Source organism: Eumetopias jubatus, unplaced genomic scaffold (assembly GCF_037043125.1).
Source record: "Eumetopias jubatus isolate StellerSeaLion01/CBP00866 unplaced genomic scaffold, mEumJub1_p1.0 scaffold_2, whole genome shotgun sequence".
In the NCBI taxonomy this organism is placed as follows: domain Eukaryota; kingdom Metazoa; phylum Chordata; class Mammalia; order Carnivora; family Otariidae; genus Eumetopias; species Eumetopias jubatus.
The window spans coordinates 39,237,576-39,381,754 of NW_028274808.1; the positions used below are offsets into that span (position 1 = coordinate 39,237,576).

Genomic DNA, 144,179 nt, shown 5'->3' on the forward strand with positions numbered 1-144,179 from the left:
AATTTACAATTTTCCTCCAAGCAGTCCACCTGAGGGGAATCGTCCAAAGTTCCCATTAAAACAAGGGAAGGCACACATGCTAGGTTATGGAGCCCTATTCTGAGCCAGGCCCGGAGTGGCCGCTTGCACCACACCGTCCCCCGCAGAACTCCTCTCAGCCCCACGCGCGGCCTCGGGGGCCCCCCGCGAGGAAACGCGCTAACAGGGTAAGGGTGGTTGTCGACATCGGGGCCCAGCGCTCCCAGACTCCAGGAGCCACTCCGGCAGGGGCACTTCAAGGCGCAGGGGGGGCGTGGTCTCCCCCCCACAACACCAAAGGGCTGCACAGAACACACCACCTGACCTTCCAGCGCCCTCTTCCTGCCTCATGGTGGTAACTGGATGAACTCACCGACGCCCTAGAACTTACATGCCACCATTCTCTGAACGATGGGGTTGGTTTGTTTATTCTGCAGCTTATTCTGAGGAGACAAGAGGACTTATTTTAAAAAATTATCTTGTGAAAAATGAGTAAATGTGTTTACATATTTGCTCAGAAGCTCAGTCCTCTTGGAAAGGCAGAACATGAAGTGAAGGAACACTGTCGGGAGCTCAGGCTGCTTTGCGAGCTGTCGCCTGTCCTCCGCGCAGACGTTGTCCCTCTGCAAGGGGCCCGGACACGGCGAAGGCAGGGTCTCCAGGGCGCCCCTCTTAGCCCTGCACAGCTCCCTTCTGCGGACGTTAATGAAGACTCTCAGGCGGCCAGGGCAGGGGAGCCCCTTCCCAGTGTCCGCGTCCCCGTGCTGGGCGACCCATCGTCTGCCAGAGCTCACCTCCCTGCCCTCGTGGAGAGGGGCCGGGGGCCGGGGAGGGGTGCATCGGGCCGGCTTCTCTCTTCAGTACTGCCGGTGACGGTGCTTCGTTATCCCGAGGCTTGGTGTATGTGCGACCTTCGTCCCACTTGGGTCCCCGGGTCTTTGCTCCTCCCACAGCCCTTCTCCCAGGACGCTGCTTGCAAGCTGGCGCTGTTTTGCTCTTACTCTTCTCATAAATTTAGGAGGAAATCGAACTTGTTCTTGAATCTATGGTTTTATCAATAGTGGGGACATGAAAGGCCTAGAATGCCATTTTAAAAATCAGAGAAAGCAAATTTCTTTGTGGAGATGAAGCACTTTTCACACCTGGTCAGTGTCCCTCATCTCTGTCCCCTTCCTCATTCCAGAAGGAAATGGAGCTTGAGAGCCCTGAGGCAGAGGCTGCAGGAGTGGCTTCTGAAGCTCCAAGCAGGTGTGTGGGGGGCTGCTTGAGCCTAGAAGAAAGAGGCCGTGCATTTTTCCGCCAGGCCCTTAGCCCTGGACGTGTGAACGCCCCCCCCCCCCCCCCCCCCCCCGCCAAGAGGCTGGCTAAGTTCACACACTGATAACACACCCTGTTATCAGTTCTTTGCTGAAGAATCAACGTGTGTGTACTAACAGTAGGGATTTCAGGATGCTGGGCTGTGTCCGTCATTTCTTCCTTCTCTTGCTCATGTGTATTTTGTGTACAAACATATAATAGTAGTAAAATAAGAAAGTTATTGGAAAAATAGAAGTAAATTGTGTAGCTTTTATTTTTGTGGAAACTGAACAGAAAACATAGATATTTAGAAAAAAACAAGAGGCAAACGTTGAGGGGCATTTTTTATTATAAATTTAATGTGGTTGATTAATGAAAAAATCACAATGAAGTACCAAGAAAACGTTTGTCAATATAAAAATTTTAGCAGCATTTCCATAGTTTCAGGCTCTAACATTAGTCATACTTCCTCCCTCCCGCTATCAAAAAAGAATCCAATGGGACTACAGTAGAGCATCAAGATGTTCAGCTTAGTAAAGGCCTCAAGGAAATCCTCAAATCCAGTGTATTGTCTAATATTTCAACTCTCCCTGCTCCTGAATTTCTAGAATGTCAAATCACTCGCCTTAGTGTCTGAGACAAGAATTCTGTTCTTCAGGCTGCAGGGGGAGAAGAGGGGTGAAAATTTAAACTGGACTTGATATGTGGTGCTTGATCACGCATCCTTACATACGTACACTCTCTACACGGACGACGATGAAGGGCCACTGCGGGGTTCACCAGTATCTGGCATGTGGCGGCAGTGGGGGTGGGGTGGGGTAGGGGACCCGAAGGAGGCCCCGCACATGCTGGGGGCTGGGTTGTGGGGGGCTGGTGTTTCAGTATCTGCACTGCTGAGGGGCAGGCCGGAGCCTGGCGGTCTCCCTACAGCATAGGTTAATGGTAGGATTAATGAGAAGGGGAGACAGACAATATGAAAATATAATACTGGCAAACTATTCCCCTGCTTCTTTGGTACTTTCCAAAATTCTCTGATCAAAAAAGTATAGGGAAGCACACCATTAAAAAATTACAGTTTTAAGTATTTACAGAAGCAATTATGATATATTACAGAATCAATACACAGTATATGAACAGATTCCTCAGTGAAAGCACTTGTGAACTCCTACCCTAGTATTATTCAAGAGCACACCCATGGACCTACACCTGCCCAAATGGGCATCATCCATCCCAATTCTCGCTTATCTTACAGTATATTCAATGGGGAAAACATCACTTTCCAATCTACACTTTACTTTTAAAAGGTTCTTAAAATTTGCCACTGAAATCATGACATACAAAGATTTGTTGAACATTGAATTCTAGGCAATATATATCTCCACTCCCATTTTGAGTATGTCTGAAATAATGCTATGTATTCTATGTATACAATATATATTTAACAGATAAGTAACCGCACCACGTTATGTCACCACGATACCAGTTTAATGCACATGATTATGTACAGTAGTTAAGTTAGCTCTGGAGGATGACTCTCTACAGTGTAGGTGAGCAGTGTGGTTCGGAACCTTAGGAAAGGGACACAGAGAAGCTGGTGGGGGACAGCCTGTGCATGGGCAGGACGCATGCCACACGCCCCCCCCACGTCCCCACACCAGACTACCCCTCGTGCGCTGGGTGGAAGCAGACAAATCACACATATGGAAGGATCCCGTACATGAGGAGAGCCATGATAGCAGCACTGAACAACCCAGCCACGGGAACAGTCACAAACCAGGCCACAAAGATGTTCCGGAAGAGGCGCCAGTCCACGGCCTTCCGGGAGCGGATCCAGCCCACGGCCACCACCGAGCCCACCTGTGGGAGCACAGACATTTCAAAGTGAAAATGGAGGCCCGCAAATATAAAGGTGAGACATAGACTCTACATTCAACCATTGTAAACTGGCTAATCTCAGACGTAAACTGCATTATAAAATTACCAATTCTTTCCCCTCAATTTGTTAAAAGTTTTTAAAATAATTTAGATTTTAGGTATAATTACTTTAAGATTATTCTACTCAGATATAGTTCCGATATACTTTTCCACGTATATTCTGCTCTATTTGAGTGGAACGTTAGCCAATTATATGTCTTCTCTTCTCTCTGCACCTTATAAACTATAACTTGTCTTAAATATTCCGCAGGTAGGCTACTGTTTAACACAACATATGAACCTGCTTTAATGTGCCCTTCTCTTAGAAAAACAGCATCATAAATGTTGGAGCTGGAGAAGACCTTTGAGGATATCCAATTCACATCATTCGTTTACAGAGGATAAAACAGTTCCCGAGAGGATCCGGGGGCACAAGGAGGTACCGTTAATCACAGCAGCCTGCAGACTAGAACTCAGGCCTCTTGATTTTAAACTGGTTTTCTCCTCTCTCTCAAGCTGCCTGGCCATCTTTGTACTTTAGCTAGTGTGAAGGGAAGTGAAAAAGCAAACAGTAAAGTAAACTAAGTAAGATAAAAAGGAGCATAAATATTATTGGATCTGAACTGTCACTCATGCCTCACAAAATGACAGGTACAGATACTTGAAAATCACAATGTTAACATGGATTCAAATCTTTCTAAACACTCACCATTCATTTTATGGTTTGTTGAAAGTTTAAAAAGGAAAAAAGACTCAGCTTCAAGTATCCTAAAAATGAAAATCATAAGAAAGTACAACTCCTGTAACATCTCATGCCTCACTCAGGCTCTGGTGGGGCTCAGAGTTCAACAGAATGCCCATCTGTGAGCTGGAGTTTTAGGATCTCCATAAAATAGGCTCTGTTTCTACTAACCCTCAAATACTCCAGAATCATCAGGGGCCAGTGAGGTTCAAATAACAACCAGGGTCTAACCACAAAAAAAAAAAAAAAAATAAAATCCAACACATTAGATTGTTTATGGACACAAACTGGAACCCCAAAAACAGCAGTATGTTGAAAGGCAGTTAATCTAACACTCTGTCAACCCAAGCCCTGACTGACCAACATCTCTAGGACAGCAACTAACTAACCCGTAGGGGAGGCCTTCAAAGTGATTATTGTATTTAAAGTCTTTGGCTGTAACCAGTACCCTGTATCAACCTGATAATCCTGTTTAGCAGTTCCTAAAACATGACAATCAAGATTTTCCTACTGCATAAGGATCAGCTAGTTTCTTTTGGTCCTCAAATACGGTCAAGTTCACAAACTCTAGCTCCTGTTACACACTGTCTCTCCGGAGCATATCCTCTTTAGTGCCCCCTTGGTTGTCCTGGATTCCCTTAAGGAGGACACGTTCAAGTTTCCATTTTATCATGCCCTCTTCCTTTCTTGGAAAACTTTTTTAAAAAGCATACAGGTCAGGGGTGCCCGGGTGGCTCAGTTGGTTACATGTCTGCCTTCAGCTCAGGTCATGATGTCAGGTCCTGAATTGGGTTCCCTGCTCACTGGGGAGTCTGCTTCTCCCTCTCCTTCTGCTCCTCCCCTCCACAACCCCCCACTTATGCTCTCTCTCTCTCAAATAAAATCTTTTTTTTAAAAAAGCATAAAGTTAGAATAATATTATAGCAAGTTTATGTACTAGGAGAGATGGACAATTACCCAGACCCCCACTACCGTCCTATTTTATATTCCTTTCTTGTATTTTTTATCAATATACTTTTATTTGTAAATAATAGGGCACACTATTTCCTTTCCTTAAAAAAATTAACATTATATTACAGGCATATTCCCATAGTGCTCACAGCCTTTATGATTATCATGAAAAATGGCACACCCTTTAGGTGGATGGATGCACCTTAATTTAACCACTTCCAGGTTGCTTCCAATTTTTCCCTATTAAAAATATTTCCAGGACGCCTGGGTGGCTCAGTCAGCTAAGCGTCTGCCTTCAGCTCAGATTGTGATCTCAGGGACCTGGGATTGAGCCCTACATTGGGCTCCCTGCTCAGTGGGGAGCCTGCTTCTCCCTCTGCCCCACCCCCACGCTTGTGCTCTCTTTCTCTTGCAAACATAAATAAATAAAATCTTAAAAAAAATAGTTCCATGATTGATGTATTCATATAGCTTATATTTGGGCTTTAAAAAATAATATTCCCTGAAATGGATTATTAAAGGGGGCATTTATTTAGTTTTGTTATTTTATTTTAATTCTAGTATAGTTAACATACAGGGTTATATTAATTTCAGGTGTACAATAGTGATTCAACAACTTAAAGGGAGCATTTAAAAAACATCTTAAAATGATTTGAAACTTAGAGAAAAGTTGTAAGAACTCCACACACCCTTGACCCAAATTCACCAGTTTTTAACCCTTTGCCACACTCTATGAAGAAACATTTTCATACTATTAAAATATCCTGCCCCTCATCCACCTCCCTCTCCCCTTGAGCTAAAGACTCAGCCATCCCGTCTTTACTCCAATGGTTGCAACATGGTAATTTACCAACTCCGTTGCATGTATCAGATGCAATGCTGCTTGGAGGAAGAAGAGGATCTTAATACATACTGCCAAATAGTTTTATAAACAGTTGTAAATGTACAAGATCATCCATAATCTGTGAATTTTGCTACACTGTAATAATCCTGCAAATTTTTCTTTTTTGTTAACCAATCAACAAAAACATGTGTTACTGTTGCTTTAGTTTGCATATCTTTAATTACTCCTAAGGCTGAACTTACTTTTATTTATCCAATTGTACTCTCTCTAGTCTTTTTTTTTAAAGATTTTATTTATTTATTCCACAGAGAGACACAGCGAGAGCAGGAACACAAGCAGGGGGAGTGGGAGAGGAAGAAGCAGGCTTCCCACAGAGCAGGGAGACCGATGCGGGGCTCGATCCCAGGACCCTGGGACCATGACGGGAGCCGAAGGCAGATGCTTAACAACTGAGCCACCCAGGCGCCCCTCTAGTCTTTACTCTATATAAAATTGTCTCTCCATGTACTTTGCCCATTTGGAATCTAAATGTGTCCCTTTATTTATTTATGTGTGGTCTTCATTGAATGATGATATTAACTCTTATTTAATGCAAATATTTTCTCAATTCACTATTTTGCTTTGTTTCAAGTTTCCAATTCCATACAATAAAATATGCTGCGCTCTTCTCCTGTGATTTGTCCTTGAATACTTGATAAATATTTAATTCTATTTTACTATACATTTTCTAAAATAAGACTCTATTTTATTCTAAATTTTAAAATTGCTTCTGAGTTTGGGAACTGCTGCTGAGTAGTTTATACTCTGAATCTTACTCCTAATGGGTAGCCAGGTAAATGGGCCATAGCATCACACCCAAATATGGCAAATATTGCCTTCAAAATCCAAAAAGGCTCAACAAGCACCATGTCTCTTCTTGTGGGTTGTGCTAAACTACATAATTATCAAATTAAATAAAAGATGGCAATGGATTGTAAAAAAAAAAAGTTTTTAAAATGCTAGTTAGACCATCAGATATATTTTTTGAGAGTTGTGTGTCTAATTTTGTTTTTCTCGAGTGACAACCAGCTATCCCACGTCACTTACCCAACATCATCAAACTATATTGCTCGTATATTGTAGGTTCTATCTCTGGCCTATCTACTGTTTTATAGAAATATCAGATTTTTTTTCATTGTATAAATACGTATTTAAATACATATAAAATAACATCGATCATTTTAGCCATTTTTAAGTGTACAATTGAGTGGCATAAAGTATTTTCACATTGTTTTGCAACCATGAGCACCATTCCTCTCCAGAACTTTGTCATCTTCCCCAACTGAAACTGTCCCCGTCCACACTGTAGCCCTGCCTCCATGTATTTTCAACTTTCTCTTGGGTAAGACTAGTCCCTCCTCATTACTTTTCTTTTTAGATTTTATATTCTCGCTAACTTAACCTACCAAATTCACCTTAGTCTCCTTTTGTAAAGTTAGAATAAAAATTTGGTTGGGGTTGTATTTGCGGGGAACATAATATCTTTTTTTTAAGATTTTTTTTTTTTAAAGTAATCTCTACACCCAACGGGGGCTTGAACTCACGACCCGGAGATCAAGAGTCGTGTGCTCCACCAATTGAGCCAGGCAAGTGCCCCGCAGGGAACTCATATCTTTATAAAATTTAGTTTTCCCATCCAATAACACAGTCTGTCTCATTTGCCGGTCTTCTTTCACGTCTGTGCAAAGTTTTGTGCCTTTTTCATATATACCACTTGCATTTATCAGGATTATTCTGAAATAGCTTTTTGCTGTAATTCTGGAGGTGTTCTTGTTTTAATACATTTTTGTACTGACTATTGCTGACAGACAAGCTCTAGAGTTCTGTATTTTTATGGTGGGCTGGGTCATTTTTACTGAATTCTAGCAGTGTTTTAGAGACACATGCTGAATTTTATCAAATGTCTTTTTGGCATATATGCCAGTAGATGATCATGTTTTTTTTTTTTTAAGATTTTATTTATTTGACAGAGAGAGAGACATAGCGAGAGCAGGAACACAAGCAGGGGGAGTGGGAGAGAGAGAAGCAGGCCTCCCGCAGAGCAGGGAGCCCGATGCGGGACTCGATCCCAGGATCCCAGGATCATGACCTGAGCCGAAGGCAGACGCTTAACAACTGAGCCACCCAGGCACCCTCATATGTTGTTTTTTATTTTTAATTTTTTTATTGTTATGTTAATCACCATATATTACATCATTAGTTTTTGGTGCAGTGTTCCATGATTCATTGTTTGTTCATAACACCCAGTGCTCCATGCAGAACGTGCCCTCCTCAATACCCATCACCAGGCTAACCCATCCCCCTACCCCCCTCCCCTCTAGAACCCTCAGTTTGTTTTTCAGAGTCCATCATCTCTCATGGTTCGTCTCCCCCTCTGACATACTCCCCTTTTCTTCCTCTCCTGTTATCTTCTTCTTTTTCTTTTTTCTTAAAATATGTTGCGTTATTTGTTTCAGAAGTACAGAACTGTGATTCAACAGTCTTGCACAATTCACAGCACTCACCGTAGCACATACCCTCCCCAATGTCTATCACCCAGCCACCCCATCCCTCCCACCCCCAACCACTCCAGCAACCCTCAGTTTGTTTCCTGAGATTAAGAATTCCTCATATCAGTGAGGTCATGTGATACATGTCTTTCTCAGAGAAAGACTTATTTCACTCAGCATAACACCCTCCAGTTCCATCCACGTCGTTGCAAATGGCAAGATCTCATTCCTTTTGATGGCTGCATAATATTCCAATGTGTCTATATACCACATCTTCTTTATCCATTCATCTGTTGATGGGCATCTTGGCTCTTTCCACAGTTTGGCTATGGTGGACATTGCTGCTATAAACATTGGGGTACACGTACCCCTTCGGGTCCCTACATTTGTATCTTTGTGGTAAATACCCAGTAGTGCAATTGCTGGATCGAACGGTAGCTCTAATTTCAACTGTTTGAGGAACCTCCATACTGTTTTCCAGAGGGGTTGCACCAGCTTGCATTCCCACCAACAGTGTAGGAGGGTTCCCCTTTCTCCACATCCCCGCCAACATCTGTCGTTCCCTGACTTGTTAATTTTAGCCATTCTGACGGGTGTGAGATGGTATCTCATTGAGGTTTTGATTTGGATTTCCCTGATGCCGAGCGATGTTGAGCACTTTTTCATGTGCCTGTTGGCCATTTGGATGTCTTCTTTGGAGGAATGTCTGTTCATGTCTTCTGCCCATCCTCATATGCTGTTTTTTAATGGACTGATGAACCGCATTATTTTGAAGATGTCAGAACACCCTTCTTGGGATTCACTCAACACCTATCTGTTGAGCACTTATGAGGGGCCAGCCCTGTGTAGGTGCAGGCAGTGGATAAACCCTGCCCTGTTCAGAGCCTGTTTTCTAGTAATCTGGAAAATCAATTTGACCCTGCTGAAATGTTCTAAAATCGTTCATGTCATTTATTAGCTCCTTAAGTTTTATACCAATATTCATATGTAAATACAGCTTTTGTTGTCATGTTTTAAATCAGGTTTTATTCAGTATATACTTATTCAGTATATGCTTTATAGAACAAAATGAAGAGTTTCCTGTTCTATTTTGTTTTTTTCCTACACTGTAGAAAGTTTACGTAACATGAAAATTATTCTTTTAAAGTGGAAGAGGTTACAGGGGGCCTGAATGGCTCAGCTGGTTGAGCGTCCAACTCTAGGTTTCGGCTCAGGTCATGATCTTGGGGTTGTGAAATCAAGCCCTGAGTTGGGCTCTGCACTGAGCAGGGAGTCTGCTTGAGGTTTTCTCTCTCCCTCTGCCCCTCTGTTGTCTTGTGTGTATGCACGCTCTCTCAAATGAATAAATAAATCTCCGGGGGGGGGGCTTGGGTGGCTCAGTCAGTTAAGCATCTGCTTTTGGCTCAGGTCATGATCCCGGGGTCCTGGGATCCAGCCCTGCATTGGGTTCCCTGCTCAGCGGGGAGCCTGCTTCTCCCTCTCCCTCTGCCCCTCCCCACTCGTGCTCTCTCTCAAATAAATAAAATCTTTAAAAAAAATTAGTAAATCTTTAAAAAAATAAATACAATGGAAGAGATTATCTAATGAATCCATCTAGAACTGCAATCAGCTGTGCCCCCTCCTTTTTGCTTTTTCAGATGAGAAGAATTGTTTTTGGAGATCGTCCTTAATTTCTTCCTCTGGCTCTGGTCAGATTTTCCACTTTTTCCTACTTCTTTGTCAATATTTATTTGTCATGTATACTTTTTGCAGAAAATAATTCATTTTACATAAATTTTCAAATTCCTTAGCATACAGCTTCGTGGTTTCTTGTATAACTTAAAAATGCCCTTCTCTATCTGTTGTTATAATGTCTTTCCCCTAACTTAATTCCCTTTTTTCCCTGATGTGATTTGATATTATTTTATTAGTAACCACTTTTCTCTCTCTCTCCCCTTTAGTATTTTTTTAAAATTTATTTTGCTTTTATAATTACTACACCTTTCTTAGTTTGCTCAGAGTTTTAATTGTTCTGCACCTTTTAAAAAATCCTAATTTGAATGTCTAGCTCTTTTATTTTCCCCTTGCTCAATTAAACCATTCAAAGACAGGACTTTTCAACTGAGTCTAACTGGCTGCCAAAGGTTTTTCCATGTATCTCCACACACACATAGACACACACATTTTTTTAAAGAAAGCTATCATTTTAATTTTTTTAAAACTGCCTGATTCAACTGTTACTTAAAAAGAGCACTTAAAACTACCCAAGGGGATACTTCCCTTTTTCAACACATAATAAATTTATACTTTAATTTCATTGTGATTAGTGTGTTCAGCACAACTTCTGTTCTTATTTTATAAATTTTAAAGTGATTTTTATCATGGCCTTCTGAATTTATTTTGATAAAGGCTTGATGATACTTGACAAAAAGTCGTATATGATTAGCAGGGTAAAACTTTGATACATATTTATTATACCGCTCAAAATCTATTATTCAAATCTTTTATATTCTTTTAAATTATTTATTTATTTTAAAAGATTTTATTTATTCATTTGACAGAGAAAGGGAGAGCACACAAGCAAGGGGAGCAGCAGAGGGAGAGGGAGAAGCAGGCCTCCCACTGAGCAGAGAGCCCGATGTGGGACTCGATCCCAGGACCCTGTGATCATGCCCTGAGCTGAAGGCAGACACTTAACCAACTGAGCCACCCAGGCATCCCCAAAAATTTATTTTAGAGAGAGGGTGCACGTGCGTGAGTGGGGGGAGGGGGTGAGGGAGAGAGAGCGAATCTCAAGCAGACTCCCTGCTGAGCACAGAGCCCGATGTGGGGGTCTTGATCCCATGACCCCCAAGATCATGACCTGAGCCAAAATCAAGAGTCAGGTGCTCAACTGACTGAGCCACCCAGGTGTCCCTCAAATCTTTTATATTATTTTTTTAAACTTTATTTATTTGACAGAGAGAGAGAGCACAAGCAGGGGGAGCGGCAGGCAGAGGGAGAAGCAGACTCCCCGCTGAGCAGGAAGCCCGATGTGGGGCTCGATCTCAGACCCTGGGATCATGACCTGAGCCGAAGGCAGACACTCAACGACTGAGCCACCCAGGTGCCCCAAATCTTTTATATTCTTAAATAATTTTTGTCTTCTTCATCTGTCACACACTTAGACATATTAATTTTTAAGTTCTAGTGGCTTTTGCCTTATCTTTTTAGTTGTTATATTATATGGATCACAAGGGACCCAGAGTACTGTCTTCACTACTGATTGTCTTTCGTTTGTATTATTCATTGCTGTGTTGTAACCTCCCTCTTAGTAAGCTAAATGTGTTTCCAGATTAAGGCCATCATAGGCACCAAGAGCAATAGAATTATTGAGGAGCAGGGGAACCAAAGAGCAAGAATCAGAAAATTAAATTAGAAATTATAATACTAACTTTTAAAATCAGTAGTGTTTCCTAAAAGCACTTCCAAATGCAAAGGCTATGTCATCAATATAGATGAACAATGTGGGTAATTCACAAAAAAGAATCATCCCAAACCAGCCCGTTTTGGATAACACCACTCTGAATCACTGTTAAAAAGCTCACAAATGTGCTCCACAGTGGCCCCTGTCTGCGGTGGCCCTGGCTGGAGACCACAGCAGATCAAGGCTCACAGAAGGGAAGAACAATTCAAGTTGCTGAAACATACAACTGTGTATACTTTTATTTTCAAGAGTTGTTTCTATTTTTTTAATTAAGGCTTTTAACTTTAGCCAGAGGTAATGTCCCAGGAAAATATCTAATGAATTGAACCCTCTGATGTAAAATACAAACATGTGTAACACTGAAAGATTTATAGAAAGCAAAATTTGTCTTACCTACGCCTTCTGAAATATATGATTACCCTAATACAGTATACTGTTCTGGGTAATATGATTTTTCTAATTATCCTTTTCTAAATTATGTATTTGGCTAACATCTGGATCACTTAATGGAGGTTTGTGTTTTAAATTAAATTAAATTTAGACTATGCCCTCAGCTATGTACACTTAGAAAAAAAAAGCATGAATGAATAAAATGTACCCAGAAACATTCAAAAGTGTATTTTCAGCAATACTTTCCATCTTTTCCTGCCAAGTTCCTAACTTTTGCCCCCCTTCTGCAGAAGGTGGCTCTAAGCAAGAAACCTAACAAGCAGATAGGACAGGAAGCAGAGAGCTGGAAAAACCGAACAGGCGGTGTGATTATTCCTGAAAAAACACAATGGCATTCAGTTATGACTTTACGCAGATGTCAGCACCCTTTGAATGTTTCCAGAATCATGGTGTCACCCACACGGGGCCTTGTTCCTAACGCCACGTCGTATCTCTCATATTTCCGCCCGCACCTGCTGCGCGGGCTACCACACACAGACTGGCACTGCGGGAGGGTGGGCGCTCGGCTGGACGGCAGGTGCAAGCTCGTCCCAGCGCCTCACCACCCAGGCTTTGCACCCCGCAGTGAGGACTGGAAAGCCAGGACCCTGACTTAAGCTACTGCAGCGATTAGCTCTGGGCTTTTTCTGTCAGTCCACCCTCAGTGACAGTGGCCAGACTGGTGAGAATCTGAGTTGAGGTCTGGCTCCTGTCTATTTGATAGCTGACATCGACTGTGGTCTTGTGTTAAGGAGACTTATTTTAAGTCTCCCGCGAGCTAGCCTAACTCTATTTATCGTCAGCGCTAAGGAAACAAAGCCTATCACATGATTTGTATGGATATTTTAGGATAATGATGACATACACATTTGTTCATGAAGGTCCTGTACAAACTGGATATAAATCCCTTACGTGCATCTCTTCATTATAGTATAAATATAAATATTGGGGAAATGACATAAGAGTGTAGGTTTTTATGGGCACTTAATACTTTTCATCTATTTCTGTAAGTAGTATTATAAAGTTTAGTGTTATTAGCAAAAGAAGTATTGTCCGTTATAACACTTCATACATTCTGCATAGGTTAGACTTCTGATAGCGTTAGGTAACAGCCCAGGAAAACCAAACTTGGTTTTTCAAGAGATCTTTCAACTGGTGGGAAAGAGGTGGCCTTCACTAGGCTTGCTTATGTGCAGGGTTAATCATTAAGAAGACAGTAACATTTATTTAAAAGCAGCCCCAAAGACTCTTCATGCCTGCAGAAAAGTTCAAAGCCTATTTCTTTGGGAGAAAAATATATTTAGTAAGAGGCATTTCCTCTCTGCTCCCACACACCAGTGAATTGAAGTTGATGCGGAGTAAGGGTCACTTTCCATTCCACCGAGTTCTGTACTGTTTGAAATATTTCAATGAACATGTGCTTCTTTTGTAACTTTTACATCACTGGAATCAGAACAGTAACAGTGACAAAATGGCAGGAACGCAGCGCATTTTTCCTGCCTTCCTTCTTTGCACCTGCCAGGCGTGGGGGGCAGGGCACGGAAAGCAGGGCGGGGGCACCCTGCTGGGTGCGGGACCTCAGTTGGGCCCCTCACTGGTCATGTGAGCTTGGGTGAGTTACTTAACCTCGCTATCTTCAGTTTCCTCATTGCTAAAACTGAGGTCACCTTAGCACTCACCTCCAAAGGTTCTTGGGAGGATTAAATGGGTTCATATTCACAGGGCACTTAACACGCTACCCACAGAGAGCACCTGCCCCGCACGTCTTAGCTGTGGTTGGTTACCATTACCAGGATCACTGTAACAAGCAGGAGGCACAGAGCATGAGGTCAACGTCTGAATCCTGGCTCTAGCACATGCTTAACGTATGATCTTGGGAGAGTGACCTAACTCGGGAGTCCTCAGTTTTCTCATCTGTAAATTGGGAATAACTACCAATTTCATAGGGTTGCTGTGGGGGTTGAGTGGTGTATCTGTTGCACATGTATGAAGCCCTAAACATAGCACTTGGCATTTCCCAAGCACTCAGTAAGTGGCAGTGATTTTTATAATAAAAATTTCTGGAAACTGCAGGTTTTCTATATACTGTAGCAAAAAAGGAAAAAACAAGGAAACAAAAAGCCTCTTTCCAATGAGGCTGATTCTCCATGCCACGAGGCTCCAGATTCGTCAGCTGGTCTACTTAAAATATTCCCATAAACGCCACCTGTCATTTTAATATTTGAAGCACTAAGCCATTCACATGTAGTGGTATTTGTTTATAATAAACACATTGGTTGGTGTTTTTAAACTGTGTGTGAATGTGGATGGCTGTCTCTGCCTTGGTCACTGCGGTGCTCCTGGTGCCCACAATGAATGGTGCCTCACACAGAGCAGGTACAAATGGTTTTTTCTTGAATGACACGAACAAAAGAACCTAGGAAAAATCTGAAGTGTCTTTTGCTTTGTTGAAGTTGGTGAATATTTTTGTATATAGAAAGCCCACTGAGTATGTTTTAGGGGCAGACCTGGGTTCTAGTCCTGGCTCCTCCCTGGGTGACCCTGGAGGACTCCCGGAAACTCACTGGGACCATTTCCTCTTCCTTCATCTTTCAGGTTCCTTGCAGCTCCAACATTCCCCTGTTCTAAGGAATTCTCTCCTGCACAGCCCTGAGTTTTAGAGCACTTGGCAGTGATCGATATTCAGCATTACCCCTCCTTTGGAATTGACTCTAAGGCAATCGAGTCATTTCGACCAGTCACATAAGGAAAAAGAACTGAAACAACCAAGTCTTACACTTCCATTGAGATGATTTCTGCTTAGTCTACTTCCACTGTCAACGCCCAGTCCCCTGCACTGGCTGGAACTGGGTGCCATGCCCCCGTGTGAGCCTACGAATATGGTTAGCGTACACATGACTTCAATGCAAAATCCACTGTGGAAACAACGAGAGAGAAACAGGACAAATGGAAAGTGTGAAGCACACATGGAAGGAGGGAGAGCTCTTGCCATGCACGCACTGAGAAGGCCAAGTGTGCACGACAGAAGGCGTCATGCTGCCGAGCCCGGAGGGTCGAGAGGGACAGCCCACGTCCAGCAACACTCCAGCGGACCCAGCAAACCTCGAGACGACTGTTTTCACAAACAAGCATACACCAAGCGCTGACGGCTTTTCTCCACTCGCTCGGCGACTGTGGACTGAGCCCAGCAGCCCGAGGCCAGACCCACCTTGCAGTGTGTGGTGCTGACAGGAAGCCCGACGTTGGAGGCGATCACCACTGTGAACGCAGAGGCCAGCTCAATGGTGAAGCCGCTGCGGGAGGGGGCACAAGACACACATCACAGGCGCTCTTTGTATCAGCCTCACTGGCACCCCAGGGGTGCCAGAGTCTCACCAGAACATTCTTTGGGTCGATTGTTGGGCTGCTGACGGGGCCAGATGACATTAGCAGAAAAGAAACTGCTGCATAATGACAACAATTCACACTAAGACTGTGCATGATACTGTTTCCAGCCCTAAATAGCCTTCTTTTTCTGATATGTTTTCCAAAAGCACACACTGTCGTAACTGGGTCAGAAATTCCTGCTGTGTAAAAAACGCTAAATTAGTCATTTCTAAAGTGGCAGAGGAAAAAAAAACATTCTCCCATTTTTAAAATGTGTACTTCTTGCAAAAAAAGTGAATTTTTCCCTCAGATTGCTCATTTTTCTTCAAATCCATCTTATAAAAGAATCGTTCATTACAGTGGGTTTCAAGGGGGGAAAAGACTTCCTTATAATAGGTGGTTCCAAGTTTAGTTGTATTCTCAAAGTTCTCCTGTCAGTTTGTACTTAACCCTGAATATACATGGAGAATACACAACAGGAGGGCCACGGAGAGACCACGTGGGAGGGCAGCGGGGCACCGTTCCCCACCTGCTGAGCCCCAGGGAGCTTGCACAAGCTAACCTCCAAGGGTGGCAGCCGAGAGCTGCTTCCATCCAGCAGGTGAAGCTGGTGTGGCGGAGAATTTTCTGGAAATGCAGACCCTGGGCCCACTTGCCCTCTGGGCCTCCTGTGGGGTAAGACTCCCGGGAGCCTGGACCAGGGTTTCTTTTCGCCTTCCCTCCCGCTCTGCTTCAGCTTCTCTTCCTCCTAAACTTCCAGCCTCTCACTTTCCCTCGCTTGGTGCCACTGTGGATGGGCTGGGTGCACGGGCCGGAGGGCGGCGACGGGCGGCAAGCCCTGTCCCCACTGGGCCCCCAGCGGCCCGGAGGCTGTGCTGAGGGCATGGGGGCAGAGGGGCAGCCGGGTTCTGCAGCAGGCCTGGGAGGACAGCCTTGCCCCTCTGGCAGGTGCTTTGGCTTACCTCGATGGCGTGATGGGCGTGAGGTCCTTCCCCATGGTCTGGATCACTCTTCTCCCCCAGACCCAGAGACCGGTGCAGATGCCGACTCCTCCATAAAACAACAGCCAGACGGGGGTCGCTGCTTCTTGCAGGACTGCGCCTTGCTCATAAATCAGCCACAAGGCTACCAGGGGACCGATGGCGTTACTGGGAGGGAAAAAGAGATGGTGACACAGACACGGTCTGCATGCACACGAGGTCCCGTGCACAGTGGGCGGCAGCTTCCCAGGCTTGAGGAGAGCCCATCGGCCTGTATTTGTGGATCACCCACATAATCAAAATGATTAATTTGTTTTATTGAGATGAAAAACCCCATCAAATGTACTACCTTCACCATTTCTAAGTGTACGGTTCAGTAGTGTTCAGCAGTTCACAGTGTTGTGAAACAGATCTCTAGGACATTCTCACCTTGCAAGTCTGGAACTTTACACCCACGGAACAGTAAGTCCCTCTGCCCTGACCCCCTGCCGCAGCTCATCGCCACCCTACTTTCTGTTTCCACGGATTTGACTACTCTAGGTACTTCACAGAAGCAGGATGACTCAGTATTCGTCTCTGTGTGATGGGCTTATTACTTCACTCTGCATCATGTCCTCGGGGTTCATCCATGTGGGAGCACGAGTGGGAATTTCCTCCCTCTGCAAGGCTGGACACCCCCCGGGCGCACAGCTCACATCTTCATCTGCCCCCTGGCCGCCGGGAGTAATGTGCAGTGAACACGGGTGTACAAGTACCCCTTCAGGACCCTGCCTGCACTTCTCCCGGGTACACACTCAGAAGGAAGACTGTGGGGTCACACAGCGGTTCTCTTTTTCGTATTCTGAGGAGACTCCAGACCGTTTTCCACAGCAGCTGGGCCAGTCTCCATGCCCACCAACAGCGCATGAGCCTCCCATTTCTCCACACCCTCGCCGACACTTGTCATTGTGGGTTTTTTTTACAGGAGGCCCCTTAATGGGTGTGTGCCTTCTTAATTTTTTAAAGAAGTACTGAAATATCACGACAAGTGGACACAAACACCCAGTTCTGTTTTCCTCTTCTATTCTTTTCTCTATTTGCATTTTCACGACTAGCATTGCTCCTACTACTAGCTAGCAGTCAGGGTGGCTGTGTCAGCTCCCACACGACAGGCCACAGACACAGTCTCTAACCGTTGGTTCTCACACCCACCGTGCCCCCCAGCTATTGATGCTCCCATTTTACTGATGAGGAAGCGGATGCCAAAGTCCTGTCACCAGCAGGCGGCAGCACTCAGGTGCTTACGCCCTTTCCCCTCAACCCGCTACTGTCACTCAGGCCCTTGGCAGGCACATGCGCACTGTTTTGGAGGATGCCACAGGTTTGGTTTGGGTTTTAAGATAGGCTCCATGCCCAGAGTGGAGCCCAACGTGGGGCTTGAACTCATGACTCTGAGATCAAGACCTAAGCTAGGACCAAGAGTTGAATGCTAAGCCGACTGAGCCACCCATGCGCCCCATTCTTTGGTGAGGTGTCCGGTAAGGTGTTCGGCCCATTTTTAAAATTGGGTTGTTTTCTTATTGTTGAGTTTTAAGAGTTCTTTGTATATTACTATTTTAGCAGATATCTCTTTTGCAAATATTTTCTCTGTTTCCGGCTTCTCTTTTCTCACGACACTGTCCTCCACCATGCAGAAGTTTCTAATTTTAATAAAGTCCAGTTTATCTAGTATTTCCTTTATGGACTGTGCCCTTGATGTTGTATCTAAAGAGTCATTTCCATACCCATGGTCATCTAGGTTTTCTCCTGTGTTATCCCACTAGAGTCTCAAAGTTTTTCTCTTTACGTTTAGGTTTGCGATCCGTTTTGAGTTACTTTCTCCGAAGGGTGTAAGGTCTGTGTCCAGATTCATTTTTTTGCACATGGATGTCTAGTTGTTCCGGCACCATTTGTTGAGAAGACTCTCTCTGCTCTGCTCTATCTCCTTTGCTCCTTTGTCAAAAATCAGTTGACTATATTTATGGGAATCTATTTCTTTTTTTTTAAAAGATTTTATTTATTAATTTGAGAGAGAGAGAGTGCACACATGAATGGGGCGCAGAGGGAGAAGCAGGCCCCCTGCAGAGCAGGGAGCCCGACACAGAGCTCGATCCCAGGACCCTGGGATCATGACCTGGGATGAAGGCAGACGCTTAACGACTGAGCCACCCAGGTGCCCTACAGGGGTCTATTTCTGAGCTCTATTCCATTTCACTGATTTATCTATTCTTTCGCCATGACCACACCGTCTTGATTACTGTGGCTATATTATAGTAAGTCTTGATGTTGGGTAGTGTCAGTCCTTCAGTTTGTCCTCCTCCTTCAACACGGTGCTGGCTATTCAGGGTCTTTGTTTTTCCTTATAACTTTTACAATCAGTTTGTCGATATCCATAAAATAACTTCCTGGGATTTTGACTGGGATGTGTAATGAATTTATAAATCGAGATGGGAAGAACTGACATCTTGACAATATTGAGTCTTCCTATCCTTGAACATGGAAAATCTCTCCATTTAATTCTTTGATATTATTCATCAGTTTTGTAGTTTTCTGCATCTAGATCTTGTACATATTTTGTTAGATTTATACCTGTTTCATTATGTAAACAATATCCTGTTTTTAATTTCAAATGCCACCTGTTCATTACTGGTGTGTAGGAAAGCAACTGACTTGTACATTAACCTCATTCCTGCAACCTTGCTATAACTGCTTATTCGTTTCAGGAGTTGAGGAAGTTCCCCTTTATTCCAGTTTACTGAGAGTTTTTGTCATGAATTAAGTGGTAAATTTTGTTCAAGATTTTTCTGTCTCTATTGATATGATCACGTGATTTTTTTCTTTTTAGCCTACTGACGTGATAGATTACATTAACTGATTTTTGAATGTTGAACCAGCCTTGCATACCTGGGATAAATATCACTTGGTCATGGTGTTTCATTCTTTTTATACATTGCTGGATGGAATTTGCTGATATTCTGTTGAGGATTTGTACATTCATGTTTGTGATGATATTGATCTGTAGTTTTCTTTTATGTCAATGGCCTTGTAGAAAAAGTTAGGGAGTATTCCTCTACTTCTATCCTCTCAAGGAGTCTGTAGAAAATTGGCATAATTTCTTCCTTAAATGTTTGGTAGAATTCACCAGTGAACCCATCTGGGCGTGGGGCTTTCTGTTCTGGAAGGTTATTAATTATCGATTTGATTTCTTAAATAGAGATAGGCCTCCTCAGATAGTCTATTTCTTCTTTCATGAGTTCTGGCAAATTGTGTCATTCAACGAATTAGTCTTTTTCATCTAGGCTATCACATTTATGGGCAGAGTGGTTCAGAGTATTATCTTTTTAATGTCCATAGGATTTATAGTGAAGTCTGCTCTTTCATTTCTGATATTAGTAATTTGTATCCTCTCTTTTTCTTAGTTAGCCTGGCTAGAGGCTTCTCATCTTTATTAATCTATTCAAAGAATTAGCCTTTGGTTTCACTGATTTTCTCTTTTGATTTCCTGATTTCAATTTCACCGATTCTTTTCTAATTCTTATTATTTCCTCTGCTTACTTTGGATTTAATTTTCTCCTCTTTTTCTAGTTTCCTTGGGTAGAAATTTAGATTACTGATTTTATATATTTATTCTTTTCCAATATATACATTCAGTGCTATAAATTTCTAAGCACTGCTTTTGCTGCTTCCTAATTTTGATGTGTTTTCATTTTAATTTAGTTTAAAATATTTAAAAATTTCTCCTTTGATCCACGTGTTATTTAGAAGTTTAATCTCCTGGGCACCTGGGTGGCTCAGTCGTTAAGCGTCTGCCTTTGGCTCAGGTCATGATCCCAGGATGGGATCGAGCTCTGTGTCGGGCTCCCTGCTCTGCAGGGGGCCTGCTTCTCCCTCTGTCCCCATAAAGAAGGGACACCTGGGTGGCTCAGTCAGTTAAGCGTCTGCCTTTGGCTCAGGTCATGATCCCAGGGTCCTGCGATCGAGCCCCACATCAGGCTCCCTGCTCAGAGGAAAGCCTGCTTCTCCCTCTCCCACTCCCCCTGCTTGTGTTCCCTCTCTCGCTGTGTCTCTCTCTGTTAAATAAATAAAATCTTAAAAAAAAATAAAAAAGAAGTTTAATCTCCTTATATTCTCGGATCTTCTAATTATCTTTCTGTTATGGATTTCTAGTTTAATTCCATTATGCTCTGACAGCAGACACTATATTGGCTTTATTTTTTTTAAAATGTGTTTAGGTGTGTTTTATGGTCCAAAATATAGCATGTCTTGCTGAATGTTCCCTATGAGCTTGAAAAGGATGTGAATTCTGCTGTTAGAGGAAGCAGTCCACAGACGCCAGTTATATCCAGTTGACTTGATGGAGTTAGTGAATTCAACTGTGTCCTTACTGATTTTCTGCTTGCTGAATGTGTCTATTCTGTCTAAAATTAACATAGCGACCCCTGTTTTCCTTTCATTAGTATTAGCATGATATATTTTCCTCCTTCCATTTACTTTTAACCTGAATGTGTCTTTATATTTAAAGTGGATTTCTTATGGCAACATATACTTGGGTCTTGTTTTTCGATCCAGTCTGACAGTCTTTGTCTTTTAATAGGTGCATTTAAACCACTGACATTCAAAGTGATCACTGATATAGGAGGACTAATACCTACTGTATTTGTGACTCTTCTCTATTTGTTGGCCTTGTTCTTTCCTATTTTTGTCTTCCACTTTTTTTGCCTTTTAATTGAGCATTTTATATGATTTCATTTTCTCTCTTCTCTTATCATATTGATTATACTTTTTTAAAACTGTTTTTAGTTGTTGCCCTAGACTTTGCAATACATAGTTCTACAGCTAATCCATGTCTGCTTTCAAAAAAGACTATACCATTTCACAGACAGCATGAGTCCTTAAAATTAAAAAAATCCTCATTTTTCCCTCCCATCCCCTGTATCACTGCTGTCATTCATTTCACTTAATACAGGCATACATAACAACATATATATGCAAAATATATAATATAAATATAAAATATATAAATGTAAAATACATAAAATACATACATAGTTGATTCTCGACACTGTGGGGATTAGGACACTGACCCCCACACAGTCAAAACTCTGTGTATAATTTCTGACTCCACAAAAACCTTACTACTAATAGTACTATTGACTGGAAGTCTAGGAACACATATTTTGCATGTTATATGTATTATGTATTATATTTTTACAATAAAGTAAGCTAGAGAAAAGAAAATGTTAAGGAAATCATAAAGAAGGGACACCTGGGTGGCTCAGTCAGTTAAGCGTCTGCCTTCGGCTCAGGTCATGATCCCAGGGTCCTGGGATCAAGCCCTGCATCGGGCTCCCTGCTCCGCGGGGAGCCTGCTTCTCCCTCTCCCTCTGCCTGCCGCTCCCCCTGCTTGTGCTCTCTCTCTCTGACAAATAAATAAATAAAATCTTAAAAAAATATATAAAGAAATGTATTTATAGTACAGAAAAAAACCTGCATGTAAGTGGATGCAGAGTTCAAACCCATATTGTTCAAAGGTCAATTATATATACGTATACATATGCTACATGCATATACATATATAAAGCTGTGTGTATGCATATACAGGGGGGTGTGTATTTTAACTCAACTGTGGTCTGAGAGCAGACATTGTAATTATTTATATTCTTTTTAACTTGTTGAGATATGTTTATATATTAAACTATATTTAGGTAACTATGTATATATAATATATATTAGCATACATGATTGAATAATTGATACAGTTAGTATTATTTTGAACAAACTGTTATCTTTCAGATCAATTAAGAATAAGAAAAATAAGTATTTTTACCTTTACTTAATCCTTCCATGCTGTTCTTCCTTTCTTTATGTAGATCTGAGTTTCTGAGCTATATGATTTTTCTTCTCTCTAAAGAATTTCTCTTAACATTTCTCAAGAGGCAAGGTATTTCTCTGGCAACAAATTCCCTCAATTTTTGTTCTTCTGAGAAAGTCTTTATTTCTCCTTCACTTCTGAAGAATAATTTCCCAGGGTACATAATTCTAGGTTGGTGGATTTTTTTCCCCCTCACAACTTTAAATATTTCACTCCACTCTCAATTGCATAGTTTCTGAGGAGAAGATAGATGTAATTCTTATCTTTATTCCTCTATAAGTTTTTTCTTCTGGCTTCTTTCAGGAATTTTTCTTTTATCTTTGATTTTCTGTAGTTTGAGAATGATATGCCTAGGTATAGTTTCCTGGGGGTATTTATCCCACTTGCTACTCTCTGAGCTTCCTGGACCTATGGGTGGGTTGGTGTCTACCACTGATTTAGGGAAATTCTCAGTCATTATTGTTTCAAATATTTCATCTGTTGCTTGCTCTCTGTCTTCTCCTTCTGGTAATCCCATTATGCATATGTTAACACCCCTGTAACTGTCCCACACTCCTTGGATATTTTATTCTGTTTCTTTCGGTCTTTGTTCTCTTTACTTTTTGGTTTTGGAGATTCCTGTTGACATATCCTCACGCTCAGAGATTCTTCATTCAGCCGTGTCCAGTGTCCTAGTAAGCCCATCAAAGGCATTCATTTGTTACAGTGTCATCTCTAGTATTTCTTTCTGGTTCTTTCTTAGGGTTTCCATGCCTCTGCTTACATTGCCCATCTGTTCTGGCATGATGCCTACTTTATCCATTAGAACCCTTAGCATATTGGTCATAGTTGTTTTAAATTCCCAATCTGATCATTCTAACATCCCTTGCCATGACTGGTTCTGATGCTTGCGCTCTCTTCCAATTGTGCATTCTGCCGTTTGGTATGTCCTATATTCTTTCTTGATAGGCAGACACGAGGTACCAGGTAAAATGAGTTGCTGTTAAGTAGGCCTGCGGTGATGTGGTGGAGAGGTATAGCAGGGCAGGGAAGGCTTTGCTAGTCCTGTGGTTAGATCTCAGTCTTTCCATGAGGCTCTGCCTCTGGACTGCGAACTTCACAAGTATTTCTGTTTGTTTCTCCCCCTTCGTGTAGGACGGATGGTTCACGTGGGCTAGGGTTTCCCTTCCTCCAGGTTAGGCTGTGATAATACCCCAGCGGGCTAGGCTCTGGTTAACTAGTTTCCCCTGAGGGCAGCTTGTTAAGAACACAGTGCTCTGGGTATGTCAAAATGGTTACTTTGCCTCTCCCCCGTGATGGAAGTAGGAGGGGATTGTTTTCTCTCATTTTCACGGAGAGGAGCGGGTAGAGCTCCTAGTAGAGGTAAAACTGACAATCTGGTGTGGGGGGCGGGGCTCTCCCTGGAGTCTTTACCCCTCACACTTGTCTCCATGGAGCCTCCAGGAATTCATCATTCCAGTTCAGGCTCTCCGGCCCAGCACTGGTCCCCACAGCACTTTCCATTCGCGAGTCTCCTCCACGACCCCCTATACTTCTCTGTCTCTCCCGTACTCGTCTTGGGGACAGCCATCTGCCCTGGGTCCTCCTCACTCTATGGATCCAAGACGGGTTGTTGATTTTCCCATCTGTCCACTTTTTCACTTGTTGTGAGGATGGAGTGACAACCTCCGAGCTCCCGCATGCGGAACCCCCCACAGGCCTTCGACGGCGGCTGTCTGCAGGTCCAGTCTCCCCTTCTCAGCCCGCTTGACGTCGTGCAGGCAGAGTGGAGGCTGAGGGTCACAAAGAGCTGCTGCTCGAGTCTGCTTCTCATTAGCTGTATGATCCTGGGTCAGAAATGTCACATTTCTGAGCTTCAGATTCCCTGTCTTTGAAGGATACCACTTATGGCCTCAAAGGACTGTTTTGAGATGGGTTAGAGTAAGTTATAAATGGTTCAGCACTGAAGCCTGGGGTAAAGGTAATAACCTATGGTTAAAGGAATAGAAGCCTCTCTTCACTGTCGTGTTACTTCCAGAACCTTGCTTTTATCCAACCATGTCTGTACTCAGAAGCTTCAAAACCAGCCCCTGCACTGCAAGCCATTGCCCGAGACTCCAGCCTCCTGAAGCAGTCCCCACCTGGACTCTCCCTGAGGCCTTGCGATACTGCTCTGGGGTGGTTCGGTACTTTTCCATGTATGGTCTTTTAATCTCCCCAGCTGGAATTTAAACTCCCAAAGAGCAGGGACCCAATTCAGAACACTTTACCAGTACCAGGGCTTCGGTGAACAATTTCTGATCAGGAGGAGGAGGAAGCAGGGTGGTGCTGGGGGTGGAGGGGGGGCAGTCAAGAAACTAAGATAGGACAGAACATGATGCCTCAAAAGCAATGACACAGGGACACCTACATAACAGTGAGTGGAACCCGAGATGTCCAGGCCTCTCGTCTGGGAGGACGACTTCTTTTAAAAGGAGCAGACACTGAACCGCACCTTGTTAGGCAGAGTCTGGAAAGCCACAGCTATAGAATGGACAGTCATAACATCTGCGCAGTAAGAACTATGACAGCAGCATGTTTTCCTGATTTGGAAAAAAACACTAGGCCTGATGATAATTATAGTAATAGTAATAAAGGAAATACATAGATACTGACTATGTGAGGAGCACCGTCCCAAGCACATTAAATTCAGCATCTCAGTTAATCCTCCTGGAAACCCCATAAGGCTGATACTAGTTTCACCCCCATTTCACAGATTGGGACACTGAGGCTTTGGGAAACTACACGGCTTGTCTAGGGCTTCCCAGCTCAGAAGAAGAGAACAGAGACTCTTTACACATTCCAGGCCTCCATGGCCTGCTGACCTTACAGTCCACACTCTCTCCCTCCGTGGCCTCCTTGCTCTTCCTGCGGTACCCGAGGCCCGCTCCTGCCTCAGGCCTTTGCACCTGCTGTCCTGGGGCTGCTCTCCGACAGACGCTCACTCGGCTGGCTCCCTCAGCCCCTTCAGACCTCACCCAGCCAGCCCTAACTTGAGCAGCCTAGCCAACACCGCAGCCCCCCAGACGCCGCCACCCCCTTCCTACCTTATTCTCCCCTTTGCGCTTACACGGCCTAGCGCACCACGTACGCTACCGTCTGTCTCCTCCCAGCGGCAGGGGTCTCCGTCGGCTGTCCGCACGGCGCCCGGCCCGCAGGCGGCCCCTCCGCACATACTCGCTGAACGAGCGGATGACTTACCTCACGTCATTGCCACCATGAGCGAAGGATCCAAAACAGGCAGTGAGCACCTGCAGGAAATGGAACAGGAGGTGGACCTCGGCTGTGTCCTTCTCCTCCTTCTCGTCTTCTGCGGGGTCCTCTCGGGGCTGGTCAGGATCGCTCAGCTCAGAGGCCAGCTTCATTTCCACACCTCCCTCGTCGGCCTCGATCTCAGCTTCTGCGACCGCATTGCAGTAGCTCGAGTAGCTGTCGTAGCGGAGTCTCTTCTTGGAGTAGGACACGGCGTCAGCCACCAGCTTCTCGCTGTCCTCGGGGGCGGAGGACGAGTCGGCGGCCTTGAAGGTCGCGTGCACGGGCATCCCACAGATGGCGGCCGTGTAGCAGGTGTAGCTGTTGTTCCGGCGCAGCAGCCTGTAGTTGTTCTCCGGGGCGGGCCTGTCCTCGGGGCCCCTGTCCGTGTGCATTCTGTGCAGCAAGTCCTTGTAGAGCCCCGAGTCTTTGTGCACCGTGTGGTACACGTGCCCGTCGCTCCGCGTGTGGCCGTCAAAGCCGAAGGTACCGTTGGAGACGGGCGATTTTGCAGAGCCGTGAGTCATGGAAAGTGCCCTTCCTGAAAAGGGTGAACGAAAGTCTGATTTTCTAGCCTTTCGAATATAAACCGTTTCTGGAAGGAAATACTCCTCACTCCTCATGGTGGTTATCTCTGGAAATTAGGGTTACGGGGGATTTTCAATTTTTTCCCACATGCTTTCTTTTACAAATTAACTATAGAGAACACGTAATATGGTTAAAATAAAAAAGGAAATTTGGAAACATACAAACTAGTAATATGGCATTTGAAAATGATGCTATTTTTCTCTTCAAAAGTGTCTTCTAGAAATTACCACAGCACTCTTTCCTGTTTCTAGTAACCCAATAAAGGGAGAATCCTTATAAGGAACTTATCTTGGGGAAACTTCATACACGAGGGACAAAATCCAGTTCACTGTGAGACAGATATTTTAGGTGCTCCTTAAAGGCCAATCATGACTGTCAGAGGCACTTATCTGTCAGATCAGTGGGGCAAAATCCATTTGCTTTCTTTGGGCCACGTCGGAGACCGCACCTACGGGAAGCGAAAGCAGGTGCCAGGGCCCCACCTTGCAGGGAGGCGGGGAGCTGCCCAGACAGGCTTGGCAGAGCCTGGTGCTTCGCCCATCATTCTCCACAAATGTTAGGAGACAAAAGAACACCCCCGCCGCAGGACAATCTCGATGTTTTCTGAGGTTTCTGTGATTCTACAGTAGGACGACCTCCTTGGTTCCAATTTCAGCTTTCTCTTTGTGTCTTCTGGGAGGAAGGCACACTTAGGGAGCTGGAAGGGCCAACCTCTGGCAGCTGGGTGACGGCACCCTGGAGGATGCGCGCGCAGCAGGCCGAGCCCAGCCGCATGGAGGCAGTGTGCGCAGGTGTGCGGGCCCCGCCATGAGACCAGAAATAGCTCTTGGAAGAAAATCACAGGCCCAGAGTGAGCCTGCTCTGTTGACTGCCTGGTCTCCTGAGACATCTTTAGCCTGGGTTCTCCCAAAACATGAAACTGGGGAGCGCTTTTGTGCATTAAGACCCAACCACCCATAGGCCGGCCTGGCTGGTGTCCCCCAGAACTGCCTTCTGCCAACTACGCAAACCCAAATCCTCTGCACACATCTTACCGTAGGAGGCCCGGGGGTGGTTTCCCACTGACGTGCCTTCTGAGGTCCCAGCTGGCTCCCCTGCAGGCCCCGTGAGAGGGACAGTGCTGTCGTCATTGGCCTTGGCACCTGGCAGCTCTTTAAATACCGGGGAATCCGCTTCCTGAATTTTCCCGAGGCTTTCATCAGACACTCGCGATAAAGCGGCTTCTTTTTGTAATTTGCCTAAAGAAAATATAGTCATAAATGAAAATGGTGAAATAGAGTTCTTGTTATTAAAAAATGAATATTTATCTTTATACTTCAGTAGTTACTTTGGAAATGAAAAAAAAATAGTTATAGCTAGATAGAAAAAATAAAGTGGAGAGTTCAATTATCCAGGAAACCTGAGCCAGAAAAATTCAGCTACTGAGGACAAGAGGGGGGCTCAGGCCTCAGTTATCTCCTCCAACACCAACAAATAGAGAGGCCTAGATCTGGTCCCCACGGTCCCTTCCAGGGCTTGCATTCTGTAATCCTACAACCATCTGGACTGGCCTTCTGTTTTCTTAAACTAACCTCAAAATCACTGAACTGTTTATCCTTTTTGTCTTCAGAGATACTACTTTTAGTCTGTTTGGTTTTCTTCTGTTCATTAAATTATTGGTCTCTGATTTCTTCAGGTCACCAAATCTTAGGAAACAAGTAAATCATCCTCCAAAAAGGAACAGAGAGATCCTACTTACTTTAAAAAACTCTTTACTTTCATAAGAGAGAACGGATTTTTTTTAAAAAGCTGCTTGAAAGCTCTGTAGCATTCTTTTTAATCAGATCTGATAAGTGGTATGGCTGATTTAATGATCTCGCTACTTGTAAATTCTCCTGGGCAAATACCTAAGCTCTCACCTACAGAACTAAAATGCAAGTATTCTTCTCAGTTCCTCTGCTGGATACACTCACAGAATCTCCATCACCTCTCTCTATCTAGAGAGTCAGAAGAAACACACACACATCTTCCAAAACTACACTTCTGTTCTGTAGTACAGGGAACAAAGAAAGGTACACACAGATCTCCGACCACAAGGTACTTATAATCAAAATGGGAGAAGTAATATTTGTAAAGATTACAATTATTTAATAATTAAGCAAAAATTGTTAACGCTTACACGATACAGGTTTCATTATTTTCTGCTTTATATTAATGAGCACACCGAGGTACAGAGAGACTAAGCCATTTGCCCAGAGTCACCCAGGTGGTAAAATACAGGCAGTTTAGTTCTATGGTCCATGTCCTTAATCACTAGTGTGTACTTAAAACAACCGAACAAGAAACACATAGTGAAAATATCAAAATATGGCATTGGCAAAAAAAAAAAGGGAAGCTATAACGGGGGGCAATATCAGTTTCCTGCTGTCATATTAATAGCCTTAAGCTGGAAAGCAAAGATTTTATAGTCTATTTGACAAGAATGTTCAGACAGTAGGAAGTCTTTAAACATCAAAGCATTTAAGTAGGGGGTAAAATCAGGCCAGCGGCCTGTTTTAAGGGGCTCATCTTAGGCAAGGACTCTGTATGAACAGAGGAGGTGATATTTATTCTCAGCAGAGAGCAGGGAGCGGGGCTACATGAGGGAAGCAGCAGCAGCTAGTTATCAACCCGTTATTGATGTGGCTTTACACCATTTAGTCTGAAGTTGTATGTATTAATGTGCATCTTTTTAGTTTTTGTTTAAATTTATATGCAGTAAGTTGACTATGTGCCTATGTGTGTGTCTGTCCTGATTCTAAGAGGTGTCTAGATCCATGTAACCCCCGCCCCCACAATCAGGGTGCAGAGAGGTTCTATCACCTCCTAAAGCTCCCTGGGTAGTCAGACCCCTTGCCCAGCTCCTTGGCAACCACTGACCTGGTCTCTGTCCCTACAGTTTTGTCTGTTTCAGACTATCACATAAATGAAACCACAGAATTTGTGATTTTTATAAAAATTTTAGAAAGGGGAAAAAACTTTTGTTAGTGGGTGAAACAAAGAATTTTTAGATGTGACACCCAAAACACAATTTATAAAAAAAGTTGGTAAACCGCACTTCATCAAGATTAAAAACTATTGCTCTGTGAGAAACACTACTAAGGGAATGAAAAGACAAGATACGGATTAGGAGGAAGTATTTGCAAATCCTCTGACAAAGGACTTATATTCAGAACACAGAGAAATCTTCGAAAATAGTGCAGTTACAAAATGAGCAAAAAATTTGAACACACACTTCATCAGTAAAGCTATATAAATGGCAAATAAGTCCATGGAAAAGTACTCCACATTGTTAGTCATCACGGAAGTGCAAATTAAAATCACAAGATACCACTACACACCAATCTGAATGGCTCAAAAAAATATGGACAAATTTTATGCATTTTATTTTTTTCCCTAAAAGTCTTACCACTTTCTATTTTCATTTAAATCTATGATGCGCTTTGAGTTGTTTTTTTACAGGTGTGAGGCTTAGGTCGAGGTTCTTTTTTTTGCATATAGATGTCCAAGTGTTCTAATACCATTTGTTGAAAGATGTCTCCTTCTCCATTGCAGTGCCTCTGTACTTTGTTGAAAAGTAATGTGCTGTATTTGTGTGGGTCTATCTCTGGACTCTAGTCTGTTCTATTAATATGGGTTATCTATCTTTTCACTCATACCACACGGTCTGGTTGCTTTATATTAAGTCTGAGTCGAGTAGTATGAATCCTCCAACTTGTTCTTTTTTAAAATTGTTTTTGGCTATTCTAGTTCCTTTACCTTTCCATATAGATTTTAAAAGTAACTTGTCTAAATCTACCACATATCTTGCTGGGATTTTAATTTAAAATGTATTAAATCTAGAGGGCAATTTGACAAGAACTGACATCGTAACTCCACTGGGTCTTCCAATTCATGAATATGGTATGTCTCCTCATTCGTTTTGCTCTTCTTTGAAATATGGGTTTTCAAAGTCAGACATGTCCACACTGAAACACAATTGTAAGGCACACTCTGAGGCCAAAAGTAAATACTTCTTTTCTTTTGAGAGCCATATAAAAGCATGTGGCCTCGAGGCTTGGAATTATGTTGCTAGTGACAGAAAAACAACTCTGGCAACTTTCTGACCCATATTCTTCTTTTTAAAAAAATTGTTTATGTCGAGACGTAATTTATACATAATAAAATTCATACATTTTAAGTGTACAGGCAGATGACCTGTGATGAGTACACCCTAAAAACACTCCCCCAACTGGGACAGAGAACATTTTCATGTCCATGGAATGTTCCCATGTGCCCCTTTGCCATCAGTCTACTGAAACTCCCCACCATCTCCAGCACCCACTGGTTTCTATTGCTATAGATTAATTTCCCCTAGAATCATACAGTACGTACTCTTTTGTAGCTGGCTTCTTATGCTCAAAACAACGTCTGTGCAATTCATTATGTTGTGGGTAGTTCATTCTCTTGAGTGCTAAGCAGGCTTCTACTGTATGAATATACCACAGTTTGGTCATCCTTTCACCTATTTAGGAACACTGGGGCTGTTTCTAGTTTCTGGCTATTAGGACAGAATGATTGCATACAAGTCTTGTTATGGATGTGTATATTCATTTTTCTTGGATAAATTCCTAGGAGTGGAATTACTGGGTCATGTGGTAAATGTATGCTTAACTTTACAGGAAACTTCTAATTTCCAAAGTGGTTGTGCCATTTTTCACCATAAATGCATGAAAATTCTGTTATTCCACTTCTTCATCAACAGTTCAAAATACTAGTTTATTCAGTTTTAGCCAATCCTGTGGGTGTGAACTAATATCTTATTATAGTGTTAATTTGCATTTCCCTGAAGACTACTGTTTTTCATCGGGCTGACAGAACCTGACCAAACAGTCAACTTCCAGTTATCCGAGGCAACCAGGACCTTACTGCTCACTCAAGTCACAAGTTACCAAGAACAAGTTTGAGCGGGAAAGCAGTCAGGAGCCAAGAGACAAGGATGGGGCATGTATCTCAGTGCTATGTTCTAGACTCATCCATGTTTTCAGTTTCCTGTGTTAGTAAGGGTGATTATGGATTATACCTGAAGCCCCAGGAACCAGGGATTTTGTAAATCAGAGGAATAAAAAAAAGCCCTTACCTGCTATTTTCCTCCGCATCCATGGACACACAAAGAGCCATACAAAAAGGGCAAAGAGCAGCGCAACACCAAAGGAGATGAGTGCTATTGCCCATATGGGAAGGGACAGGCCAAGCACTGGGAAGGAAGAAGGACAGTCGTGTTGTCAGTGGATTCTTTCTGAAAGGTCAAGCCTCATATCAACATACTTTACATTTCCTAAATCCAAAATGAATCACCTGGACTCTATATTTAATAAAACTCTTAACCAAAAAAAATATGCTATAGTTTTGGGGGTAAGAAGATGTGTGTTTAAGACACACTACACCTTGTCAATATGTGGTTAAACTGAGTAGTAAGCCAACTATTAACATTTTACCAACGTGGCGCAGACAGTGTATTAAGTTGGAATAAAACCATTTACACATTATCTCAACAGCAAGATTCCAGAGTGGACAAGCACAGCCAAGAAGGGACTCTGCTGTCTTCCGCCCTGCCACCGGCCCCCTCCAGGGCAGCGAGAAGCTGAGGTCTGGAACCCTCACATCACACAGCTGCTGACTGCTGCCTGTTTGGGTTTCTGAGGAGTCAGCATTTAAGCTCTGCTTTAAATGGCCATGACACTCTGACCACATACACAAACCCTTTTAAAGTCAGCTTGGAAACAAAAGTTTTTTCAAAAGACATTGACCTTCGAACTTAACTCTTCTTTGAAGTGTCAACTCATGGAATTACAACATAGAAAAATTTTTCATTAAAATTCAATAATGCGCACTAAGTTGCAATTACATTAGCCAATAAAAAGGCAGAAGTGCACGTGGCTTAGGAACATCACATTTTCCTCGCACTGTTCTGTCTCCAGAACTCGTCACTCTGCATTCTGTACATCTTCTGTCACTGGTGGCAACAGGCAACATTTCACCCGCATTCACAGGTTTTCAACTTAAACAAGCATGCTTGCACAGGAACGAGCAGACGCGTACAAGAATCCTTCCATGGCATTATTTGTAACAGTAAGAATATGCGAGACAACAAATACCTGCATCGTTATGGAAACGTGAAATAATTATAGGACAGAGTCATAAAAATGAGGTAGATCTCTATATACTGATAAGGAAGAGGCCCACAACCTAGTAAGTAAGAAAGGCTGCCTGGATGTATACCATGATCCAATTCATGTTTAAAAAAGAAAACCCCATATTTATACTATTACCATATGCACAAGTGTATAGAAAAAGTTCTAGAATGATACAATGGCTACTCCTGTAGAGAGACAGGAAATTGGAGGGGGTTTTCACTTCTCACTACATATACTTTTGTAATGTTAACTTGGACAACAAATGATAAGCATGTCACTTTTGTAAATTGTTGAACATGTTTTAAAAGTTTTAAAGGAATACACTATTTAAAACCTTGCTCGTTGCTCTTGGATTAAATAAATCTTTAATGATGCAGGCTTTGTTACACTGTTAACCATTTCAAACATACAAACCCACTCAAAGTTATTCAATTAAGGTATTATTAAACATTTCGGTAACTGTAAGAGGTAGAATGGGTAGTTAATACTGTAAGTGAGAGCCAGGATTAGCATATATAAATAGGGAAAACAAAAACCCAGAATCACCTAGCTTAATTATAGCTAAGGGGTCACTGGAGGGAGTACAGACACTCAGGAGCTAGACTATTCCAGTCCTAACGCTCACTCTAACATCAGAAAGCTGTGGACTCAGGTGGGGCTGTGCCCTGTTAGCTGGCAGCCCAGCCCCAGCTCAGGCTCTGCCCCTCAATCTGCCACCCGTAAAACCACTCGGGCTGCCCTTACTGCGCTGTGCCCGCGGGTCCCAGCTTCCTGCCTTCTGCTCTACAACTTCACGTCAGCGTCTTAATACATGTGATAAAAGATCACGCCAAAGCTGGTTCTTGCCAAACTGGGTAGTAACTGGTAATTACCAACATCGAACTGATCAGCTAAGAACAGTACCAATCATTCTTATAGCTTAAAAGTTTTTTTTTTTTTTTTTTGAGGGAGAGAGAGAGAGATCATGGGCAGGAGGGGAAGGGTAGAGGGAGAAGCAGACTCCCTGCTGAGCAGGGAGCCCGATATAGGGCTTGATCCCAGGACCCCGGCAGACGCTTAACCAACTGAGCCACCCAGGCAGCCCAAGTATTTGGTTTTTGAAGAGGTTTCCTTTGTGCCTTCTGGTTTAGTTGTTGATAAAATTGTTAACTATGCCACTTGTAGCTTCATTGTGTGAATCTGATGTAAGAGAGGCAAGCCCTGGATGCTGTGGGAAGAGAAACAATCTCTTCATAGATTTTATGTATTATCTACCTCTCTATAATCTATCTAGCTATTTTAAATGAGTGAGCATGTTTGCTCTCGGGCACTATTTTTTTTCCATCTGTGCTGAGCACAGCCCACAACAAAAGCAGAGAAGGGCTGCTTTCTGTGTTCCTTCCAAGCCCATCTCCACGCTTTCTGCTGGTGTCTCGTGGGAATCCTGAGGTGTCAGGACCAACATCCAAAAAAGAGAAACTGAGGCTGGCTACAAGACTTTTGATCCTTGGCGTAGACAATAAGCCACAGCACCACCTGCCTTTGTAGCTCTATCATCACAATCTCTTTTGCCATCAGTTTGGCCTGGGAAGTGGCCAGAAAGCTCTGCAATCCCCCTAAGTCACGGGAAACTGGTAGGGAGAGTCGGGGGTGAACACATCACTGAGGGTGGAAGTGGGGCCGAGACAGTAAGAAAATCAAGGAAGAGAAAAACGGAAGGAATGCAGGAAGATGGGGAAAGTCACTGATAGAGCAGAGAGGAGCAGAATGGGGACAGAATTTGGATCTGACCAAATTATTCCAGCAATTTAGTAATGTATCAGGGCAGCAAATCAACACAAAGATTCACATGCAAACGGACAGTTACATCACACAGCTGTGATTGGTACCGAATATATAAAATCGAGTTTCATGGATAACAAACAGTTAAGTACAAAAATTCAGTGTAGGGAGGCGCCTGGATGGCTCAGTCAGTTAAGTGTCCGCCTTTGGCTCAGGTCACAATCCCAGGGTCCTGGGATCGAGCCCCACATCAGGCTCCTTGCTCTGCAGGGAGCCTGCTTCTCCCTCCCCACTCCCCCTGCTTGTGTTCCCTCTCTCGCTGTGTCTCTCTCTGTCAAATAAATAAATAAATAAAATATTTAAAAGAAAAATTCAGTGTAGAAAGGCACTTAAATCAATGCACATCCAAGACAAAACTTTTGACAAAACTCCTTTGCCTTGTCTTCCTGTGAGGATCTCAAACTGTTTTCCAATAATCATGAAACTTAAACTGGCAGTAAGACACGGGGCACCTCTTCACTCCATGGACACGGCGCGAACCGCTCCCTTCCCTGGGCCAGGAGTGGCCTCAGGAGCCCACACGGACGCCCACACGGACACCGGGGCTGCGAGGCCCAGCCCAGGCACTCGACAGCCGTGCAGCTCAAGCTCCTTCTAGTTTCTCAACAGCTAGGATGTGATGAATAGGGATGCAGCTCTAACCTCAAACATCTTTACAGTTCCATCCCAAATCCCCCCAAGATCAGAATATGCAGGAGACTCTTCAGAAACACTATCTTCCGGGTTCATTACTTTGTTATACTTCGTTTTCCACCTATGATGGCCATTATTAGAATCTATAGAATAAATACAACTCCTATAAAACCAACAGCATGTTAACTATATTACTTCCCTTATACCCCCACTCCTCAGCATCTCTCTAAAGCCTTTCTTCTTCTTCTCTAATTTTATATATAACATACGCTTATTATGAAAATATCAGTACAAAACCGTATGATGTACAAATATGAAAATTCCTCATCACTCTTCTTTCTTGAACCTACTTTCTAGAGAAACTCTGTTAACTATTTTGTGTGTCTCTTTCCAGGTATTTTCTAAATATAAACATACAGTGTAGAATGTTTTTGAGAATCTTTCTTTTTAAAAAAAATGAACAGATGTAGGATCATACTGTATATATTGTTCTGTGATTTCATTTCCCACATACAATACACTGTGGACATCTCTCCACAGTCACACACACACACACTCCTTTACCTCACGTGCAGATGCTGATGCTGCTGGGCGGGGGACCACGCTTCAACTCGGAAGTTAAACACAACCACCAGAGGCATACTTAGCCTATCAGCTCTGACAGCTCAAAGAAGCATGCAATGAATTTCGGCACTCACAAAACCAGGTCCCACACAACTGAAGACTTTTTCATTACAAATAAACCTCAGGCTTATATCCAATCCAAGTGAGCACTTTATTTCCTAAAGTTATTTTTGCTTCTTGCAAATTATTTTTTTAAGGACAAAAATGCAGAGACAGTTTTTTAAAGTGCTCAGGCTTTGAAGTAGAAGAATGACTTTTATTTGAGAAGTCATGTCAAATGCAAAGTAAAACAAATCAAACTCAGCCTAAGATATAAACAAGTTCAAAATAATTTAGAATGGAGGAGCAGAGGAAATCAAAACACAGCACTAGATCTCAACAGCCAACGAGCCCCACTGAAGTCATGTCCATGCGTAAAAATGCTATTTATCAAAAGTTCTTACAGCTGAAACAGGGTAAGATTAATGCCGCTCCTCATTTATTAGAGAATTTCGTTCCTTCCTTTTACCTCTGAGGCACTTACATGTTGAATGGAAATGTTCTAAGGAAGGAAGGAAACTAGGAGGAATAAATTCCAGACCAGCAGGAAGGCAGGCAGATTTTGAAAGGAGGATGACTGAGTCACTGTCGAAGGGACCCTTCTCAGCTGAGCCTTATCACCAAATATGACACCACTGTTATGAAGCAGAGCTCCCGCGTAAGGGAGGAGTAGACAAAGTCCGCTTTGAAGGGCAAAAGTTAACCTTTGTTTAAAGAAACAGAAGATCCGGACGCACCTACTGGATAGTCTACAAACATGCCCCAGGAACCAAAATATTAGCAAAGTCCTTTCTGCCTCAGTGGGGAAGCAAAATGACCTTCTTATCTTTCTTTCTCCTCTAGGTAACCTCCCCTGCCCCCGGAAAACTTCAAGTAAGAAGCTTTCCAAACCAACGTGTGTGGAAAAAATAAAAAGATAGGATGAGTCAGGATATACTGGCAACTTAAGGCGGAAAAGATGAGGCTACTTCTTATGATTGACAGTCACAAAATAGCCCTAGCACATATTACAAGTCACTATGGGCCAGGCACCGTGTCCGCACCCTGCCTGCATTATCTCACATAGTATGGTGGCCCTTTCACGGAAGTCCTCCTGCTGTCCTCACTTTATCATGACGCACAGAGGCTCAGAGAGGTAGGATGTGATTTCCTGACAGCATGGCTGCCCAATGTTAACTCCAACACTGGGACTATAGTCTGTGCTCTCAAATGAGGAATGATCTTTGAGATTCTTGTGCAGATGTTTCAATATCCCTAATTAAAGAGGTAGCTACCCTCTTTATACTACCTGTATATTAAATATATATGAACATAGAACCAGGCTTCTAAATGTATTAGAAGCCCCCCCTTTTTTTGAGAGAGAGAGAAAGAGAGAGCAAGAGAGTGAGCTGGGGCAGGGGCAGAGGGAGAGAGAGAATCCTAAGCAGGCTCCATGCCCAGCGAGGCCACTGCGGGGCTCCCTTCTCACAACCCTGAGATCATGACCTGAGCCAAAATCAAGAGTTGGACGCTTAACCCACTGAGCCACCCGGGCGCTCCTATTAGAAGCCATTTGTAAAGAGAGTGAAAAGAAAGGAAAGAATGTATAAAGGCTGGTGTATTTTTAAGTAGGCTCCATGCCCAGCACTGTCATTCGTGGTGACAGGAGGGACCAGGAACGGTACGGCAGGTGTCCAACCCGCGCTGTGTCATGCGGCGGTGTAATGTCGTCATGCGGCGGTGTAATGTCATCACGCGGAACCCAGGGCCCGGGACTAGGATTCTCTACCTCCCTCGTTACGTGCGCTTGGAGACTCGGCCCCACTGTGCTTCCCTTCCCGGTCTGCACGGCCAGTGTCCCAGAGGAGCTCCGGGGACCAAGAGGACTAACTCATGTGCAATTCAGTGCACTACAATTCAGCACTTCAGCACTCTTTATTTCTTACAACCTCCCTATGAAGTACTGATATTATCCTTAGTGTCTCATCCATCATACAGCTTCATTTTCTCTACAATATTTACTACTCCACTCAGAAGATTCTTTCAGCAAAACTGCAGCAAACGGGGAGGAAATAAGAAAGAAGAGATGGAAAAAAATTAGGCCAAGTATAGAAAAAGGCAAATTTTAATTAAAAGCACAGAGTTGACTTCTGACATTCAGAAGAACCACCAGGAGCAAGAAGAATAGAGGACAGAAAGAAACAAAATGCATAAATAAAAATAAATCATCCTGATTTATACCAACTCACATTTCCGGGACTTGGTACTACAAAGGCATTGGCAGCCTCCCCTGGGTCGCTGAAATCACTAAGCCGAGAGGTGGCCGCTGATACCCGCTGGGCCTTTTCGTCGGCTACCTGGTGCTCCGGGCGCCAATATAAAGTTAAGAACAAGACTCCGGAGGAGCGAGGAGATGGGAGGCTCACGGCAGCGCCGCGGTGGCTCTCTCCCTTCCTGGCGCTCCAGGGCCAGCCGAGCACCATGTGCATGCTTTGGGAGATTCAACTTGGTGGTGGTTGATTAACTCTGTGGTGTGGAGCTGTGTTCTCCCTGCCTCCAATTTTCTTATATATTGAGAAGACAGTCTGTGACACACACCTTTCCTAGCCCATGAATTACAAAACCTCCAGGACCACCAGGCTGCTGATATCTGAGGCTAGGTTTCCATCCCTCTCCGGCTCTCCTCGTCCCCATGGCCTTCAGCTTTGTGCTTTTTACTTAAGGCAGCTGTGACGCTCTACCCCCAGGCTCCCACCCAAAGTCTGGAGTCCTGACCATGAGCATTTAAACCCTGAAGATCAACATTTTGATTGCTGCAGGGAGGCCAAAGCAGAAAGTTATATAATGTTAACATTCATTCAGAAAGTTTCTTATTTGCAGTCCTGAAGTATACAAACATAATTATATATGTCTAATAAAATAAAATCTGAGAAACATGGCCTTGAGAACACTGAGTCTGAAGAATCAGTAAGGACATTCCCCCATTTTGGAAGAGGGCACTTCTCAACTGTGTTATGACGTGCTATTTAGGAGAAATTTTATCTTTTTGAACAGAAAGAGGGAGATTTTTGTCAAATATGGCCAATAACTGAATCTTAATCCATAAAGAACATTATCAAGAAGAAAAATAACACAAACTAACATATCTGCTGACTCCAGATATCCCCACAGAAATAGATATATTTGGGATCTCCCTGTAGGAGGCCACCACAAAGAGAAACAGAAGGAAGCCTCTCTACCAAAACATGTACAGAAGTATTTAATTAGAATGCTCACCCATACTGAAATGTTTGTCAACAGGAATACCATATATGTTTTTCTTTAGCCATCCAAAATGCAAAAGAAAACACCTTTTAACCCTGCCCGACCCTACCCCAAAGCCCCGAAGACCTTTTGTAAAAAGAACAAAAGCCATCAGAATGGGAAGAAGTAATTCTGAAAATAAAATCACCCACTAGTTTCAGCATCTTTAAAAAAGGGGGGGTAGCTTCTACTCACTGGATTCTTTGGTCAGACAAATGCCAGGGAGTTTGGCATTTGTGCCACGGGCCACATCAGAGCTTCCCTTGCGTGTCACCGATGTGTGGCCGCTACTGTTCACGTGCAACCCTCTCCCCCGCACCCCCCCGCCCCAGACTCCTCTGCGGCTCAGCGGGGTGCATGGTGTTAGATCCTGTGTAGAAGAAGGCTGCTCCAGTTCGGTTACACAGCAGCGCAAACAGCAGAATGAGGATTTCAAGTTCTTTTTTCACTTGCAAGTCTGTTTGTTGCCTTTGTCCTTTACATACCTCTTGAGTATTTAAAACAAGGACATGCATTTACTACTCTTTTTCCTACTCCATAATGAGCATGAATGATGCTTTTTTTACTGTCAGCCAACAACAGTGCTGGCACCAAATAAACCAATACTGTGAAGTCCAAAAGTAATAATACGCCTTGCCTGCTGGATTTAAACTTCCAAGGAATTCTTACCTGGTGCTCCCGTGTACATGATGGAAAACACATTTATTGCTATTGTAGCAGCATAGAACACTGGGAGTGCCCGCAGGCCATTGGGAACAGGGTCCTCCTGTATGATAATGAGATAAAGCGGAAGGTCAGGATTCAGGAAGCCTCTGGAGCCAACACAGGCGAAATGACAGAAAACAGTTACGAGAAAGTCTTCCAAACAGTGGTGTGGCCAGAACAGCGGGCCGTGTCCCTGCCGTGTGATCTGCTGCACATCAGCTTGGGCCGTGTCTCCTACACAAATACTGTTTCAAGGAGCACTCCTGTGGCCAGCAGACACGCTGGACTCACATGAGCTGATGTCAGATTTAGAAACAGAGAAGAACTGAGAGGTCAGGCCAGTCTTTGAGGACTGAAACCCAGAGCTCAACATCTACTTCAAAAACCCGTGGTGCTCACTACTCCAGCTAAGTTCATGTTTGGCCCTGAAAATCCACTTGCAACCAATATTTTGAGACTTGGCCCTCAGAGGACGCTCCAAGAGAGCTAAGTGACTTAAACACCACTGCATGACTGTGAGATTTTACTTCACCCTATTACACAATACATTTTAGCTCTATTAAAATGTATAAAGCAAATATATTACCATGCGTTGTGATTTTTAAGATCTTTTCATAAAGTGTAGTATTTAACCTTCAGCTACTGAAAGTTAAAAAGAACTGTGGGTTCTTTGTCTAATAAAACATTTACCTGCAACTTTAGGCTTCTGGTACATTCCCTAAATCTAATAATTTAACAAGAGTGGTACTGCATATGTTTTACACTAAATAACGTCTGAGAGAATATCTGAAATGGAAGGGTTTTTTTTTTTATAAATTTGTTATTTTTATTTTATTTTATTAAGATTATTTATTTATTTATTTGACAGACACACAGCGGGAGAGGGAACACAAGCAGGGGGAGTGGGAGAGGGAGAAGCAGGCTTGCTGCTGAGCAGGGAGCCCAATGTGGGGCTCGATCCCAGGACCCTGGGATCTGACCTGAGCCGGCAGATGCTTAACGACTGAGCTACCCAGGCGCCCCTGAAATGGAAGGTTTTAAGCAGATCTACAGAAGATCTTGAAGCAAAAATATGGACTGGGAGAATGCCTGGGTGGCTCAGTGGGTTAAGTGTCTGCCGTCAGCTCAGGTCATGATCCCAGGGTCCTGGGATCGAGTCCTGCATCGGGCTCCGTGCTCATCTGGGAGTCTGCTTCTCCCTCTCTCTCTGCTCCACCTGCTTGTGCACTCTCTCTGACAAATAAATAAATAAAATCTTAAAAAAAACATGGACTGGGAACTCAATACAGCCCTGGCACATTAGATGTCACTTAAATAATTCAAGAAGGGACTAATTTCTAATTACCGTGTAAGACCCCGGTATTTATATGACTGCCACCCACCCGTGATAAAAGGAAAATGAGATCACAACTGCTGTGGGCTACGGGAGTAAGGAGAAATAGAGACTAAGATTCCTACTATCAAATGCAAACATGTATGGAAATCAAGTGTGTCTGCAGAACAGTACAACCCATTAAGAACCTATTCTGGAATGTCTCAAGTAGTCATCGGCACTTGTCAAGAGGCTTGAGTTGAATGGTAATGAGGCAGAAGGACCAGTAAGAGCAGGGGTCACACGGGATTCAACTGCATGAGACTCATAGCCAGACCAGTGAACAGGAAGCAGCCGGGAGCCAGGGCTGGAGCCAGGGATGCGGTACAGTACTCTTCTAATCTGCCATGTACCACGTGACAAGGACCCAGGCCCCATTACAAATGAAACGCTCGGGTGCTCAAATGCCTACTGCCCTGGTTTCCAAAATGTTTTCTCAGGACAAGAGTTGCTGAAGAAAGACTCCCACCGGAAACTTCTGAAGGTGTTGAATGCTGAGTTTATGGGTTTTTTAAATTGAATCACCTTATGTTTTCTCAAATAACTTATTCTTAAAACTCAAATGCCAATTGTCTCGAGACCTGTCTTCTCTCCTCCCTCCTGGCTCCCTCCCTCCCTTCTTCTTTCCCTCTCTCCTTTCTTTCCTTCCTTCCATCTGTCCATCCAACATCTACCACCTATCTAAGCATCCATCATTCCCTCTTAAATACCAGTGTCTTCCCAAGCACAGCGCTGGGCACTAGAATACCAAAGTAAGCAAGACAGTCATGGTTCTACTCTCACAGATCTTATAGTCGATGGCAACCAGGCCAGCACGCAAGACATACAACACCACACAGCACCACAGTGCAATGATAAGAAAGCATGGAACGTTGCAGAAGCATGAGAGAGAGGGAAGCAACCAGAACTGGGTGGGAGAAGAAAGGCTTCAAGGAAGTGGCATGTGATGACTGGGTAGCAGCAGGAGTCTGCCAGGTGAGGATGGGTTCCAGGCAGAGGAAGTCAGAAAAGTGAAGTCTAGCAGGCAAGAGAGGGTGGCACCTTCCAAGATGTAAATAAATATTAGTATGGAGAGAACCCAAGAGAAGGAATGTAGCTGTGTATGGATCCAAGAGAAGGAGCCCTCCAACAGACTGCTAGGCAGTGCCAAGGGGAAAGAGCGGCGTCTTCAAGTGAGGATCCACTTGAGGGAAGGCCTGTCCTGGATGTGCTCAGTGTGCGCTGTGACATAGGGACCCGGGGCCTGCTTTAGGGCGTATAAAATACTGCAACAACCCCTTGATGGTCAAAAAAATACAGTCGAGTTTTTTTCCTTAGAATAGGGATCTCAGTAAGTTCTAATTTCAATCTCCTTTCATTTTTTATAAAATCTACCCTCAATAGGTATATTTTCTTCTTTTTATCCTTTCCTCCGGGAGAGGAAAAAGTCAGTCTCTCAAGCTTGCTTTCTCCATTAAAATATAGAAAACACTTTATATTTGGGAAAAGAAATTTTCCAGCTGTGTTTAGTGATAGTCTACTTCAAAATCTTCACACTATCACACTCTGTTCTGCTTAACATTCAGGAAAGAATTACTTTTCCTTTTTTGAGGTCTGCGTGCAATGCCTGGGAGCACTGGCTCATGAACTAAATCACAGAGCACGGAACACTATTTATAATGCTGCTTTCTGGGGGAGCCCCTCCGTAGTCTACCTCGACTCATCCTGCCTACTTTATTTTTTTTAAAGATTTTATTTTTAAGTAATCTTTACACCCAATGCGGGGCTCGAACCCACAACCCTGAGATCAAGAGTGACATGCTCTACGGACTGAGCCAGCCAGACACCCCTTTTTGCCTACTTTAAGATAAAGTCTAATTCTAACTTGCAGGGTGATGTGCCTTAACATCGTAAAAATACAACCATTCCTCTGACTCCCTAACTATTAATTTCTATTGAATAGAACCAAATTAGTTCTAAAACTTAATAAAAACATAACAGCCTCACTTACCTTCTTTAGGATGAAAATTCTGATCAGTACGAACAGCACGCCAGACATGAAACCAGACAAGAGTGGAGATATAAACCAAGAAGCAACTGAATAATCAAAAAAAAAAAAATCTAATGAACGTTAAATTTCTACATAACTCGTCATATTTATACAATAGAATGATAACCAACACACAGTACATACATTAATAAATATTCCTGGAATTATTCACCTTGACGCAGGACCTAACCAGCTCCACTTCCCTGGCAGGGCTGACCACAGTCCCGAGTAAGTGAGTACACTCCCAGCACACAATCCGGTAAGGGATCCTGGAGCCTGGCCTCAGAAAAACAGTCTCCTTTGATTCCCACTGAGCTCCTTCTGTCTGTTCTTCTTACCCATCCACATATGGAGACCTGGTCCTTGCTCCAACAGTAAAGCTATTTAAAAGGTGAGCCATCTTCCATTTCATTTTCCTAGGTCAGCCTGGTACTGCCATCCTGACACTATGGCCCAGCAATTCTCATCTCTGGCTGCATACTGGAAACATCTGGGGAGTTTTCAAACACTAGTTATGTTCAGGTTCCACCCCGAGCATTTTGATTTAAAAGGTTTGGAATGGGGTTCTAGGCATTGGTATTTTTTAACTGCTTCTCCAGGTAATTCTCGAGTACAGCCAGAGTTGAGAGACATTGTTCTAGAAGCCTCCTGGGATCTAAGGTGATTTTCCTGGCCATCTATGTCCCTGGCTTGGTAGGTCAGGGATCTGTTTGACCTAGACCCCCAGAGGCCACTGTGATTCTTATATGGATGAGTAGCCCAGTGGATGGAGATGGGGCGAAAGAATGTTGTTCAGAATGGGTGGGTCTGTACTTATGGGGCTGAATGGATTTCCTCCCTCTTGCTAAAAGCCAGAGCCAGGAGGCAGACCATCAGACCTGTCAGACCCGTCCCTGCTGGGCAGCCTACAACCCAGAAGGAGCGCTAGATTGTCTCCTGTGTGGGGGCAGACTAGGAGACCTCTTGAATGCAGTGAAGTAAGTAAGCCTGGCCTCGCTCCCAGGCTTTGCCATGACTGCCTCCTGGACACGGAAGGTATTTTCTTTACCAGGGCCTAGTTTTTCTGACTACAGACTGATTTCAATCAGATAAATTTCTTTTCTGTCTGGGAACAACAGATAGATACTGATTTTCCAAGCCAGATGACATTTGAAAAGAGTAGCATTAAAAAACTATTTAACACATAAAAGTTCACAGTCTCCATTAGCAGCAATTGTAGGGGAAAATGTATTACCCACATAGGTCTTATTTTCTAAACCTTAACATTCGAAGGGAAAAATAGATTATAATGGTGACTTTTAATAAAACTTACTCTAGAGAATGTCAACTTTGCTTCTGACAGGTAAAAGAAAATGGCAATTACCAATCTTGACGAGCTCCATCCACTGCACACCTTGTGTACCAATTGCGACAAGTGAGAATCCTATAGTAGAACCAACAATGCAATGAGTTCCTGAGATGGGCAGTCTCAGGAAGGATGCAATCAACTGCCAAACCGCTGAACCTATCGGTTGAAAGATTTAAAAAAAAAAAAAAGTCAGATATAGAATACAGTATCTCAAACAGCCACAAAAGGAAGAAATCCAAATTATTGTTCTCCGAAACAGTATCTCCCTAGGGTTGTTTTCTTATGGACTGTTTCTTTACGGAGTGCTAAAGTCCTGACAAAAATCACTCACTTAACTCTAGTCAAGGGAACATTCGTCAACACTGAAGGGATAATGATGATTTATTGAAAATATTTAAAGGAAAGTCTCTTCATGCCAATTATTAACTGCCTCTGTCACATCTATGTACGGGTGCTGATGATGAACTTGTTTTGATGTGAAGTGTGGCCAAGACCAAGCAAGAGATTACAGATTCTAGTGAGCACAGCAAAGTAGGAAAGGCTGCACATTGGAAAAGATGTCACTGCAGTTAAGCCTATGGTCACGTAACGAGGAGGGCTGGACATTGGTGAACTCATATTAATTAGTCTGTAAGAGAGACTGTAATATGCAAACAGTGAATCATTACATCGTACCCCTGAAACTATTAATAGTGTTACATGTCAATGACACCTCAATAAAAAAAAGAGTGTGTAATTCCACATTGCTTTTTGTATTTGTGCCTCTCATATGAGAAGTCACTATGAAATTTAACCCACAGGTGGGCATCTGCTCTCGGCCCCTGCCCAGAATGCCAGCCATTTTCTTGGTATGCTTCCTCAAGTCTTCTAATTCTTACCAGTGAAGAGGATCCTTAGCTTTGGCTTTGTGTCCTTTTACCTCAATTTCACCTCCTTTTCCAGGCTTACTGTTTTTCTAGGCTACAGTTCACTCCAGATATTTTCATAAGCAGATCAAATTTTGCAGTGCGTATTAAAAGCATCAGCTGGGCGAGATCACTTTCAGAAACAGCTGCTGAAAAGCTCATACAGAACTGTAAGGGAACAAAGGGCTTGGCTGATAAGCAGGGCACGTTATTAATCCCAAATGTTAATTCTGGAAATCTGGTTGCTTGGCAGCAGCACTTCTAAGCAGATCCCTGGCATTTTCTTCAAAAATATCTGAGTTACAGAGGATCATTCCTGGCTGTACGGGCCCTAGTTTGGGCAGCAATGCTGACGACTGCTCGTGAGTGCTGGGCATGCCCACCTGTGAGCCAAACTGGGCTCTGACCCTGTCCGCGTCTACCCCTGAAGCATGTGTCGTGTGTCAGGAGGAGGAGTGGCCGGCCTCGTGCCGTTGAACTGGTGATAGGGTGCATGGCGGCTGCCAGGCCTCCCTGTGGACAATTCCTTAAGCCTTCACATTTAAGCCCTGAGCTCCCGAGTGACTGACTCGTTTGCGTTAAAAACAGAGCCAGAGTTGAGAGCATGTTACGTGGCACAAAACTATAACTTGAGAAAGAAACTCTATGATTTCTATTCTTACCAACTGAAAATAATCTAGTGATGTTCACAGAAGAGTATAAACTCACCCAGATGAATTCAGATCATGAGATTTTCTTTCCTGAAAGCTGCTCTCCCTTCTCTGGCTGACTTTATAACATAGGTCCTGGGGCAGCAGGGTTTGTAAGGAAAGGTCGGGAGGACAGGGCTGCCCGGCCAGGAACGGGGCCAGTGGGCAGAAGGGGAGGGGCAGCAGAAAGGAGGGGAAGGCAGAGGCAGGTATCTGCAGGGCGCCTGGCAAAGCGAGAGTGCAAGGCCTCCTAAGCCTTGGGAATTTCTGAAGGCCAATGGGATTACACTAGTATTAAGAAAAATAGTGGGGAAAAAAGTCAGAGATATTTTACCTTAAGATAATGATATCTTATAAAGAGGAAGGGATTAAGTACTGAATAAGGGTGTAAGACAAAACCTAGGTAAAGTCGGGGGAAGGTGGGCATCTCTGAGGCAACAATTCCTGGGAAGGTCGGGGGGTGGCCGTGCAAAGGTGCAGAGTTATGCTGGAAGCAGGCAGGCAGGGTGAGTGTGCTTGGTGCAGAGAAGGCTCAGCAGTTAGGGAGCTTTAAGGGGATGGGGCACTTCTTACTTTGGTTCAAGGAGACGGCTTGTTCATGCTATTGGGGGTATTTCCATGAGCAGATGGTGAGTTCTGAATTCTCGGTAGATTTTTGGAACCATTGGTGGTTTCATACTAAGTGGATTGACTATTGCTTTAGGGCTGAGCTTAATGTTCAAAAAGGGACCTTGTTCTGGAAGTTTAGCAGGCACAAATAATTTCTTCCACCCAACCAACCCAAAGCTACCACCACTCTGTCAGAAAGCACAGAGACTCAAGGGCTTGGGGAGACATTTCTAAAGGAAAAAAATAAAAAATAAAAGAACAGAATAGGACAGGGGGAGAAAAAGAGAAAAGAAATGGATACTGAATTTAAAAGAGGGAGAAGGGGAAAATTCAGGCATCGGAAAAGAATCAGCTTTGGTTTTGGCCAATAACAATTATACCACCACCTTAAATTAACAAAGCTCTCCTTTGCAAGGAACCCAATTCTAAAAATATAGGTAACTCACACAACTTCCCAACAAAATAGGCTTTGAGATTCATCTACCCATACACCAAGAGAAAAAAGAAAAAAAGAAAGACTAAAAGAAAGAAACCAAAGCGAACAAAATCAAGTTATTCAAGCAAAACCTCAAATTGCTTTGGTTAACCTAAATTCTAGTTGAGGTAAGTATTCTTCATTCTTTCAGTGAAGTTCTCCCTCCCAGGGGTGGGAGAACTGAAAAACTGGACAAGTCATACTGCCCACATGAAAAGTGAGCAGTGGGGGCGCCTGTGTGGGTCAGTCATTAAGTGTCTGCCTTCGGCTCAGGTCATGATCCCGGTGTCCTGGGATCAAGCCCCACATCGGGCTCCCTGCTCTGCGGGAAGCCTGCTTCTCCCTCTTTGACTCCCTCTGCTTGTGTTCCCTCTCTCGTTGTGTCTCTCTCTGTCAAATAAATAAATAAAATCTTAAAAAAAAAAAAGAAAGAAAGAAAGAAAAGTGAGCAATGACATGAAGCTCTTCACAAGGCTTTCAGTCTAAGCTGGGGCCTCCATGTGGCCTTGCTAACAAATCTCTTTAATAAACACAACCATTCCAGGGAGTCTGGGTGGTTCAGTCGGTTAAGCTGCTGCCTTTGGCTCAGGTCATGATCCCAGGGTCCTGGGATCGAGTCCGGCATCGGGCTCCCTGCTCAGGGGGAGTCTGCTTCTCCCTTTCCCTCTGCCTGCCACTCCCCCTGCTTGTGTTCTCTCTCACTCACTCTTTCAAATAAACAAATAAAATCTTTAAAAAAAAAACAACCATTCCTCAGAAGTTTTATCCAATGAAAGGAGAAGCTGCTGTTAAGATTTAATTTTATAAATGCTTTTCTTTATTTTGCCCCTACTTTCAACATTTCTTGCCCATATCATCCTCCTGGAGAAATCTTAATTTCAGCTCACTATGATTATGTCTTAGATAACTGTCATGATAACCAAGGGTGATCTTTACAAAGAACTGTCATTTTTCTAAGGCGAATTTCACTTTTATCTGAGTATGATGAGAAACAGATATCCAGTGAAGGTAAATAAGATTCAATCATTACAATGGCTGTTGGAATGAAAGCAGTCCTTACATCGTTAAAACACAAAATGTTGAGAAACAGAACTCCTTAGCATGTATTATCGGCGTCCTGTGCTTAGTAGTATTTAATACCTTAGTACATCGGTACTGGATATGGATCAAATGCCTCAACAACTTCTCAGACTAACTTGCTGTCGCAAAAAAGATGGTGGTCCACCTTTTTTGGGCAAATAACGTCCACATTCTGGGAGCTTTAGGGACACTAGTGACAGTAAAGAACTAGGGGCCTGTGGAATGTAGCTGTGTTCTTGGTATGCTAGCATCTTACCTCCTACTGCAGGACACTTCCTACAAAAGGATATGTCCTGTTGAAAGCAGAAGGTGGTAGGATTCCTCTCTAACCCTCTTCTCCCTTGCCAAATTACCCATATAGATCTGCTGTCTGCTGTGACATCATCTCTACCCAGAGGCAAAGAGAGCAAGAGTTCTGCCAGCTGCACTTAAGCATTCCTGCCTGCATCTTCTTTCTGGTGATAGCGACGGCAGGAAGGGCAGCGCCCCCATGGTGCTTCAAGCTGATGGTCAGCTTGGCCAATGGGGAAATCACACCGACTGGCTGGTCAGTCTGCTTGTTAACATGTTTCATTGCCCTCAACACTTCCCTCTCATCTAGACAACTCGAAACTACCAATATAAACAGGTGACACACAAATGGTCGTTTGGCCAGAAAACAAAACAAACATCATCCCAAATGGAGCTCTCAGATGTAGAATCAGAAAATCAAAACAAAAGCCAACAAAGGGATTATAAATAAGGTAGAAGACTAGAATTTCCTGAAACACGAGCACTTGAGATTGATTCGGTCAACTCAAAACCTTAAACTGAGAATACAAAACCTAATAAATGCTGGTTTTCGGCGTCCACGTTTTCAAAACATTGCATCCTAACTGATGAATAATCTATGGAAAAACAGACATCAACTGTCAAGGATATCTCACAAGTCAACCTCACAAACACATTCACTGAGACAGGTTATTTCTTTAAGAACTCTCAAACCACTTTAAAATGATAGCTAGTCTACAAACATCTTTGTCTGTACTTTATAAAAAGTACTTTTAGCCAAATCTATTTTAACAACCAAGTTTGCTAAAAAATTGAGAAATGTTTGCTTGATATTTGAACACTAAAAAAAACCCATCAAATTAAAATGCAGAAAGCAAAATAAGACGTAGTAAATATGGAACATCAAACCAGTTTTTGAAGTTAAAGGAAAAATTACACTTATGGACATGACAGAAACATTGTAGGGAAATAGGGCAGCGGACGCATTTCCCACTGATGTAAAGAATAAGGCTACTTACCAACCATTGCACTAACTTCCCCAGCCATTAGTGTTTCTACTGTCTCGTTGTATAGGTTCACATCAATGATACCTTTTCGAATGGTCTCTCCCACTTTGGCTCCCAGTAACACTGAGCCGGTTGTTTCAAATATTGAAGCCAAAATGCACGCCTGCCTCAAGGTCACCACGCCAGAGCCCACAGCAGTACCAAATGAATTGGCAACATCGTTTGCACCAACAGAAAACGCCAAGATAAAAGCTATGATAAAACCCAAAATGACCATCCACAAATACTCATCCATGGCCATTTTGGAAAGTGGGCTCCGGGTACTTTTCTTTTGCAGAAATATTTTAAATAAACAAAGCTTGAGGTTATAAACGTCGTAAGGCCGAGAGTTCTTGTAAACAGTGAGTTTGCTCTGGAAAGTGCTGGACAATGTTAGAGCCTGAACAAACTGCTAACTGCTGGTTTTCAAACTACTGTCAGTACAGTTCATTTGGTTGTGTTCAGTCAGCGGTAAAACACATTCCATATTTTTCCTCCCAATCTGGGAAAGCTGTGATGTCTCCTCCTGTAACAGAAAAGAAAACAAAAGAAATCAATTACCCTAAGCAACCTGTAACAATTTGTTCTTTCAGAAACAAGTGTTTTAAGCCTACTAATGGGATCTAACTTTGGCATGTGACAGATCTAACCATAAAGCAACTCAAGGAAGATTATAATTGGTTAATGGCCCCCCCATCCCCACCACCAAAAAAAGCTGGTCTCTAGAATGTCAGAGGTTGAAGTATGCTTTATAATTACAGTCTGACAATAAGCCTTAATAGGATATGACTTTTTGTCATCTGAAAAATACATTTGGTCATTATTTTCAGAGAGAAAAAATTGCTTTAAATGGGCAAAAGATAAAGAAATGAGAAATTCAGTTACAGAGTTTTTCAGATATGTGGAATGTGCCTAATTTCTTGGACCGATAACGAGCAAATATGATTCTGTGACACCACAGGGTGTGGCTAATGACCTGCCTGCACATTTACACACAAGGAATGAGCACTTTATGAGCATACCATGCAGGTGTCTGAAAGGAAGCTTACAGGTTCTAGTATAAAATGACTCCTCCAGAGGGTGACAAAGGTGGAAACTGAAGTCCTCAGGAGGAAGAGAGAAAGCTGCAGAATGAAACGATCCTACTGAAACACGATTCAGATCATGTCACTCTTCCATGCCTACCCATACCTCCCTCAGAGGAAAGGCCAGAGGCCTCACCATGGCTTGGAAGGCCCTCCAAGGTCTCCTGAGGGCCCCGCCCCAGCCCACTGTCCTCAGCTCCTATTGCCCCTTCCTTCACAGGCTCCTTCCTAGTCCTTGAAAACACCAAGCACTCTCACCTCTGGGCCTTTGCACCTGCTGATTCCTATGCCAGAAAAAATCTCCCTGACAGCTGTGTACCTACTCATGCTATTTAGGTCTCTGCTCAAATGTCACCATCAGAGAGGCCTTCCCTGACCTCCTGAAAGACCAGCTCCTCCCCCCATGCCATTATCCATCCCTCTCACCCTGCTTTTTGTCTGTTCTACTTATCACTGCATTCATTCATTCATTCATTCTTATCTGTCTCCTTTCAGGAGGGCGCAGGGACTTTATTGGATTCACTGCTGTATCTCCAGGACATAGAATAGTGCCTGGCATGTGGGAAGCCCTAATCAATTTGTTGAATACATGAAAAAAGAGGCTATTAAACATGGAGAAAAGTCTTCTAAGATAAAGAGGCGATGTCCACAAAATTAATATATCCATGAAGTAAAAATGTCACTAAAAGCTTTGGAACTTTGGTATTCTATTATTATATAGTCAAGGTACCAAATCTGTATTTTTTTTGAATGGTATTAGGTGTGCAGAATGGTACTTATTAGCACAGTGTGGTTCTTCATAGAAGCTTATTGACCTGAACTGGATAAATTAGGCTCATATGTCATGTCATAGACAGTATAATGATCAATTAACATTAAGATTACTTAGGGGGAAAAAACAGGACACTAAATTTTATGTATATTGTGATCATGGTGATGTTCGAATCCATATAAAAAGACAGGTAGGTAACATACTAAAACCAGAACAGTGGCTAAGTGTGAGTGATAGCGTAATAGATGATTTCTCCCTTCCACCCAAAACTGCAAACTGGATCACATGCTTTTCAAATTAAAATAGTATATAATAAATCATATTTGGTCATAGAGTCATCTATGTATGCAATGTTATAGGCATATAATGAAATAGAAAATATATACTGATAGAGTTTATTATTTGCTAAGATTTGAAACCTATGCAATTCTAGAAATTTAGATCCCATGTGAGACAAATGAAAAGACCATTTTAAAGGCAAAGGACAATATCCTACTAAGAGAGTATTTTATTAATATCATGGACACATTAAATCTAGATGTGAAAATACAAAATAGGAATATTTTGGACCAGTATGATCTAATCTTAAATTCCTGATGAAATCTTATCAGGTTAGCTTGCCAACAGGGCAAACAAGAACAATATTCAACAAGTACTTATTGAAAACCTCCCTGTGCCAGTCACTAGGAGTATGACGATGAGGGAAAATGGATGTGGGGCTCATTGACCTGTGAAGGAGGCAGATGCTAACCACATAAACACACAAACGTATGACCCTTAGCTGGGGCCAGTGCTATGGAGGCAGGAGGCCCGTGGCCCACTGCATTGTGAGAGTGCAGTTCTGGGCCAGGACCGGGTCTAAGAGGACGGGGAAGGCAACCTAAGGATTAGGCAGCGAACTCTGGGCCAGGGGAGGCATTCCAGGCATGGCCCAGGTGGGAAGGAGCAGCAAGGGGTGGGGCGGGACAGGCAGGCCGGTGTAAGGCAGTGTCCAGCAAGCTGAAGGCTGTGGGGAGCCGCTGAACGCTTGTAACCAGAGGGAGGTCAACGTGATCAGACTTTCATTTCGAGAAGGCCACCCTGGCTGCCATGTGCAGAAGGGGCTGGACAGAAGAGGGAACGTGCTGAGACTGATTTGGGGCCACTGCATGGTTTGGGCAGGCCCCTGAGGAGGCCCCCGGCCCGGTGTGGCCATGGCACTGACCAAAGAGAAAGGACACTAAGGAGGTTTCAGGGGCTCAAGTGGTGGTGGCCTGCATGCAGGGACTGAGAGAGACAGATGGTTGCTGACTCGCAGGACTGGGCTGAGAAACAGCCGAGGAGAGTTTTTATGCTTTCTCCTTTGCACTGTTTCTAGTTTTGTTTTTATATGTTAGGGCAAGGTTCGCCCACAGGTTCACTCTGGGACAGGATGCACACAGACGTCAAGTCCAGGAGCACCAAAGCAGGTATGTCCTCAGCCTGGGGTGGCTTGGGGAGGCTTTTAATTGTCTTTATGATACCTTAGGCACCATTTCAGACCAGGGTTCCCCTATCCTACTCAGATAATCTTAGATAACTTATTTCTACAACCGTGTCTGTGTTCTTTAATGCAGCTTTTCTCCTTCACATTACATCCAATAAGCATCTGGATGAGGAGAAAGTCTTTTTTGAGACCAAATGACTTCTATTTTGTGTTCTATTTATAAGACCTATTTTTTTTATGGCAAGGACCAACACCCTGATTTTCTCCCTCTTCCATTCATTTTTATCAAAATAGAGCACGTCAACAACCGTGTGATCTGCTGCCGAAACAGAGCTTGGCACCCCCAGCAGGGGGGCCAGGGAGCACCACGCACAAGGCCAAGATCGGAATCTGTCAGGAGTATGGAAGCACAAATCCAGAGTGGCTGAGGTTTGGCCGGTGTGTCACCGGACCGTGCTGGCTGTTTGAAAGCAGGATTCTGGAGGTGGCAATCAAGTCAGTGGGGAAAGGTTGGCTTATTCAACAAGTGATGTTGGGCCAACTTGCTAAGTATCTGGAAGGAAGAAAAAAGTTAGATCCCTACCTCCATCCAAAATAAACTGAGGATTTAAATGTAAAAACTGAAACCTGAAGAAAATAAGAAAACACAGAGGCAAATATTTACTTAATATTGCGATGGGGGAGCCTGGACCTGATACCGAAGAATCAACTCATTTGAGTTCATAGAAATCATGTCGCTGGGAGACAGAGAGGCCTGATGTGTGAAGGCGTCGCATGGAAATGCCTCCTCTCCTCAGCGGTGATTCTCAACAAGGGCGCAACAGTATTTAGATCTTCCAGCCTTGGTTCTTCTCTCTCTCCTGCAAGGGCTTTTCTGAAAAGGGTCAGAACAAGCCTCCCAACTCTCTCTCTCCTTCCCCCAGTATGAAAGCCCTTAGATGGCTTCGATTCACAGGACTGAACGTTTCAAGATATTCTTCAATTTTCAAATGCCACCAACTTCTCACGTTTGAGGAACAGAGACCTTAGAATGTTTTGAATCATTGGAAGAAGTCCTGAGGGGTTTTGTAAGTTCTACCTCCCAAACTTGTAATGTTAACAAGATCCTCACTCTCTTTTCTCGGTACCCTCGATTCTTCTGAGCAAGCTCCTCAACTCTGAGTCCTGCCCACCATCCCTTCTCTCCCTTGATCTCTGAACCAGTCCTGCTTCCTTCACCAGGCCCAGTGAGAGCAGTGGCAGGACTCCTGAGTCAAGGATTTAGAACTTCCTCTGTGAGCATCTGCTTCAGCTCTACCTCATACCCTCTTATCTACACTAGAAAGCTGAATGTTGAAGAAAAAGTGAAAACAAACATTCTCAGAATATTTCTAGATGAATTTGTACACAGTTTAAAAACAGGAATGTGGCTGAGCTGTAGCACTTAATAGACATTAATACAAAAAAAACCTTGGGTGGGAGGTTCCCTGTTCTGAAACGTTGCTAAAGGTGATGACCCTTGGCCTTCCCAAGCAAACATGCCGAGGGATGCCTGTTGCAGCCCTCCATCCGCCTTCCTCTCTCTCTCAGCCTTGGAGTCCCATCAGCTCCTCAGCTGGCACGACCCATCCCAGACAATCAGGTCTGTAGTGGACTGTGGCTTAGTTAGGACCCCTTCCCAGAGACCCTGCGGTTTTAAAGGCCTGGCCCATAGCCAGCCTCTCTTCCTCATGTTTGCTTCTGGCCTATGCCAAGCTTTTCCCTGAGATTTCATGGACTGCACCCAGGCCAACCTCTCCCTCCAACAGGTGAAGAGAAGGAGCCAGATCCCCCCATGCAGAGGACCCCAGTGCTTTGAAGTAATTTTCCAACACCTCACCTAAAACCCAAAGTGCCTCATACCTACCATCTAAAAATGTAAAAACTATTTTCCTAGAAGCTAGGGTTGAATCTTGAATTCTGACACTTTGGTAGAAATTTGAACACAGATAATCTCTTCAATGGTATGATGTAAAATCTAACAACTCACTGCTACCTGTGAGTAAACCTGACTACTCAGCCATAAAGAATATTAGCCTTTCCTGATAATATGGAAAGGTAAAATAGAAGATTCAATTTTGAAATCTTACTTACAGAACATTACAGCAGAAGCATTTTTTTCAACACTCGGGATGTAGATCTTATCATAAGGAGTTTCTATCAACACCATCATTCTTGAATAGCTCATGAAAACATCTACTTTTCACTCTTAAATTTCAAAAATTAATTTAAAAAGTAATAGTATATTTATGATAAAACACACGGTTTCATATTTTCACAATAATGATAAAAAATGGAAACATGACAAGAATGGCTCTGAAACTTGCTTTAAGTACTTTTAAATGGCATATTTGTAAAATATGCAAAGCCGCCTATGGGAGCACAGGAGCCTGGAGAAAGGCAGATGATATTGTGACTGAAGCAGAAGCAAGAAAGCAAGCAAGAGAGAGACAGAGAAGAGGGGAAGGGCAAAGAAAGAGGGAGGGAGAAGGGGAAAAATGTCCAAAGGGAAGGCAAGGCAACCAAGCCAAATGTTAGACCCAGCTTGGAACACGCGGACACAGAAGCAAGAAGAAGCAAGTATACTCAATAGGGATAAAGCCTGATAATCTTTATTAAAGGCATTCAAAGTGAACAAGCTGCAGATTTAAAACCCAACATAAACTGGAAATAAATGGCAAGGACAGTTTACTAACACACTGTGGCCATTCTCAGCACTGCATGTTCTTCACTTTCTCCTTTCCTCTCTGTTGTTAAAAAAGGAACATTGTTTCTCCTGCATGAAGAAAGGGAAAGAGCACAGGACCTGCAGTCAGAGGTTCTGGGTCCATTCCTGTTCAGCCAGCTACTGGCTACACAACTGTGGGCAAAGTCATTTAAATTGCTCACCTGGAAAATGGGAATAATGATACAAAATGTGGTGGCTAGGTAAAGGCCCTAGCTCAGAGCCAGGGATCAATACATGGTGACTATTATCATTATTAGCAGATAAAGCCCTGGGGTCATGGTCAAGAAACCTGGCTTTGTTAATAACTAGCAGTGTGACCTTGGGTAAGTCACATCCACTTTCTGATCCAGTTTCATCATCTGTAAAATGGGGACAGTAATAACACATGTACTTGACAGAATTATTGTTAGGATCAAACCTTATGTATGCATAAGTGTTTTGTAGTTGTGGTTAGCCTCAAGCAACCTGAAGTTATCAGTACCACTATAGGCACAGGAAGAACAACTTGAAGCTCCAAAGTCCTTCTAGAAGGATCTTTCTCACTCTTATTCCACCCCCCCCGCCGTAGTCAGCCCACTTCCCTCTAGTCCTGCTCTTCTTCCTCAATGTACAAATTCTGGCCTTATCTTTGATTAAAGACTGATATACATTGTAAGGCACAGGAACAGTTTTGAGGGGTGGAGGGGGTGAAGAGGTAGATGAAGATACCTCTAAATGTGCTAAGAAAAAAATATCATGCAAAATGGTAAAGCCACCTTGTGGACAACAGGATGGCAGTTTCTTATAAACCATATGCTTATCACATAAGTCAGCAGTCCCATTCTGAGGCACAGTCACCCAAGAGATATGAACACATATTCTACACAGGGAACTTTGTATTCTTTATCTGGAGTATGGTGGTGGCTACACTACTGAGCATGTGTGTCAAAACTCATGAAACTATACACTTGCAATTGGTGAACTTCATTGTACATAAATTACACCTCAATAAAACTGATTATAAATAACACTGGCATATATAAATATGTGAGGTGATGGATGTATTCATTAACTAGATGGGAGGAAACCTTTCACAATGTATATGTGTATAAAATCATCATGGTGTACACTTCAAATATCTTACAATTTTATTTGTCAATTATACCTCAGTAAAGCTGAGGTAAAAAACCAATACAATACTGGTCATAAAAGGTAATATTCACTTTTGATATTTTTCCCTTCCTTTATTGCTAGCATTGCCCTTCCCCCCACCCCCACCCCCAACCCCCTTAGGGTAAGTTATAAAAGTTAAATAGTTAAAAGGAAAAGAGAAGAGAAGAGAAGAGAAGAGAAGAGAAAAGAGTAGTTTCCTTATTCAATGAAAGAAGGAACATTCCACTCAGACTCGTAAAAGCAGCCAGTTTGACCAATTGAGCAAGGGCTCAGGGACAAGGTGTCACACCTTGCTTAAAACAATGGCATCAAGAAGCAAAGAGCAAACACAGATCAATGAGAGGATGTGGGCAAATTCAAAGTTCCACAGAAAGGGACTCAGACACAACTCTTTCGAGGCCAAAGATGAAAGAGGAAGGCTTGCTGTGGGGACAGACTAGTGACCTCTCTTCCAACCAGCCACGTACTGTTTCCACAGAGAAAGAAAAGCAGGGCGTTCCTGTGGAGACAAGTCTTCAACCTCGCTTCTCAAGGATCTTATAGGTGGAAACCCATTCATTAGCATTCAGGTTTAGGGCAAATATAAATACTTCAGCTGAAAATCACTCCTACGGAGGCCCACAGATTAAAGACAGTTTAAATCTGGACTTGTGGACACTTCATATACCAAAAGCTTCAAGGAGGTCAATTAAAATAAATTAGAGTATAAGCAAACTATAAATAAAAGTGTCACCTACTCCAATACTGACTCTAAAATCAGTTCGGAAATGTTCTCTAAGTACAGCTGGAAGTTATTTAAACAGTTCTAAATAGGAGTACTTATTTTTCATACAGGAAATGGTGCCTGTAAATGTGCCAGGCTGGGTCAGATGCATGGCAGTCCCAGTGCTCTGTCTTGAACAAGGGAGGGTATGGGTGGCCTTCTGACATTAACCTCACAAGTCCAAGAAAATAAGCAAATAATTTTAAATGTGAACAAAGACTGATGCACAAAGATGTCATTTATTACGATCATGAAAAAAAGGAAACCATTTAACTATCCCCCAGACAGGAGGAAAGGCTAAGGAAACACTGATGACTTCTAAAGAAGAAATATTATATAATAACTAAAATGATGTAACTTGAGGGGTGCCTGGGTGGCTCAGTGGGTTTAAGCGTCTGCCTTCGGCTCAGGTCATGATCCCAGGGTCCTGGGATTGAGCCCCATGTCGGGCTCCCTGCTCAGCAGGGAGCCTGTTTCTCCCTCTGCCCCTCCCCCTGCTCGTGCTATCTCTCTCGCACTCTCACTCTCTCTCTCAAATAAATAAAAAATAAAATAAAATAAAATGATGTAACTTGAGTTTTTCACGGCATTGGAACATAGTCGGCTAAGGGAAAAATCAGCATACAAATGGTGTGTGCCAAATGATCTCAACTATGTTTGAGAATACACCAGCAATGAGACTTTAAAGAAATATACCCAAGGTTCAGAGTGGCTCTCTCTAGGTGTTCTTGACATTTTTTTATATTACCCAAAACTTCCTACCATGAGCAATTACTACTTTTAGCATCGGATAAACCCTTCAAAACACTACCGAGGAATGTACGCTTTTTTGAGAAGTTAGGAATGTACTACCAAAATACGCTTTGTTTTTGCAATAAACAAAATGACTTTATCATGAGTCTGTTTTCAGCCCAGGCCTCTCCTCCGACAATTCTTCCTTCAAGCTTACGACCTACAAGAGGTAAATACATCTTCTATACTTTTTGTTGATCTTTGTTTTTCACTTTCAAGAACATCCCATCGTTCTGGCATCTGAGCACGGGATGGAAAGGTCGCTGCACAGTTCAGAGCCTTCTATCATATTCCCATCTACAGGGTTCTAAAGCGCATCCTCAGTCACACCTGGTCCTCCTTTAGAATTCTCCCTTCATCTTTTGTATGCTTCTCTTGAGGATGGGCCATCAGAACCGAACTGTACCCAGAGAGGAAGAAAATGTCCTGCTGGCGCCAAGTACTCTGCAAGCCTGACTGAAACGGTTTTGAGGTTAATGCTTTCAAGAAACAACCTATAATTAGTCTCTTATTCCTTATTTTGGTTCACAGAATTACAGAATCAGAGAACATTAGAGTTTGGAAAAGACCTGAGAACTCATCTGGTCCAATTTTGGTCATCCTGAAGATGTGACTGCCATAACTGAAAGTAGAGGTGAGATGATTATTCCCTAGAGGTGCTATCCACTGACTGCACGGCGGGGGCGTGGGGGGGGGGGGACTCAAAGGAGAGCAATGTAAGTGATGCCCCTGGTCGGCCTTCACCAGGCCTTCCTAATGATAGTAGCTCCTACTTGGGGAGTGGGAGGCAGGGAAAACGGGGAAAGAGAAAAGGGTGAACAAGAGAATGGGTTACAAAGAATGCCGCAGAGCCACGATCCTTGGAAATTTTCAAGAGCAGATGATATCTTCCAGTCCCGTCCAGCTCTATTATTCTGTATGAACCAGAGACCACAGGACTGAGAAGAGGCAGTATAGCCTGTAACTGTGAACCACAGGATTGTGCTGTGGGGAGAGGAGGTGGAAATTCCTGACCCTTTCTAGAACAAGGCAGTCAACGGCCTTCATGAATTTATGGAACATCGCACAAACTCATTTTGGTCTTCTATGTAAAGTTTCTACTGCAGACCCTGTGGGCTCAGCCCCTCTGGACCCTGTTTCTTTTCCGGGCCTCATTCCTGCTGTATTCATTCTCCCTCCTGCATTTTTGTCATTCTGACATTTAAGTTTCTCTTTGGCTCATAAAGCATGTGTGTTATTTAGATGTCTTTCAGTAGCCTTTTGCTCTCTGGGAAGGCACTGTATGAATCTATTAAGTAAATATGTTTTTAAAAGGATAAAGAAAGAAACAGCAAAAATAATGAAAAGGAGATAAAGTTAAAAGAATCACGACAATTTGGCCTGAAGAAGAGAAGATGGAGAAGGCCCTACAGAACCTAAGTGAAAAATAATTTTTAAAAACTGAAAGACTGCCTCAGGACATGGAAGTGCCATTTCCTTAGAGATGTTCAAATGGAATCTAATGACTGAGCAATTATTTTCAGAAACTTTGTTTCTATTTTTTTTTTTAAGATTTTATTTATTTGGGGGGGGAGGGGCAGAGGGAGAGGGACAAGCAAACTCACACTGAACGCAGAGCCTGACCATGGGCTCAATCTCATGACCCTGAGATCACGACCTGAGCTAAAATCAAGAGTTGGACACTTACCTGACCGAGCCACCCGGGCGCCCCTAAAGATTTTATTTTTGAGTACTCTCTACACCCAACGTGGGGCTCAAACCTACAACCCCGAGATCAAGAGTCACATGCTCTACCAACTGAGTCAGCCAGGTGCCCCTGCTCCTTCTATTTCAATTTTATAATTTGATGATTTCATGAAAAAGTTACTATAAGGAAATACATATCAGCCATTCTTGATCAAATCTGGAGATATGGCAAACAGTCTTTCATTGTAGTAAGACTGCACTCGGAGAGGAAGAAAAAAATTTCTAACTGAACGGCTTACTGCGCACTGCGGTGCACAAACAACGCAACATATTTTAAGGAAAAAGAAAAAGAAGAAGATAGCAGGAGAGGAAGAATGAAGGGGAGTAAGTCAGAGGGGGAGATGAACCATGAGAGACGATGGACTCTGAAAAACAAACTGAGGGTTCTAGAGGGGAGGAGGGTGTGGGGATGGGTTAGCCTGGTGATGGGTATTGAGGAGGGCACGTTCTGCACGGAGCACTGGGTGTTATGAACAAACAATGAATCATGGAACAGTACACCAAAACAAATTATGTAATATATGGTGATTAACATAACAATAAAAAATTTAAAAAAAACAAAACAAAACAAAAAAAAGAAATGTGGAATTAACCTGCATAGAGATTTTTCTTTTTCAGGATTAGGACCACCTTGCCGGAGTGCTGTAGGTACGATACTGCTTGGAAGCATGGGACGAGGATGGCTAGCCTTTATATATGTACTCCCATTTGAGCGGAGAAATGGCTTCTAGACATTTTTCCCTTTCTGTGTACGCTACAGATGAATTCCCCTCAGATAGGCTACATAATTCTTTTTCTTCAGTCATAACCAAAAATAGATTCGTTTTCATGAGCAAATCACTTAGCATCATTTCTATCACATGGCAAACCTGGGAGCACTTGTTCCGATTCTGTGCCCTGAAGTGTTGGACTGTTTGGCTAAGCTCCAAGAGCTATATTAGGAAAATACTTTCTCTTCAGTCACAGTTTAAAATGGAACTATGTATGTAAATAGATAGCTTGGTTCTTACAGGTTTATTTGCTAATTTTGTTCTGATTACAGTAGAAGCTCAACAGAAATATGAGTGATACTTATAAAAGATTGATTCCTGATACTACTACATATTCTTTCTACTAACAGAACGTTAATATAAATAGGAGAGTTGATAGGTGGAGATTATTATTCTTAACTATTTTCCATGCTCAACTTACAGCCCCATAGTTCTTGTTCTCATTCCAAAGGTTCTTAAGCAATAGTTCTTAGGCAGCAGAAAAAGCAAGAGGGAGCAAATGATTAAGTTGATTCAGTGAGACTTTTTCTGTTTGCAATGTAGGAAAGTTGGTTCAAGTGCTTCATCAGAAGTCAGCAAACTTGATTCAGTTCCACCCAAATTAGTGGCATAAACAGTCTAAACAAGGCAGTAAGTCCAAAAAATTGTTCATCTGGTCAGGAAGTCAGGTGAAAATCTTGCAGCACTTCATATCTCTCACTGAGACAACTGAAATTGAAACGTTTTTACTAACTTAAGAAACCATAAGCATTTGCTTGATATCACCTTCAAAGAATGATGAAAATAGCGGTCTAAAAATATTAGAGAGAGAAATTTTTTAAGATTTCTTTGAATATTATTTCCTGATTATGAGAGTGCTCCTGGTACTTAATTCCTTATGAATGACTGAGATAAACTTTCTTGAGCAAGTCACTCATTCCCTTTGGCTCAGTGTTTCCTTTAGAAAACTTGGAGCTAGGGAGAATGCCTTGATGTGAGCATAGAGAGCTTTATTATAATAATTGGAAAGCAACTGGGTATAAGCTGCTCTTTAGTGGTGTTTGAAATCAGTTATGAGAATAAAGAAGAAATATGTAATTTACAGTCTTTTGTCATTACCTAATTAATTACCTCCACTGGAGCTCTTGTGTGTGTTTGTATTTCAATTACTGTCTAGTGTCATTTCCTTTCAGCCTAGTGAACCTCTTTTAGTATTTCTTGTTAAGGCAGATCTGCTAGCAATGGATTCTGTTTTCATTTACTAGGAAATGTTTTTATTTTGCCTTCACTTTTGAAAGACAGTTTTGCAGGGCAGAGGGCTCATCCGCACTTTAACATGGCCTCTACCACCATCTGGCCCCCACTGTTTCTCATGAGAAGTCAGGTATTAATCCTATTCCAGTTCCCCTAGAATTGAGTCAGTTCTCTCTTGCTGCTTTCCACATCTTCTTTTTGTCTTTCAAAATTTTGACTACATGTCTGGGTGTGGATCTCTTCAGGCTTATCCTAATCAAGTTTGTTAAGCATCTTGGATGTGTAGCTTAGTGGTTTTCATCAAATTGGGAAGTTGTAAGTCATTATTTGTTTGAATATTTTTCTGCCTCTTTCTCTCTCTCTTCTATGTCTGGTACACTTAATGGCGACCTATATTTTTCTGAGATTCTGTGCATTCTTTGTCATTCTTTTTGTTCTTCAGACTGCATTATCTCTAAGGCTCTCTATTCAAGTTCATAGATTCTCTCTTCTGACAACCCAAATCTACTGTTGATCCCTCTAGTGAGTTTTTCATTTCGTTATAGTTTTCAATTCCAGTATTCCCATGCTTAATTTTTTTTAATTGTGGTAAAGTAAACATAAAATTTACCATTTAACTACTTTTAGGTGTACAGTAGCATTAAGTACATTTGCACTGTTATGCAAACATCACAACTATCCATCAGCAAAACTCTTTTCATCTTAGAAAACTGAAACTCTGTACCCATTAAAGAGTAATTTCCATTCCCCTTCACCCCAATCCCTGGCAACCACCATTCTGTCTCTATGAGTTTGACTGCTTTAAGTACATCCATATGAGTGAGATCAGTGTGTTTTTGTGACTGTCTTATTTCACTTGGCATAATGTCTTCAAAGTTCATCCGTGCTGTAAGCATGTGTCAAAATTTCCTTCCTTTTACAGGCTGAAAAATATCCCATCGTATGGCTATACCACGTTTTGTTTCCTCATCCAGCGATGGACATTTGGGCTGCTCCTACTTTTTGGCTACTGTGAATAAGTCTATTAAAATGGGTATACAGGGGCGCCTGGGTGGCTCAGTCAGTTAAGCATCCAACTCTTGATTTAGGCTCAGGTCACGATCTCAGGGTTGTGGGACTGAGACCCATGTGGAGCTCTGTGCTGGGTGTGGAGCCTGCTGAAAAGTCTCTCTCATCCTCTTCCCCTGTCCCACCCCCCTCTCTCCCTCCCTAAAAATAAATAAATAAATAGACAAATTAAATTAAATTAAATGGGTATACAAATCTCTCTCCAAGTCTCTGCTGCTTTCAGTTCTTTTAGGTGTATGTGCAGAAGTGGAATTGCTGGGTCCTGTGGCAGTTCTGTTTTTAATTTTTTGAGAAACTACTATACTGTTCTGCACAGCAGCCACACCATTTTATAGTCCCACAGAGGTTCCAGTTTCTCCACATCCTCACTGACACTTGTTGTTTTGTTTTGGTTTGTTTTTTAACAGCAGCCATTCTAATGGGTGTGAGGTGATAGCTCATAGTGGTTCTAATTTGCATTTCCAGAATGATTAGCGATGTTGAGGATCTTATGGGCTTGTTGGCCGTCCGTATGTCTTCTCTGGAGAAATGTCTATTCAAGTCCTCTGCCCATTTATAAATTGAATTGCTCTTGGCTGTTGAGTTGTAGGAAAGAGTTCTTTATATATTCTGATACTAACCCTTTATTAGATAAATGATTTATAAATATTTCCCCCATCCCAAAGGTTTGCCTTTTCATTCTACTGACTGTGTCCTTTGTTGTGCTTTGAATGTTGATGTACTCCCTTTTATCTATTTTCACTTCCATTGTTTGTGTTTTGGTATCATATCTGGATTTGGTTCTTTATCATTTCCATCTCTTTAAAAATAGTCTCTATCTGATGATTCACTGCCACCGTACCTTTCTTTAATTCTTTAGGAATGGTTTCTTTTAATCTTTGAACATATTTATAATAGCTGCTTTAAGTCTTTGTCTGCTTTGTTCAATATATGGGCCACCTCCAAAGCAGTCTTTATTGTTTATTTCTCCTATGTATCTGTCACAGTCTCCAATTTCTTTACTTTCTCATAATTTTTTGTTGAAAATTGGACATTTTAAATAACATATTGTAGCAACTCTGGTTACTGATATATCCAGCCCCCAGAGGTTTCGTTGTTGGTATTTGTTTATTTGGCTGATCTAATTCTGTGAAGTCTACTTTCCACACAGTATACAGCTGTTGATGTCCCTGCTCATGTTTTTTCCTCCTTGTTTTCACATTTTAGTCTGGCTTCCTAAGAATCATCCATAAGCCACTTAACTGGTCAAAGGCTGTGCATAAACCCCCTTAAGTAGTTAGATTTTCACCCTTTACCATGGTTGCATATGGAACTTAAGAGATTACTTTCATAGTTCAGGGAGTAAAGGATGGAGGGAAGGTCTGAATGCAAAGGGGCAGCAAAAAGGTAACCTCTGGGGAGTTCTAATTATTATTTATCCTGTATGTGCTGGTGGTCACAAAACCCTGAGTGTGTGTAAAAACTCACAGAACTACAGTGTCACCAGAAAAAGTAAATTTTCCTATATATAATTTTTGTTGAAGTGGTCATGATTTGCCTTTAAAAAAAGATACTTCTATACCTGTATTGCTCTCACATAGTTGGATCCAATTAGGTCATTTGAATTCTTAGAAGTTCACTACTTAATATTTAATGAGGAGATAGAAAACAAAATCTTTCTCATTATACTATTGCCAATCGAGGGTCATTTCCTCTCAGAATGCAATAAAATAGAAGTTTGACTTTAAAAAATGTGTCATTATAATACTTAATAGTTCTTATGACAATGTTAAGTTTTTAACCCTGATCAGAAGTTTCTTCTGGATTAAACTTTAAGTCATTTTTCTTCAAATAAAAATTCGGGATTATTTAATTGTTACTGACAAGTCTCGCAGAGCCTGAAGACACTGATTTAAAGATCAAGGAAAAACCAACAAAAATGTAAACAAAAGGAGAGATGGCAAAAATCAGGTCTGACAGAAAGAGGGGCTTGGCTGGACACTCTACCCTCTAGGTTCTTAGGGATACTGAACTCTGCATAGTCGGCTGAGGCAGAAAGTGACAGAACATCCCAGCAATTCTCTCTTCCTGCTCTAGCTGCCAATTTAACTTCAAGTCAAGTCTTAAGCAGTCACTTCTTTTTAAAACCTTTATAATATTAGATAAGCTCATCTGTAACTCCCAACCACCTCACTATGCTGAGTGCACTCATATCCTCCTGCTTTGGCTTTTAATCTTTAAAGGCAAAAACAAACAAAACAAAGAAATGAATGAACAAATGAAAAAATAAAAAGGAAGAAAATAAACTCAGTCTAAATCTTTAAGCTGAGATCCAGTCTCCTCTTGCTCTTCTGAAAGCCACCCTTTCTCTTGACAGTAACCAGAGAGGTTTTCTACCTTTTCTAACTTGGTCTAGAGTCTCAGAATCTCAGAATATAGTCTAGAAATATTTTTATCTGTTCTATCACTTTTAAAAAAGCTGTTCTCTTCCTTCCTTTGAGCCACTCAACCTGCAAAGCATTCTATCAATCAAGCTGTAACCACCTATTTTATTCGTCCTTGATACGCATGTGGCATGTCACACATCTGTGCCGGCCGGTGTTGGATGTGCCGAGGTGGGGATCACAAATCTCACTGGCGGCAGTACTTAATCCACTGCGTGTCTGACTATTGGGGTTAAATCGTTCCCCAACATCTCTTTCTCCCCTCCCCTCCCCAGAAGAAATGAAGATAAACCCATGTGGGGTGTGTCTTTACTTTCCCAAAGAGCCAACAGTGCAGAAAGGAATGACACAATTATTCCTATCTTATAACTGCAGGAGAGAGAGACACAAGATGATAAAGAAATACAGGAGAGGATGACAAGAGGGGCACTCCTTATAAGGATCAAAAATGGTAAGAAGGAAACTTGAAAAACCAGCTTTCTTAGTTCCAAGTATTCCAGGAAATACTCTTCTATGAGTAACAAAGGTCGTGTAACGAAGGCTAGGCCAAAACATGGTAGTACTACTAGATTTCTTGTGGTTTCTCAAGGCACCTGGTTTCAGTTTAGGGTATCAGTTCTGTTGACGGTGGATTCAATATAGTGTCAGTCTAAATCTCTGTCCCCAAGTAAACCTGGTGACAGATTCTATTCATTTAGGCTCAGACTTAGGAAGATACTTCAAAGAGAGACCCTTTAAATAACCACCAAAAGTACTTATTCTCACACGTTACCACACAAAACGGGCTAAAAGGGAGGGCTACTGTTTTTGCTCACGATTTTCTTAAATCAACTGCCACCAGTACCAAATAGTTACCCCAAATAACCTTCTGATTAAGGCCAGAAGAACATCGTAGCAGCATTTGGCAGAAATAATTGAGGGAGCCAGTACTCTCTTAAAGTGCTATCACTTTTAATAAACACTGGTGAGATACACTTTGATACTGCAAAGAGAAGTGCTTTGGAAATACTAGCTAGGTGACTTGTTCTTTCCATCATCCCTCATCAGTGTCACTCAAAATATTCTCTTGAGCTCTACAATATATGGTTCCACCATTCACTACTTTATATCTAAGATCAAGAATGATGGTCCCTTATAAAATTTAAATGGATAATCCTAACACAAAGTATTATTTTAATGACTTAAAAATATGCTGGATTCCCCAGCTCCCTTCCTTTAAATAATAATACTGAACCTGAGATCCTATTCAACTTGAGGTCGCAATAGAGTTCACTGAACATCCACAGCCATAAGTAGTGAAAGCAGACCCTTGGGGAATGCCTTTTATGCTACAGAATTCACAGAATTACCCTTTGTCAATAACTGCCACCCATCGGTTTGTGTGGGCCTCTTCCTAAGAACCAAGGTCTCAAGTCTCTGCCTTAAAAATAAGTCAGATTTTCCCATTATAAAAATAATACACACATATAAAAATATGGTAAAAACACAAGTAAAACAAGGAAAAATGCTCCTAGCTCATCACTGAAAAATAATCATTGTTTTGTGTACATTTTGGTGTACTAGTTTTATCCACCCGAGTACACATTACTTACGTAAGCCACTGGGAGGCCACTGCCAAATTAAATAAAATATAAAAGTCAAAATCAAAATGAATTATAATAGCTGTGTTTTGAAAAGAAAGTTTTTCATTATTACATAATACATGCTCACTGGAAAAAAAAATCTTACATATAGGTAGCCAAAAAAAGGGGGGGAAAACATCATACATCAGCTCACCTCCTTGAGATAACCATTGCTTAATTTGGTGCACAGCATTTTTTTTTCATGTGCATATAAGTACCTGCCTTTTAAAAAAGAAAATGAAGCCATTAGGCCACTAAAAAAACGCCTTCCATTTGGAAAATGGTTATACATATGTATTTTGTAACCTGCAAGTTTCACTCATTACAGATGGAACATCATCATTTAAATCACTGCACAGAGTTGCATTATGTGGCAACACCATAAATTATTTAACTAGTACCTTATTAGGTTGTTTCTGGGGATGTTTTATTGAATCATTAGGTCAGTAATTCTTCAGTAGTCTAATAATAAGCAAAGGAGCTTTTCCCCCCTCCTTTCTCTTCAAGTTTAATTTTTTTGGACTGAACAACTATAATAAAAAAAGTTTAGCCCAAGCCACTTACCCACTCTCATTTATTTTTATTTTTTTTAAAGATTTTTTATTTATTTATTTGACAGAGAGAGAGAGATAGCGAGAGAGGGAATACAAGCAGAGGGAGTGGGAGAGGGAGAAGCAGTCTTCCCGCTGAGCAGGGAGCCCTGCGGGACTTGATCCCAGGACCCTGGGATCATGACCTGAGCCAAAGGCAGACACTTAGGCTGAAGGCAGACGCTTAACGACTGAGCCACCCAGGCGCCCTCCGACCCACTCTCATTTTTAATGAAACATATGTGGACTAGATATAAGCTTGATTTTAAAAACAAAATTATTTTTGCCAGGCTGAAAGACCAAAGGGGATGACTCTTTAGTTAAATTTTTCTTTGTATAGAAATGAAAATAGCCTGTTGCCTGCTATCAGTAAGAACCAAACCGACCAAACCTTTGAATTTTCTATTGGATTTATAGTTATTGAGAGTTTGCCGGTTTTAAAGAGAACATTTTATATTCAGATTAATTCAGGGTGCTAAGAATCAGCTTTCTCTGCCCTCTGGATTGGTGAGATATGGCTATCTTATCAGTGCGCAACCAGGATTCACAGGATTTCATACACTCTGTAAATCGACACAGATGGAGAAATGACAGTGCGTGCAGCTTCACGTCTGGGAGGTCAGTGTTTTCAAACACAGGCCGGTCTGCAGATTGGGCAACATTGCTATATACACTTGCCACCTTTACCCCTCTGTCTCCCATGACAAGGCAAACTGGAGTTTGAGCCAGGCTGCCCTCACTTGTCTTTTCTCACTTCAAGAACTTTTAATACTCTGCAAATGTGTAATTAACTATAGCCGTAAGAGCCAAGCATTCTACCTAACCCGTTTTTAAGTGCTAAAATGTGAGCGCACAGTATCCTGGCCAAGACAGAGCATGTCTTCTTTGGAGACAGCCGTGTGCCACTTGTGTGACACTTTTTAAGCAGCACTGGCAAAACACGTCTTCGGAGAATGCTTCGTTGTGACCACAAAAAGCTTTTATGGTACAGAATGCTATACAAAGTATAACAAATAGACACACTCTCTGTAGTTTGTGTTTTCAACCCAAGACAATTCCATCAGGCAAAAGCACAAAGAGTAGAGGGACTTGGAGGAGGAGTAACTATTTTGATTGGGAAGAGAAAGAACTTCCACCTTCCTAACTCAAGCTAATTTATTACACAGGGGAGGGCAGAGCACCTGTGGCCTTTAACATTTCAACTCTGTAATTAACCATTCAATTGCACTAAGTGTCTAGCACGTGTACCACTGACTGCTGCAGATCTAAAAACGTCAAGATGAAACAGGTCACTATCCTTCACCACTAGCAGAGCCCCTCCAAACTGCTAACATACCCCTACACCCAGGGCGTCAGATGGAACACCCCATGGCAGGGACAAGGAATGGCATTCCCGCAGGTGATACAACAGCTCACCAACAAAGTTCTCCTGCTGCAGAAGGGACAGAGTTGGGAAAATGGGGTACAGTCAAACTTCTCCGATAGCCACCTATCTTCTGACACAGGCTTCATGAAGAAAGCGACCAATCCAGCCAGCGGTCTATGACACAAAATGATCGTCAAAGTTCCTTGTTTTGATCTCTGCCCAAATTCCCCTTCAGGTGGCTGTAAAAAAGTCCCATGGGGGACAGGGAGTCTACTGAATAACACTGGGATATTATTTGATAATACAACAGTACCATCACATTTTCTCATTTGATTCTCATTTGAAATGGGCACTGTCTTAACTACTGAGTTCAGAAAATTGCAAAATTTTCCTGGTTAATTATTAATCGTCTCTAAGTGATGGAGGAAATCCAGAGCAAAGTCAGGGCTAGAAGGGACTTTGAGGGGTCATTTATCTCTAGACTTCAGAGAGAATATCGAAAACATCAGAAACAAATACAGACCCATTTTTTAGACGACTTCCAGAAAAAGGCTTACATTTTCCAGTATTCAAATTCTCCATTGTTTAAAACCTTGCCTTATATGTCATCTAGTGGTCCCACATTAGTGTGTATCAGAATCACTGTGGGGCTTGTCAAAACAGAGATTGCTGGGCTCCATCTCCTCAGTTGCTGAATCCACAGATCTTGGGTGAGGCCTAAGAAGGTGCATTTCTCACAAGATCCCAGGTGGTGTTGATGCTGAGAGAACCAGCACTGCCCTGTGAGGACCACGGTTCTAACCTAAACTTTGCTGGACTGAACCCTTATATTCTCAATGGAAATAGATACTAGTGGGTCATCATTCCTTGGTTCTGAGGCATATACTTACTTCCATAACAATTCAAGAGTCCCCCGGTCATTTTTTCCCCTCCAGGCTAAATAATAGAAGTTTCCTAACATCTTATTATAGATATCATTTTTCAACCCTTTAATCATTTTGTGAGGTTCTTTGTTGAGTCTTCTCCAAGTCTCTTAGTTGTGGAGCCATGAACTAGACCCAGAACCTTAGTCAGAGACTGGCTGAGGTTGCCTATAAAGGGGAAAATGACTCACAGATTCATACAGTATATTCCCATTTATTAATCTCCAATACCCGAAGCTTGTCTTACTAGCTCCCTTCTGATTCATGTTCTTCTGACTCCTTTAGGAGCTGCAGTAATGCTTAGGTGATCTTCGTAATGCCTTTCTTCTGAGAAGCTCAAAGCACTTCTCTAATTCAACAGGTGACTCAACATCCTAACCCAGTGCAGGGTTAAGTAACTAGTTTTGACAAGTGCATATCAGTTCAGGAGGAGAGAGAAAATCTGGAACACAAATTCAGATTTCTATCCAAATACCATTACCATTATATTGGGAAAGATGCTTCTTACATTTACTGGACTTCACAAGACACTAAGTTTACCTCCTCCACATAATAAGCATTCCAGGTGCAGAGAAACTAGTGAATCTCCTCCCTTTTGTGGGGAATTCTAACAGGGAACTGGCGTTGGGGATCCGACTGCTGGGGTCAGTCTCATCTATCTCCATCACTTCCCCAGCTGCTGGAAGAGAAAGGGAAGGAGCACCCTGGGGGGCAGTGAAGTTTGTCCTGTTTGGCAAAAGCCCAGACAATCTGAAAACTACCCCACAAGCTTCCTCCAACGCTCCCCACTCCATTTTGTTTTCCTTTTCTTCCCTTTCATATTATGGTTTCTGCCAGTTTACTTAGTGTGTGATGTCAGGGGCCCAGTCTCTGTGTACCGCCTAATTTCAGCACGTGAGTCCTTTGCGAGTAGAAACTATGCTGTCTTTGTGCATTGTATGTGCTCTGGGGGTGCTTAACACATGCAAAATAATAACAGCAGTGCCAGGATTTCCAGGAGAAATCAGAATTCCAGCAGAGGGTCCAATCCTATTACCATCTACTTGTGTACAAGACAGGCAGAGCTCAAGACATCCCTCTGTGCACTGTTCCTTTCGTTTTAGATAAAAGAGTTGAAATTCAGTATAACAAAGCCTATTACTACAAAATTTCCTTTCCCTTTTTATTTTTTTAAGATTTTATTTATTTATTAGAGAGAGAGAGAGAGAGAATGAGAGCACAAGCAGTGGAGAGGGAGAACCAGGCTGCACATGCAGCAGGGAGCCCGATGTAGGGCTTGATCCCAGGACTCTGGGATCATGACACGAGCTGAAGGCAGCCACTCAAAAGACTGAGCCACCCAGGGGCCCCCAAAATTTCCTTTTTAAAGAGAACATACTAGAGATGTGATCACTGTGCACCTGCATTCAGCTCCAAACCAAATGACAACCTGTTAGATAATGTAAGTTCCCATATAACCACACAGTCCAGTTACCTATTAAAAACTTCATGTGAATGAAGAGGACCCCCCCAAAAAAGATTCTTCTTTGCTTCCCTGAAAAATCTCTCAAAGCTTCAGAGCAGAAGGCTAATTCTCTAGGAATAGAGAAACATTAAAATAAATCTATTGCAAGCAGGAGCTACTCTGTCGGAGCCTCTGGGTCTATAACTATTTTAAGAGGCAGAGGGCTAGGAAGAGAGGGCAGGCCGCCAGGGAAAGCAGCTTAAACAGGACTGGAGGACAGAAATGCACAAAGCCAACTGCAGGGAGGGCGACGATGATGGAAGGTGCAGCTGTGCACAGCACATGCGCGGAACCGTGGGTTGCTGGGCTCTTTCCGCAGGCCCCACAGTTGCCTGGGCTGCTCAGCATCTGGACTCCCCCACTTGTGACCCTGAGCTGAGCTCACTGTGATGGGTCATGCCCAAGGTCCTAACTAGTCAACAGAGACTCTACTAATGAGGGAACCATAACCAGTATCACTTCACCAGGCACACCAGATAAGGAGTGAAGAGAATCACTGCTCCAGCAAACGCAAGAAATTCCCACACTGACACTTACATCATTAAAATGATCTCCTCTTTCATTCACCTATATCAGGCTCTCACAGCACATAAATCACTAAAAGGAACACTCTGAAAGTGTTTATGAGCATTTCAGCAACTCCTCCTAGAAGAACACACGCTTCCTCTAGTAAAAATACCTATGGAAGCCTCTTTCTGTTAAATTTTAAAAATGGATACATTTTGAACAGACTTTCTTCTCCACAGGACTAATCAACAGCAGAGGGAATGAATAACAGCTTGAAAACCATCAAGTACCAACTACGGTGCACTTTTACAAACACTCCTGAGATGCTGAGGGTGCCTCGTTGACAATTAAAAGTAAGAATAAGACCCCGTTTACTTTCTTCCGATGGAAGTATGTATCATGAAGCAAATACCGGAACAAAGTTCCTTTTACTACTCAAGATGTATTACAAACTTTTCTGTTATAATTACAATGAATCTGGACAGTAAATTTCTCTTCTGCTCAATAAAAAACTTAAGTTTTAATATGAGTTGCTTTCTAAAAATAGGTCAAGAACTCAGTTCTGTTTTCCCTTCTTACATTCTTTTCCTACTAAATGTACCACTGAAACATTTCCTTTCATTGTTGACACCTTAGGTCATTTGGATTTAAAAATCACACAATACATAATAACAAAGAAGTCTTTGAATAAAGCTTGCAAAATGGGAAAATGGCATTTGAGGGAATGCCTCCCTCCTTGCTCACAGAGTTGATAAGGATGGGATGCCTGCGGAGCAGCTACTACATGACCTATTAGAATTGTTTCAGTAAAACCAATATTCCTACAGGGGATAAAATGTGTGTGTTACCTGATTTAAAAAATGTCCTGCCTCATTCTCTTGTTATAAGCATGTTGTTTGGCATGAAGTCGGGTGTACTCTGAATTAAAACCCACCTCAAACTAAGCAAGGTGCTTCAGATTTTATTAACAATATTCGATATTAAGATCTTTAGTTTTCTTCAGTCTAAATTTAAGTTGGCAATGACTTGTTAAATTAAGAGCAGTTAAGATTTAAAAATTTCATGACCTTTGGTTAATTTTGGTAACTAACTCCATCTTCCAGAGGATGCTTTCAATTACTTTGTAAAGCCTTCCTCCTAAATTTATTTTTTTAAGTACTTCTCTTTAGGGGTACATGGGTCTATTTTTAAACATAAAATCTTCTCAAAAAAATAAAAACCGTCCACCTATACATTTTACAAAGTTACATATGACACTCCCATTATTTCTGTATATAAACTTGTAGCTCACAGTAAGTATAACAGGAATCCACTTTTAACTTTTTTTCCCTAAGAGTTAGGTTACCATAGAGATAAAGCTCAATGAGACAACCATTCCATTAATCAAATATTTTAACAGATAAAATAAGAAATAATCTACAGACTGTTTCTGGAAAGATAAAACAGTAAGAATCAAATACTTTCTCTAGGGAAAACCAAAAAAGGCAGGTTTCTTGCAGTAGGATACATGTAAAGAAAACCTTTGCCACCATTCTTAGAATCCTCTGAAGTCCCCACCCCAAAGTTTCCAGTTTTCCCAAGAGATGAAAAATTACTATAGGAAGATTTAAGGAGAAAAGAACAAAGAGAAATCTTAAAAATCCACCCACTACTTACAAGCACTTTCAAAGGAAATCTGAGCCGAAATTCTTCAGAAGACTGCTCTCCCGACCATAAACACAATCTGAAGTCTAAAATAGATATCCTATCACATTAGGCCGAGAAGTCACATTTCAGCTTACTAACTTCTACTTGGGTGAACAGTTTTACAACTCATCGAACAAACCCTGGCTAAAATTAACCGCACCGGCGCCACAGGCAGGAACTCGCTGATTTGCATCATGTGTGCCGGGATTTATTCACTAGGACAACATCGGTGTCCTCTTAATGGGAAATTTGGCCAAGGGGCGTGCTCTGCTGAACAATACATAGCATCATGATTATGCTAATTACTGAATTCAGTCCAATAATACTAACTTCTTTTAAGATGTTTTCGCAAGTACTGACAAAGAGAAAGCATAAGCTCTTTTTCACGACAGGCATTCACTTGAGTTTTAAGCACATTCAAATCAGACAGAACTTTGACAACACGGTGGCAGTGCTGTTTGCTCCTCACAAGGAAAAGCAGAGTAAAAGGACATTCCGTCAGATTCTTTAAACAGTGTGATTAGATGCGGTACGACGTTAAATTAAATAGGCATCAAATATACATACTAAGAAGTCTATCAACAAGTACCCTTCAATGAAAGCTTTTTTTCTTGATACAGAATGAGCTCATGTCACTTACTTGCTTTGTCTTCTGCACCTCCCAAGGAGTTGCTATGAGGACACAGGTTCACTAATAAATTAGAACTGAGAACAAACATCTCAAATACAAAAGGCCATCATCCTTGGCAAGAAGCATTTTGAAATGCATTTAACTGCCTGGGTGGCTGGAACTGGTAAACTGTCCCCTCTAGGTGACTGACCATCTATAAGGCATGTTGAAACTCAGGTTAACAGCTAAAGACCCCAAGCATACATGTGACATTCCAAAGAAAATTAGAGGTAACATAGAACTTTCTTTAAAATATATACACTTCCTTAATAAGTACAGTTTATATCAAAGCCAGAGAACTGCTTAACATCTACTCAAGATGGTTAAGATTAGTTTGTTTTAGACATTTGAGTTCTGATGACATACTTTGGTCTGACTGGTCACTTTATGAAAGATATCAAAACACATTCAAACATCAATCAAAACTCCAAACACCTCTGGGAGATATTATCCCCCTCCCCTCCTTTTTTTAAACAGATGGGTAAAACAGGGAAATTCAATGACTTGTCCAAAGTTTCACTCTGAATCAGCACTGGATTATTCCATCCCCCTCCTAACCTCTCTAGGACACATCTTCCATATTAACTGTTTAGCTATAATCCTAGAGATCTTTTCAGAGTTGTTTGTTTTCCTGATTTTAAAATGTTGTGTCAGTGTAGAATTCAAGAGATTTTTTTCCTACTCAACTCCCAAATCCCAGGTCTGTGCTCCAGGGGCTGGCTCACTCCTTGACTCTCTGTCACAGGCAGGTATCCCATAACATGGATCCTTAAGACCTGACTGTGCCCTTATGAAGCACTATCCACCTATGGCACAAACACCCAAAGTGGTAAACAGGTTGATTCCCATCGGCATGAGATGATAAACACCAGCACAGACCCCCTCTCCAGGCTGTTCACAAAAACTGCTAGCTGCTAGTCTGGGATTCCACCCCCCGATGCCCAGCTGTAAGCTGTACTTGCTCCACCCCCACGAGATGGTAGCCGATGTGCACTCACCACCATCCCAAGCCAAAGTCATTGGAGGTGGGCAATTTCCCACTCCATGCCAAAGGGAACAAGTTAGCACTAATCAAAGATGATTAACCTCAGATCAATATAATTCTTAGTGATCCACAGCAATTCTGGAATCCTTAATGCCAAAAGAGGATGTTGTGAGGCTATTTTTGACACAATTATCCTTAACTGATTACATCACAGTTCGGAGCTAAAACATGATTTCTTCTCTAACCCAGAAAGAAAAAGCAAATACACCAAGTTTACTTAGGCACTGGTGTTTACACTGCAAAGGAACAATATGATGAATCCTACATCCATTATATGGAAGGCAGGGAACGCTGAGCAGTTTTCCAGTTTCTCATGTGTCAAATATGCTGAGTATGACTCCACTGTTTCTTTCAACAGTGGCCACACCTGTTCCAAAATGGAAGAACCCAAACATTCTAAAGAAAATAGTGTATCCTCCAATATACATTAGTCACTCTGCTGCTTCCTTTTCATTAGTGAAAATAATTTAAGAGTCAACTGTACTTTTGTTCCAGGCATACTTATGACAGTAGAGAAAAATCTGTGTGCATTATTAAAAGCAAGGTAAATTCACCCCATTCATCCTCCTGAATTTCTGGTGGTAGGGGAGGCAGGAGAGGAGGCGGCGTTATGTGAGTGGAAGATGGTGATCTATGGGATCTTTAGTGTAAGAGATCCATGCAATTGAAACAAAAACAACTGTTTTTATGAACTCGCATTAATGAATTCACCTGGATATCGACCCTCTAGAGTAGCCACATACATAATTTTAAATTTTCTCATAGTAAGGTTAAAAAAGTGAAAATAACAGGGAAAATTAATTTTAATAACATATTTTATTGAACTCAATGTATCTTGGATATATTCATGAATATTTTATATTCAACATGAAGTGAATATAAAAATGACTAATGAGCTAGTGGGAGAAAAGGAAAGCTGAGGAAAGCTGAAGACTAGAGACAGCCTGAAAGGGGAAGAAAAATGATCTAGAAAGGAGAAAGGACCAAAAGAGGAAAAACAGACCAAAAGGAGGGAGAAGAAAATAATTCCTCCCCAGGCATGGAATTCAGTTATAAAATCACATAGCAGATACTGGAATGCTCCCACGTGGGGCTAGGTGCTGCTGGTACAGAGAGGACAGACAAGGGCTCTATGTTCTAGAAGCTCACACTCTGGTGAGAAGGATAGACCCACCCAGGCAAACACAATGTTCTGGTGAGTATGAAGAGACAGTTATATGCGCTGGGCTCTGGGAGCGCACATGGGGGTAAGAGTTGGGGAGAGGAGCAGTTGATTTTTTAAATGAAGGTTATCTTCTAATGACATTTTAAATGTATGTTCCAGAATATCTCAGGATTCTAAATTTTACTTTGGAACCTTAGAAGAGTCATGGTGACATGATGGAGGGATCAGTTATTCCAAAAGATTTAAAAATTACATCTGGAAACAGCAGTAAATTTCCTATTCTGAGCTTTTATCACCTTCAAGTTAAACATGGTTATTTGGTCCAACTAGTGAGGTTGTAGAGTAGGGAAAGAGTAGAAAGGGAAAAAAATCCCTCCTGGTTCTCCATGGTTCCCAGTTTTTCAAGGGTGACATAAAATACTCAAAGGCTTCATGCTGGAAAAAAACACGATCAACCCACTAGTAAGCAACTCTTCTTTGGATGTAGCTATGGAGTCAGAAGGACCTGGGTTCAAAATGTAGCCTCCCACCGACCAGCCATATGACCTCTGCGAGTCTGCTTCCTCTCCTGTAAGACAGGGATAATAATGCCAACAGTAAGGGCCAGTGTCCGAGCTCTGTGACACAACACCAGCACACGGGAGCTCACACTAAGTGGCGGTAGCCATTATGATCACACCCCTTCTATCCTTGCTGAAGATCAATTTGGGATATTTACTGAAGGAGGAAGAAAGGCTCCCCACTTGTATAGCTCAAAGCTTCAAAAAATAAAATGCCGAAACGGGCTTCAAATGATTATTAAGTATTTCAGGGGAACCTAGGGTCTATAAACTATCTGAAAACTGTAGCTTTGATAGCCTGCTCATTTTTTCTCTATTTTATCACTTCATGTTGCTGGCCTAAGGTTGCATCAGAATTTAGGGACACTGACTAAATAAGTACCTATGAATTCCATATCTTGGCAGCCCGTTGCAGTGATGACCCCCTATTTATTCCTGCTTCCCTGCATCTACCCTTGGATAGTCCCTTTCCACACTGACTCTGATTTGGCCAGAAGGACAAGGGCAAATTTGAGAAGTGCTGACCCACTGGAGCTTGCTTGCCCTCTCTTGCTGCACTGTGGAACCCCAAGAACGTCACCTGAAGAAGCCCTGGCTAGCCTACTGAGGATGAGAAGACCACATGGAGCAAAGATGCACAATCTGCTGCCGAGGCCCCCACACCGGCCAGCATGACGACTGCAGGACATGTGAGGGAGGCCATCCAAGACCATGTGGCCCCAGCCAAGCTGCCTGCTGATTGCAGAGACCAGCCAGGCTAGCCCAAACCAAAAGAACCACCCAGGTGACCTACAGAATTGTAAGACATAATATATGCTTATTTTTCTAAGTCACTACTATTAGGTGATTTGTTACACAGCAAAATCTCACTGATATACATATCTTCAAAAAGTCTGTATCATTCCATCCCTGTATCTCCAAATTAAACCTTTGAAGACTAATTGATGTCTGTTATTCTTAAAATTCACAATTCTGATTACTGTATTTACTTTATCAAATCAACTATTATGTTAATCAAAATAAAATGAAACAGTGATATGGTCTGATTATAAAACTGCTAAAATCGGAAGTTCTCTATTCTATTCTATTCTATAATTTGAAACAAATATATGGGGCCTTCAATGCTACAACTACACATATATGCTAAAGAGATGATTCTTTCATCCTAGGCTTCAGAGTGATTATATGGGCACAGTTTATAGCTATTCAATCTGTCAAAATACTTCAAAAATGGATTAGAGTACCAATTTACCCACACATGAACAGAAAAATCTAACTCCAAAAGAGCATTCTTTTTTGGTAAGCTATAAATAAATAAATAAACAAATAAGTAAATAAATAAAAGACACGCATAGTAGCAAACTCTTAAAGACAATTCTTTTTAAAAACCTTGGTAAGGAGCGCCCGGGTGGCTCAGTCCCTTAAGCGTCTGCCTTCGGCTCAGGTCATGATCCCGGGGTCCTGGAATCAAGCACCGCATCCCACTCCCTGCTCAGCGGGAAGCCTGCTTCTCCCTCTCCCACTCCCCCTGCTTGTGTTCCTGCTCTTGCTATCTCTCTCTGTCAAATAAATACTTTTAAAAAAATAAAATAAAAATAAAAACCTTGGTAAGGAGTTAATTCAGCATGCTTTATTTTTTTTTAAGATTTATTTATATTTGAGAGTGTGCATGTGCCTGCAAGCATGAGCAGGGGTGGGAAGGGGGGGAGGCACAGAGGGAGAGGGAGAGAATCCTCAACTAGACTCCTCACTGAGTGCAGAACCCAGAAGCAGGGCTTGATCCCAGGACCCTGAGATCATAACCTGATCTGAAATCGAGTCAGATGCTCAACCGACTGAGCCACCCAGGTGCCCCTATTCATTATAACACAATTTATATCAGGACTGTGAATATAAAAGCAGTATTACTGCTGTTGTTTTAATACTTATTTTAACAGTTGATTTTTTTTAAAAGATTTTATTTATTTGACAGAGAGAGACACAGCGAGAGAGGGAACACAAGCAGGGGGAGCAGGAGAGGGAGAAGCAGGCTTCCCACTGAGCAGGGAGCCCGATGCAGGGGCTCGATTCCAGGACCCTGGGATCATGACCTGAGCCAGAGGCAGACGCTTAACAACTGAGCCACCCAGGCACCCCATTAACATAGTTGATTTTTTAAAGTATCTTAGAATAATACTGGGAAATTTTACCCTCTGCATACATTCCTAACAGTCACCCGTTTAACAAACATTTGAACAGCTGGTTCCTGCCATCATGAAACTCCCAAGCCTCTGCAACATTTGTATAAATGGCAGGATGCCCACGACTATAGCAGAAAATAGTGTGAATGACGGTTCTGCCTTCAAGCGGCTTATCATCTGGTATGAGATATGATAGTAAATATAAACTTTCTACATAGAAGAGAGTATCTCAAAGGGTAAAATTTCATTCCATTAGGAATCTAATTAGAGGCTTCCAGTTGGGTTCATCAGGAAAGGCATATTGGAGGAAGTGACAGTTGAACTGAGACTCTGCATGCTGGTGAGCTTTCAAGAGCAAAAGGAATGGAAAGAACATTATGGAGAAGCAATGGCCTAAGCAAAGGTAAAGAAAAAGGAGAGCTATAATGTATGTCTGGGGAATGGACTGGATTCAGAATTCATCTCTGTCTGGGTTCAAATTCTAGCTTCATCATCAGTAGTTGCTGACCTTAGGCAATTACTCTTGCTATGTCTTAGTTTTACCATCTTTAAAATGGGGATAGTAATATACACACTTCATATGGTTATTATGAAGATTAAACGAGTTTATGTTTGTAAAGCATGTAAAACACTAGTACTTAATATATAAACATTTTATTAAATAAATTCATACGTTTATGCATAACAGCAAGGTAGACAGACAAACGTGCATGAATATATAGACATAGTTATACTGCTAAAGAGAGTACCTGGTAGGTAGTAGGTGCTAAATATGCTTTTAATTGTTCTCCCTTTGTCTGGAATTCACGGAGAATCACACTAGAGCACAGGGTCGGACATGTTTCCATGAGCCCCAACATTAGCCTCCACTCAGTTAAAAGAGCAGAGACTGCCCCTCCTCTACTCGGAAACTAGGAGTTGCCTCCTTTCTCTTGGGGCAACACTTCTGCATTTGCTGATATAAGATGCTCTGCTTCAAAGGGCTACACAGACACAGCCTAGCAGCCAGATTTGAACAAATGAGCACTAGTATTTTATGTAATACATACACCTTAAATGAAAAAACAAGCACAAGCTTATTAAGTACAATCTGAACTGCTGTAATTTATTAGTATTCAAGCTAACCCAAAACAACAAACAAATGTACCGTAATTTGAAGTTTTAGGAAAACATTAGATTTAAAGGCACAGTATTTCAAAAGATATTTCAAAGTATTTCAAAAGTAACAAAATCTTACTCATTTTACTCTAATTTGGCTTCAAGGTAGTCATAAATCCACACTGAAAATACTTTTAAATGCAGCCTTATTACTTGAATCTATTAATAAAACGTTAAAGTGAGTTCTCTCCATTTTTAAGGCAAAAGTACTTGAAAATAGTCTGTTGAAATAAGGAAAAATGCCTGCAATCTCATACTATTTATTTGTTTAGAAACCTCTTTTTTACAGATAATACGAAGGCAAATTGCACCCACCACAAATCAAACTTTGTTGCCACTCCTGTGCTGGTGGCCAGCACGTGGATTAACGCGCCGGGCTGAACTGTGGATCATAAACACCCACTTCTCCGTTTATTTGATCCAATTACAAGAGAACTATTAAGATTCAGGCAACAGGCTACTGACCTCCAAAAGCTTTTGGTACATTAGCACCAAGTATTAATTTTTGTTATTCCAATGCACACTGCTTCACAGCAATCGAGCTTACTTCAAGAGCATGTACAGTCTTGTCAGGGTAAGAGCTACTATACCTTCTCACTTGAGATTTAAGACTTTCTAAGGAAAAGGGGGCTGTAGAACACTTAACAGAGTCATACTGCTGGGATCATTCAAATCAAAGTTTACTAGCTTTGTGACCATTGGCGAGTTACTCAGAATTCTCTCCGCCCACCTGTAATATAAGGATAAGAACCCACTTCCAAGGATTGTTCAGAAAATGAGTTAATGTACATATAGCACTCAGAACAGTACTTGGCACAGATTTCTATATATAAAATATATTTATATATTTTTTAGTTACATATATATTTTTAGCTATAGAAAGTAACAATGAAGGGGGATTCCAGGTTAAACCACCTGTATGTGGTAGAGAATCTACTTTGGGGTTCTGGGTTTTTAGGTTCCCTCTCCATCTTATTTTGGATGAATAGGGAACTTGCAGGGTAAGAAAGAAAGGATCCTCATAATAACAGCCCAAAGCCACCGGTTTTATTATTAATAATTTTAAATATGTTCTTATGTATTTGTAAGGTTTCTTTGAAGGGCAAATGCTTAAGTGTGTGGCAGAATACAATACTTGGCACTAATTTACCAAGATACTTGGGAAATCAAGAATGTATTCTCTAACTTTTGATAGCTCTGCTGTCAATGGATGTGGTCTGTTGACATATAAGAGATTCTAATTTCACTTGCTACAAGAACCCAGTAGGTGGCTAGTTTCTTCCAGGGGTGGGGGTGGCATAGCCTAATCTCTTGATGATAGACATATATAATTGTAAATAGTTCATTTAAAACAGTGCTCCAATGATGGGTGCTCACTTTTCAAAGCAGCAAAAAACCAGAGGATTAACAACTCAGCTCTAAGAATTCTAATAGCCAAGTAATTATAATAATCCAAGAAGCCATTCTCAGAAACACCACGGACCAGTTCCTCTCTGTAGGTCCTGGCTCACCAAAAGAAGAGTGGACAGACAGTACCGGGGTATCTGTGGTTGATTGTAGACTGTGAAATAATAGACAATTATCCATTTTAGACCTTAATGCGGTCATTGTAAGAGTTGGTTGACATTATATTTTCCTGTCTTTACAGTTGCCAGGAAAGCGTGCATTTCCCAATTCTTTGACTCACATCTGTTCCTAAAAATCCTCTTTAAAAATGACTAAAAATTACTCTTTTTAGTTTCACAGATTGAGATCCTTTTATGTAAACACATTTAAAGGAGGGGCTCTTGATAAATCCAGATTTCTTTAAGGCTTTTTAAAATACTTTTTAAATAAGATGAATGGAAGCATAAAAGGACAGCATATATTATAATACATTCCAACTAACATTCTGATATAAGAAAAATCTTGTCCTTATTATTCAAGCTTATAAGATTATAAAATAATCAGAAGCCAGTTAGACAAAGGGTATTCTAGTTGTTCATACACAGCATATCAGAACGATGTACACCCAACCCATGACATCAGACTAGTACTCACTGTCCTTTGTATAAGTGTTAAATAAGCCATCTCTTCTCGTAAGAGTGTAGTAGGGGGTTCAGGAAAAATAACTAAGATAAAAGGCAAATAAACAACCCAAGACATCCCCCAAACAATATCCAAAAGAACCTCTCTCAGATCATTTACTAAAGTAATCTCTTCTGAAATCACCATTAAATTAATCCTGGGCACTGAAGAAACAGGAAGAATAAATCACATTGAAGTTACTATTCTTTAGAATGTGTTGGACAATTCTGAGACACACAGAGAAAAAAAGTATTAAAAATAGCCAACAGAAGGACTAGGCAGCAGTTAAACATAAAGGCCAGAGGTGAGATCAAAATTAGAAACATATGATGTCTGAAGAACTGTCCATATAAGGGTGTCTTTAAATCAGTAACTAAGTTAGGATAATCCACTGAGGAAAATAAAGCTGCCATCATCATAATGGCTGATTCTCCATCTCTCATTCAGAAATCTCTGGAGTCTCAGGAGACAAACATGATACAACTTTACGCTATTATGTTTGATAATATTCAATAGTGTTTGGAGATGTTTTCAAAGCTGGTCTTGACTTTCCTAGTCTCAGATGAGAAACTCCATATATTGATCTTTCATTCTTATAAAGGTATGGAAGAGCAATAGTAGAGGATAAAACTTCTGCTGAGCATTCCTTACCACAGCTAGTATACCACATTTTACTTTCCCCAACCCTGTGGATTTCCAGATTCCCCAGAGTAGGCTGCTGTTTGTTCACTGTCATTTACTCATTCATTAGACAGACTCTCATTAGCTTCTTAAACCTGGTGTCAACACTAGAGAAATGAAATAAAGAAGCATCCTACCTTCTAGGAGTTCAGTGTAATGTGGAAGACAGATACACAAGTAATTATAATACACTTTAAGGCCTATAATAGAAATTTGTACAAAAGTAGCGTTGCAATTCTCTTTGGGGGTTGGGAAAGGTTTGTTTTATGATTCAAATTACCAGGCAGAGAAGGGTGAAAGGCATTTTAGGCAGAGTGAGCAGTACAGGCAAAAGCTCAGCGGGAGGAAACAACACAGAATGTTCTGGGAATAGCAAAAGTATAAATCCAGAGAGCAAGTGATGGGATATGAATGGGAGGGGACGCAGATCAGGCTGAAGAGATAGATCAGCACTGGGTTGCTGAGGACTTTTAAGTGCCATGCTAACAAGTTCGGCCATTATCCTGTAGCCCTGAGGCTCTCAAGTCTGGCTACACATTAAAATCTCCTGGGAAGGGGAGTCTGCGTGGCTCAGTCGGTTAAGCCGCTGCCTTCGGCACAGGTCATGATCCCGGGGTCCTGGGATTGAGCCCCACATCGGGCTCCCTGCTCAGCGGAGAGCCTGCTTCTCCCTCTCCCTCTGCCTGCCGCTCTGCCTACTTGTGCTCTCTGCCAAATAAATAAATAAAATCTTAAAAAAAAAAATCTCCTGGGAAGCTTTAAAACAAAATATTGATGCCTGTTATTTGTTAGTATCAATTAACTGGTCTAGGATGGAACCTGGGTATTTCTTTAAAAGCTTCCCATGTGATTCTAGTATGTGGTCTGGGGGGAGAACCACTACTGTAGGCAACAAGGAGTCAACATAACCGTGTTAGCAGGGCGTTGATGTAAAAACGTTAAAAAATAAAAAAAAAATTAACTGGGCAACAGTGCAAAGAGATAACAGGAGTGGAGCCGAGAGGAGGAATGTCAGTGTGTATGCTACTGGATATAGGCTAGAGATAAGAGTCGAAGCCAGTAGTTATTAACATTTCGTGGGTCACTAACCCGTGTGAAAGTCAATGACAAAGGCTAAAAGCCCTCTCCTTAGGAAAAACACACATATGTCAAAAGATGTACATACAATTTCAAGGGATTATGAACCTCTTTGAGTATGATAAATTCAACTTAAAAAACCCTGACCTAAAAGCAGTGATGAGAAAGAGGAAAGACTACTGAGGTAGAATGAACAGCACTAAGGATGCTTAGGTGAGGGGAAAGAAGAATTAAGGATTACATCATCACTTCTAGCTTGAGTTATAAATAATAAGTGCATATTGTACACTCACTTAGGCATCAGCAGCCATACTGAATGCTAACATGTATGTATCTCCCTGAATTCTCCCGATTCTATAAGATAGATGGTTACCACACTGATTTTATAAATTGAAGAAAGTGAAATTTAGAGACAGACATTAAGTAACTTGTTCAATGCCACGTGGCAATAGTGATAGAGCCGGAATTTAATCCAAGACAGTAGGACTCCAAAGCTTGCAATGTTAGCCTCTCCCAGTGCTACCTCTGGTGAGTGGTACCCATGGATGAAAAAGAGGAGACAGGGCGCCTGGGTGGCTCAGTGGGTTAAGCGACTGCCTTTGGCTCAGGTCATGATCCTGGAGTCCCGGGATCGAGTCCCGCATCGGGCTCCCTGCTCAGTGGGGAGTCTGCTTCTCCCTCTGACCCTCCTCCCTCTCGTGCTCTCTGTCTCTCATTCTCTCTCTCGCAAATAAATAAAATCTTAAAAAAAAAAAAAAGGAAAGAAAAAGAGGAGACAGGAGGAGAGAGGAGCAGGTTTAGGATGAGAAGAGGAAGGGGTGGGGTGGGGATGGGGATAAAAAAAATTAGTTTTAGATGTGCTATTTTCAAGATAGTACATGACATACAGATGACAGTATCTGTTGAATCAGGAAAAACAGAAAGAAGATCACGAGGTGAGAGCAGAAGATACAGGAACAGAACGGGTACTGAGTTCTCCCGATCCCCCCAGCACCATGCTTTCTCACAATGCTAGAAGCACCAGCACTATCTTTCCTGGGACGTCAGGGCCGCACAGCCAGTGAGTGGTGGAGCCCATCTTAAACCCTGACCTAAACCTCTAGGGCCCTATAAAAAGGAGTGAAACCATGGGGTCCTAAGAGGCAGCAGCCCCCAATCTCTTTTAAAACTGCTATTGGGAGACACGGGGTTTGTTTTTTTAAAAAGCTTTATAGAAAATACTTTGGACAATACCCATTATTCTATAACCTAACGGTCTTTTATATTGTTTTGACTATTTGAGGGGTAATAAAAGATATCTCTGTTAACCAACTTAAATACTAAAGATCCATTTTCACAGGGCAGTATGCACACTGAGGGGCACACCTATGTAAATGATACAGCAGGACACCAATTCTCTGGTGTGTTACTATTATCTGAGTCAGGACTCAGACAATTAGTCTAATGGAGATAGTGTGCCTGTTTCCTGAGGCCACGGAAGTGGTGAAATTTCCTTTTTCACTCTTTTTGTAGCTTGAAAAGAATGTGGTTTTTCTTCTCTCTAAAGTCACAAAAATAAAATCTTTAACCACACTCACTCTACAAGTCTAGACTAGCTACTTCAGGTTTAACAGAGGTATAATGCATACATCACAGTTTCAGATAAAAACCTATTAGAGTTCAATGTTGCAGCACCTGTACTGATCATGTAGTCTGTGAGTCAAAAACACTCCTTCTATAAAAGTACTTTTAAAGAGCCTACAACATTATCCTGGAATTGTCTCCTGTTTTAGAATTAAAGTACTTGAGAGAAATATAAAATTCCAATTAACAGAGTTTTGAAGTCCTGTTAAATAGTTATCACTGAGAACAGGAATACCTTCTACAGCCCTACCCCAGTCACCCATCGCTCCAAGGGCTCCACTGGGAAGTCACTGCTTTCTAGAAGAGCCCACCCCATTACTGGAGAACTCTCACAAGAGCTTAGGTCAAGTCAAATCCCTAGCCTTGTAATATTCATTCATTCAAACATTCTGGTCTTCCTATTCCTTAATCTACAAGGGTTGCCACCATTGTTCTTTTACACCCTCTCCTTCAGATCCAACAACCAAACTCCTTTTGCAGTGGTTGCTCATGTGACTTCACATCTCAGTCCATCGCTATCCTTGTCTTCCTCCTTTGCTTGTGTTTCACCTCAAATGTGGTTTTCAGATGCAAACACAATTCATCAAATGTGGTCCAACTCACTCATATTTTTAGCAGCCACATCACAGAGTTAGCCCACACAAGCCTGCGGGCAAATCAACTCCTAGCTCTTTTTCATCTTAGGTGCCTCTGAGATTGTCCTCCATGCCCAAGATTCTTTAGTTCCTGCATATGTTTATCTTTAATATCTTTCATCTTGCTGATTTTAGAACATCATTATGACCTATTCAGGTTATTCTGAGTCTGGAGTCTGCTAGCTATTGCATTAGCCATCTCTCCTAGGCTTATGCCATCTGGAAATTAGAAACGTATTTCCATCCAGATCTTTACAGAAAGAAGATACTGTGATTAAAAATGTGCTATCAATGGCAGCTCAGTCCTTTACAGGTTCTGTAGACTAAGTACTACTCTCTGATACCTGTATTACCAATTTTTAACCATTTTGAGGGGCAATAAAAACCCCTTTGAAAAGATGTTAAAGCCATTAAATGTACAATTTATACACAACTTTTCAATCAATATCAGATGGTTCGTGGACCTCATGAAGCCCATCTGATGGCCTCCCGTATAGGTACTCTACCTTAGGGATTCTAGGGCCTATGAAAAACATTTCCGGCCATTAGGAGTTATTAATATCCATTTCTAAAATAACTGATTCTTCTATCCAATGCCCAACTTAATACCTAGGAGCCAATTAACTGGAAATCAATTGACATTATTAGCCCACTAATTCTCAGTATCAAAGAAAGTATCCAGAAACTAAGAAATCTGACCAAAACCAAACCACAGATTATAAGAATACTTTACAAACAAAAGCAAAAGTACCTAAGCTTAAATATATAAAGATACACCACTGTTTGTGGGAAATTAAAAAAAAAAAAGAGGAAACACTGAATGTCCATTCACAGGCAAATGACTCAATACATTATGGCATATTGAAAATGTTATTCATTTTTTGAAAATAAGAGTTAGATCTATCTATATTTAGTTATATCTAAAGAAATATCCATGATATATTAAGGAGGAAACACTTCATAATAAAGTATAGAGTATGATCCTATTTTAAAAATAAAAAACTCACAAACTTTATGTTGTTAAAAATACTTTTATGAATATAGAAAAAGGTGTGGAAAAATTCACATCAGGCTGTGAACATTGGTGGAGTATTAATTCTTTTTGTCTGTACTCATCTTTGCATACTTTCACTCGTTACACTTTTGCCAAGGAAAAATTGAAATAAAAAAAGAAAAACTAAATAAGGCTGACAATAGGATCTATCAGTAAAAACTGAGGCCTCTCACCCGAACACCCCATGCAGGTTTTTTAAATGCCCAATTTCCCAAAAAGTGTCCCACCCATAATATGCCCCGGATGAAAACTAGTTTCCTTTTGGCTTGTCAATGATTTAGTTTCTCACTGTTTGGGGTATTTCAGTCCAAAGACAGGCACTCCTCTGTTACACATATTAAAGCTGTGTTAATAGTTTCAATGTGTCCACAATTTACAAGTGTGGCTCACCTCCCACCCCCCCTTAGGAAAACAGGCATCTCCACAGAGTCATAAATAAAAGGTATGTGGAACCCATGGTAGTCCAATACATAAGAGATAGATGCTTACAGCACAAACACTATCAAATTCTAAGGTGAAGAAATAGGAGCACGAAGAGGCCATTCCTGTTGGGTCAGCAGTTCTCAACCCCAGCTAAACATGAAAACTGCCTGGAAACATTTTAAAAATACCAATGCCTGGGCACCACTTCCAGAGTCTAATTTAACTGGCCCAGGGAAAGGTATGTGTTTCACTTTAAAAGTTACCTATTCAAATGAGCAGAGTTAAGAACCACTGCTTTCTACATTTCATTTCCTTCCCTTCTACCAATTTTTACAGAGCTTTCCCTTTATCAGTTATTTTAAGGCTATTATATATATTTGGGAAAGCCAAGCTGATCAACCAGTTAACGCCTGTCCACCACATGTAATTTATATTGTCCTACTGCTGACTTTTGATGCCCAACTTCAATAACATTACTTAAATCTATGGGTATTATCATTAGGAGCTCTTCACATGTCAACAGTATTTGTAGCTTTGCCTTAATAATGACATTATTTATTACTAATCTTGGAGACAATGAGTTTATAAAACATCTTAGGACCCCAAACATTATGTTGGAAAACAAAAGTCCAACATTAGTCTACTGATTATTTGAAATATTGCTGGATATTAATTAATGGACTTCCTGACTTTTCATGCTTATCTTTACAAGTATTTTAAAATTTCAACATCTACCACATTGCGAAGAATCGATAAAAAGAAAAAACATTACTTGAAATATGTCCCCCACTTGAATTTAGTATCTGAGAACAGTAATATACCCAAGAAAAATGTCAATACAGTATGAAAGGGGATTCATTAACAAAATGAAATATTTATTTAGTACACATTATATTACAGTACAAAAAGATCTGAAACTAATAATACACTGTTAATTAATTGAATTTAAATAAAAAAATTTAAAAAGTTACAGTACAAAAAGACAGCATTCAATATTTTGCACTGATGCTGCAAATTATACAGAAAGATATTTTAAAACAAAGGATACTATATTATTTATAATGGCTGGCATTAAGAAATAACTGCTTTTATATATTTGCATATGGCATTAGCATGTATTTTCAAAGAAGCTTACAATGGTCCATTTAAAAAGTCCTGATCCAGGAACTATACTCCTAAACATTTATCCCAGTGAAACGAAAACTTAGGTCTGCACAAAACACCTGTACACAAATGTTCACAGCAGCTTTATTTGTAATAACCCAGAACTGTAAACAACCCAAATGTCCTTCCACTAGACAGACGGTTAAACTGTGGTGCATCCACACCATGGAACAGAACTCAGCAATAAAAGGAACAGACTATTTGACACACACAACAACTTGAATGATCTCACAAGCATTATGCTGAGTAAAACAAGCCAATCTCTAAAGATCACATGCGGCATGACTCCATTTGTATACTATTCTGAGTAACAAAATTAGAAAGCTAGAGAACTGATCAGTGGTTACCAAGGGTTCGGGGAAATTATAAAGGAGAGCAAAAGGAAGCCTTGGGTTGATGGTCAGGGATACAGTCTCCTGTATCTTGATTGCGATGGTGGTTACACAAATACACACGTGATCAAATTGCACAGAACTATACACATGACACACACACAAAAATAAGTGCATATAAAACTGGAGAAATCTGAATAAGCTCTGGATGGCACCAGTGTCAATTTTCTGGTTTTGATCTTGTACTATAGCTACCTTTGAGGGAAAACTGGGTGAAGGATATACGGGACCTCTCTGTATTTTTGCAATTCCCTATGAATCTGTAATCATTTCAAAATGAAGTTTTTTAAAAAAAGTTTGAGGAAAATAATAAAAGTTTGAGGAAAGCATGAAGGTGGTCACTTATTTAAGACACATACACCAGGGGTGCCTGGGTGGCTCAGTCGTTAAGCGTCTGCCTTTGGCTCAGGTCATGATTCCAGGTCCTGGGATCGAACCCCGCATCGGGCTCCCCGCTCAGCGGGAAGCCTGCTTCTCCCTCTCCCACTCCCCCTGCTTGTGTTCCCTCTCTCACTGTGTCTCTCTCTGTCAAATAAATAAAATCTTTAAAAAAAAAAAGATACATACACCATTCTTCCTAATCAAGTGAGGTATAAACAAGTAAAGGGGAAAGATATAATAAGGATGGCTGGAAAGAAAAGGATGGCTTGAATAATATTTTTGGAGCATTTATTATGTGCCAGGCTCTACAACTTATCTCATTTAACTCAACAATCCCATGAGATGACTGCTGATTAATATCCTCAGTTTTCAGAGGAGGAAACTGAAAGAAGATAAGAAATTCAATCAAGATCACATGCTGACAAGTAATAAAGGTGTCAAAAAAAGACAATTTCAAAGCAAAGAGGATTTTAAGAAAAAGTATTCTTTATGTAACAAGAAGAGGTTTATAAAGTAGCTTAAAATAGGCAGAGTAGGTGAAATGCTACAGAGGTCAATCATAGCACAGGATGATGAATACTATGTCCTCCAAGAACTTAAAATCCATAATACACATTAGCCTAGGAAAACTGAATGCACTTGACCAGAGATGTAGTTGAAACTGGTTATTTTTTATTAATTTTTCAACTTTTGCTTAGAAATGAGAAGTAACAATGATTTCTCTTCTTTAAAAGATGTTCACTGAATGAAAACCAGTAGATAAAAGTGAGCCAACATTCAGAAATAATACAAATAGGGGACTCAAAATGGAAAGAAAATTAAGCTGATTGACTATAACAAAGCCCATTCACGAAAGAAAACGGAAAGGCTGTAACACTGTGTCAAATGCAAGGCAGAAAAGTCTAAATTAGGTTAGAATAAAACATGAATCTGCATATAATGAACACTACGGGCTAGCAAGATGAATATTTACTAGCAATAAAATAATTTTAAATACAATTATGCTGTTAAGATTGGTTTCGGTCTGGCTTAGAAAAAGCAGAAAGAAAATTTCAGCCCTCTTTTTCACTCCATCTTCAATTTAGATCATTGCGTATTTTAACAGCATGGCAAAAAACAGAAGCAATTCTAGGATAAATTCAATGCAAGTAAATGGGTATTTAAAAGGAAGTTTCCTATTCCGGTTGTAAAGCCTCTGAGACAGGGCTGTTTTTCTAGAGGAAAATAACACCTCAATTTTAATTTTAAAGATCCAGTGAAACCCCAAGAAAATACATTTTAAAATATTGGGAGTATTAGCCATCCTTTTAAATTGTTGACAGTCAAGTAATCCTCTTAGTGTGCTGCTTGAAGTAAAAAGAGTAATTGCAGTTGGTTCTGCCTTTAGCATCAGCTGACATAAAAGATATTCTTTCCTCTTAAATTATTTTAAAAGCAAATGAAAATGCAGTGATGATGTCAACACGTTGATTCTCTTAGAAGCTTTGTAAACTCCTAATTCAGGAAGTAACCTGCAGGAATTTTACTCGACATTCAAACATCCCTCTACAGAAGATGTGGAATAGAATGGCTTTACCACTATAACTCTCGTCCATGGCTTCACTTAATAGGATAAAATCTGAAAGAGATTTTATACTTGGAATTTCTTTCCCATGCACAGATAAAGAGTAAAGAAGGGCCAAAAAGCAAATGTATACAATTGGGAGATATCTGTCATACAGTCTTTATGTATTTCTCTCTGCTCTAAAGAAATCTCATGAGAGGTTAACTTATTTTTCCCAGGGTAAAACCCTAATACATTTTTTATAAAAGCCATAACCTAGGCCATTTTGTATGCTATACACATAACACATTAAAATCTCTCTAGGGGCAGGGCGCCTGGGTGGCTCAGTCCGTTAAGCGTCTGTCTTCGGCTCAGGTCATGATCTCAGGGTCCTGGGATAGAGCCCCACATCGAGCTCCCTGCTCAGCGGGGAGTCTGCTTCTCCCTCTCCCTCTGCCTATGGCTCTACTTGTGCTCTCTCTGTCAAATAAATAAATAAAATCTTAAAAAAAAAAAATTTCTCTAGGGGTGTCTGGGTGGCTCAGTTGGTTAAGTGTCCCACTCTTGATTTTGGCTCAGGTCATGGTCCCAGGGTCCTGGAATCGAGCCCCACGTCGGGCTCCCTGCTCTGCAGGGAGCCTGCTTCCCCTCTCCTTGTGTTCGCACATGCTTACTCTCTTGCTCTAAAATAAAAAAATAAATCTTTTAAAAATAAATCTCTCTATATTGGGGGATTATACCAAGGAAATGTATTTTCAGTAATGCCTGATTCTAATCCATGGTAAATACAAATTTTTGAAGTTTTTACAACTAAATATCCTTAAATAGAAATATTTTTAAGGAAGAATAATGATACTGTGGTTGTGTTTTGAAAAAGATTTCTTGAACATATTTAAATATTTACAGATGAATAATTTAATATCTGGGATATGCTTTAATATAATATGGTGGTGGGGGGGATTGGAGGGAATTTAAACAAGACCAGCCACAAATTGACAGGTAAAGCTGAGAGATGGAGACCATGGGGATGAATTACTCTATCTTGTCTTCCTTGGTACATGTTTGAAATTTTCCAACATAAAAACTGTGTACATCCTTGCAATAGGATATAAAATATACTCATGTCTATTTTGCTCATAATCCTGAGCAGAAATTCAGGTTCTTTTTTTTTTTAAGAGAGAGACAGACCAAAAGCCTGGGGTGGGGGTGGGGATGCAGGAGAGGAAAAGAGAGTCTTAAGCAGACTCCACACCCAGCACAGAGCCAACCTGGGGCTTAATCTCATGACCCTGAGATCATGATCTGAGCCTAAATCAAGAGCTGGATGCTTAACCGACTGAACCACCCAGGCACCCCAGAAATTCAGGTTCTTGAATGCTTCCATTACGGCAAAATCCCAGGCAAATCATCTTACCCTGTGGTGCCACAGTTTCCGATTTCTAAAATGCAGGGATGGAACATGATTTCTAGGATTGCTTCCAGTTAAGTTTTTATTCTTTGAGAATGCTGTTTTATTCTTATGAACGGAGTTTATTGTGTACAGTAACTGCTTCTATACCGAGAAGGCACAGGTGTCTGAAGGCAAGATGTGATCTCAAAGCAGTTCACAGGTGCCACCCCTGCCATCAGCTCTCATCACATGAAAAAAGAAAAGAGGGGCGCCTGGGTGGCTCAGTCAGTTAAGCATTTGCCTTTGGCTCAGGTCATGATCCCAGGGTCCTGGGATCAAGACCCACATTGGGCTCCCTGCTCAGCAGGGAGTCTGCTTCTCCCTCTCCACCTGCCCCCCCACCCCTGTTCATGTGCACGCTCGCTCTCTCTCAAAATAAATAAAATCCTTAAAAAAAAAAAGAAAAAAGAAAACAGGGAGACAACCACAGTGATAAATATACCACTGTTTTTCATAGGCAAGGTAAAAATGCTCACACTTCAGAAATTTGCCTCAGATAAGGGTATAAAAGGCAGTCCCTTTAATAAAGCAATTTTTCCTGAGTAATTATCAAATAATACTTTTTTTAAATTTATTTATTTATTTTGAGAGAGTGGGAACGAGAGAGAGAGAGAGAGTACATGAGAGTGGGGAGGGTTAGAGGGAGAAGCAGGCCCCTTGCTGAGCAGGAAGCCCGATGCGGGACTCGATCCTGGGACTCCAGGATCATGACCCGAGCCAAAGGCAGCCACTCAACCAACTGAGACACCCAGGCGCCCCTCAAATAATACTTTTATAAATATATTTTGAAGACTTCTCATCACAGTATTGTTTCTGCCAGTGAAAAACCTGATACATAGATTACCATCAGTCAGGGTTTAGTTAAATATATCGTTGTAGAGTCTTACAATGCAGCTATGCAAAAAAATGAAGATATTAACCCACGATAGGGCTATGGCAAAGGGATACAGGAACCAACTGAAAGACTCCCAATGGCCACAGCTAGAAAAATTAGAGCAATAAAGTTATATTGGATTTAACTCAAAGTATCAATATCCACTAGTCTACAATGATACAAAAAAATGATTCAATAGAGATAAATGGGAGAGAATAGATAAATCTCCTGTGTCGAATTCCAAATAATGTATGCCGAAACTCTGCTTTTGCCCTCCAGAAAGTGGAACATAACTCTCGCTCCCTAAGTGTGGGCTGCCTTCCTTCCAGAGAGCACAAGATGGAAAGCGGAGAAAAAAAAGAGTACCTTTACAATAGAGAAACCTGACAAACACCACCTCAGCCAGGATACCAAGGTCGTATCAACAGTAAAGTCACACAGATAGGATGCACCCTTGAAACGATGTGATAAAAATAGCATTTCGCCTCCCTGGCCTCCCTCAGTCTAACCCCACAAAACCCCATTCTAACCATGAGAAAAAACATCAAACGAATCCAGCTGAGGGGCATTCTACAATATCTGACTAGTACTCCTCAAAACTGTCAAGTCCTACGAAACGAGGTAAGTCTGAGAAAGTTACAGCCACGGAGAGCCTAAGGAGACATGACGGCTACACGTAGTGTGGAACCGTGGATGGGATCCTGAAACAGAAGACATGAGGTAAAAACTAGGGAAATCTCAAGAAAGCAAGGACTTCAGTGATAATGTGTCAGTTTTGGTTCATGAATTGTGACAAATGCCCCACACTACTGTAAGAAGTTAATGATAGGGGGCTCTGGGAACTCTCTGCACTATCTGTGCAATTTCTCTATAAATCCAAACTGTTCTAAAATAAAAAGATTATTTTTTAAAAATAAAAAAAAATTTAGTAAGATATAAACTAACAATGATGTGAAATGATGGCCAGTATATAATAAACAAAAGAAGTGTTTGATTTTTGTTTTAAAAATATACATATATGTATTTTATTACCAAAATGTTAACCTCTGAGTGGTAGAATTACTAGTGATTTTCACCACCCCCTTTACACTTCTCTGTATTATCTGATTTTATTCTTTCCACTAAGCATTGACTACCTTGAACACTGAGCCTTCTATAATCTTATAAACTATAAACAAAGTTTTTTTTTTTGGAAAAAGGCATACAGCACAGGATTAATAAAGAGTATTCCTTGGTTCAAAATAATACACACTTATAAAAGAGTAAATTTTACTTTTCCAAGAGGAAATATTTGTTTTAAAGATTTATTTATTTGAGAGTGAGCAGGGGGAGGGGCAGAGAGAGAGGGAGACAAGCAGACTCCCCACTGAGCATGGAGCCAATGTCGGGCTCTTTCCCAGGACCCTGAGATCATGACCTGAGCCAAAACCAAGAGTTGGATGCTTAACTGCTTAACTGACTGGTCATCCAAGTGCCCCAAGGAGAAGTAATTTAAAAGTCAGTACAGAAAAGTGAATGAAAGCACGAAATTTAACCAGACTTAGCTTAAATTCCTGGTTTTACCACTTACTATTGGTATGACCTTGGGCAGTTCAACAACCTCCCTCAATGTCCTCATTTTTATAGTGGGAAATATGTAACACAACAAACCTATTGTTCTGCAGAACTGCCCTAACATTTATTTACTTGTCAAAGTAAACATACATTATATATTATATATGAATGGATAGTATATAAAACCTATTTGATAACATCAAATTTTATTAGAAAGAATTACATTAGCAGTAGCAAAGAGTTCAATGTATGTCAAGAGCCTGGCCCTACTGAGGATCCATAATGGTAACCATTATTCCTATTGGTAATGAAAAATAAAAACCAAGAAAAAAATAAAACACTATTTGAAAAATTTAGTTTTGGGACACCTGGGTGGCTCAGTCAGTTAAGCGTCTCCCTTTGGCTCAGGTCATGATCCCAGGGTCCTAGGATCGAGCCCTGCATCAGGCTCCCTGCTCAGCGGGGAGCCTGCTTCTCCCTCTGCCTGCCGCTCTCCCTGCTTGCATGCTCTCTCTCAATCTCTCCCTGACAAATAAATAAAATCTTTTAAAAAAATTTTTAGTTTCTCTAAGAATATAACAGGGAAAAAACAATAAAAGACAAAACCGTACCTCAGCTCATTCTACATCATCTGCAGCAGTTTCCCAAATATCTCTGCTAACTAAATATTATACGGATTAAACATGTCATTGTTAACATGCCCACAGACCTGAGAATCTTCCAGAGAATCAAGTGAAAGCCACTTTTCTCATTATAACCAGCTTACACTAAGCTTTGGAATATTAATACATCAAGTCTCCCTTTCTATGGAAATCGTTTGCCTATCTACAACTGTAATGTCAATACAAATAAATACCAGCCATAAGATACAAACTAAACTTATTTAAATCTCTTGATTGTAAATAATGAACTTTAATAGAGAAGCTCTAAACAAGACATTTATTTTGATCTGTAACAAAATTCTGGGCTGGTTGTCTTATCTCAGTACTGTTATCTTTAATCACAATATGATAGACAAGTCTAATCACGCTACGACTTAGTGGACTTTTATAACAAGGCCAAACAACCCAGATCAGAAGAATCAATTTGTTTCATCAAATGAAAAGTTTACCCAGCCTGATTTATCATACAGTCTAGGACAGAGACCCTTATCTTAAAGACCTGTTAATTTAGGAAAAAATTAATCAACCATGAACAAAATAATATTAAATTATTATGCCAATATTTTCCACTACATAAGAAAATGCAGACTGTTCAGTTTGGTTCTTTTAAAGGAAGTTAATTTAAACACCTTTTAAAATAACAAAAACATAGATACAATTCGGGAAATCTATCCAGGTTGGTATATATAATCCAGTGTTGGGACTACAGCTATACAAAGACTAATTTTATAACATACTCAAAAGTTTCTGTCCCCAGTAAGTCTTACCCAACTTTCCCAAAAGCAGTCATTACAAAGACCTATTCCAATGATGTTGTCACTCTTGCTAAATACTTTAGAAGCCTGTGGCACACTTTTGTCAAATATGTTTAATGGTAGCAAATTTTAAATTCTTTGAGAACAGATTTGATTTATGGGAATAGACAACTGTCACTGAGAACTACAATTGGTAAATAGATCAAATAACCTTCTTTTGGCTTAAAAAAAGTGACTACAAGGTTTTGAGTAAGTTTAGTTTTCTTAAAAACTATTAAAAGCAAATTTAAAATGGGAATTCCAAGCATTCTGAGCAGCAATATTATCTATGCAATGAGAGTATAATCCTATATCATGTTCTCCAAATTCTAAGTAGTAACTGAATAAAGGACCATACTACATACTAGTACCTCCTATATATTATCTCAGTTAATCCATATAACAATCCTAGATAATTATCACTATTTCAAGGGGAAGACACTGAGTCTGAGTGCCTTGAGTAACCTGCCCAGGTAATAAGGGAGACACCAGCAATTACATCACAGTCAGAATTTATAAACAATATATACACACAGTTATGTATGTATTATATCTGACTTTTTTAGGTTTTTGACCTACACAATTGGGCTGTTCCTGTAACAGCTGCTAAATATGTGTATTTTAGCATTTGCCACACTGTACTGCAATCATGTACTTATCAATTTTTCCTACTCAACTATGAGCTTCCAGAGAGAACAGACTATACTTTGTTCACCTCTGTAATCCCAGAACATAGTCCTGTACTTAGCACATCTACATAAATTTCTTCTTAGCTTATCCATGGTTCTGATGTTATTTTTACTAGCTAGCTGCTCATAGGTGGTGAATATTACAGAAACATTATCAGACCAGTAGCCATTCCTTCAGCTTCAGCTTCAAGATGCCCAACCACCACCACAATTAGAGAAGGCACAGGCAGAAAGAATGTTCCATATAATCAACCCCAGTTTGTATGGTTATTCTTAAAATCTGAAGCACTACATTACGTGCTGTATAGAGCTTTTCTTTTAAGTATCATAAAGCTGCATCTACACTTACATTAGTCTACTTCCAGTAGTTTATACACACTATAGAAAATTCAATTACAGGATCGCTCCACATTCGTAGTACATACAAAAATTATGGAAAAATGTAAGACAACATAAATCATCAACAGCATAAAGTAAGTTTGCCAATAAGCTACCTTTTCATTATAACATGACTACAGAGTCCAGAGGGGCAAAACCATACAATTTATGTGCTTTACCACACAAGAAACTAACAGAGTCGGATGTTAACGGCATTTCTGAGAATGTTACAGTATAATTATAAAATGACACAGGTTAATATTTAAGGCGACATCAAGTCTCTCAAAATAAAATGAATATTTACAAGATTAAGTTTCTGTTTTGTTAAACATTAAATAAAGGTGTTGGAACTTAAATGGAAATGTAAAAATACAGATGATCTAGTACTAAAACTAGTTAACAGAATTACTGGTATTTTTCATTCTATTAGGGGATCTTTTATCTAAAAAATGTTAAAGCATGTGGTTTGTGTTTTCAGTTTTCTTTCCAGTTCTAGAAATTGACTATGAATCCTCTTCTAGTATTTACCTTTCTCTTGCCACCTTCCACCCACTCCCCAAACCTGGTTTGGATGTCTTCTTTAATCTTTCAAAATAAGGGAGTGGATTCAAATGTCATGAACTCTTGGATAAAGAGTTAAAATGACAGCATCATATGACTATCCTGACTCTCTTTGAAGTAATATTAGTCTTCTAGAATACCAATCTAATTCTTAGAAGCAGAAAACACAGGAAGCTCAATGTTCCAAGAAAAATTAATAATAATTGATTCATCCTGGCTACCCAGGAAATACACAGCAAGGATCTGTGTTCTATGCAAATACTGACAACAAATCCATCTAGTAATACCTACCACCCGGGGACAAGAAAAACAGAAAAAGAAGGCAAGGCAAATGAACAATGACTACAAAGTACAGAAAGAAAATATCAGCCATTAAGAGATGAGGAGGAATCAGAGTTGCATGAAACACAACAGACCAGGGAGCTTATACCGACAGAGGTAGACGAGCCATGGAAGAGACAAGATCACCACTGATGGGACAGGAAGTAGGTGGACACAGGTGAGGGGTAAAACAGCCAGGAGCTAGAGATGACAGGAGCTGAATTACAAGAGATAACAATAAAAGACTTGAGGCAATGGGGTAGGTAGGAGGCCCACCCAAGGAAACTGACGGTAAGGAGAACAGAAATCACTTTCAATGGGAGGCTGAATCATGGAAAAGACAGGAAGTAGGCAAACACAGATACCAAGCAAGAAATTCTGGACAGATGGAAAAAAAAAATGTGAAAGTGACACTAGGTGATAAACAGATAAGGTAGAAAGGAGAAAAAAGGGTGAAGCCAATAGACTTACTAGGGAAGGAAACATTTATAAAAAAGATAGTTTCTGGAATTTCAGTTTATTCAGTTAAAATTTAAAAGCAGCTCTTTTGCTTATATTTCTCTCTTTTGGGTAAAACCTGATTCATAAGAATAGAAGTTTCCTCAATTTACAAAGAAGAAAATTATGGATCAGGTCAACTGATTCAGTTGCAAAAGTAAGAAGAGTTGGAAACAATAAAATTTACTGTTAATGATCTTAGTTCTAAGCCACAAACTAATTTTTATACTGACAATGTGAATATACACATTAATGACCTTAATGACCAAATGCTTCATTTGTTAAGTACAAAAGCTTTCTCTCCTGCTTCATTTGTTAATGACAAAAGCACTCTCTCCCTCTCTCTTTCTGCACTTACCAGCATTTGGAGAAATCCCTGCTTCTTAACTACTTTCCTCAAAAGGAAAGGGAAGAGTAAGAAGGTAACATTTGCATCAATATTGCCACAAAGAAGTTTGATAGAGGTTTAAAACAAGTTTAAAACAGTAACGGTTAAAAGATGTTGTAAATTTTCCATAAATTTCTATGATCCATGCTATTCTGGTCTCCTAGATAACTAAAAACACAACACAGAGATCATCCTTCATTTCCACCTAAAAAGAGTAGAGGAAAACCAAACATTGAACAAGAATATAAAAATAGTTAAGAAGAGCAAATCTGAAAACGAGTGGAAATTATTCTATTCTTGATCTTAGAAAATAACATAGGGTAGGACAGAACCATAACAAAGGTCTATTTATGAAGATATAATTCTTATTTTTTAAACCGAAAAAAATATGGTCATTATATCTTCAGGCTAAAAAAAATTGTGCAAGAAAAAGCAGGCACACAGAGAGGCTGAGAGCAGATAAAAGAAGATGGATCCAAAGCTGCAAAGACCGTGAACAAACAGCAGCACATTATGAAGAAGCATTTCATCAACATCCTGTCCCTTTAGTAATTACCGAGCCAAAGCTGGTTTCTGGGGCCGTTCCCATTTCTCTTACCATAGCTACTAGTTCTCTATCCACATGAAATAAAACTCTGTTCATGAGGGGACTACCAGCTATCGCAGTAGAGGAAAATAACTCAAATATTATACACAAAAGCAGCTGGGTTAACAGAGGTACTATAAGAAACATGTAAAGATATGTGCTAAAGTCTTTCACTCCTCTTTTCAGAACTATCTTCTTTCAACTCCTCAAAAATCCTAAATGATATTGGGGTCGCTTCTTGAAATCTGTCTTTTCTTCTTCTTCCTTTTTTTTTTTTTTTAACCATTCTTCCATGTATAACTTAATGAGTCACTTGGCCATATAGTCCATTCACAGGCATCACGAACACATTATTATCGACTTCTGGAAATGGATGCTGCTCCACAGGCTTTAGGAGACTTCTTGAAGGAACAAACCTGGTTCTTTGGTCTCTGTTGAGGACATGCTCAAAGTAGGAATTCTCTCTCATACTCAAAGATGACATGGAAGCCAAACTGTGCTGTTTCCAAAGTAAGATGCCTTTAAAAAAAATTTTACAAAAGTTAAAAATCAACCAGATTTTAAAAACACAAAACTCTAATAAAGCAGCACAAATTCTCACACGGTATTACATTTTATCTAAGATTGAAAAATAAGTAATTTAAATTAAAAAATTTTAGCCTTTCACTTCAGCTTTAAATATATTTTCAAAAACTTTAACAGCATCACAAAGTACACAATAAAAAAATACTGCAAATGATGGACAATTCCTGAAATTAATACAAAAATATCTGTTAAAATTATAAATAAATTCTTGTGATTGACATTTTAATCTTTACCATGGCCAGAAGAAAGGCTTTGAGAAAACACAATTTTGCTGCATTCGTGTATTACTTAGAAATTGTATGAACAAGCATAGTTTATATTAAGCTGTAAAATGAGCTACTGAATTGACTTGGAAAATATCTTCCAGCCATAAAATTCTGAAATTACATGCTATCTGGTGATACAATCTTGGTACCACTGAACCAGCTCTAGGCAAGTCATCTGACTTTGCCCCAATTTTCGTATCTATAAGATACAAGGCTGGTACTTACAGGGGAAGGCGGGCACTAGGATCACTTGAGGATGGTTTAAAATACAGATGCCCAGGCCCAGCTCTAAAGAATCTGAATCTCTAGGGTTAGGCTAAGATATCTGTTACTTAAATAATAAACCCAGGGTCATTCTGATGTACTCCTACTTAAAGAACCACCGCACTAGATCAGCACTGGCTCACATTCAGGATCCAGCTCTACAACCCTAAAATTCATCAAATGGGGCAGTAGAGATTTTATTAAATTACCCCTTACTGATAGAACTAAAATAAATGAATCAGTGCTTCATTTTCTCTTTCCCTAAAACCCCCCATTAGAGAAGAACCTGAAATTAAGATTAAAGCTAACATGTCAATTGGATAAACACTTCAACATAGATTATTTTAACTCCAATTATTTCCTGGGATGTTTAAACAGAACACAAGGGTGTGACAATATCCATAGTTCTAAGTTGCTTCTCTGACAGGGCATCCCAAAATATGTGCTGATATTAAAGTGACAACAGCAGGTCATTGCTTCACTGACTCAGATTACAAAGCTATCCCCAAGACAAACAACATGACCTCCTGCCCAGCAGAAAGGACCTGTAACACAGGATACTATACCTGCAGAGCGTGTGTCCTCCCTGGCTGCAGCTAACCGGGTTTGTGGCCCATGCTTCATTCAAGGGCACTTCCTCCTCTGATTCCTGGACAGTGGGGGTACTGATGTATGTACGCCCCTATCTCTGCAGTCGTTTAGATTCAGTGACTCTGTTGATGCCCAACACCCCCAAAATAATACTGTCAGCTCCTGACAAAAGGGACACAAAAGTGGGTTTTCAGAGAATCCCATTTTTCTTCATCTTGCTGGCTTTTGTTGGCAGCCCCTCATCCAATTCCACACAGCTTCAGAATGCTTCACTCCAGGTCTGTCACCCAATCAACAGCACAATTTTTACATTTTTTTCCACCAAAGAAATATTTCTTGGTTTGAAGAGGCCTCCTGGCCCCAACAGTGTTCTCTACTGCCCAAGACAAGCTGAAAAAGTGGATTGAAATTCCACGTAACAACAAAGCAAATAGATAGAAGTGCATAGGAAACTTTCAGTAATGCTCACTTCCTGGTAAATTACTACCACTAGGGATGAAATCTATAAGTGTTTAAAAAAGAAAAGCAGTAAGACATCAAGTATCACTCAGTATTATATTTCACGGAAGTTTTTTGACACTAAATTAATAAACAGGCACCGTCCTATGTCCTGCTGAATCACTGTCCTAGAATTCAATACCTACGAAGAGTTATAATCCTCATTCAGCTCTGAGATTCAAAATTCAGTTTCTCTCCCCTTGCCTTTAGTCATTTCAAACCACAATGCCCCGTAACCATTTGTCAACCGCTTGTATTTGGAAAATCCATTGCATTGTTTCTGCAGCACACTCACACTCCCTACTTACTATTTGCATTGTGATCTTGGGCAAGTGACTTAATTACCCTGCTGTACCTTAGTTTCCTCATTTTGAAAAAAGGGAATTCTAACTGTACCTATTACTTCAAAAGACTGTTATGAGATTCATAGAAATTAACAGGCAAAGGCTCCTGGAACAGTACCTGGCACATTTTAAGCACTACATAAATGTTAGCTCTTATTATTACTTTGTTTCATTTAGCTACAAATTCTCATACTGTTTCACATGTGTACACAAATGTTTGCCTACTAAAATACTACCTACTTGAAGATTGGAACCACATTTTCAGTACCTCTGACATTTCCCCTATGGTATCTAATATTCACTCAATAAGTAAATAAACCTACTCTGCACATATTGTTACACTGGATAAACAAGGAAACACAGTACCTTATAAATATATATTCTCTGCCCTGAGTAGCCTCTATTTTAGGTGGGGAAACAAAATACGGAAATGCTTATGTAACAGTATAAAGCCATAAAAGATTAAATGCCAAAGTATGTGGCATAAACATCTAACATTCAAAGAGCTTATTGTGGGCTGCAGATTCTGTGGAGAAGGTAAAGCTGGAGTGCCCGGCCCCTAAAGTTACGTGGGATCTTCAGCAGTGAAAAGAAAAGAGGATTCCAATGTATTTTTGTTCATTCCACAAACAGCCACTGTGTACCTTCCATATGCCAGGCTCTGTTCCAGGCTCTGGAGATATGGCAATGAGTGACAGAAAAGATCCCTGCACTCTGGAGCTTTAAAGGGCACTCCACGTGAGAGCCAAGTTTTGAAGGAATGAGAAGAGCTTGTCTTCCAAAACGATGAAACGACACTGCTTAAATGCCTTACAAACAGGAGCCAATGCTGGCATTATGGTTGCTCTGACTTTCCAACAACGACAAACATACAGAAATGGCTGACGTGAAAAAATTCAGTAACTTTCATGTACTGTATGCTAAATGTTCCATTGTTCATAAAACACATCAAAGGGATATTCTCCATATTTCTGGATACAAATAACATACAAGAGATTTTAAACACATAGAGTTAATACTACTAGAATATTTCCATAACAGAGGCCATTGGAGGCCCAGTTCCTAAATTTTGCCCAAATGAAAAGCCTTTTATTAATGCTTTGCTGTACCCTTGAGCTTTGTCTCCACCCCCAATCCACCCCCTGCCTTTCTTTACTTGATTTACTAGCAGCTGCCCACAAATATCAAATATCTACTAGGAAAGTGCCTGAAGATGCATGTGGTGACAAGATGACAAGAATCAGTTAGTCACGATGAGTGGAAATATTAACTCCAAAAGAAAATATCTGCATTTTTTTCTTCTTATATCCTTCCACTGAAAGACAGCTCTCCACTTATCCCCTCCCCGAAGAGAAGGCTTGGAGGTAAAGGAGCCCTCTTATAAATACTGACTTGCAAAGCATTCCCAATCTCTTCCTCTCCAACGATGGGCCACTAGAATTAGGAGACAGGTTAAGTCCGATATGTTCTCATCACAAATAAGACGCATTTCCAAGCACCTCCCTTGTCCTCTCCAGTCCTTTTCAACTACTTCTACTCTCACAAGATGCAAACTGTTAAACCTCACAATCATTCTCATCATTGTTATGCCTATACAAATCACTACACTGTATTTTTGGAAACACAGTCAAAATAAACTTCTTGATTAAGGAAGTCAAAACTACTCAACTAAATACAATAAAAAATGTTAACTTCTTTATGCACAAAATACTGCACTCCAAACTGCTTATGATACTTAGAGCAAAATGAAAAATTAGGTAGAGACCCTACAATGCAGATAATCTAACATTCTTCATATACCCACGAATGTTAGACTCATGAACAGAGTAATAACCAACCCGTTGTTTTTTATTTCCTTGGTCTGGTATTGGAAAATTACTCTTCCTGTTTCATTGTCATCTGTCAACCCCTAATTAGGAATGCCACTTAGAAAAAATACGGTAGGAGGGAGCCTTTCACAAGGGCCTTATGGTTCCCCAACATTTACCTTCTTCCAATGTCCAAGAATAGCCTGTTCATTGGATGATGATGGTGTGTTATGGGAACTTGGATAAATGAAACACAATGCTTTAGAAACTATTGAATCCCCAAATAAAGAGACTAATTGCAGTTCTATGCAATTTTAAAGCCACCTTCCAACTTGGAAAACATATTAATTTACTCAATGAGTCACTTTATATTGCCAACCCCCTTTTTCACAAAAGCAGAAACAGAAGTAATTAATGTACATACTCCACATTTGGACCTATTCAAATCAAACCCATGTATTCAAAAATTTTTGAGCAACCTATGCTTATGGCGAAAGTTACCCCCGAAGATTAAATGAGATAAAGCATGTACCATTTGGCACAGGACTTGCAAACCATCAGTACTCAACACTACCCATTATTATTGTTCCTAATTTTCCAACGTCAGAGTCAAACTAAACGGTTATAAGGCATATATTTGATAATGTATATATAATGCGTAAAAACTAACATGCATTAATCCTGCAAATAAAGCTAGTACCTTATTGTACCAAGTAATGCTCTTCAGACAAAGGTGAGCTTAATTGTAACATAAAGAGCCACAAAAAAGGCAAAGAAAACTTGCTAAGGGATTTGGGCTAAATGTTAGCTCTTACCTCTGCTTATTAAGACTACAACCTCTACAAGGTCTAAGATGAATTATACTTAGCAGTCAGCTGACCCTAGAGAGCTAGCTCAACATAAACAGCTAAGACCTCAGGCATGTGGACAAGTGACCATTTACTCGCAAGGCAGCTACCAACTGCTGAAATCTGATTACTTCAATACTGATGCTGAAATCCTGCATAAATTCATTACCTGTCTTATGCTAGAAAATATATTTTTCAAGTCCCTATACACACTTTTTTTTTAAGGCACAAAAATCATTTCAACTGACAATATTGCAGCATCCTGGGACGTCCAGTTTTTTAAAACACCTCAACAGTCTCAGCCACGCATCATTCATTATGACAGGGGAAATGGAAAGACAATTTGGAGAGCATACGCTTTCTTAAGTATCAAAGTAAATATTAAAAGTAACTCTATGTCCTCATTACGAAAAAAAATCTTCGTGTTTCCCAGCCTACTCCCGATTCGTGGGACAATGCACATTCCCCCCCCCCCACGCTTTAAGTCACGCCCGGGCGCGCCGAAGTGGGGCGGGAAGAAGCACGGAACTCCCGGGTAATGACCTGTCCCCGCTACTTCTCGCCCGGTTTTGGCACACCACAGCTACACCCACGTGGACTTCCAGACGGGGGCGGCGAGACCCACGGCCATCACCAGCGCCCCGCGCCCCGGGCCCGCCCAGCCCTCCCGCGGGGGCTCCGGGCTCGGGGCCGGGGGCTCGCGGAGGGCGGGGGGGCGCGGCGGTGACGCGCCGCGGGGGGAGGGGAAGGGAGCCCGGCTCCACTCACGCGCCCGGGGGCGGCACCGGAGCCGTCGCTGCGTCGCTCCCGTTCAAAAACTGAAAAGGGGGGCGGGGGGAAAGACCTGGCTCCTCGTTTCATCCGGAAACCGGCGGGCCGGCAGGAAATGACGAAGGCAGAGGTCGTCCAGGTCCGTTCGGTAACCGGGTCCCGCGCGTCCGGTCTCAGCTCGGGGGGGGAAAGAGCCCCGAGCGGAGCAACCTGGCCGCGTGCCGCCTCCGGAGCCAGCAGCGTGAGTGGACCCGCGTCTCCGCGCCTCCCGGGCCCGAGGCGGGGCCGCGTCACCCGGCCCCGCCCCCCCGCCCGCGCGCCGCCCCGCCCCGCCGGGGCCTCGCGGGGGAGGGGAGGGGACCGCTGCCCGCCGCGCGCCCCCAGCCCTGGGCTCTGAGGCTCCTACGCCTCCAGCCAGTGCACCGAGCCTCCCGGGGTTGTAGGGAATAGTAGGGGTCCGAGTGCCAGAGATGCAGACAACACACCCAAGCAGCCGCGTGGCAACGCGAGCAGGGGTGGAGGCGAGACGGCCCCGGGGCCGCTGGAGTTTAGCGCGAGTGTTTTTAAGATTCCGCAGGTGATTCCGCGGCCTGCGAGCGGCGGAAACGCAAAAGATGTCCCGGCAGCTCTGGAGGCTCCCTGTGGTCACTTACTGGGAGGGGATTATATTTTATACCCGCGCGACTGGATTTCTTTCCGGGAGGAGCGGGTGTCACAGAACCGGGGGCACGACTGGGAAGGGTTCAGGTTTGGGAGTCAGTTACATGTGACAACCCTAGCCTGTGCAACTTTGGGCAAGTTACATAACCACTACTACCACCTTCCCGGTTTCTTCTATAAAATGGAATTCAGTGCCTCCCAGCAGGGTGGTTACAAAAATTCAGTATGTGGACTGCCCTACTCATAAACCCACAGACTGCCTTCTTCCTCATGGTTGAAGGCCTGTTACCTTGTACCCTTCTGCTTTAGGAACCCGAACCTTCAGTGTTTCAGAGGACAGAGCAAGAAAATTACATTTATGCAGTGGATTGTGTTGTAAGGAACTGTATAAGTGATTCTAATCTGGATTTGTATTAAGATAGCAAAGGTCTGAGACAAAAATGATAATATTTAAGGCATAATGACAAGTGATACTCAATTTTAGAACCACCTAGACATGGTATCAGGAACCTAAAATCAGGACTGATTTTAAAACTTAAGATATAGTCACTTGATCCCTGGAAAATTTTCTCCTAGTTCTCAACCTAAAAGTTTATCAAATTAAACCAAGCCCTAGTTGCCATATTTTGGGAATTCTGTCTCTGGATACTAATGTTTTAGTTGGGTCTTAATTCAGCTCCTTACTGAAATGGTTCAAGCATTAGTGTCCAGGAAAAAATATGTGAAAAATGTTCAGTTTTCTCAAAAGAACCCTGAATGACGATCCAAGCACATGGCTAGCTACATCAGTGATCTTGCTGAAGCATTAACTTGCCAGGAATGAACCATTGTAATGCCCCTGGACATTTTGCTATAGAAGGTTGTGGTGGTATGAAGTAACTGCTTAGCAAGTGTGTATGTGACACTTGGTTAGACTGTAGCGTGCTAGCAGGTGACAGTCAGAGGTCAGGCCACATGTGGGCCATGGGTCTGTACTATGACTCCGGGCAAGGCCATTCCTTATTCCTGGCAGTCTTGCAAAGTCATGCCATTGGTCATGATGGAGGACTGGGCAGGAAAGGCCTACCCTTGGTACAAATCTTTCACAACTACGGTACTAAAAATAATTCGAGTGCGTGTCCCTGGAACTGTGGGATGGTAGTGTCATTGCATACCAATGATGTTGTATAATACATGTTGTTTAATTCATGTTAAAATTTTACCGTTCTGGGTCACTGGTAATTCAAAATCCTTCTCTAAATACAATTCAAGACGGGCATATTTGTAGCAGGATGAAGACAAGCCCTGTAGGAATATACCACTTTTTTTAAGTGGCCCATGAACAGAATTTTGTGAGAAAATGAAGCAAGAAATTAACCTGGCTCAGATCCATTCAGGTGTTAGAAAACAAGTAGGAAACACTTCTGTGATTTGTCGGGTAAAGGACACCTGCAAAATGTTCTAATGGCCATTGCTGTATGTTCCCTGTTTCTTCCTGAATTTAATAGCTCCCAATCTTGAAACCTACCACCTTTGTGACATAATCGTCAGTGGCCTTCTGCAGCATCTCAAATCAGACGTCCGAAGTCATCTCTTTTTGCCAAAAACACATTCGTTGTTGTTACTTTTCAGCATGAGTAAAATTCTAGATTTCATAAATCATGAAGACAATTACAGTCTCTTCCAAAAGTTTCCATTTCTAAAATAGGCTGATTACTTACTATGAATCATAATGTTACTTTCAGAGAAACTCTGGAGTTCAGTTTTAAGAAATAAGAATTAAAACTGAATATACCAAATCTCCCTGTGTCTCCCACTCTCTTAAAAAAAAAAAGAAAATCCATAGCCAGTCTTTAATATCAAGGAATTGGGTATGGTGTGATATTTAAATAATACTTAGATCTTGCATGTATAAATTTTTATGATTTAAATTCTGTTTTTATTATTACTTGGCTAATTTTTTATAAGACCAATCTTTATATTCATCAGATACCAATAGGTCTTTTGAAGAGATCACTCTTGACCTCAGTGTCTAGAGTTTAAGTTAAATGATCATTCATGATACTCACTTTATCATAAATCAATACAATATGTCCCCAAACATCTGACAAAAACTTCAGATGTCAGAACAGGGAAAACATGCCACCTGGCTTAGGAGCAAACTTATGGGAGAATTTTATTCATTTTATGCAGAGGTAAGCTATAAGAAAGCAAACAGACACTGCCCTTAATGTACACTTGTTAACTTACTAAGCTAGCTCTACATTACAGAACATTTTGGAGACTTACAGGAGATTGGAAGATATCTTAGTGCAAGAATGTCTGCAATGCCTTCATTGTTGTAGGATGTCTAGAGAAAAGTTGCAAAACAATTTCTTGGACATTTCAGATACTCTTTTTCTTGGAATTAGAAAATGACTGTCTTATTCCTAGAAGCTACAGTACATTGATCACCTATCACTTGTTCAGTTTTTCTCCTCCTTCTTATAGAATGTCTAAAAAAAATGCTTTTGGTTTTCTTTCACATAGGTCATTTTACTTATCAGACTTACCTGGTATATCCAAACAGGAGGGAGGACTTTCTCTTCAAGGAAAAATTCCACTAACTCCAAACACAAAGAGGAAACAGTTACTCTTTCACTTGCTATTTGATACACTTGCTCTTACCACTCTTATTTTCTGTGGGAATGTCCAAAGAATGCATTTCCTTGAATAGAAGTCACAGCTGTGTAAATAGCAAAAAGTAACTTTTTATCCCATAGCTTCTTTCAAGCACATTTGGCCTGGAGGCCAAAACTAGATAAAGCTCTGAACATTTTCCACTTGCCCGGGAGGCCAGTGGAAGAGCATTACAATGGCTGTCTCATCTTTTCTAGGCTACGGTCATGAGCACAACACGATTTTTTGATATCACAGCCTGTTGTTTGGGTCTGTGTTTTCAAATATTTGGGTGCTTTCATCTGGGTGATAGCCACAGTTTCAGAAACTGGGCAATAACATTTCAACCATATATCCTTTCTGTTGTCTTTTTGTAATAGGATTTTTAAACTCCAGTTTTCACCTTCATGCAGAAGATAAAATGTTTCCACATCAAAAATAAGGGGAAATATGTTACACACCCTAGTCATCTAGGCCAGGAGTTGGCAAACTTTTTCTTAAAGGGCCAGATTGCAAATATTTTCGGCTTCAAGGGCTGGGAAGCAGAAAGCAAGGATATTGTACAGGTACCTACAGTCATTTAAAATGTATCCGATTAGAAATGTAAAACCATTCCTAGCCCCTGGGCCATCCAAAAATAGGCAGCAGGCTGGAGTTGGCCAGTAGGCCATATGCTTGCCAGCCCTTCCACAGAGACGGTCGTACCACCACTAACTAAGAGAAACCCTGCTCTCTTCTCTTTCTTCCAGCCCCATGCCTGCAGGTTACGGGGTGATGGCTGACGATGGCTCTATGGATTATAGTGTTCATGAGGCCTGGAACGAAGCCACCAATGTTTACCTGGTAGTGATCCTTGTTAGCTTTGTTCTCTTCATGTATGCCAAGAGGTAAAGTTTTTAGTATTTCAAAAGTTGATACGTTTGTTTGTTTGTTTGTTTGTTCCGAATTAAATGCGCACAAATAATTTCATAAGCATTTTTGTTCCTGCTAGGAAAGCACTGTGTCCTCGGGTCTGTTCTCGAGCCCTGGACGCCAGTTTGGCTTTGAAGAGCCCATTGCTTTAAGAGCTGGAGATTTAAGTGCAGCTCTGGGCACCCTGACCGGCTTTGCCTTCCCATTCTATCATTTCTAATACAGCTCAGTTTGGTCATCCAGCCTGGGTTCACTGTCACTCTTGGATGAGCGTATTTCTTTGGCCTGTGTCCCTGAAATGCAAAAACCCTAATCCCTATGTTTTTAGCTATTCTCTCTTCACACATTTTAAGTTTTCCCTTCTGATTCTTAGACACAGCCGTATCATAGCACTTACTGAATAATAATGGTATTATCTGACGACTTGTCTGTTCCACAAAAACTCTAGTCCCTTCAGAACAAGGACTTTGACCCTTAACCTTTGTGTCCCTGGTGTGCCATATAGTGTAAATCCTCAATAAATATTTCCTGCTTTAATTCCAGATGTTGTAGCATATTTTATTATTTTCCATACTCCCTGGCTCCTTTCTTTTAAATATATATATAGAGAGAGGTGGGTGCTTTGAGGAGGAAAAGCGGTATTAGTTGGACCAAGTCGCTTCTCCTTATAGCCACATGCTTCTTGGTATTCTCTACCAAGGTTAGAAAAGCATTACATAGATTAGAGTAATTAGTAATTGAGAAAGAATTGATGTTTGCCCGGGGAGCACCTGCTCTCAGGCAGGTTTGCCCTTCTAGGCTGCATGAGCCCCAGAGCAGCTGACCCATTGGCAGCCTGGCCTTGGGAGTGGCTGAGAAGGCTCCGCAGGTAACAGCTTTCCTCCAGAAACAGCCACCACCTCCTCCCCACCATCCTGTTTTAAAAACAGAGACACTGGGGGCGCCTGGGTGGCTCAGTCATTAAGTGTCTGCCTTCGGCTCAGGTCATGGTCCCAGGGTGCTGGAATCGAGCCCCTCATCGGGCTCCCTGCTCGGCGGGAAGCCTGCTTCTCCCTCTCCCACTCCCTCTGCTTGTGTTCTCTTTCTCGCTATGTCTCTCTCTGTCAAATAAATAAATAAAATCTTAAAAAAAAAAAACAAAAACAGAGACACTGTTGTTGATTTTAAGTAGATGGACCCACTAAGGCCATGCTATTGTATTTAAGAAATGTGATTCATTATTTTCCAAAATGAAGATCTACTCGCATTCTGTTTATTCTCTCACCCAGTAATTTAGCTCTATTTGTTTTTTTTTAATTTTTTATTGTTATGTTAATCACCATATATTACATCATTAGTTTTTGGTGCAGTGTTCCATGATTCATTGTTTGTTCATAACACCCAGTACTCCATGCAGAACGTGCCCTCCTCAATACCCATCACCAGGCTAACCCATCCCCCTACCCCCCTCCCCTCTAGAACCCTCAGTTTGTTTTTCAGAGTCCATCATCTCTCATGGTTCGTCTCCCCCTCTGACATACTCCCCTTTTCTTCCTCTCCTGTTATCTTCTTCTTTTCCTTTTTTCTTAAAATATGTTGCGTTATTTGTTTCAGAAGTACAGAACTGTGATTCAACAGTCTTGCACAATTCACAGCGCTCACCGTAGCACATACCCTCCCCAATGTCTATCACCCCAGCCACCCCATCCCTCCCACCCCCAACCACTCCAGCAACCCTCAGATTGTTCCTGAGATTAAGAATTCCTCATATCAGTGAGGTCATGTGATACATGTCTTTCTCTGATTGACTTATTTCACTCAGCATAACACCCTCCAGTTCCATCCATGTCGTTGCAAATGGCAAGATCTCATTCCTTTTGATGGCTGCATAATATTCCATTGTGTATATATACCACATCTTCTTTATCCATTCATCTGTCGATGGGCATCTTGGCTCTTTCCACAGTTTGGCTATGGTGGACATTGCTGCTATAAACATTGGGGTACACGTACCCCTTCGGGTCCCTACATTTGTATCTTTGTGGTAAATACCCAGTAGTGCAATTGCTGGATTGAACGGTAGCTCTAATTTCAACTGTTTGAGGAACCTCCATACTGTTTTCCAGAGGGGTTGCACCAGCTTGCATTCCCACCAACAGTGTAGGAGGGTTCCCCTTTCTCCACATCCCCGCCAACATCTGTCGTTCCCTGACTTGTTAATTTTAGCCATTCTGACGGGTGTGAGGTGGTATCTCATTGAGGTTTTGATTTGGATTTCCCTGATGCCGAGCGATGTTGAGCACTTTTTCATGTGCCTGTTGGCCATTTGGATGTCTTCTTTGGAGAAATGTCTGTTCATGTCTTCTGCCCATTTCTTGATTGGATTATTTGTTCTTTGGGTGTTGAGTTTGATAAGTTCTTTATAGATTTTGGATACTAGCCCTTTATCTGATATGTCATTTGCAAATATTTTCTCCCATTCTGTCGGTTGTCTTTTGGTTTTGTGGACTGTTTCTTTTGCTGTGCAAAAGCTTTTTATCTTGATGAAATCCCAATAGTTCATTTTTGCCCTGGCTTCCCGTGCCTTTGGCGATGTTTCTAGGAAGAAGTTGCTGCGGCTAAGGTCGAAAAGGTTGCTACCTGTGTTCTCCTTTAGGATTTTGATGGACTCCTGTCTCACGTTTAGGTCTTTCAACCATTTGGAGTCTATTTTTGTGTGTGGTGTAAGGAAATGGTCAGGTTTCATTCTTCTGCATGTGGCTGTCCAATTTTCCCAACACCATTTGTTGAAGAGACTGTCTTTTTGCCATTGGACATTCTTTCCTGCTTTGTCAAAGATAAGTTGACCATAGACTTGAGGGTCCATTTCTGGGCTCTCGATTCTGTTCCATTGATCTATGTGTCTGTTTTTGTGCCAGTACCATACTGTCTTGATGATGACAGCTTTGTAATAGAGCTGGAAGTCCGGAATTGTGATGCCGCCAGCTTTGCTTTTCTTTTTCAGTATTCCTCTGGCTATTCTGGGTCTCTTCTGGTTCCATACAAATTTTAGGATTATTTGTTCCATTTCTTTGAAAAAAGTGAATGGTATTTTGATGGGGATTGCATTGAATGTGTAGATTGCTCTAGGTAGCATTGACATCTTCACAATGTTGATTCTCCCAATCCATGAGCATGGAACGTTTTTCCATTTCTTTGTGTCTTCTTCAATTTCTTTCATGAGTATTTTATAGTTTTCTGAGTACAGATCCTTTGCCTCTTTGGTTAGATTTATTCCTAGGTATCTAATGGTTTTGGGTGCAATTGTAAATGGGATCGACTCCTTGATTTGTCTCTCTTCTGTCTTGTTGTTGGTGTATAGGAATGCCACTGATTTCTGTGCATTGATTTTATATCCTGCTACTTTACTGAATTCCTGTATGAGTTCTAGCAGTTTTGGGGTGGAGTCTTTTGGGTTTTCCACATACAGTATCATATCATCTGCAAAGAGTGAGAGTTTGACTTCCTCTTTGCCGATTTGGATGCCTTTGATTTCTTTTTGTTGTCTGATTGCTGTGGCTAGGACTTCTAATACTATGTTGAATAGCAGTGGTGAGAGTGGACATCCCTGCCGCATTCCTGACCTTAGGGGAAAAGCTCTCAGCCTTTCCCCATTGAGAATGATATTCGCTGTAGGTTTTTCATAGATGGCTTTTATGATATTGAGGTATGTACCCTCTATCCCTATACTCTGAAGAGTTTTGATCAAGAAAGGATGTTGTACTTTGTCAAATGCTTTTTCTGCATCTATTGAGAGGATCATATGATTCTTGCTCTTTCTTTTGTTAATGTATTGTATCACGTTGATTGATTTGCGGATGTTGAACCAGCCTTGCAGCCCAGGAATAAATCCCACTTGGTCCTGGTGAATAATCCTTTTAATGTACTGTTGGATCCTATTGGCTAGTATTTTGGTGAGAATTTTTGCATCCATGTTCATCAAGGATATTGGTCTGTAATTCTCTTTTTTGATGGGGTCTTTGTCTGGTTTTGGGATCAAGGTAATGCTGGCCTCATAAAATGAGTTTGGAAGTTTCCCTTCCATTTCTATTTTTTGGAACAGTTTCAGGAGAATAGGTATTAATTCTTCTTTAAATGTCTGATAGAATTCCCCTGGGAAGCCATCTGGCCCTGGGCTTTTGTTTCTTGAATTTAGCTTTATTTGGATGGCACCAGAGGGAGGAGAAAAAGAGGATGTTTTCTAGTTGGTGCGTTTTGCCGTATAGTACTTTGGAAGGGGCAGGAGTGGAAGCACAGCGGTTTTTGGAGGGGGACAGCAGAGGAAGCACAGCGGAGGTACGTCACTTTGTTGTATGAAGTGGATGTGTTCAGCTTTCTTCACTTTCTTCAAGCCCTGTGGCCGTACACAGACAGCTTCATACTTTTTAGTGAAGGGAAGAACACTTGAGCCAAGGAGGCATCCAAAAGAGACAAAAGAGAAGATGAGTTCATTGCTACTTAAGTCCTTTTAACGTAGCTTCTGATTACTATGGTCCTGAGTCTAGTACGGTCTTGTAGCTATTAATATAAATCTCCCTTACATATTGGTTTTATGTTTTAGGAATAAAAGGAAAATTATGAGGATATTCAGTGTGCCACCTACAACAGAAACTTTATCAGAGCCCAGCTTTTATGACACAATAAGCAAAATCCGCTTAAGACAGCCACTGGAAATGTATTCCATTTGTAAGTATATTCTGTGTTGAATGGAGGCATGTTTAAAATAGATTTTTTGGAATTGAGTTCGATTAGCAAAAGATTGTCAGAAATAATTGGTAATGAAAATGTAGTGCCTTTTTTAGATGCTCAGCACAGTATTAGCAAAGGCAGATCTGCTGTGAAGTTGAAGCTTCAGGACCCTTTGCTTGTATGGGGCCCTTCCAGAACCCTGAGAACAGCCCTAGAAATGTGTTCATATGATGATATTTTTATAAATTCTGCAAAATTTCAATATTTTAACCGTTGGTTAAGATTGCTATCTCTTCCTGCTCTAATTTGCTCTCTTCTGCACTTCCCTTCATGTGGAGTAGCATTGAAGTGACCAAGAGCATTTGGGGATCTGGCTGAGGTTGAGTTGGAGCTGCATTTAGTTTGGGTTTGAATTTTGTATTTATGGAGTTTGCAGTCATTTCTATCATAACTAATTACTGCAAACCAAAGCAAAATAAGAATGACTTCCAGGGGCACCTGGGTGGCTCAGACTGTTAAGCATCCAACTCTTGATCTCAGCTCAGGTCTTCATCTCAGGATCGTGAGTTTAAGCCTTGCCTTGAGCTCCATGCTAGGCATGAAGCCTACTTAAAAAAACAAACAAACAAACAAACAAAAAACCCAACAGCTTCCAGGAATATGGCATGCGATATCAATGTGCAAGGCCAGAGTTCATGTCTCAATATTAGTATGTCATATAGTACTGAACACTATATGAGTATGTATGTCAGGTAGAAGAAATAAAGTTTAAAATGTATGGAGCCAGAATGAATTGTACATCTAAGCCACAGCCTTTTATGCCACCATTTAAAAGAATGAATTGTGGTTGGGCACCTAGGTGGCTCAGTCGGATAAGTATCTGCCTTCAGCTCAAGGTCATTCTCAGGGTCCTGGGACCGAGTCCCACATCGGGCTCCCTGCTCAATGGGGAGTCTGCTTTTCCCTCTTCCTCTGCCCCTTCCCCCTGCTCATGCATGCTCTCTCTCTCTCTCAAATAAATAAATAAAAATCTTTTTAAAAAATTAAAAATTAAAAAAAAAGAATGAGTTGTGGTTTCCAAGGTGTATTATTAAGAGAGAAGAGCAAGATAAAATGTATATATACCAGGATGCTACTCTATTAAAATCAAATGACCAAAATATCCCTTGTGTTATCTATGTGTAATATAAATTTTCCATATAATTATGCAAGCATGGAGGAACGCTTGGAAAGATACACATCAGATTATTAACATTCATTACCTGGATGGGATTGTGTGGGATTTAAGGGGAAAAGACTGGACATTTTTTAAAGATGTCTACAGTAAAAACTCAGGTGTGTGTGTGCATAGAAAGAAGCAAGAGGGGGATGGGGGGGCGCCTGGGTGGCTCAGTTGGTTAAGCGACTGCCTTCGGCTCAGGTCATGATCCTGGAGTCCCGGGATCGAGTCCCACATCGGGCTCCCTGCTCGGCAGGGAGTCTGCTTCTCCCTCTGACCCTCTTCCCTCTCGTGCTCTCTATCTCTCATTCTCTCTCTCTCAAATAAATAAATAAAATCTTTAAAAAAAAAAGGGGGGGATGGGGGGATGGGTTAGCCCAGTGATAGGTATTAAGGAGGGCACATACTGCATGGAGCACTGGGTGTTATACGAAAACAATGAATCGTGGATCACTACATCAAAAACTAATGATGTGGGGTGCCTGGGTGGCTCAGTCATTAAGCGTCTGGCTTCGGCTCAGGTCATGGTCCCAGGGTCCTGGAATCGAGCCCCGCATCGGGCTCCCTGCTTGGCGGGGGGCCTGCTTCTCCCTCTCCCACTCCCCCTGCTTGTGTTCCCTCTCTCGCTGTGTCTCTCTCTGTCAAATAAATAAATAAAATCTTTAAAAAAAAAACAAAAAACAAAACTAATGATGTATGGTGACTAACATAACATAATAAAATAAAATTTAAAAAAAAGAAGCATGAAAGGATGATCATCAAAATATCACCAGTATATGTCTTGGGTGGAATAGAATTTCAGGTGAGAAATAGAAAAGTGTGTGTGTGTGCACGTGTGTACATATACATATATATACATGCATAAACACAAGTAGAACCTCTAAAGTCTTAAGCACAAATTTTATCTTAACTGGTGAGAGCAGTTCCTTTAGGGGAAGGAAGTGGGTGGGTGGCTGTAGGATTGATCAGATAGGAGGAAGATACGCTTTTTACTGTTTCCTCTTTGTTCCTTTTGCATTTTGTACCATCTGCATATGTTACCAGTTCAAAATAAGTAAAATTTAACAAAGCATTATTCACAATCACCAAAAGGCGGAAACAACCCAAGTGTCCTTGACAGATACACAAAATGTGGTAAATACAATAAGATGTTATTCAGTCTCTAGGAGGAAGGAAATTCTGACACATGCTACAGCACAGATGAACCTGAGGACATTACACTTCCTAATTGTTCTTATGAAGGCAAATAAGCCAGTCACAAAAGAACACATATTTTACTTATAGGAGGCAAATTCGCAGAGACAGTAGAATGATGGTTGCCAGAGGGAGTGGGAAGTTGTTGTTTAATGGGTGTGGAGTTCAGTTTGGGATGATCAGAAGAGCTCTGTGGTTGGAGGATGTGAGGGTTGCACAGCATTATGAACTGTACACTGAGAAATAGTTAAAATGGCAATATTTGTGTATATTTTACCACAATAAAAAACATTCTTTAAAAAAACTTAAATACTAAAAAACAAAAGTACAGACCCAGAAGCTCTATATGGAAAATTATAAAGAATTAAGTTTCCATGGATGCCCAGTCAAAACAAAGCTATTTCCTATCAGTAATACACTCAGTAACATAACATATACTATTACAAGCCAAGTGTATAGGTTTTTTTCTTCTTTGATGGCAATGCCATAAAATATAATTTATCAGAGTTCCTGTGTTTGTAAGGTGTGTTGGTTTTCTACTGCTGCTGTAACAAGTTACTACAAATCCTGTGGCTTAAAAGAACGCAAATGTACGATCTTACAGTTTTGTAGTGGAAAAGTCCTACAACAGTCTGAAACCAAGGTGTCAGTAGGGTACTCTTTCTGGAGGTTCTAGAAGAGAGTCTGTAACTTTGCCTTTTCCAGCTTCTAGAGACCACCCACATTCCTTGGTTTATGGCCCTCTGCCTCCATCTTGGGAGCCAGCAGCATTTAATCTTTCTGATCATTCTTCCTTTTTTATTTCTTAGTCTTTCTCTGCACTAAGGAAAGGGTCTCTAATTTTTAAGGCCCCTGTGTTTAGGTTGGGCCAGATAATACAGGGTAATCTCCCCCTCGCAAGATCCTTACCTTAATCACATCTTCAAAGTCCTGTTTGTCCTGTTAAGTAACATGTTCACAGATGTTGGGGACTAGAATGCAAACATCTTTAGAAGCCATTTTTCTTATAAATAGTATATGTGTGGATTTGCACATTTAATGAATCCCATCACATTGGATCATTCTTAGTGTTTGTGACCTATCTAGTCCTGACGGTCTGGCAGTTCAAGAGGAAATAACAAACAAAATTATTTTTCTTAAAGAGGACTCCCAAAATTGTATAAACTTTAGGCCACAAAAATTTGGATGCACCCTGAGTAGCATAAATAAATAGTATCTCTTTCTTGGCTAGTTAAAACTTAAAGAATAGAGTGAAAGTTTTAACTCTAGGCAAGGAATGGCATTTGCAAAGATTTTAACTCCATACTTTCTCTAGTTGCAGGTTAAAACCATTCTTCTTCAATAAACATTTCTCAGAAGTACAAAAAATATACAGAATGAGTATCTGTTTTTCTTCTAGTTTATATCAATGACAATGTTCAATAATAAGTCTCTTAGACTTAAAAGTTGAAATACAAATTCCTTATGATGCAGACAAAAACATTACTATTAACTTATCTTAAGGTGGAAGTGGGAGATAAGAAAGAAGGAAATTGTAAAATGTTAATTTAACTTGGGGCGCCTGGATGGCTCAGTCGCTAAGCATCTGACTTGATTTTGCCTCAGGTTATGATCTCAGAGTTGTGAGATCGAGCCCCCCATGCAGCTCCATGCGCTCATCGCAGAGTCTGCTTGTCCCTCTCCCTCCCCCAACTCGTGCACACACGCTCTCTCAAATAAACAAATAAAATCTTTTTTAAAAAATATTAATTTAATAGCTTAATTAATGGTTGCCTTATAGTTTAAAGCTCTGAATAACCCTGTTATACAAATAATAATAATAAAGTAAATATATAAAAATGGATATCAGCAGTGTTGAGAAATTAAGGATTACAAAGTATAATAAATTTCCTCTAATGAAAAAAAATTATTTAGGGGCGCCTGGGTGGCTCAGTCGTTAAGCGTCTGCCTTCGGCTCAGGTCATGATCCCAGGGTCTTGGGATCGAGCCCCGCATCGGGCTCCCTGCTCTGCGGGAAGCCTGCTTCGCTTCTCCCTCTCCCACTCCTCCTGCTTGTGTTCCCTCTCTCACTGTGTCTCTCTCTGTCAAATAAATAAATAAAATCTTTAAAAAAAAAAAAAAGAAAAAATTATTTAATTCTAAGCTAATTCTTTACGGAGAATCATGACTGCAATTTAATGATGTTAGCTAATAATTATTTTGCTATTTTTATTAATTTTATCTCTTTCTTTTGTTGTTGTGTTTTGTTTTTTAATAGCAAGGAAGTATGACTATCAGCAGCCACAAAACCAAGCTGACAGTGTGCAACTCTCGTTGGAATAAAATCACAGAAAATGAACAACATAAGTAATGGTTCAGCAGTCTGGTAGTAAGCTCCTAAATATACTAAATCCATGAACAGCATTTTCTTTTTAAACCCTATGTCCCTAAAATCATTTTACTTGTCATTTTTTCCCAGTTTTTTGTTTTGTTTTGCTTTTTAAAATTACATCTCCAAGTCATTTGTTATACAAAAAAAGGTGGGGGGGAGGAGTCAAAATACCTGGACGCAGAGAGTCTGTACATACTTAGGAAGATAGAATATAACCAGAGATGGTGATTTTACCTTGTGAAGACCTTTGATTTCTTCAGGATACAATCAGTCAGGAATAAAAATACATCTTTGGAAGAGAGACTCGAGATTATGCTACTTTGATTTAAACATTTTTGCAAAATTAAAAAGTAAAAATCCAGTCATTGGAAGAACATCATCCTCTTCAATTGTATTCTGTGATGAATGTAATATGGATAGTGGACGGATTTGTGTTCTCCCTGCTGTCGTCACTGCACTTTAATTGAATTAACGATCTTTGCTTCTTCCGAACTTGCACAGGAGACAGTCTTTTCTACTCTCTTCATGAAGCATACCCATCTGCTAATTGTGGAAGCTTTCTGTGATTGGAATGTTTTCCCTTCATTGTGTTCCCAGGAGTTTGTTTGTTTGTTTGTTTGTTTGTTTTAAATCCCACAGTTTCATTCCCACCAGAACAGTCTTCCTTGGACCATGCTGGAGCCATGCTGCTGAATAAATGGGCACCTCTCTACTGGTGTTGGCAACTTGCTTTTTTGGTCATGTAACTCTCATTTAATGTGACTGTCTGGTTACTTACACTTTTCTAGCATAATAAACTTCCCTGAAGACTCTCATATCTTGTACCGTACATTGAAATGTTTTTATCTAATTTTTCATATTTATTTAAATAAAAGTTAGTGGGAGGTAGTGGCAGGGAAATTTACCCGTCCACATCACTGTCCAACAATTAGTTTTTGAATCAAAGCTATTCTTAATTTTAAGAGTTAGAGTTAGGGGCGCCTGGGTGGCTCACTTGGTTAAGTGTCTGCCTTTGGCTTAGGTCATGATCCCAGGTTCCTGGGATCGAGCCCTGCATCGGGCTCCCTGGTCAGCGGCGAGTCTGCTTCTCCCTCTCCCACTCCCTCTGCTTGTGTTCCCTTTTTCGCTATGTCTCTCTCTGTCAAATAAATAAAAAGTAAAATCTTAAAAAAAGAGAGTTAATATTTCAAGGATTGTTTCCTTTTCCCTTTATAATTGTGAAGTAAAGAACCTAAATTTTAAATGGAAAGATTTAGATAGACCAAATAAAATTATTGAGGGAAATTACATTTGCTTTTAAACTTTAATTATAGTATTCAAAAATGTCTCTCTTGTACAAGGTGAATTGTTGACTAAATGGAATAAGTCTTTCTTGACTCACAGAAGAGTCTGAATGCACTACCGATACACAGAATGAAAAACGGACTTTAGGATGTAAACAGTTATAATCACGGGCAAGGGGTCGTAGAGCAGCAAGGGGGCAATCTTCTTAAACTTTGCTTTGTTCCTAGGAAAGCCACTTTATATGTCTTTGAGCAGAAAATGTAATTAGGAGCAGTTTCCTTGTATCACATGTTGCACAATCTGGACAAATTACAAAATTGACCATCTCAGATGATTTGTAAAAATAGTGTACATAAATAAATGTAAATCCCAATGAAATTGACTGCGGTTGTTGTTGATTTGCACCCACTAGGTAGAGACAGTCAGAATCAAAAGCTGGTAGATCCTTTGGTGAGCATCAAACCTGTGCAAAGAAAAGGATGAATTCCTCCTCATCTTTTCTCTAAAGCCAACCAATGGGAATCACCCCCCCACCCCCCCCACCCCCCACCGGCAGGAACAACAGCAAGTCTGCCTTTGAAGTTGCTGCCCTGCTTCAACAGCTGAGCTGGGAAAGGGCTGGAAGCCCTGCAGCCACACTTCAAAGCCACACCAGCTGATTGTTCCTCCTCTGCCCACCCCACCCCACCCATCCAAGGGTTCAGTGGAACTATTTTCTTTGGAAGAAAATGGGAATGACTAATAAACTGGTAACTAACACTCGTGTTCTCCTTTTCCTCGTTTCTTCTCTTGTTAACGCAGAAGGTCTTCAGCAGTAGGCACTGGTCAGCCTCTGTGGGCGCACAGCTCTGTCATGGTAAATCAGTGGGTGTTCAGCTAATGCCAGCCGGCTGCACTAAGGGAAGACATTGGCCTCCAGAGGGCACAGATGTTTGCTATTGACCTATTCAGGTGGAATTATTTATGATTCATAAATGAAATGCAGAGTTGAATTGCTGTAATGTCAGAACTATTTTAAGGATGGAGGAGAAATAGATAAAATTACCATAATAGAAGTCATTTCCATGATTAAGATGAGAATACATTTAACTTAGAAAATATAATTAAAGGGGGAAGGGACAAAAGTATAGTCTATGGAGCCAAGTCCTTAGTTCAACAAGCAGTTGTGTATAGACTCTGTGCTAGTTGCCCGTGATCTTCTAGAGGCTATGCTAGTCTAGTAATAGAATCAGAACAGGAAGAGGGGCCGAAAAACCAAATGGAAATAGAAAGGACACTTGGCTCACCTCCAGCCTATGTAAAACCGTGAGGATCCCAGAGTGGGAACTCGAGCTTAGTCTTAAATCTTAGTTCCCACTGGAACCCCTCCCCCCCCGCCCCACTAAAGCCAGAGCCAAACCTATACAAAACTATAAAGCAAGAAAATTTTCCTACCTCTCTTGTCTCTTCAGCCTCCTGCAAGTCTATGCGCGGCACAGTCTTGAATGAGGATGTGAGAGGAAGGATGAGGCAAGAGGCTCCAGAACCAAGGGGGTAAGCCCTACGAGCTCCTGAGGCCATGTGGAAACTCAGCAACAGCTCATCCTCCTGTCCTTGACCTCTTACCCCAAAATAAATGAGCTTTTAGTATCGGATTTCGTACTGATGTATTCTCCACCTTTATTTTGTTCAGATATAGTAAAAAACGAAAGCCGATTATATAGATTAGTAACATTCCACATTCTAGGTAGGAAGGGGAGATAAATCCAAGGGAGGCTGCTCACTGTCCAGGCTTATTGGTCGTAGCCTGCCCCCAATTTGATGCTGAGGGCCCTCTGTGTTGTTCACTTTTATTTTTGATGTTTCTAGTTTCAGAGTTCAGAGGTTTCGCTGTGAGGAAAGAGTGGCTCCATCACAGGGATTTTTATGAAAAACATTTTGACACATTTCAAACTAGCTGAAGAAAGTTGGGTTTTGTTTTGTGTTTTTTTTTTCTCCCTAGTTTCAGGGGTAGAATTTAGTGATTCATCAGTTGCATATAACACCCAGGGCTCATTCCATCAAGTGCCCTCCTTAATGCCCATCACCAGTTATCCCTCCCCCCCCACCTCCTCTCCAGCAACCCTCAGTTTGTTTCCTATAGTTAAAAGTTTCTTATGGTCTGCCCTACAAATCAAAACCACAATGAGATACCACCTCACATTAGTCAGAATGGGTAAAATTAACAACTCAGGAAACAACAGATAGTGGGGATGTGGAGAAAGGGGAACCCTCCTACACTGTTGGTGGGAATGCAAACTGGCGCAGCCACTCTGGAAAACAGTATGGAGGCTCCACAAGAAGTTAAAAATAGAGCTACCCTACGACCCAGCAATGGCACTACTAGGTATTCATCCAAAGGATACAAACATAGTGATTCAAAGCGGCACCTGCACCCCAATTGTTTATAGCAGCAATGTCTACAATAGCCAAACTATGGAAAGAGCCCAGATATCCATTGACAGATGAATGGATAAAGAAGATGTGGTATATATACACAATGGAATATTATGCAGCCGTCACAAAGAATGTAATCTTGCCATTTGCAATGACATGGATGGAACTAGAGGGTATTATGCTAAGTGAAATAAGTCAATCAGAGAAAGACAATTACATGATCTCACTGATATGCGGAATTTAAGAAACAAAACCGATGGACACAGGGGAAGGGAAGGAAAAATAAGATGAAAACAGAGAGAGAGGTTTTTAACTGTAACCAACTGTTGGTGTTGTTAAACTTAACTGCAAATGCTTCTGGCCTCAGAAATCTGAATTTCTTGAAAAAAATGCACCATATAAAGGTAAAGTATTTATGACAGAACAAGTAAATGTATGTTTAATGTATTCATTTTGGGGGAAGTGATCGCAAGTATCTCTGAATAACATTTTATTTTGAGATTTAAAAAACCAGGTCCATTCAAGTGGACTAAAATCTAATACAATTCTTAGACCTCAAATGCTTTCTAGCACCTGGTATTAGCATAGTAACTAGCCCAAAGTAAATGCCTGGTAAATACTTGTTGAATTAATTAATTTGCTTGTAACAATTTGTGGAACTGATGTTTTATTTTTTATGTTTTTAAAAAGTATTCTGCATCTGGTTCTGCTTCTGGTAATGGAAGAGTAATTAATTGTGTAAGGCTAACTCTTACAGATAATGATTGAGTTCACAACAAAACATAAAAAACAGCTATTTGAAGGTAACCATAAGCAGACAAATCAGAAGGAAAATGACCCTTGAAAGAAAAAGACTGCATTGGTTGAGATTTGTGTCTATATGGTTTTCTGCCTGAAGGTATTTCCTAGTCTAATAGCTGAGATCGCTAGAACTCAAGTGGAAAGCTACAGCGAAATAGGTTTGAGGAATGGGACAGAACTCAGGGCTTGTGGAGAGACTGGAAAGTGAGAAGGAGCATTACAGAAAGAAGCAAACCACAGAAGGGGGAACCCCAAAATCTGCATATAAATACTGACTAGTCCTTGACTGATCCCTGAACTACAAATCTACAATGAGAGACTCTGGCAGAAAGGAGCCTAGCAGAAAACAGCTAAGAAACTGAAAGAAATAAGCAGTCTTCAACTGCTGCCCACCAGAAGAGATGGAGTTTGAGTCATGCCAAATTGCCTGCTAGAACAAAAACAACACTTTTCAGAGGAAGATAACAGAATCTAGAATCTCTGTACCATATCACCCACAATGTCTAATACACAATAAAATAATTACAGGAATGAGAAGAACAGGAAAATGAGATCCACAATCAAGAGAAGAAATGGGAATCGAGCCCTGCATCGGGCTCCCTGCTCGGCAGGAAGCCTGCTTCTCCCTCTCCCACTCCCTCTGCTCGTGTTCCCTCTTGCTGTGTCTCTCTCTGTCAAATAAATAAACAAAATCTTAAAAAAAGAGAGAGAGAGAAGAAATGGGACAATGTAGTCCATAGTCAAGACTATATTGACATAGTCAACATAAACTGACTCCAAGACAACCCAGATGTTGAATTAGCAGACAAGGACTTTAAAGTAGCTATTCAAATATGTTTAGATAAATGAAATTGAAAGGCTTTATCACTAGCAGATTTGCTGTACAAGAAATACTAAAGGAAGTTCTTTGGGCAAAAGAGAAATGATAGCAGATGGAAACTCAAATCTAAGCAAACTCTAGATATAATGAATGAATAGTTGGGGAGACAATGATAGTGCTTTTACCAAGTGAAGATAGGGAATATATAGAAGTTTCTTGTGCTGTTATAACTTTTCTATAAGTTTGAAGCTTTTTTTTAATTATAGAAAAAAATATTTGTAAATCAATTTCTTGTTAATCAGATTCTTTTTTGTGTTTGTCATACCAATCATTGTCAAAACTGAAGAACAGGCAAGGTGTCCAAAGGGGTCTTGGATAACATTATGCTTCTTTCTTCTCTACTTCATCCCACAGCATTCAATATTCTGTTCTCCAACAAAATCTACTGCTAAGAAGCTAATACACACTTCCACAAAGGAATAAAATGACCCATAACCATTAAAATGTTACCTCTCACAGGGCATTTGTTTTGCCTTTTAACAGAGCCTTAAACTGGAGAGATATGAAGATTTCAGACATTACAGAGTGGTGGTAATTTTTAGGGATAAGAGGCTTTATGGCCTCTTAAGGCCTCATATCATACAAGCAATTAGCTAACCTCTACCTATTCATTTGGCTACCATTTCCAGTTCTGCCTTCCTCCAGCATCTTAGTTTAGCAATCAGAATGTCACCTTTTCCCCATCAAAATTGTTAAATGCATTGGAACGCCTAAAAAAAAAATTATATCTGTCAAAACAGGGCACAGTCAACTCTGCTTTATTTCGCATCTCTGTGAGGTAGCAAGATAGATGATAACAGCTAATGATCTTTTGAGTACTGTTTTACAAATGAATAAAAGTGAACAATGTGAGTCTCCTAGTCCTGCACCTTTGCAATATTGAGAAATGTGAAGATTGGGTGGGAAGAAATATCTCCAGGGGCAAACAGGAGAGGTACGAAGGCAGGTATATAAAAAAGCAATTTCTGACAAACATACTGTTTATTAATGCTTTTTTTTTTTTTTTAGACTTAGGACTGTTAAAAAAATAACACAGATACAAGTAATGACTGACTGAGTTTCTTTTCTCTGGTGTCAACCTTTTCCTTTAACTACTAGAGTACCATGCAAATACTAGGTGTTTAACAAATATTTATGATTAGATCAGGTCGAATCCAGTGCTGTGCTATACCAGGAAGGAGTCAGGCCTAGGGAATAACAGTTTTGAAAGTTTTTTCTATTTTTCTAGTGCAACAGAGAGCAACAGTGATTCTACCGCTCTTGCAGCTCTTTCTAGAAGTCCAGTGTACTTTGTGAAAGTGATTAAATCCCAACAATGTATCATATTTTATTTTATTTATTTTTTTAGTGGCTTAAAATGACAAACATGATCCCACAGTTGAAGGATTCAAGAGTAGTGTAGTTGGGTGGCTCCAGGTCTCTCATGACGTTGCAGTGAGTTTGGGGCTGTATTCAGCTGAGGCAGCAGAAGCCGCTCCCAAGATGGCTCCCTCACAAGGCTGTTGGCAGAAGACCTTAGTGCTTTGCTGTGTGGGCTGTATTAATACCCTCCAAAAAGCAAAAAGGAGGATGGATTTTTTTTCTCCACAATCTTCCAGAACACAATATACCACATGTATTTCAGGCATTACAATTTCTTAAAAATACGTAATTATTTTTCAAGGGGCTCCTGGGTAGCTCAGTCAGTTGGGCATCTGACTCTTGATTTGGGCTCAGGTGACCTCAGGGGTCCTAGGATTGAGCTCTGTGTTGGGCTCCCCACTCAGCAGAGCATCTGCTTCTCTCCCTCTCCCTTTGCCCCTTCCCCTGCTCGCACGCTCTCTCGCTCTCTCAAATAAATAAATAAATCTTTAAAACATGTTTTTAACAATTAAATCTCCATTAATTACACCAATGAAAGTGGTTACATGGAAAATCCAAAAAAGCAAACAATCCACAAATGTTAACTTTGTTTATTTGTTATACATTTGCCTTTCCAAATTGGTTTTGCTACGCCGGCATTTTAATTGGTTTGCAATTTTGTAAACTCATTACACCTAATGATAATGACCAGCAAGTGCACAGCTATCTGAATTCCGAAGGGAAGGCAGCTGGCCTGGGACTGGGACAAGGTTATAGCTAATCTGCGAATTTGCCAGTTGGTATTCAGACAACTGTGAGGGGACCAATTCTGTTTTTTGAAAGCATAGACCTGGCATAGAAGATCGTTTTTACAAATTAATTTCTTCCCTTGTCATGTTCAGATCCAGCGAGTTACCACAGCAGCACATCTTGAATTTACTTAAGTCACCATCTTCCACAATCTCTAGTTCTTAAGCAAGACTGAACATGTGGTTACTGTCTTGTATATCAGCAAAATATCCAATCAACAGAATATTGTTGATTGGAAATCAATTATGAGGGAGGAAACATGTCAACAGTCCAGAACACAGGAGGGGATGCTGGCCTGGCTCATTGCAGACAAACGTTAAGCACCCTTTTTGGGCTGTCAGCACTCTTACCAACAAATCTTTTTGGGAAAGCAGTTGTTCCCTTTCTTCCTTGAGACTTTGGATCATCGGAGTTCAGCTTCTCTTTTCATCTTCAACACCTGTGAGGTTTTTTGCAGCAGACTGGAGATTGGATTTTAGAAACACCAGTTCCAAGGACAGGTTTTCATTTATCTACAAATTATAAATGAATAAAAGTGGTTAGAAACTTATTTACTCACAATTTGCTTATTTACTTGCATTCTAACCTCACTTAAAAGTTCTGGGTGTTTTTGGCTACTTAGGTGCCTTGCTAAATGGCCTGTGGCCCATTGCCATGGTGAAAGAGAATTAACAATAATTACTTCTGTTAATACTTGTAAAACATACCCTTTCTTTGTTTATTAAAAACAGGACCCTGGCAAATTTCATCTGCTTTAAAAGGATTAAACGATTTTTAGAAACACTAGTCCGTAGTTAGAGCTGTGGAGAAATTTCAGCTGAATGTGTTAACCAACATATGACAAATGCAGACACTGTTCCGTTGGCCGGCAGCTCTGACTGAGCTTGACATTGGCTTTTTCAAGCTGAGTGTAAATTTAGCTTGAAACAATTCTGAATGGAGTGAAGTCACTTTGTGGTCCAAATCATCTTTTTTCCTTTTGAACTCTATTATAACTAGTCATTTTGGGCCAATGAAAAGGATCTAGTTCATCCTTCTCCCAAGAAGTTACAATAAAATTTGAATTTGATTTAGTTTGTATAAAGTCCCACTTCTTACAAAGGCAACTCTACATTTTTGTATGTACAACTTTAAAAGCACCAATATAGATTTAAAAATGAACTAGGTAACAGTTTAGTTAATAGAAGACAGAATTTGAAATCTGAGTTCCAGCCTCATTTTGCTCAGGGCTGTATTATTTGAATTTGAGCATATCATTAACTTTAATAGGCCCCAATTTGTTCATTTCTTAAATGGGAATAAGACTGCCTTTATCCCAAAGGATGGTCATATTCTTAATGATATGATACCTGAGCCCCTTGGAGAGAAATGTAATGATCCTTGGCAATGTTGTTGTTGTCGTTCAATATTCTTTTACTGTGTAACTACTTTATATATTTAAAAGTTTGAAGATCAAAATCAGACAAGAATGGAATCACTAATGCCTCCAGGCCACTAGAGTAAGTATTCCTTTTTTTTTTTTTTTGAAAATTTTATTTATTTATTAGAGAGAGAGAGAGAGAGTGCGCGTGTGTGGGTGAGCAGGGGGAAGGCGCAAAGGGAGAGGGGGAGAGAATCTTGAGCAGACTCCATGCTGAACCTGACGGAGGGGCTGATCTCAGGGCCCTGAGATCAACGATCTGAGCAGAAGTCAAGAGCCAGAGGCTCAACAGATGGAGCCACACAGGCGCCCCATAATGTATGTATTCTTTAACTTTCTGTGCGATACCAGGAAGGCAGTTAGCCAATGAAAACTTATAAAGTACATGAATCAAGTAATATAGACCATATTGTCATCTCTGAACACACAGCTAGGTCATCACTCACTTTGACTATATCAAGAACCTTCAGTCTTCTGTGTCATCCTTGAGGTAATGATATCTCTATTTTTGTTCAGGGGCGCCTGGGTGGCTTAGTCATTAAGCATCTGCCTTTGGCTCAGGTCATGATCCCAGGGTCCTGGGATCAACCCCCACATCGGGCTCCCTGCTCAGCGGGAAGCCTGCTTCTCCCTCTCCCACTCCCCCTGCTTGTGTTCCCTCTCTCGCTGTGTCTTTCTCTCTGTCAAATAAATAAGATCTTTAAAAAAAAAAAAATCTCCATTTTTTCAGAAAGAAATATGGGTGCAGAGAAATTAAGAGCAGCCCAATGTCAAAAACCAGAATTTTGTTCTCTCTTGAGATCCTTTCCACTCTATGCTTCTGTGATCCTCATAATAGAAACAAACTAGTTTGGAGGTTCAAGCATTGTTTCCAGATATTACTGATGGGGAATAATTAACATGCCTAATTTATTAGCCTTAGTCAAATCTGTTTGAGATAAAAGTCAAACAGATGACAGCAAGTAAGTTTTTCTTACAATATTTTTAAAGTATCACTCCCAAACACTCAAGTATAGAGAATTCTTTTCATTTTCTTTGTATTCATTTGACTACTCCATAGTTTATAAATCACACGTCTGTTTTGTACATTTTGTACCAGACAAGTCTGGGCATGCAAAGATTGTAGTGAGTTTACAAAAGCCACTTAACGTATTTGGTTGTCATTTAAATTATGACTTTGAAAACACAGAAGACAAGCCTTTTTACAGTGATAGGCAGGTTTACATAAGTTGCTGCACAAACTAAATTCAAAATAACTTCAGTTCATATTGAAAAAGTTATTCTTTCATTGCCACTCTGCCCTCACAGTCTGATATTTAAAAAAAAATATCCATGGTAGTGATTAAGTCTGAAAGGAAGTTTTCAGTACCTCTTCTGCTGTGTATCCTTTCTGTGAGTCACAGCAACTGCAGCCACCACAGCTTTCTATCGATGACTGGATGAAGTCTACCTTTTCCCTCAAAACACTTACCCTGACACGTAAGTTAAGGAAAGAAAGCCAAGAGACATAGTCTTGGGAGCACAGATAGGACTTGGGGTTCGTTCATTTGCTTCACCCAGTGTATCTCTTTTATTGCTCTATGTTCTGTTGAGTGACTCAAGCATATTCAAGTTAAAAAAAAAAAAAGACTCCTGCAGTTCGGGTGCCCACAGAAACCCGGAAGCCAGGTGGCGTACAGTGTAGAGTGGGCATGCGTTGGAAGGGCTAGCGCGGTGAACTGCGGCCAGTGATACACCCAGCTCTCCTTACCGGCAGCGCCCTGTGCCCCCACCTCTAAGATGGAGAGAACAACGCCCATCTCAGAGAACCTTTTTCGGGGTTAAGTGAAATTCCCAATGTTAACTGCCCGGCGTGGTGTCTGACAGAATATGGATTCCATAAGAGTTGTTGCTGTATACTTGCTTTCAGCCAGGCTGTATAATTTAGCCACATACAAGGATAAATCAAGAAAAAAGACCATTCTCAGGAGTGAAATATTTGTATCACATGATTTTAAAAATAATAAAGTTTCTTGTTTTCAACAGCATACAGTAACAGAACTACATGCATAAAATAACAGGCAAAACTGTTTTAATGAACAAATAAGAACCACTTAGAATTATCATAGCAGGATATACTGGAAAGGAGTGTTAGATCTATTTGATTTCAATTCTAGCTCTGTCTCTTGAGCAAATTTCTTTATCTTTGATTTTGGCTTCTTCATCTGTTAAAATAACACATTGCAGGGTGTAGTGAGGATAATATATTGAAACTGTATAAGTGTCTGGCTACCTAGGATAATATATTAAAACTATATTCATGTCTGTCTATCTACCTGGCTATCATCTATCTATAGAGAGCACACAATAAACCATACAGAGTCATGAGTATTCCAATATTACCGTAAATTTTTTACTACAAGTAAGATTTAAAGATTATTTTAAACATGAAAAATTAGTCTGATACATGTAAACAGTCTCTTTGAAATTATTTACACTACTGCTTACCTAATCATTTTGTCATTTATATGATTAAAAGTTAACCTCAAGGGGATTGTGATTGTGATGGGGAACAGGGGACGACTTCCGGGGTGAATGGCAAAGTTCTATTTCTTGGCCTGGGTGGTTAATTATAAGGATGTGTCTGTCTTGTAATTACTCATTGAGCTATATATTTGTTTTGTTTGGATTTTGGTGCCTGTGTTCTATTATACAATATAAAAATTTTTAATAAAAAATTCACTCAACCCAGTTACTGTATGAACCACTACAAAGGTGAAATCATAGAAGACTGACTTAGGGAGGTTTTATTATATTTTTAAAACACCTTAAATAGAATTAACATATAAGTAAATGAGTGATCTTGAGTCCTACCTTTTTACTGGGTCCTTCTACCAATGCACCAAATTGCTATCTGAGTTTTCCATTTTCATGTAAAAATTTTGGATGCCAACAACTATAAATATAAAGTGGAATTAATATCATCTTAGACAGCAACAAAGTTTACATGGCCATACACATAATCAACATGGTTAATTCAAAAAGATGAATCTAACCATAATGAGGCCTCATGATTTCAGTCACAGTAAGCATGGTAGTACCCACTTAGGAATAAAAAGTGTAGACAGTTAAAAAGAGATCAGTGGGTGACAAGTTGAATATGAGTCCACTTTTGTGTGGTTATTAAAAGAACAAAAAGATGCCTTAGCTATAATAAGTATGTATTGAACAAGTTACTATTATCTCCAGTAAAAAATGTGAAAATTGCAATTATTCTATTGCTATGTAGAAAACATACGGATAGGTACCTTTGGGATATTTTGGTTATAAACAAGAGAAACTTACTCAAGCTTTCTCTTGGTCAGGGCACCTGGATAGCTCAGTCATGTGGGTCTCTGACTCTTGGTTTCCGCTCAGTTCATCATCTGAGATGGTGGTGAGATTGAGGCCCACATTGTGCTCCACACACAATGTGGAGTCTGCTTGAGATTCTCTCCCTTTCCCTCTACCCCTTCCCCCACTCTCTCTCTCTCTCTCTCTCTCTCAAATAAATAAATAAATAAAATCTTAAAAAAAAATAGCTTTCAGGACGCCTGGGAGGCCCAGTCAGTTAAGGGTCTGCCTTCGGCTCAGGTCATGATCCCAGGGTCCTGGGATCAACTCCTGCATCAAGTTCCTTACTCAGCGGGGAGCCTGCTTCTCCCTCAGTCTGCTGTTCCCCCTGCTTGTGCCTTCTCTCTCTCTCTTTTTCTTTCTCTCTCTGGCAAATAAATAAATAAAATCTTTTTTTTTAAAAAACAGCTTTCTCTTGGTAAAGGAATGTACAGGTGTCTTATGACATCCAAAACTTCATGAGGGATCAGAAGCAGAAAACTTGTCAAGAACTAATGAAAGCCTGGTCTCTCTCCCTTGCCCCCATGGACTCTTGCTCTCTTCTCTCTGCAGATCATCTCCCACTCCTTGTTGATCTGCATTCATGCCCCTGAATGGCTGCCCTATGCTTCCAGATCTCTTGTGGCCGGCATCTGATGCTAAAGGACTCATTCTGTCTGAGCCCCAATTTCAAATAACTGTGGACCAAAGAGACCATGGAAGGCATTGTAGAAGTGAGAGGCAATGACTTTACTAGAACTCAACACAATGACATGGCCACTAACATGGGTCACTCATGCATTCCACCAACACTGAACTACCATGAGTCAGACCACTAGGGATTCAAGAATGAATAATGCCCAGTTCCTGTCCTGGAAGAGGTCAGACTTCAGAAAACAAGACAGAACATCTAAAGAAATTCTTTAAAAGAGGGTAAGATGAAAGAAATATGAAAAAGTCTTTCAGGTTCCGAGAGGAGGTGATGACTAATTTCACAGAAGAAATTATAGTAGAACAATCTTGAAGAATGAGTATTACAACTTCCAAAGTAGAAACAAGCAAAAAATATATTAATTAACTTATATCAAAATTGAGTATTTCTCTTCGATGAAAGACATTATGGATAAAGTCTTGACAGATCCAAGAGAAGACTTTTGCAATATCTAAAACTGACAAGGATCTAAGGCAAATCAGTATGAAAAAATGATGGGGAAACATTGTGAATAAGCAATCACCAGGGGAGAAAAAACAAAGGTATCAAGTATTATTCATCCACAATCATTTTGCACCAGTTAGACCAGCAAAATCAGCAAGCTGGAGAGTTGCGGGGAGTGGGCCAGGGCTGTGGGACTATAGGCTCCAGGACAGAGGCATCCATCCTGGAGAGCATTCTCACAGTGCTTACCAAAGCCTGCAATAATACTCTGCATCCGCTGCAGGAGGAGGGGGACAAAGTAGAGAGACCAGCTTGGAAGGGTTTTCTGTGTCATGAATTTGGTTTTGATTCTAAAGATAATGGAGGATCAAGAGAAGATTCTAAGAAGGCCTCTGACAATGCCAGGACAAAACCGATGGCAGCATGGAGTTAAAAACAGAGTGGGGGGGGGCGCCTGGGTGGCTCAGTCGTTGAGTGTTTGCCTTCGGCTCAGGTCATGAACTCAGGGTCCTGGGATCGAGCCCCGCATCAGGCTCCCTGCTTCTCCCTCTCCCACTCCCCCTGCTTGTGTTCCCTCTCTCGCTGTCTCTCTCTCTGTCAAAAAATAAATAAAAAACCTTAACAAAAAAAAAAACAATAGAGTGGTGGGGGGAAGTGGCAGCTTAGCAAATGAGCTAAGGGGCATGTATGTATAAAATAACATACAGTGAGTAAAGCAGAATGCAAAATAGTATGCAGACACAAGCAACTACTGTATAAGAATGACAGAGTACATTTAATAAAGATCAGAAATGACTCTGGAATTAAATATATCATATTTAACATTCGCGGTCTTTCGTCCCATGCAGCAGCTTCTATATGATTTTTTTTTTATTGTACAGAATATTGTTCAGAACTCTGGAGTCTAAATATTAAAAGAATTCACAAAAAAAAGATAGGTGCCTGGTTGGCCATGAGAGTTGTGAGTTTGAGCCCCACATTGGGTATAGAGATGACTTAATAAAATCTTAAAAAAAAAGGAAAATGTACATTGAAATTGAAGAATAGAGTCATTATCCTTTGTTCCTGTCTAGAAGGTAAAGTCTTGGCAGCATTTGGTGGCTCAGACAGTTCTCTTTTGTAGGACCATTATGAAAATTTAGAGCCTAATTATACATAAATTATTCTTCAAAGAATGCAACTACTCTGAGTTTATGGGAATATGGATGATTTTTCAAAATTTGTTTTATATTTTTTCTGGTTTCTACAATGAGTTTGTACCCCCATAATTCACCATTTTTCCAACTACATTCTGAGTTTTAATTTTGATGAATTTAGGATTTGCTTCGGGTAGAGGTGCAATGGAATTGTAAACCTTAAAGTTGAAACTGATTTCTGCTGTGAAACTAATAGTTTGGCCCAACTGGTAGACGGCGTCGTGCCGCCTTAGCCGGGAGGTGGGGGAGCAGAGTGGCCTGGCCCTGAGAAGTAGGACAGCCAGGCCAGGCTGCGGCCACTTCTTTGCAGTGACAGAATCGATGGAAAACTTGTCATCTTAAAGGCATGAAGCTCACGGGTCCAACGAAGTGGATGGCCCATAAGTGTTTGTTAGCTTCTCTTTCGTATGTGCAGAGATTTAATTACCTCTATTCTTAGAAACTGTTCATCTTGGCTTCTGTAACCTGAATATTAATTAGCACCCTTTTTTCTTTCCTGTATATCTACCCATCTCAGGGCAATGCCAATGCTGAGAATACACAAAGCCCTTTTTCTTGTTTGCTCCTAGTTTCCTAATGCTGTTTTCTCCCTCTGCCTCTCCCCCTGTTCTTTCTCAGCCCCCGTCTATTGCGTCTCCTTTTGTACCCCGTGTCCTAAGGCTTAATGGCTTGTTTTCTCATTAATCCACGGGAAGATGGCATTGAGGCCCAGACACAATCTAGACAAACAGAGTCTCTGGTTGGAATGTCCGTGTGGTCTTCTCCAACTAGACTTCCCAGAGATTAGGTTGGAGGATTTACGCTCAATTGGCAGGGATGTATTCTAAAGCCAAAGAACCATGTTAACATTATATTACTTGCTAGAATGCTTTTTCTTTTTTAAGATACTGAAGATGCTAGCTCTTTATTTTATTGAAAATATCATCCAACTATTAGAAATGGTATTGAGCTGTGCCAGGGATTATGGTGTGTGCCATGTTCCATTAGGCTACTGGTCTTAACTTAAGTGCCTTTAAAGAATTGCTTCATATTTTGCAGCCATTATGACACAATTTAATATATTAAAGTAATAAATGAGTAATAAATAATTAATACAGCTGCATTCTACTTAATGCAATAGGTGAGCTCCAGAAAAGTAGCATGTAACAAAGTTATGAATAGAAAAAATAGAACTTTATTAAATGAGTAGGCTATGTGAAGAAATTCTATTGTTAATTGCTTAATAATTAAGGAATCCTCTTGTAAATAAGATGGCAGCCTTATGAAGTGGGGAAAAAATGGAATTTGGAGTAAGAAGAATGAAGTTTCAATTCTGATTCTGCAAAGTGTGAGCTGTATTATATCAAAACACTCAGCTGCACTTTCCACTGCAAAACAGGACTTATTTCACAATGTTATTGCACTTTGCAAATTATAAAGTACTATACAGGTGTGAGCTGTTGCTGTGATTACATGCAGTCTTTCTTCTTTTTTTTTTTTTTAAAGAGAGAGAGAGAGAGAGCAAAGGGGGTGGAGGGGCAGGAGAAGGAGCAGAGGGAGAGAGAAACCCAAGCAGACTCTGCACTGAGCGCAGAGTCCAACACAGGGTTCCATCTCACAGCCTGAGATCAGGACCTGAGCCGAAACTAAGAGTCCAACATTTAATGCTTAACCAACTGCACCACCCAGGCGCCCCTACCTGCAGAGCCTTTTAATATGCATGCTCTTATGTGATCCTTCTGCCATCTGTGGCTGAGACAGAGCTGATTTTATTATACTTTTCTTTCATTTTTTAAGTAGGCTCTACTTGCAAGGTGAGGTTCAAACTCACCACCTCAAGATCAAGAGTTGCACGCTCTACTGATGGAGCCGGCCATGCACCCCAACACTTTTCTATATAGATGAGGAAACTAAAGGTCAGAAAAGTCTAGTGATGGAGCCCAGGTAACATTACCAAATGTGGCAGAGACAAAACTAAAATCTAAATTCTCCAACTCCTAAACTGGTACATTTTCTACTATACCTCAGACTTTGAGAGTGGGGAAGATGAGATGAAAACTTAAACATTAATATGCTTTTTCTCATTACAGCAGAAAGTGAAAGAAGATGGGAAACAGTTTTAGTTAAACTTCTGGTTGAGTCTCTTATAAGCTGCATGAGCTTGGATAGAATACTTGACTGCATTCAGTCCCCATTTAGTCAACTATAAAATATAGATAATAATATCTAATTTGTAGGGTGGCTAGGATTAAATAAAATGATATGTAACTTATACATGGTACATAATGAGCATTCATAAAAGAAAATATTAGTTCCAAATTCAAGTCTACATATGTGTGGGAGAAAAAAAAACCAACTACATCTAATGCCATTTGGGGACAGTCGGTAGTTCTGCTTGCCCTGATCCTTTAGGGGGTTGTGTTGGGGACTGGCAGAAGAAAAACATTCTCTTTCATCTTCCATGAATTTCCTCAACTCCTGTCATTCCAGCCATCAAAGTTGCCTGCAATTCAGAACATTCTTCCCATTTCTTCCTGAGAAGAAATAATGAAGTTATATCTTGATTACTAAAGGAAATAGAAAATTTTCAGTCTCAGATGGCAGACTGAGTACATAAATGTATACACTCTGCATTAAAATGCTAATAAATAATATTTTTTAAACCCCAACAATAAAGAAAATAGGAGAGTGTGCCATCAACAAACAATGGAGTTTGGGACACCTGGGTGGCTCAGTCAGTTAAGCGTCTGCCTTCGGCTCAGGTCATGATCCCAGGGTCCTGGGATGGGGCCCCGCATCGGGCTCCCTGCTCAGCAGAGATTCGGCTTCTCCTTCAGCCTGCCGCTCCCCCTGCTTGTGCCTTCTCTCTCTCTCTCTTTCTCTCTCTGTGAAAAATAAATAAGTAAAATCTTTAAATAAAACAAACAATGGAGTTCAACAAATTTCTGCAAACAAAAAATGCACAGAAGTGTCTCATGATGAAGTAGGCCCTAGGAAACCTAGATTATCAAGAGGGACTGTACTGCAGACATTGAGAGCGAGTGGAAACCAACATAATAGTGCCTGAAAAGTCTTGGGACTTCCATGGCAGGCATGAAGTGGGGCTGAACATAGGGGATCTGCTGAAGCTTAAAGATTAAAGATATATTAAAATCAATCTTCCCCCATCTGCCTCCTCCACTTCCCTACGTGTCTTGTAGCCAGCTGCTTAGCCCCCAAACAAAGAAAAAACAACTCTTCTGAAGACATCAAAAGAACTCTCCAGGAAGAACTACAGGAATTAGAGCAGTATTGGTGATCCAGGTAAAACGTGCCTCCTTCAGCATTCTATGGAATTGTGCCTCCTCCCAGCCTACCTGCCTGGTCAAAAGTGACATGTGTTCAGATGAAAACCCCACCACTGTACCCTGCACTCCCAAGCAGACTTTGAATTTCCTCATTTTCAAATATAAACAGATACCCACAGTTTATCAGATGTTTGAGTCAAGCCTGCAAAATGGAAGGGAAAGAACAAGTAAACAAAGAGAAAAACTGTCCCCAGAAGAGACAGAACTAATTCATGAAAACGAAGATAGCATTTTAAATAATACAATTAGTACCACCACAGAGATATAAGTAATATGTCCATGAAACAGGATAGAATGCCGTGAAAAAGAAACAGTAAGAGAATTAGAAACAGCACTTGCAAAAAAACTAAAAAGAAAAATATTGCTGAAATTACAAATTCAATAGAAGGGTAGGAAGATAAAAATCAAAGAAATCTCTCAGAAAGTAAACCAAAATGACACACATACAGAAAACTGAACCAAAAAACAAGAGACAGGGAGGCTTAATCTGGGAGGTCCAACACACAACTAATAAGAATTCCAGAACAAAGAAAACAGAATGGATGAATTTATCTGAAAAAATAATGTAAGTTCTAGAAGAGACTACAAAGATGTCCAGAAAGATAAGTGAAAAAAGAGCCACACCCAGAAATTTCACTGTGAAATTTGAGAACCCCAGAGATTTAAAAAAAAAAGTTCTAAAAGCCTCAAGAAAGCAAAACAGGAAGGAACAAGTCTATAAGACACTTATTCCACCAGAATGAGGACAGAGTAAAGATAGGCAAGTCCACGCAAAATTTACTTCATATGCACTCCATCACTAGAAACCTTGGGGAAAATTTCCTGGTAACTGAGGAGTAAGATCTAGCACACAGTGGGTGTGAGCCAGGAGAGACATGAAGGATCATGCCATGATGACATCACGCAAGGTGGCACTTCCAGGACATGGCTTGGTCCAGATCAGGGCATGGGGATCCTGGAAGGGAAGTCCCTGGGAGAAAAATGGTATGACCTTTTACTGAGGTCAGATAGAGTAATTGTGCACTCAGAAAAATTAAATGAAGATATAATAAAGGTGTTGGATCTAAAAAGGTAACCAGAAACACCAGGCAAAACAAAAATTGATAAAAGAAAACCACAGTCTAAATAAGAAAAAAAACTGGAATTTCAAAAAGAAAAATGGAATAGTTTCCAAGCAATGGATAATATGAGTAAGAACCTGGAAGGGAGTAGGGTGAAGACATATGTTAATCCTTAAGGTCTTTCTTAAACAACAATGAAAGGGTGATTAGAAACTCAAGAGACAAAGTATAAGAAAGACATTTTCCAAATACAAGGCAAACTGAAATGTGGCATGATTGAATTTTATGTTAGGACCATTCTCATTTGGGTGCTCACAAGTGCTGGTGAGAAAGCACTGCATTCATCGACACTATTTGTTGAGTAAAGAGTATTTATAGTCATAATAATGTAGATGTTGTTAATTATTTTTTTATATTTAGAATCAACTTGTAGACAAGTGGCAGAAACGTTCATTATGGTTGCAAAGCAAGCTATAAATGTAACCAACTTTGATATTTTAAAACAAATACCAAATTTCAGCTGACAAAGGTCAAGATAGAGAGAAAGAGCTGGGCAGCTAATATTCATAACATGAATTGGGCAGTGGGGGGACCAGTCCATTGTATGGAACAAGAAATGGAAGGTTAAGTGTGCTGTGAGAGTTGCAACTGTGCCAGCGAGCTAGATCTGTAACAGTCATAGCAAGAAGTGAATACATAACATTTAAGTTGGTAAATCAATATTGGTGGTAAGACACCCTACGGGATGGGAGAAGATATTTGCACATGACATGTCCCATAAAGGGTTAGTATCCAAAATATATAAAGAACTTATACAGCTCAACACCAAGAAAACAAATAATCCGATTAAAAAATGAGCAGAAGACATGAACAGACATTTCTCCAAAGAAGACATACAGATGGCCAACAGACACATGAAAAGATGCTCATCATCCCTCATCATCAGGGAAATGCAGATCAAAACCACAATGAAGTATCACCTCACACCTGTCAGAATGGCTAGAATAAAAAACACAAGAAACAACAAGTGTTGGCAAGGAGGTGGAGAAAAAGGAACCCTTGTGCACTGTTGGTGGGAATGCAGACTGGTATGGCTACTGTAGAAAACTGCATGGATGTTTCTCAAAAAATTAAAAATAGAACTACAATATGATCCAGTAATTCTACACCTGGGTGTTTACTCAAAGAATACAAAAGCACTAATTTGAAAAAATATGTACCCTTATGTTTATTGCAGCATTATTTATAATAGCCAAATTATGGAAACAGCCCAAGTGTCCATTGATAGATGAATGGATAACAGTGTGGTATAAGACACAACAGAATATTACTCAGCCATAAAAAAGAATGAAAATCTTGCCATTTGCAATGACATGGATGGATCTAGAGGGTATAACACTAAGTGAAATAGAGAAAAATACCATATGATTTCACTCACATGTGGAATTTAAGAAACAAAACAAACAAAAGAGACAAAACCAAAAAGCAGACTCTTAACTATTGAAAAGAAACTGGTGGTTACCAGAGGGGAGGTGAGTGGGAGATGGGGGAAACGGTGAAGGAGATTAAGAGTATACTTATCATGATGAGCACTGAATGATGCATAGAATTGTCAAATCACTATATTGTACACCTGAAACTAATATAACACTGTATGTTAACTATACCAGAATTTTTTAAAAAGGAAAAAAAAAGAAATGAGCTATCAAGTCATGAAAAGACATGGAGAAACCATAAATTAATTTAAAAAAATAGTAGTGGAGTAAATGTATAAGTTAAGGACATGTCGTTAACTATTAGAATAAATGAAAATAGAACAGAGCTTAAAATAATGAGTAGGAGGAGAGAAAACAGAGGGGAAGGAAGCAAGGGACTGTTTGCTTTCATTACAATCTCTTTACAATTTGAGTTTTTTATGTGATAAAAATTAATTATGAAAATTATAATATTTATAAAAATAAATGATGAAAATTATAAATTACAATATTTTTTCAGTTTAGGTAAATTTAGGTACACATTGCATATTATGTCAACATTTTTATATGCTTCCATTCTGACATGTTGACCACTTAGGTAAGTATGATTATTATTCCCATTTTGCAGATAGGACACTGAGACTTAGAGGTGTCAAATAATCACTCACTGCACAGCTCATAAGAGTGGAACAAAATTACTGCCCAGGTCAAAGGAGCTCTTTTTTTTTTTTTTAAGATTTTATTTATTTATTTGAGAGAGAGAGAGAACAGAGGGAGAGTGAGAGGGAGAAGCCAACTCCCCACCGAGCAGGGAGCCTGATGCGGGGCTCAATCCCAGACCCTGAGATCATGACCTGAGCCAAAAGCAGACACTTAACCAACTGAGCCACCCAGGTGCCCCAAAGGAGCTCTTATTCACATGTGATATTGCCCTTCATGTCATGTTCAGTCTGATTCTCCAGCGCTCAGGTGAATGGTGCAAATTTAGCTGAGAGTCGGAAGAGTGCTAGCTATGGTAGAGGGGCAGGGGTTTCTTCATACGTCTGAGAGTTATGTGTCTACAGATTATACATCCCAGACTCAGAAGAAACAAACCTTGCTGACTATTTATGGAACTGTTTTAAAGAAGACAATATCTGTGATGAGAGAAGTTTCTAAAAAGAGTTCTCCATGTGGACTCACAGAATTTCTAGAAAAACGATTTATACAAACCCATTAATTTTGCTCTGAGGTAGTCTCCACCCCGGGTACTCCTTGCACAAGCCCCCACAGGCACCCACACTCAAATAGTATCATTAAAACCATCAGGTTTGGGGTCTTGAACTTCCTGTTTGTAACTAAATCAATACGGCTTCAGCACAGCTGTTTGCCCCAATCTTTAATTTTGTTTGAAGAAGCACACAATAGGGGCGCCTGGGTGGCTCAGGTGGTTAAGCGTCTGCCTTCGGCTCAGGTCACAATCTCAGGGTCCTGGGATAGAGCCCTGTGTCGTCGGGCTCTCTGCTCAGCAGGGAATCTGCTTTTCCCTCTCCCTCTGTGCTCTTGCTCACTCTCAAAAAAATAAATAAAATCTTTTAAAAAAAGAAGCACATAATATATTGCCCATATAATTGTGAAAAGGTCTTTTTTTTATTTTGCAAACATTTTTAATGGATAGGGAAAAAAAAGCAAATCCTAACAAAACCACTGTTAAAAAGAAAAAGAGGTACCTCTTGTCTTTTCAATTTTTCTACTATCATCCTGCTCTTGAAAACTTCCTCCTCCGGTTTCAGCAGTTTATTTGATGCATCAAAGCATGATGCATATTTCTAAGGCATATCTTATCATCTCTGAGTTAAATAACTTATTTTTCAAGCCATACTCAGGATCCAGGTTGTCCAGGTCCTAACTCCTGATGCTGACAGTGTAGTCCATTCTTCAACCTGAACGAGCTGCTTTTGGAGTTCTGATGGTTTGAACTGTAAAAGACGCATACAAAACATTGTCTCCATTAGATACACGGGCAATCTGACAAATGCACCTGTTTTTATAATTTCACTGTGTCCTGGATCCTTCAGGATCTTACTCTTTTGGTTTTTCCCATTCTCTCCATCCTATTATCCACCAACTTCTTGAATGACTAGCCTTCACTTCCTGTCTCTCCTATCTTACTTTCCTAGCCCTCAACCTCCTGGAATCCAACTTCTTGCCCCGCTGCAACACATGTCCTGTTGTGCCAGTAGGATGCACACTGGGTCACTCCCGGTCATGTACCAGAGCTTAAGATGATTCCTGTTCCATCATATGTCAGGAGTTTTAAAAAATATGCTTTGTTGGGGGAAACTTACATAGGTCACAGGTAATTAAGAGATTAGGCATGGAGCTCCTGATCCTTCCATTATCCTATAGACAGGTGCAGTGGAGTCTGCCTCCCAGGTAAAGGATTCTCCCTCCACTGGTCTTCTTTTTGAGGGCAAGCAAGTGAAAACTGCCTTGTTTGAAGGATTTGGGTACCTGCTGTTTAAGGAGTTATCTGGCAACTCCAGATGTCTAGCCTGGGGAGACCTGATGGTTCATAAAATACTGCAATTCCCTATGCTAGGGGAAGGAATCTGCAAATCTCACGCGAAGCTGAGCAAGAGTGCTGGGATTCTAGGTCTCACACTGCTGGTGTACCCGCCCCCGCTCCCCATCCCAGCTGACTCATTGTCTAGGCAACTCAGGATTAGTCCCCTTCCCCACTTGCAAACAGTTCTGTTCATTTCACAACAGACCCCTAACCCCCCTGAAGATGTTATAGCTGAAAGTAGAAGTCAACTCTTAAGTAGCGAAATAGAGTGGAAGCTATTCAGTCCTAACCTCCTTATCTCTTCAGAGTACTTGACACCACTGTCTGCTTCCTTTTCTTGAAACGCAAATTTCTCTTGACTTTCCCAATATTACTCTTTCTTCATTCTTCTGTTGGTCTGACCTCCAACTCATTCACAAGCTCCTTTTATGCCATCTAAATGTGGGAGTTGTAAAAAGCGAATGGATGATTTTTAAAAGGGAAAAAAACTCCTGGGGCGCCTGGGTGGCTCAGTCACTTGAGTGTCTGACTCTTGATTTTGGCTCAGGTCGTGCTCTCAGGGTTGTGGGATCCAGCCCCGCCATGGGCTCCGTGCTTGGCTGGGAGTCTGCTTGAGATTCTCTCCCTCCCCCTCTGACCTTTCCCCTCTGCCCCTCTGCCCATCTCTCTAAAATAAATAAATAAAATCCTTTAAAAAAATTAAAAGGGAAAATCCAAGAATTTTAACATTTGTATAATATTTTAAAATATGATACATAGAAATATATGAAGAATCACTGAAAGAGTTGAACGTGGTTTCTTCTAGGAAAATTAGGAATTAAGGGCAAGGAGGGATATTGTCTTTTGTAATAATCTTTATGCTCTATTTGACTTTTTAAACTAAACATAACAATTTATTTGATTAAAAATAAAAATGTACTTTAAAAATCTCAATAGAAAGGCTGCAAGATAAATAAATCTCTGTATGTATCGACATATGGAAATACCTCTAAGATTTGCTAAGAAGTAAAAATCACAAAGGAAACAGTGGTTAGTATGTGGTTATGTGTGTGCATATACATGCATATACAGTGCTCAGGTATGTATAGGATATCTCTGGGAACATGTAAGATAGTTTCACAGGACAGGCTGACTCTGGGACAGGAAACTGGATAGTCAGAGGACTGGGCTAGCCCTGAGATTTTTCAAGGCATACCTACCCTTTTCAGCTTTTGGATTTTGTTTCTATGCATTTTTTTTACTTATTCAAAACAAAATTCTCATCCAAATCTG

The 144,179-nt window shown here is 40.9% G+C and overlaps 2 protein-coding genes across 4 annotated transcripts; one reads left to right on the forward strand and one right to left on the reverse strand.

The window, feature by feature from the left end:
• Positions 1-1,645: 1,645 nt before the first annotated feature.
• SLC20A2 (solute carrier family 20 member 2) lies at positions 1,646-106,378 on the reverse strand. 3 transcript variants are annotated; one of them, XM_028124057.2, is made up of 11 exons: positions 106,217-106,378; positions 49,356-49,908; positions 44,324-44,464; positions 42,922-43,007; positions 39,524-39,620; positions 31,399-31,515; positions 27,296-27,499; positions 25,623-26,214; positions 16,496-16,681; positions 15,376-15,460; positions 1,646-3,171 (listed from the first exon to the last, which is right to left on the reverse strand). In XM_028124057.2, the coding sequence occupies exons 2-11, from the start codon at positions 49,642-49,644 to the stop codon at positions 3,007-3,009; spliced, it is 1,962 nt and encodes a 653-aa protein (XP_027979858.1). In that variant the 5' UTR covers positions 49,645-49,908; positions 106,217-106,378; the 3' UTR covers positions 1,646-3,006. The 3 variants fall into 3 exon arrangements, with proteins under 3 accessions (XP_027979858.1, XP_027979859.1, XP_087877103.1); XM_028124058.2 differs by lacking the exon at positions 106,217-106,378 and adding an exon at positions 106,141-106,191; XM_088020977.1 differs by lacking the exon at positions 1,646-3,171 and having other exon boundaries at positions 15,377-15,610.
• On the forward strand, positions 106,262-121,505 carry SMIM19 (small integral membrane protein 19). The gene is made up of 4 exons (XM_028124063.2): positions 106,262-106,384; positions 110,190-110,327; positions 114,932-115,056; positions 119,730-121,505. The coding sequence occupies exons 2-4, from the start codon at positions 110,194-110,196 to the stop codon at positions 119,792-119,794; spliced, it is 324 nt and encodes a 107-aa protein (XP_027979864.1). The 5' UTR covers positions 106,262-106,384; positions 110,190-110,193; the 3' UTR covers positions 119,795-121,505.
• Positions 121,506-144,179: the final 22,674 nt, after the last annotated feature.

Excerpts from the sequence above, each read along its gene's own strand:
- SLC20A2 (XM_028124057.2), bottom strand. The coding sequence starts at position 49,644 with ATGGCCATGGATGAGTATTTGTGGATGGTCATTTTGGGTTTTATCATA. Across the intron at positions 26,215-27,295 it reads CCACCCCCGGGCCTCCTACG|GAAGGGCACTTTCCATGACT; the intron begins GTAAGATGTGTG and ends CACCCTTTTCAG. Across the intron at positions 16,682-25,622 it reads CATGGTGGCAATGACGTGAG|TAACGCCATCGGTCCCCTGG; the intron begins GTAAGTCATCCG and ends TTTCCCTCCCAG.
- SMIM19 (XM_028124063.2), top strand. The coding sequence starts at position 110,194 with ATGCCTGCAGGTTACGGGGTGATGGCTGACGATGGCTCTATGGATTAT. Across the intron at positions 110,328-114,931 it reads CTCTTCATGTATGCCAAGAG|GAATAAAAGGAAAATTATGA; the intron begins GTAAAGTTTTTA and ends TTTATGTTTTAG. Across the intron at positions 115,057-119,729 it reads ACTGGAAATGTATTCCATTT|CAAGGAAGTATGACTATCAG; the intron begins GTAAGTATATTC and ends GTTTTTTAATAG.